General features: G+C 32.2%; 3 protein-coding genes across 3 annotated transcripts in view; 2 read left to right on the top strand and 1 right to left on the bottom strand.

Moving 5' to 3' along the window:
* The first annotated feature begins 5118 nt into the window (after positions 1-5118).
* Positions 5119-80112, top strand: LOC127726714 (uncharacterized). The gene is made up of 15 exons (XM_052234186.1): positions 5119-5201; positions 8019-8206; positions 8798-8891; positions 9838-9978; positions 10343-10429; positions 15740-15861; positions 25366-25567; positions 28360-28487; positions 30418-30564; positions 32598-32734; positions 34989-35055; positions 40485-40897; positions 42799-43043; positions 44294-44447; positions 79759-80112. The coding sequence occupies exons 2-15, from the start codon at positions 8057-8059 to the stop codon at positions 79880-79882; spliced, it is 2211 nt and encodes a 736-aa protein (XP_052090146.1). The 5' UTR covers positions 5119-5201; positions 8019-8056; the 3' UTR covers positions 79883-80112.
* A 3809-nt stretch (positions 80113-83921) lies between these two features.
* On the top strand, positions 83922-93627 carry LOC127726730 (chloride intracellular channel exc-4-like). Its single transcript, XM_052234205.1, has 4 exons — positions 83922-84085; positions 84802-85149; positions 89060-89236; positions 89842-93627. The coding sequence occupies exons 1-4, from the start codon at positions 84017-84019 to the stop codon at positions 90082-90084; spliced, it is 837 nt and encodes a 278-aa protein (XP_052090165.1). The 5' UTR covers positions 83922-84016; the 3' UTR covers positions 90085-93627.
* Positions 93628-108417: 14790 nt separating this feature from the next.
* The window catches only part of LOC127726731 (acid-sensing ion channel 4-like), a 17215-nt gene continuing 3736 nt past the window's right edge, over positions 108418-121896 (bottom strand). The window contains exons 3-7 of the mRNA XM_052234206.1: positions 119565-119706; positions 118826-118891; positions 115984-116074; positions 115053-115159; positions 108418-110280 (exon numbers count right to left, since the gene is read on the bottom strand). Of these exons, the coding sequence (XP_052090166.1) occupies positions 110141-110280; positions 115053-115159; positions 115984-116074; positions 118826-118891; positions 119565-119706 (546 nt within the window). The 3' untranslated portion in view covers positions 108418-110140. The remainder of the gene's footprint in view (positions 110281-115052; positions 115160-115983; positions 116075-118825; positions 118892-119564; positions 119707-121896) is intronic.

Here is a 121896-nt window from a genome sequence, read left to right as displayed (position 1 = left end):
TATTGTAATGTTTTTTTCCAACTTTTTGTCGCACGAACTTTGCAATTAAATTTTACGAAAAAATGAGGCGAAAGACACCCATTTTTTATTTGATCATTTGGTAGATTTATATTATCAGTTTCTTAAAAGGTATCACTGAAAGGCATTGAAATTCTAGTTTGACCAAATTTTGGGGGAATATGTGACATTTTTACCCTCCTTTTTGCAATATTTTATGGTAAATAAATGCAGAATGTTGCCATGGATACACAAAAAAGGAATATTATTTCACCATTTTAACTTTTAAAAATCAAATCTATGGAAGAAACTGATTACATACATATGCACATGTATAACACAAACAGTTAGGTTAATGTATTAGAAAGCCAGGAATAGAAGATGATAAAACATTTTGTGGTTCAATTTTAATGTTTTTTTCTAACTGTGGAGTGCTACCTTATGGCACATCAGAAAGCACAGAAATGCACTTTTTAAGATAAATTTTACCACAAATCTTTAGTCTGTTAGGTTCTTAATGTAGTTCTGAAGGGAAAAAAATTGCTAAGATTGCAATACATCTTAATTTTATTGTTTATTGTCCTTAGCAACCAACTATACACATTTTGACACTAAGACATGTTTCTGTCTTATATTTGTACTCCATTAGCTTCGCCCTTGTAACCAAAGATAGCCCTTTATATGATAGCCTCAGAATGTATTGCTTTATGTTTTTTAATGCGAATAAGTCAAATCAACATTTTTAGCAGGATTTTATATAATAATTTGGCATGAATGAAATTTAATGATGCCAGTACTGTTAGATATTTATACCCTGCTTGAGAGTTTCTAAAACAAGGTTTGGTATGCTATTTTCAGCAAAATTGACCTATAAATGCTTTCAAATACCTAAAAATTGTACAATTTTTCTTCTTTAAAGGTTATTTTATGATTTTAAACAGAAAAAAGGGAAAAGTTTTAGAAATTTACCCCAAAAATGTGACAGTCTTGAGGTTTTACACTTTGATCAAGCATTTTTTTTTTAAATGACTTTTTGTCGCGTTTTAACATCAAATGCTAACCTTCATAAAATCTTTATTACTGAACCAATTTTAAAAACTAAGGTACCATTTTAATCGTTACAGCTAGTAGAACACAGGACATGAATTTGAATTTGAGGTAGGGAAAAAAAATTTCATATTAAGGTAGCACTCCACAGTTAGGTGTGTAGTTTCGCATTTTGGCCCCTGTGGATTTTTCAAATATGATAGCTAGTGTAGAATAAAATTAATTTTTGGATAGCTGAAGATTAAAATAGCCTTCATAGTGGGTTTATAGGAACATCAAGATTATGTAATGTATGTAATATGGGCTGTTTTCTGTATGACAGTCCGTATTTTCATATCCATACCAAATATTGGTCCGGCAATTATTGTAATGTTTTTTTCCAACTTTTTGTCGCACGAACTTTGCAATTAAATTTTACGAAAAAATGAGGCGAAAGACACCCATTTTTTATTTGATCATTTGGTAGATTTATATTATCAGTTTCTTAAAAGGTATCACTGAAAGGCATTGAAATTCTAGTTTGACCAAATTTTGGGGGAATATGTGACATTTTTACCCTCCTTTTTGCAATATTTTATGGTAAATAAATGCAGAATGTTGCCATGGATACACAAAAAAGGAATATTATTTCACCATTTTAACTTTTAAAAATCAAATCTATGGAAGAAACTGATTACATACATATGCACATGTATAACACAAACAGTTAGGTTAATGTATTAGAAAGCCAGGAATAGAAGATGATAAAACATTTTGTGGTTCAATTTTAATGTTTTTTTCTAACTGTGGAGTGCTACCTTATGGCACATCAGAAAGCACAGAAATGCACTTTTTAAGATAAATTTTACCACAAATCTTTAGTCTGTTAGGTTCTTAATGTTGTTCTGAAGGGAAAAAAATTGCTAAGATTGCAATACATCTTAATTTTATTGTTTATTGTCCTTAGCAACCAACTATACACATTTTGACACTAAGACATGTTTCTGTCTTATATTTGTACTCCATTAGCTTCGCCCTTGTAACCAAAGATAGCCCTTTATATGATAGCCTCAGAATGTATTGCTTTATGTTTTTTAATGCGAATAAGTCAAATCAACATTTTTAGCAGGATTTTATATAATAATTTGGCATGAATGAAATTTAATGATGCCAGTACTGTTAGATATTTATACCCTGCTTGAGAGTTTCTAAAACAAGGTTTGGTATGCTATTTTCAGCAAAATTGACCTATAAATGCTTTCAAATACCTAAAAATTGTACAATTTTTCTTCTTTAAAGGTTATTTTATGATTTTAAACAGAAAAAAGGGAAAAGTTTTAGAAATTTACCCCAAAAATGTGACAGTCTTGAGGTTTTACACTTTGATCAAGCATTTTTTTTTAAATGACTTTTTGTCGCGTTTTAACATCAAATGCTAACCTTCATAAAATCTTTATTACTGAACCAATTTTAAAAACTAAGGTACCATTTTAATCGTTACAGCTATTAGAACACAGGACATGAATTTGAATTTGAGGTAGGGAAAAAAAATTTCATATTATGGCACATCAGAAAGCACAGAAATGCACTTTTTAAGATAAATTTTACCACAAATCTTTAGTCTGTTAGGTTCTTAATGTAGTTCTGAAGGGAAAAAAATTGCTAAGATTGCAATACATCTTAATTTTATTGTTTATTGTCCTTAGCAACCAACTATACACATTTTGACACTAAGACATGTTTCTGTCTTATATTTGTACTCCATTAGCTTCGCCCTTGTAACCAAAGATAGCCCTTTATATGATAGCCTCAGAATGTATTGCTTTATGTTTTTTAATGCGAATAAGTCAAATCAACATTTTTAGCAGGATTTTATATAATAATTTGGCATGAATGAAATTTAATGATGCCAGTACTGTTAGATATTTATACCCTGCTTGAGAGTTTCTAAAACAAGGTTTGGTATGCTATTTTCAGCAAAATTGACCTATAAATGCTTTCAAATACCTAAAAATTGTACAATTTTTCTTCTTTAAAGGTTATTTTATGATTTTAAACAGAAAAAAGGGAAAAGTTTTAGAAATTTACCCCAAAAATGTGACAGTCTTGAGGTTTTACACTTTGATCAAGCATTTTTTTTTAAATGACTTTTTGTCGCGTTTTAACATCAAATGCTAACCTTCATAAAATCTTTATTACTGAACCAATTTTAAAAACTAAGGTACCATTTTAATCGTTACAGCTAGTAGAACACAGGACATGAATTTGAATTTGAGGTAGGGAAAAAAAATTTCATATTAAGGTAGCACTCCACAGTTAGGTGTGTAGTTTCGCATTTTGGCCCCTGTGGATTTTTCAAATATGATAGCTAGTGTAGAATAAAATTAATTTTTGGATAGCTGAAGATTAAAATAGCCTTCATAGTGGGTTTATAGGAACATCAAGATTATGTAATGTATGTAATATGGGCTGTTTTCTGTATGACAGTCCGTATTTTCATATCCATACCAAATATTGGTCCGGCAATTATTGTAATGTTTTTTTTCCAACTTTTTGTCGCACGAACTTTGCAATTAAATTTTACGAAAAAATGAGGCGAAAGACACCCATTTTTTATTTGATCATTTGGTAGATTTATATCATCAGTTTCTTAAAAGGTATCACTGAAAGGCATTGAAATTCTAGTTTGACCAAATTTTGGGGGAATATGTGACATTTTTACCCTCCTTTTTGCAATATTTTATGGTAAATAAATGCAGAATGTTGCCATGGATACACAAAAAAGGAATATTATTTCACCATTTTAACTTTTAAAAATCAAATCTATGGAAGAAACTGATTACATACATATGCACATGTATAACACAAACAGTTAGGTTAATGTATTAGAAAGCCAGGAATAGAAGATGATAAAACATTTTGTGGTTCAATTTTAATGTTTTTTTCTAACTGTGGAGTGCTACCTTAATCAATGGACAATTGACAAACCCGGGAACAGATAAGACAAAAAAGGAGAAACAAACACATTCAACATTGAAAACTAAATACAGATGAAAAACACGGACCCAGAAAACAATGTGGCGACCTCCAGTGCTCCGGAAGGGTAAGTCCTGCTTCTTGCAAGACACCCGTAGTGTTTCTCACGAAGGTCACTCTCAAATCCAAGGAGAGGTTTCTACGACAACGGTAGAAGGTCATTTGGGACACAGATACCTCAAGTAAATTAATAGTCTTTTGGGAATACGAAATCAAACGGCCACTTTTAAGTCTTGACTTATAAGTAAGGGATATAAAACTAAGATGTTTTCAAGGTGATCGTATTGAGCATGTATTATTAGATGTTAATACAGCATGTAAGACTTAAAGTATAGTTAATATCCAGATCCAGGATTATTGATAGGGCCTAATTGCAAAAAAAAAAAAAAAACCAGAATATATATAACAGACCAGGACGAGACGAAAATAACAAAAAACAAAATGATCGATTGACTATGTAAATCCATCTTTAGAATTACGAAAAACTATTCTACAATGGTCAATTACACATAGGCCTACAAAATGAATGTACATATCATATCATCAATGATTTTTTTCACGCTTAAAAACTTTAAATTGAATTGTTATTTTTAGATGTTTTGTTTAGTATTTCTCAACCTATTAGTATTTTTTTAATGCAATTACGCTATTATTATCATGTTTTCTTGGCCATATTGACCGTGCGTCCAGGGGCAAATAGTTCACGCATTTAATGGCGGTCCCGCGATATACGAACTACTGCCTTTAAATTATCATTTAAGCAATTGTAGTTCTTCAAATTATTAATTAATCGAACAAAGCGTGTTATAGTTTAAATGATACACACCGCTATATATTTCATATTCGAAAAAAATATCTATACAAAATTTGGTACGAGTTGGAAAAGGTGCGAATTGACCTAGTCTATAACTTTTATTCAACATATTAGAAGAAACCCTACCTATATACCCCATGAAAGTAATACTTAATTATCTTTTACATTTGAATTTTAAAATAACTATTAATCATATACTTTTCACACTAGAGTTGGACTGCAAATTCATGAAAAGATATGTTGCACAATGATAGGAGGGACAAGAAGCGTTCTGATCCGTGTTTGCATTGATCGGAATATTAGCGGGAGATGTTCAGTTATAGAATCAGTATGTTTCTGGTTAAAGCTAATCCTGATATTTTCATTTCTGTGCAGTCTTCTGAAAAAGCATGAAGTAACAAGATAAAAGTGTTAGGGAAAGTCTTATGTATGATAACTATCGCCTGAGTATCGGAGTTCAGAGTTTGCCTTGGTACAAAGAAAGAGGGTTGGGGCCTTTACCATCGCATGCAAACAAGTGCTTGTGAATGGGACCACAGGTGCTTGGGGCATGGACCCCCTTTTTATGTGTTTTATACCTTTTAGTAAATTTAAGATTTTAAGGTGTATGACTGTCAATGAGTAAAATGTATGTATGCTCTGTATACGCATCCTTTCTTTAGGAGCACCACATGAACCTGGCTTAAGCACACTGTATCAGCACAGATTAATTTGAGCATTTGCCAACCAAGTTGCACAGTCTGGCCGTGACGGGTCTTACTTCCAAGATTTTATTATCCAATCATGGATCCTCAAGGGGCATACACACAAAATACAACGATTTTACAATGATTATCATATACATGTCATAGCATAACAAATTATCATGATTATTAAAGGCAAATTGGTTGTGCACAATTGTTTGTACTAAAAAGAGGCAAACAATATATTGTATATTACCCGAAAGTTAACCTCCCAAAAAACATGAATAAATGCAAAACCTTTGTCTTCAGATCAAAAATAAGCCATAGGCTTCTACAGACCCCTCATCAGACATAAACAATTAAACTTTTTCAGGTGTGCACAAGTTTGCATGAACTTATAAACTTATACAAGTTCCATTTCTCATAATTTGAAACCCAGTTATAAGCACTCAAAGACCTTGCCATTGATCAAGGTTAAATCTGACAATGTAATAAATAGAGAATATCATATGGCTTTTTCAATATCACATCCATATCAACCCGAGACACCAATATAATCCCAAGAGCTCTGCTCGAGGGATTGTATTGGTTGAGGGTTGATACTGTGTGTGATATTTAAAAAGCCATATCATATACACTTTATTATATACATATACCTCTCATAAATGTTATTTTTTAATGTGACATGACATCAAACTGATAAGGAGGTTTGAAATGACGTCATACAGATTATTGGTTTAACATGATGTCATACAGATTAGGGGTTTGATAAAGCCTTTGCAACAGTAATTGCAATCGATGACGTGACGTCATACAGATTAAAGGTGTGATAAAGCCTTTGTAACCGTGCTGATATCGATATCATCACAGGTGGCTGATACAGCATGCTTGCCAATGATTGTATTACACATACAATTTATCTGTACTTACTACTAAGTATATAATAAAACATACGAACACACTATATAGACCAAGTTGGGTATAATCTTTGAGATGCATCTCTCATGTAACAATTGTTTTGTATTGTATTGATTGATATGAACAATAGAAGGACAATAGATATCTACCCAACAAAAGGTGATTTCAAGGGTGTTACTGAATGGACAGTATCAAATGTAAATCAGACGTTTATTTATTTTTTCCTCTCCTGCAACTTTGGTGTCAGATGAAAAAAAAAATGCCAAACAAAATCAAAAAAAGTTTATAATTTTCTGAAACACAAAATGCATTAAACATTTTTAAAATGCTTTTTTAAATGAGGAAAATGAAGCATGCTTGGGAAATCACTCTTGAAAATAAGACCAGATTAAATTAGAAAAGCTGTTGTAATAGCTGAAATAAATGAAACAAGAGGTTCAAAATATTTTCATATTTGCCTGCAGACAAGTAAACAAAATGTATAATAAGTCTGTTATTTTATGCCTGATCTATGGTTGTAGTGGGGCATCATGTTGTCTGGTCTGTCTATTAAATAGTCTGTTTGCTACCAGGTTAAAGTTTTTGGTTAAATTAGTGATCACATCAACTTGAAATTTGGTATACTGGCTAATTATAATGTGAACTTTTTAACTAATGTACCAAATTATGATTTTGACCTGGTTTTCATGGTTCAATAGACATAGAAATGTGATAGTGTGAAATAAGAACATTCTTTCATGGATTTGTAGTCATGATAGTACTAGTATACAAATTCTTGATTTTCAGGTTAAAGTTTTTGTTTAAGTTGTTGACCATGAAGCTGTGGTAACATCAACTTGAAAATTAGTACACATATTTATTGTGAGTTGAACTTCAAAAATTAGATGCCAAATTAAGATTTTAACCCCAATTTCACGGTTTATAAAACATTGACATATGCTACTAAATAATCAGAGGCCAAAAAAAGTACCTAGAGAGTTAGAGAGAGACACACCTTGTTTTATTAAATTAGTTTTAATGAACATACATAAATCAGGTCGTTAGTTTACTCGTTTGAATTGTTTTACATTTGTCATTTCGGGGCCTATGCGGTATGGGTTTTACTCATTGTTGAAGGCCGTACAGAGACCTATAGTTGTTAATTTCTGTGTCATTTAGTCTCTTGTGGAGAGTTGTCTCATTGGCAATCATACCACATCTTCTTATTATGCCCCACCTACAAACCACCCATGTTTTTCGGTCTGTGCGTCCGTCCGTCCGTCTGTCCCGCTTCAGGTTAAAGTTTTTGGTCAAGGTAGTTTTTGATGAAGTTGAAGTCCAATCAACTTGAAACTTAGTACACATGTTCCCTATGATATGATCTTTCTAATTTTAATGCCAAATTAGGACCCCAATTTCACGGTCCACTGAACATAGAAAATATAGAAAATGATAGTGCGAGTGGGGCATCTGTGTACTATGGACACATTCTTGTTTTTATATTTGCTAACCTGGCCATCTCATATCTAAAGAAAATTATACATTATGTAAATCTTTTTTTCTAGGTTACAACCTCTAGTGTAAAGGACATATTAATTTGACCATGGCTATGGTTGAAAAGTATGATTTACTTTTTTCCCTTGGAAAATTTAACCAGTGCAATCACCTGATAGAAAAGAATACCACAAAGGAAGATAATATCCAGAATCAATGGATAGTTTCCTGTAATTTGATATCATCACAATTCATGTCAGTATGTAAAATTAAAATATACATTATTATATTTACACAGCTACTTTTACATATTATGTACTTTTCTAGTACTATTACCTCATAGTACTTCAAATGTTCTTAAATAATGTACAAATGTACCTCAAAATTATTATACTATTTTAGTACCACAAAAGAACAGTACTGTAAATTTGTGGTACTAAAATAGTATAATAATTTTGAGGTACATATACCAATACAGTACTTATATAATATTATTTAAGTAAATTTGCACTACTTCAAAATTTTAATACCTGTACTAAAAACATAAAAATGCTAAAGTTGCTGTGAATTTGTTAGTTCAGTTACAATTATATCAGTTTATTGATTATCTGTCCTTGAAAACTCAGTGATGCTACTATCCAATGATATCTGTTATAAAGATATATATGTACTTAGGCTACAGACAATTATCAAACATTATATACTGCTAAAGTTGTAGCTAGGAGTAGTCTTGATGATTCTGTAAACTATGAACTCTAAATTTAGAGTTAAACTTTGCCACCAATATTCAAGATGAAAAACAGTTTTCTGGAAATCTTTTATTTTTGCATTAAATGAAATTCTTTTTTAGACTTACCTAAAGAATGACAACATCAACAATGTGAAAACCAAACAGTGTCAACAGTATATTAAAGAACTACAAATTCTTATCAGCCAGATCAAAAGTAAGTCTGAGCTTTGACATTAACTAACATGTGTACATAAGATTTTGTTTTACATATTCAAGCATGTGTGTGTATTTATTTATTTGGTCAAAAACTACCATTGATTTAAGCTTATTTTCCTTAATACTCTCAGACTGATACAAAGTGAAACAAAAATAAAGAACTCTTTTTCTTTTCTCTTCACACATAATTTTCATATCAAACAAAGCATTCTGAGAGTATTGCATGGCAATACATAGTCCCCTACCAATTAAACATTCATTGTACTGAAACAAAATGCTAATTTGATCTATAACTTGTCATGGTGTAAACAATATAACAAATATCAAGTCAGTATCTTCAAGCATGACGAAAAAAAGTGTGGAAAACTGATTATTTAAGTGAATTTAAGTCTAAGGATCATAACTCTGCACAAAATCATCAGACTGGAACAAAATTCAAACTTGATCTGTAACTTGTCATGATAAAACTATATACCAATTTTTCAAATCAATATCTTCAAGCATGACGCAAATCAGTGTGGAGAACTGATTATTTGGGTGAATTTTCTAAGTCCAAGGACCATAACTCTGCACAAAATCATCAGAGAGGAACAAAATTTGAACTTGATCTGTAACTTAACATGATAAAACAATACACCAATTATCAAATAAATATCTTCAAGCACAAAGAAAAAAAGTGTGGAAAACTGATTTGCCGGACTGACAGATGAACAGACAGACATACAGACGGACGAAGTGCAAACCTAAAGTCCCCTTCGACTTGGTCGGTAGGGGACTAATAAATACCGGTACTGAACAACAAAATGTAATATGTACAAAGTACAAAGTTGTATTTGATAAATAAAAAGAAGAAAAAGCATCGAAGTGTAAACCTATCCCTCCTTTCCAATACATTATTTTTTTGTAAATACTTTGTTAAACATGTTTTTTTCATTTCTTCCTAGGTGCACCATTGAACATGTCACAGTTACAGCTTGAGTTATCCGTTCTTTATAATCTGTGTTTTATAAGAATACAAACAGAGAATGTAGGTTTCCTGTATGATGATCAATTTCTACAAATTATCAAAGAAACATTGATACGTGGTATGTATTCTTGTAAATGTATGTTAAATTAGGGCTATTCCATTCCATTTGACATTGGAGGGTAGACAGGAACTTACAAAATCCTGTAAAACTAACATATTAATTTTATGAACTTGATGATTTTTGTTTTTTGCCATGGTGTTGTCAGCATATTCTCAAAGAATGAACTTCGTTGTTGCCTTGGTCTGTTTCACATCTATTATTTATCTACTCATGTACAACAGTCTACTGATACACCCTTAAAACATAAAATTAATTCTCAATTCTAAAATCAGAAAACTTTTTGGTGTGATATTTTCCAAGGAAAATATTATACAATAGTGTATTAATAGTCTAAAATGCATTTAATTTCTTTTTGTTCTAGTTATTGGACAACAAGACTGGAGACATTGTAATGTACATCAAGATACAACAGAGTTACTGTTCCTGGCTTTACAGCAAGTACATGACGGTATGGAAGTGATATTTCTTTATTAGGTATCTCTGTTTTTTCTGAATGCAGCCTAGGATGACAAAGCTAGTTCAAATAGCACAGTGTCCTCCTCAAAATTTCATATAACATCAAGTTAACGAGGAAATTCGATTGATTGATTGATGTTTTCTTAGGATCCAGTGGCAAATATTTCATGCATGTTCAGGATGAAGGACATTTGAAATAGAATCTTATTCAATGAAGTAAAGTATCACTTGATAACATAATCTATAATAAAGCATGTTCAAATAGCATGACATTCAAACAATAAAGCAATCATTACCAAGGTCGCCGGACATTGGGCAAAGACCAGTAAATATTGGTATGGTCCAGTTAAGTGATATGCATTACTGGAACAAATGACCAGTAAAATTTTTAATTTTGTCAGAATCATATGTGTAAATGTCCTGTAAAGAAGAATCTGGTACAGTTAAGAAGAATGTTTTACTGGATCAAATGTCCAGTTGATTGCGCAAAGCCTTGAGAACTTCTGATAAAGCATCCCAAAAGAAATTGTGAAGAAAAAAAAATTAATGCTGAACAAAGGGGAATAACTCAAACTTAATTGAGTTGTGCTAACAAAAATCACTGTCAGTTGCTTTAAAATAATTTATATTTATTGTCAAGGTAAATTGGAACATTAATTTGACCTGTTATCATTATTGAATTAAGATTGTGAAAATAAGTCTAAACAAGTTTTTTTTTAGGAATACTAGATATTGTTCATTTCATTGACATCATGAATATCTTTAGTGGTGACTGATTTTGTTATATAACTTTAAAAATTTGACATTTTTTACCGTAATATTAACAAAACTGAAATCACAATTTATAATAACATTATTTAAATAAGTCTGTATGATTTATATCAGCTGGTTGGTAAAAGTAATTTTTCATCCTGTCTTTTGCCTGAATAAAATACTGTGTGGAGACAGTAGAGTGCCTCCCCGTGCTTCAGGTTTATGCTCTTATAATATACTAGATTATGGAGTGTGTGTCCGAGCGAGAACTTCTCTAGTTCATTACTTTAGGAATATTTATCAAAAAGTAGTATTTCAATATTCAGCCCCATTCTACTATTTAGTCAGACGTCAGTCGCTACCCTAATATACCCTTTCTTTTTCGGGTAATTAATACGGATAGCGTTTGACATCTTTAGCCGAACAGATTTATCATTTTTACATAATTTAATTCATTGTATGCTGGTTCATATTCTGGACGCCAGTCTTTGCTCCTTTCTAATATAATTCACAAACAAAAAACAAATATGAAGCTTAGAAATGGAAAAATATTAAATACTAAACTCGTTCAAAGGGTATCTACACGTCTCAATCTTCAAAATCGCTTATCTAAAAATACTACCATCGCTAACATTTTTAACAATAAAAATCGTGGTTACCCTTATATCGATAAGTGTCATGCCAAAAAATGACTTACATGTCCCCGTCTTTCCACCAACAATACGGTAAGGTCCACGTTTAATGGTCGCACATTTTCTTTAAATTTTGAAACTGATATAACTTGAAAAACAAACAGTATAATTTATTTACTCACATGAAACAAACCGGGATGCGGTATTCAGTACGTAGGTGAAACTGGACGATATTTATCTAAACGCACTCAAGAACATCTGTATCGTTTTAAAAGACCCAATAAATTCAAAAGTATCATTTATCAACACCTTAAGAAGCACAATCATCCTATTAAATATTTAGCAGTTCAACCTTTAGAAGTAGTAAATAAGCAGCCTGGTGAATCTCATTCAAAGTTTGTACGATCGCGGAAAATAATTGAATTAAATTGGATTAAAAAATTACAGACTGTCTACCCTCTCGGTCTTAATGATAATATCATGGGAATTGGTAATATATCAAGAACCGATTCTGTTAACATTTTGGATATAGTTTCTAAAACTGTTCGTAAAAACCGTTCTCATGGTCGTAGAAAAAATCGCAATCAAAGAAAATTTCGGACCAATCATACCAATATTTCGGACCTAATTTCTATTTCAAAAAACAACGGCAGACATTATCTGTTAACAAAGCTCTGTTCATTACCGGTTAATAAGTTAAATAAAATTTTAGAGGATTGCAACACAATTTCAAATAGCAGTCCTAAGTATGAAATCGTTCAAATTATAATGGCATATTGTTATTCTAAACTGTTTCCCAAAATTGATCGCCCTGAAGATCATAAAAAACAGTTTATTAAAATAAAGTATGTCAATAAAGGTTTTGATTTTGTAAATATTGCCGGTATTTTTAACGACCATTCTGTTAAAGAACAAATTCCGGGATATTTTGATAATACTGAGCTCCCTCTTATTTGTTATATTTACAAGAAATCTACCCGGAAATTTGTGTTTAATTATAGCCAATTGTGTAAAGATGTTAATATCAGTGAAAATACACCTACTTCATGTAATTGCAGTAATTCCGAATACATTTATGGACCCATTTCCCATGTTATAACAGGAGATCTTAACATCGTTCAAGACCGAGAGTTAAAATCATTCCTCAGTAAAGGACCTAAATATCGTCCCCCGTCAATTATTAATTGGAATGAGTGTCGTAATATCATCCACGACTCACTCCATACTTACTGTTTGAAATGGATAAAACGGGAAAAAGCTGACAAAAAATCTTTGGACTCTTTTTTTAAATCAGTAATGAACATAGTTGATATACGTATTCAACATTTTAAAGAACATTTTACTCTTAACAATAACCACAATAAACCTATTTCTCGTATCAAACATAAACTAAAAGAACTAGCCAAGGAATTTGTTTTTGTCCCGGCCGATAAAGCTGCTAATAATATTATTATTGTTTGACGTAAATTTTACATTGAGGTTCTGAAAAAAGAAATCACCAATTCACCAACATTCCAACTGACTCCATTTTCAGAAAACGACATCTGTAACAAACATAAACTTTTAGCTACCGCTTTACAAGCAGAACCAAATACAATGAAAGTCCCAACTATGTATTGGCTTCCGAAGCTACACAAAACACCTTACAAATATAGATTCATTTCGTCTTCAAGCCATTGTTCCACTACTAAATTGTCTATTCTTCTTACCAGTACACTTGGTACAATCAAAAACCTGATAATAAATTGTTCAAATAAGGCCTTCGAAAATAGTGGAATTAATTACTTTTGGAGTGTCAAGAACTCGTTGGAAGTACTTGATAAATTGCATGCATATATTGGTGATTTTGAATCTGTTCAAAGTTTTGATTTTTCTACCCTATATACCACATTGCCTCACATTCTCATTAAGAAAAAATTCACACACCTAATTAAATGGGCATTTAAAAAGTCAGAATGTGAATATATATGTTCAAACTCTTTTAGGTCATTTTTTAGTAGCAATAAACAAAAAAACTATGTCAATTGGACATGCTTTGATACTATATATGCCCTTGAATTTTTACTAGATAACATTTTTGTTCGCTTTGGAGATTCCGTATATCGTCAGGTTATCGGAATTCCAATGGGGACTAACTGTGCACCACTTATTGCGGACCTTTTTTTGTATTGCTATGAGTTACAATTTATGACAAAAATCAGTAAAGACCCATCGAAACAACATCTGATACACAAATTTAATAATACTTTTAGATATTTGGATGATATTTTGGCTCTCAATAATGACGACTTCAGTATGTATACTAAAGAAATTTATCCTGTTGAACTTACTTTAAATAAAGCTAATACTAACAATGACCACTGCCCTTTCCTCGATCTTGATATCTATATCATTAACGGAAAGCTTAATACTAAAATATATGATAAAAGAGATGATTTTTCATTTCCTATCGTTAATTATCCATTTTTAGATGGTGACGTTCCCTTGTCACCATCTTACGGTGTTTATATATCTCAACTTGTACGATTCGCTCGTGTATGTAACAATGTTTTAGATTTTAACGAGAGAAATGTATGTATTACTGAAAAATTATTACACCAGGGTTTTCGATATCACAAACTAGTCAAAACATTTACTAAATTTTATCATCGGTATAAGGACATCATTCGTAAATATAGCTCAACATGCAGACTTCTTATACGTTCAGGTATTTCACATCCAATTTTTTATGGAAATATTCTTTATAAAGCACAAAAATGTCAGTATTCACCTCTGAAACTAACAAAACCTTTAAATAGACTTATTAAGAAGGGATATAGTTACGATACTGTTGTCAGGTCATTAAAGATTGCATATTTTGGCGTTGATATTGATTCACTTATAAGGTCTTTGCATCTGCACTAAACACATTTATTTAAAAACCAGTTGTTGGCATGACACGGGTTATGTTCTTCTCATATATGTTATGATGGTATGATACTAAACCCCTAACGGGAAGGATTGTGCCTGATATTCATATGATGAAGACATAATCTTTCAATCAGTTTAATTGAAGTCTGGAGCTGGCATGTCAGTTAACTGCTAGTAGTCTGTTGTTATTTATGTATTATTGTCATTTTGTTTATTTTCTTTGGTTACATCTTCTGACATCAGACTCGGACTTCTCTTGAACTGAATTTTAATGTGCGTATTGTTATGCGTTTACTTTTCTACATTGGCTAGAGGTATAGGGGGAGGGTTGAGATCTCATAAACATGTTTAACCCCGCCGCATTTTTGCGCCTGTCCCAAGTCAGGAGCCTCTAGCCTTTGTTAGTCTTGTATTATTTTTAATTTTAGTTTCTTGTGTACAATTTGGAGTTTAGTATGACGTTCATTATCACTGAACTAGTATATATATTTGTTTAGGGGCCAGCTGAAGGACGCCTCCGGGTGCGGGAATTTCTCGCTGCATTGAAGACCTGTTGGTGGCCTTCTGCTGTTGTCTGTTCTGTGGTCGGGTTGTTGTCTCTTTGACACATTCCCCATTTCCATTCTCAATTTTATTTTATTGGTAACTTAGATATATATGTAATATGACTCGTTTCGAAGCTGAGACATTTATACATATTTTGCCGCTTTGAATAGGAACATGGATAATTTTTTCATATCTGATATGATATCAGGATATTCAAAGTGTTGCTTTAATCAGAACTTTTGAAAACTGTGAAGGATATTTAAGGTATTTGGTATGCTTGTTACCCACCATCAGATGGCGTGTTGAAATGTTGTTTTTTTTCAATGGTAAAAATCCACACAAATCAAATGTATCATTTTGTAAGATTCACTTATATTGCACAGTTTTTAAACTGTCTGCCTTTAAAAACAGATGAAATGTAATTATGTTGTAGAATGTAACATGATTTTTTTTCTATTTAGACAGAATTTTGTCACCATTAGTAAGTCTTTGTTGTTTATGGACAGTGATAAACTGCAGACAGACCAAGACAGACAGTGTGATGCAGTTAGTTGATAAATGTTTGTCTCTACATGGTTTAAAGGTATTATTAAATGAGACGTTACAATTAATATTCTGAATTGTGCAAAATATAGAAAAAAATTCAGTACTCAACAAGGGTTCTGAAATTTGTTCACATAGTTTCAGTCATTTCTCAAACTGTTTAATGCATACTAGATTCACGACATCAACGGAATTGTATTGAGGATTATACTGCATTTACTTCAGGAAATTCTTACTGTTTTTGTCTCGCCTTGACCGAGTCAAAAAGCGAGACATAGGTATGCTGTTTCCGGCGTCAGCAGGGACGGCGGCGTCAGCAATGTATTAGTTTGTGATTAGGTCTAGTTCATGGTGAACCACTAGTGGTAGGTCAATGATATTTTGTATGCAGTTGTATTAGCATTGGCACATCTCATTACCATGGAGGTTAATTTGCCCCGCCCCCTCAGTCAAGGTCTATTGACTTTGAAATTTTGATTAGTTTACATGTATTAGTTTTGTGATTAGTTCAGTTTATGGGGAACCACTAGTGGTAGGTCAATGATATTTGGTATGCAGTTGTATAAGCATTGGCACATCTCATTACCATGGAGAATATTTTGCCCCGCCCCCTCAGTCAAGGTCTATTGACTTTGAAACTTTGCTTAGTTTACATGTATTAGTTTGTGATTAGGTCTAGTTCATGGTGAACCACCAGTGGTTGGTCAATGATATTTGATATGCAGTTGTATTAGTATTGACACATCTCATTACCATGGAGATTATTTTGGACCGCCCCCTCAGTCAAGGTCTATTGACTTTGAAACTTTTGCTTAGTTTTCATGTATTAGTTTGTGATTAGGTCAGTTTAAGGGGAACTGTTAGTGGTAGGTCAATGATAATTGGTATGTAGTTGTATAAGCATTGGAATATCTCATTTCCATGGAGATTATTTGGCACCGCCCCCTCAGTCAAGGTCTATTGACTTTGAAACTTTTGCTTCTTTTTCATGTATTAGTTTGTGATTAGGTCAGTTTAAGGGGAACTGTTAGTGGTAGGTCAATGAAAATTGGTATGTAGGTGTATAAGCATTGGCATATCTCATTTCCATGGAGATTATTTGGCCCCGCCCCCTCATTCATGGTCTATTGACTTTGAAACTTTTGCTTAGTTTTCATATATTAGTTTGTGATTAGGTAAGTTTAAGGGGAACTGTTAGTGGTAGGTCGATGATAATTTGTATGCAGTTGTATAAGCATAAGCACATCTCATTTCCATGGAGAATATTTGGTCCTTACCCCTCAGTCATGGTTTATTGACTTTGAAACTTTTGCTTAGTTTACATGTATTAGTTTGTGATTAGGTCAGTTTAAGATGAACCACTAATTTTAGGTCAATGATATTCAGTATGCAAATGTATTGGCATTTGCAAGTTTCATTTCCATGGAGATTATAACACCCCACCCCCTAATTATGGTTCATTGACTTTGAAACTTTTACATAGTTTACAAGTTACTGTTTGTGTTTAGGTTTGTTTAAAGGGAACGACTTATGAAAAGTCAATGGTATTTGGTTTGCAGTTGTATTAGCATTGGCACATCTCATTTCCATGGAGATTGTTTAGCCCTGTACCTTCAGTCATGGTTCATTGACTTTGAATATTTGCATAACTTGCATGTTTAAGTATTGCTATTTTAATTTCAACATTTGCATTATCAAAATAACAAATAGGCAAGACATATCTCTGTGTTAATAGTTTATTTCAACAAATGATCAAGAATGTCTTATGGAATGCAACAGTTTAGATTTGAAATGTTTTAATGTCTTAAAACTGTGAATTTCACAGGAATCTACCATGTTACTTTAGATTTTGTGAAACTAAATAAAAAGCAGAAGTTTGAAATTAATCATAAATTATGGATGATGCTGTATTCATCTTCGTGGTTTGATCTGTTTATCCCATGGCAGGTAATCGTTGTTTTCTTATTTTATTACCTGCGAGAACTTTTGAATATATCTGGTAATTGTTTCACTCTTTTAATTTGGCAAGAATTAGAAATCATTTTTCATTTTTAGACTTAGTGTCTAATCTGGTGAAGAAACTTGCATGCATTAGTATTACATAGTAAATAAAGCACAAGTTTGACTCATGAAAAATCTTTTTTTTTCTAGTATAAATTGAATAAAAGTTTTAATTTTTAACCGGATTTTCTAAGGAAAAATCGGTTATTGATTTGGGGATGTACGGCAGGTGGGCGGGCGGGCAGGCGGGCGGCTGCCAAACAGTGTCCGTTCATTTACATGCAAACTCTTTGACAAATTTTTTTCAAATTTTGATATGTTTTTTCCTGTGACTAAATGAAGGTCAAGTTCAATTTTCACGATTTTAGCTTCTCTCGTTTTTGAGTTTTCGACTTTTTAGAAGTCCAAATATATACTTATTATATGATTAAGTTATTTCCCTTTGAACAGAAATTGTGATTTGCAAATATCATTTTCATTAGATAATAATCTATTTTTATTAAAGAATATTTTTCATTACATTACATTGTGTAGATAAAATTGTTGACATTGATAGATAAGTTGCAGATCTATATTAGTTTGTGACAAATGAAAGAAAAAATATTGGGAACTATTAATTATATATATAAAGTTTGATTACACTAAGTGTTTTTAAATAATTTTCACCTGTTATTAGATAACAAAACATCTGGTAAATATCTTATCACACAATTATAATTGGAGTGACAGATTTATTTGAAAATTTTCTATTTCCTAAGTGTTGATGATAAGATCTGTAGGACAGTATAAATAAAGTTTGAAATTTACTGTTCATTATTAGACATTTTGAAGATAATTACAGATAAGTTTTATAGATTTTTAATAGATATTGTATTAATGATAAATGACATTTTGGATTTTTTTTCATCTTTTCTTTTGTAAATTGTTTGAAGAATTTTGTGGTTGGTTTGTTTGTTATTCTGTATTAACTTATTTTCTGAATGCAATATATATATTTTTTTTGATGAAGCAAACTCCTTTAAAAACTAAGCTTAGTTTGTCTATTAATAAACATGTATTTAGATTTCTGATTTTGGGCCCAGTTTTCAAGTTGGTCCAAATGGGGGTCCAAAATTATACTGTGTTTGATTTCAACATAAATTGAATATATATAGGGTTCTTTGAAAAGCTGAATCTAAACCTGTATTTATTTTCATTATTAATTAGATAATACCCCATTGAGGTCCAAAGGGTCCTAAATTAAACTTTCAAAAATTGAATTCTTGGGGTTCTTTGATATGCTTATGATAACAGTGTTATTAGATTTTGGATATTGGACCATAATGGGTAAATTTCCGATTTCAAATTTTTCAGTTCTTTGACCACATTCATTTTGAGTCACAAACCTATACTGTGTCAAATATTCAATCACAATCCAAATTCAGAGCTGTTTTAAGCTTAAATGTTGTGTCCATACTTGCTTAACTGTTCAGGGTTCGACCTCTGCAGGAAAATCCGGTTTGCTGTCACTCTGACAGCCTCTTGTTAAATTTAAATTGCTGATGGTCTTTGCTGAAATGTTATTAAACAATTTAGAATATAGCAAAGTGCTCTCAACCAATGAAATTGTAGGATTTTATGCTTCTTAATTGTGAAGAATAAATGTAAATCATGTTCTTAGTAAGGGATTATCCTATTGTTTAGGCCTATTTACAGTTCAAAACAAAGAGTTTCTATAAATGAGTTACAACTGCCACGAAGCACATTTATCAGCTTGAAAGGATTTGTGATTGAAACTGACAAACTGACTAATAAAACTTTAATTATGAAAAAAAATAAATAAATAAATAAATAATTAGAATATTTTAAAATAACTTCAAATTACTAAAAATTAAATTATACCAAAGCAATGCAAAAAAAGTTAAAAAAAAAAAGTTTTGAAATTAAATATAACCTAAATATTTAGCTAATATGCTTGCCAAAACTCAGATTTCTGGATCCGCAGTTGTTAAAAAAACTTATTTCCAATATTCTGATAAAAATAAAGGAATTTCATTTAACTTTTGAATACATTTAAAACTTTTAAAGGCATTTCGTTCGAACATGTCCTGACATAATGAAGTAGCATTTGATGTAAAGAGATGGACTGTGAAATAAAATTAAGCTTGAACTCAAATTTTGAATTTATTGATTTGAACTGTAAACAAACAAAAAGATAATACCTCACTAAAACATTACATCAATAACATTCATACTCACAATCATGAAACTTACCATTTCATTGTACTGTTGTGTCATCTAGTGCCTAAAACACAATGATCGAGTTATATATATTATCCAAAATCATAAGAAAGTCCTTACATCAACTAATTCATAAATGAAATAAATAAAAAGGAAGTCATGCATTTCCCAAAAACATTGCACTAACAATGGAACTAATTATTGAATACAATGTACAACCAATCAAGAGATCATTTGAGCCTTGAGCACTTTACAATATTCTAATAAAATTGAGAATGGAAATGGGGAATGTGTCAAAGAGACAACAACCCGACCATAGAGCAGACAACAGCCGAAGGCCACCAATGGGTCTTCAATGCAGCGAGAAACTCCCGCACCCGGAGGCGTCCTTCAGCTGGCCCCTAAACAAATATGTATACTAGTTCAGTGATAATGGACGTCATACTAAACTCCAAATTATACACAAGAAACTAAAATTAAAAATGATACAAGACTAACAAAGGCCAGAGGCTCCTGACTTGGGACAGGTGCAAAAATGCGGCTGGGTTAAACATGTTTTTTGAAAGTTTGTAAAAGAATGATAATCCCTTTCATCATGATAAGTACTCGCTAACACTCATACTTAATCATGAAGAAAGTGATTATTAAATTTAACATTCTCTTACATATACAAAGTAACTTGTCATGGAATAGAATTACTTAACAATATTGGTTACAAGCTTGATTGCTACTGTCAGGAGTGAAAAACACAGGTAAAAGGTGATTAGCAATCATTGTCCCATCATTAGCCAATATTTCTCAGAGGCATTACTATGGTTATTAGGATTATCAAACTTTACTGGAGTGGTAATTTTTTTTTTACTGGAAAAGCATTTTAAAAACAAAAACTAGTGCAAATGGCAATAAAAAAACCCAATCTCAATGAAATAACAGCAATTATTTCTGTAGAATAAACATTTTGTGACCTAAATCCCAGTCTACCATTTCAGTCATTGACCTTTCAGATTAGGTCATGTCTGGCAAATATGACTGTTTCTGGATACTTGGTACTAAACCTTATCTATTTAATGATGTGATTTTGCGTTTTGTTTGAAATATTTTTGTCAGATTAACTCAAGTCAAACAATCAAATAATATAATTATTTTCAAGTGACTTCAAATACTTGTATGATTTTTATACGACTGCAAAAAAATTTTGTGGTCGTATATTGGTATGACGTTGGCGTCGTCGTCGTCCGGCGTCGTTGTCCGAAGACACATTGGTTTTCGCACTCTAACTTAAGTTTAAGTGAATGGATCTCTATGAAATTTTACCATAAGGTTCAATACCACAAAAGGAAGGTGGGGATTGATTTTGGGGGTTATGGTACCAACAGTTAAGGAATTAGGGGCCAAAAAGGGGCCAAAAATAAGCATTTTTGTAACTTCCAGACATAACTTGTGTGTTAGTGTATGGATCTCTCTGACATTGTACCACAAGGTTCCATATCACAAAGGGAATGCTGGGATTGATTTTGGGGGTAATTGCCTCCAAATTTTAGGAATTGGGGGCCAAAAAGGGGAAAAAAACAAGCATTTTTCTAGTTTCATGACAATAACTTGTGTGTAAATGTATGGATCTCTCTGACATTGTACCATAAGGTTCCACATCACAAAGGGAATGCTGGGATTGATTTTGAGGGTAATTGCCTCCAAATTTTAGGAATTAGGGGCCAAAAAGGGGAAAAAAACAAGCATTTTTCTAGTTTCATGACAATAACTTGTGTGTAAATGTATGGATCTCTCTGACATTGTACCATAAGGTTCCACATCACAAAGGGAAAGCTGGGATTGATTTTGAGGGTAATTGCCTCCAAATTTTAGGAATTAGGGGCCAAAAAGGGGCCAAAAATAAGCATTTTTATAGTTTCCAGACAATAACTTGTGTTCAAGTGTATGGATCTCTCTGAAATTGTACTGCAAGGTACCAAACCACAAAGGGAAGGCTGGAATTGATTTTGGGGGTAATTCCCTAGAAATTTGAGGAATTAGGGGCCATAAAGGGGCAAAAAAACAAGCATTTTTCTAGTTTCAGGACAATAACTTGTGTGTAAGTGCATGGATCTTTATGAAATTGTACTGCAAGGTTCCATATCACAAAGGGAAAGCTGGGTTTGAGTTTGGGGGTAATTGCCCTAAATGTTTAGGAATTTGGGGCCAAAAAACAAGCATTTTTGTCGAGCCTTCGACTTTAGTCGAAAAAGCGAGACATAGCGATCCTACATTCCGTCGGCGTCGGCGGCGTCCACAAATATTCACTCTGTGGTTAAAGTTTTTGAAATTTTAATAACTTTCTTAAACTATCCTGGATTTCTACCAAACTTGGACAGAAGCTTGTTTATGATCATAAGATAGTATCCAGAAGTAAATTTTGTAAAAATAAAATTCCTGTTTTTCCGTATTTTACTTGTAAATGGACTTAGTTTTTCTGTCAGGAAACATTACATTCACTCTGTGGTTAAAGTTTTTAAAATTTTAATAACTTTCTTTAATTATCCTGGATTTGTACCAAACTTGGACAGAAGCTTGTTTATGATCATAAGATAGTATCCAGAAGTAAATTTGTTAAAAAAAATATTTCATTTTTTCCGTATTTTACTTATAAATGGACTTAGTTTTTCTGCCAGTAAACAATACATTCACTCTGTGGTTAAAGTTTTTAAAATTTTAATAACTTTCTTAAACTATCCTGGATTTGTACCAAACTTGGACAGAAGCTTGTTTATGATCATTAGATAGTATCCAGAAGTAAATTTGTTAAAAAAAAAATTTCATTTTTTCCGTATTTTACTTATAAATGGACTTAGTTTTTCTGCCAGGAAACAATATTTTCACTCTGGTTAAAGTTTTTAAAATTTTAATAACTTTCTTAAACTATCCTGGATTTGTACCAAATTTGGACAGAAGCTTGTTTATGACCAAAAGCTAGTATCTAGAAGGAAATTTTGTTAAAATTTGTACCTGTTTATCCGTATTTTACTTATAAATGGACTTAGTTTTTCATCCAGTTAACATTAAATACAGTCTGCAGTTAAAGTTTTTAAAACATTTATTAGATTCATAAACTATCCTGGATTTATACCAAACTTTGACAGAAGCTTCTTACAATCAAAAGATAGTATCTAAAGGAGTATTTTTATTGATTTTTTTTTCCTCATTTTTGTTGAGCCTGCGATTAACAGCAAATGTAGGCGAGACACTGGGTTCCGCAACTTCCGCGGAACCCTTACGAATTTTTCTTGTTTCCAGACAATAACTTGTGTTCAAGTGTATGGATCTCTCTGAAATTGTACAGTTCATACATGTGAACCTCCCGACGGGAGTACAATAATCCCTTTTCAGGGGTCTCCTCACGACCTCCCGTTGAAGACAAAAAAATCCCGTGCATGAAATATTTCATGAATGAAAAATTTCAGCCCAACATATCTGGTGTAACTGACATTACTGAAGTTATATTTTACCTGTAAATCAATTATCATGCATAATTATATGGCCTCACTTGTCACCTTGGGTGTCAAACAAACTGGTATTAAACGATTTTTACCTCAGGCTAACTGCCGTTGTGTAATAAAACTTTGTTTATTTAAAATGAATGTTGGGTTACTTCCCTTGATTTATCCTGTTTTAAGTTACTTTCCTTTAAATAATGTAAATTTTTAAAAGAATATAAATAAAATATAAATTGAACAAATAATCATAAAAGGATGGTAATTAAATGATTTTAAATGTTTTAGGACAAATAAAAAAATAATAATTTGAAAATTATTTGAGGGTTCTATACTTCCTTTCAAGGCTTAAATTGAAATTTATATAATTACTATGACCCATTATACTGTTTGAACATTACATTACAATCCATTCAGTCACGTCTCAGTCATTACAACTGAACGGACGTGCTGGGTCAGCTCTCCTTTACCCGCTATCTTCGATGAGGGTTTACTGTAACATGGATCAATGACTTACTACTTTCGATGACAGAAACCAATCCAACGCTGTACAGACTACGTTAGGCTATAATCCGCGTAGGGCTAATTCCCGCGTCAACATACACTCCAAAACCCATTATGGATGGGGGAGTGGTATGCCGAGTGACGTCCGAGGGCTGTATCCTAGGTGTTAGATGATGGACCACCATTTCACTGTCTCACGACTTTGGTCCTGATAATGCTTCCTGTCATCGTTAATACTACGTCCGAGACTCATCTACCAGTACTCCATCATCGATGTTAGCGGGCTGCCAAGCTGACCAATCTGGCCCTGAAAGCAGCCGTTGTGAAGACATAACATCAAAATAGTCAACAAAAGAAAAACCAAAACAACTCATAAAACCAAGATGGCGGCCTACCAAAATGGCGTCCTCCACCTGTTCCTGACCGATGGCACAAAATATTTAAACGCTCACCAAATGCCTGCGGGCACCGAGCCGACCGTGCAAGGGCTGTATAGCCAGTCAAGGTCGTTAAAAACTTCCATTTGTTGTACTGTTTGAATGTGTTACTTATCATGCATTAAAAATCTACTTGCATAAAGATAAAAATAAAAGATCTATTTGCAGATAGATAAGCAAGTGTTCTGATTGCAATGAATAATGGTAAAAAAGATATGACCTAAAAAATTTAAAGAACATACTGAAAAAGAAGAATGTTAGATTGAACAAGTTGAAAGTTTAAAAAGATAGAGAAAATTTATAAGTACAAAGGTACTATAAACATAATACATTCGGATGGAAAGTTGAAGAAAACACACTTTAACAGACAATTTCTACAGCACACGGTTACATTTACGACAGAATTTATGTCGATTAAAAACATCCTGATCTGAGTCCTAATCTCCAAAACTCCTGATCTTAGTTTCACAGTCCATCACATGTATGTGTACTGCAAGGAACCATACCACAAAGGGAAGGCTGGGATTGAGTTTGGGGGTGATGAATCATAAGGGGGTTCAAAAAAGTTGGGGGGGGGGGGGTTTTTTCCTTTTTTTCTTTAAAATTTTCCATTTTAAATTGGTTATTTCTGATTTATATATAAAAGCAAATAATAATGATATGGTTTGAATAGATAAATTAAAAATTTTTAAGTTCTTAGACCACATTTATTCTGTGTCAGAAACCTATGCTGTGTCAAATATTTAATTACAATCCAAATTCAGTGCTGTATCAAGCTTGAATGTTGTGTCCATACTTGCCCCAACTGTTCAGGGTTCGACCTCTGCGGTCGTATCAAGCTGCGCCCCAGCGGAGCATTTTATTTTCCTTTATTATATATTTCTTTTTTTATTTCAGAACTTAGAGTTACCTCCCATAACCCTCCTTCCTCTGTCACTAATACTGACAGGACAACACTATTTTGACACACCATCAGTGACTGACATAGTCTACATGACAGCTGGCATGGCTTACTTCAGAAGGGATGACCAGAAAGCTAAGGAGTATCTAAATCAAGTCGAATTACCAGAGTTCAAAGGATATACAGCATATCTTATAGGTAATTGTTCCTATCAGAGGTGTTCCATAATCAATCATGGTGGGGGTATGGGAGGTTCTCAAATTAATTAATTGTAGGTGCTTACATTTTCCTTAGAATTTTTAAGTACAATAAGTAAAATTAACATTTTACATTATGGGTGTTTGGGGGCACCCACTTCTTTAAAAAGTGCCTCTCATGCTCCCCACACATGTTTAATTCTGGATCAACCTTCAGTTTAAAGGGTTCATTTTTTATTGTAAAACACAATCAAAAGAGTGATTTTTTAACTTAATGTGTGTACTGTGAGTATACCTCAAAAGACATGGTTTTTATACGACGGCAAAAAAATTTTGCGTTCGTTTATTGGTATGACGTTGGTGTCGTCGTCGTCCGAAGACACATTGGTTTTCGCACTCTAACTTTAGTTTGAGTGAATGGATCTCTATGAAATTTTACCATAAGGTTCAATACCACAAAAGGAAGGTTGGGATTGATTTTGGGGGTTATGGTAACAACAGTTAAGGAATGAGGGGCCAAAAATAAGCATTTTTGTAACTTCCAGACATAACTTGTGTGTTAGTGTATGGATCTCTCTGACATTGTACCACAAGGTTCCATAACTCAAAGGGAATGCTGGGATTGATTTTGGGGGTAATTGCCTCAAAATTATAGGAATTAGGGGCCAAAAAAGGGGAAAAAAACAAGCATTTTTCTAGTTTCAGGACAATAACTTGTGTGTAAGTGTATGGATCTTTCTGAAATTGTACTACAAGGTTCCATATCACAAAGGGAAAGCTGGAATTGAGTTTGGGGGTAATTGTCTCAAAATTTTAGGAATTAGGGGCCAAAAAGGGGCAAAAAACAAGCATTTTTCTAGTTTCAGGACAAAAACTTGTGTGTAAGTGTATGGATCTTTATGAAATTGTACTACAAGGTTCCATATCACAAAGGGAAAGCTGGGTTTGAGTTTCGGGGTAATTGCCCTAAATGTTTAGGAATTTGGGGCCATAAAGGGGCCTAAAAACAAGCATTTTTCTAGTTTCCAGACAATAACTTGTGTTCAAGTGTATGGATCTCTCTGAAATTGTACTGCAAGGTACCATACCACAAAGGGAAGGCTGGGATTGAGTTTGGGGAGCATTTTATTGATTAGATAATTCTAGTAGTAAACTGTCGCATTTAGATGAAGGTCATATTCTAATTCAACAGGAGAGATAACATTAAAATGTATGTGTTTACCTAATACCGTAAATTGGGAAATTTTGTCGTCAGGATATTTTGGCGGTTTTCTCTCGAAAGTCATGTGTTTTATTTTGGTGTGTGTAATTTTGGTGCTTCGTCCAAATGATATGTTTAATTTTGGAACAACAGTAGTGAGCAAGCGCAATCATATTTGCCTTTATTTACCTGTTTATTGACAAAATATCATTGAATTTCTCAAACTAGAAACACGACAAAGTTAACTTAGTGAAGGAATCGGATACGATTGCAATCACAAATAATTCCGTTTATCGTGGTTCCAAGCCGAAAGAAAATATGAAATAAAATCTTAAACATTAAAATCACTTTTTAAATAGATTATTTATTTTTTACAATTGCAGTACATGTTAATCTGTTGACGATCAAGGATTTAAATTTTATATCTATGCCTCTGACAGTACTTGTTAATTAATTGAAGATAAAGGATTACACGGAGTTTTGATATTCTAATCACCAATAACGGCATCTAATCAGCAATAGCCTGGCATATTTATGACATGTGTGAATAAAAATTCATGTGGTGTTTTCTTAACAATTTCAGAAAATTGACAATTAAGTAAAAATTATATAGTGTTGTTGTCAAATTATACCAGGTATTTATTTGCAGATTTGGCAATGTATAGAATTGTAGGAAATATACAGAAGATATAATAACATAAAATATTTTACCCAACAATTAACATTACGATATTGTTGTACCGGTACACGATTTTGGCATTTCAATTTTTAGTGTTTGCTTTATTTTCCTGTGTTTAATTTTGGCACTTTCATTGGAGGCACCAAATAAACCAAAATAAAACTACAACCAAAATAACCCAATTTACGGTACATAGACATAAATCAATACACATCAATGATGTGTTTTTGTTCATAAAAAAATCTAAAAATAGTCGATAGCAGCTGATTGGGCAGTGTAGTTTATGCAAATAATTTTATGGAAGGAACCTTTTGTCAATAAGATAAATTTATTTCTCAAATTCTGTATGCATTTAAACAGGTTCTGACCAGTTTGGTCAATTTTGATAAATCACACGTTCATAAAATTTCTCTTGTGTAATTTGTTGCTATATCCATTCAGAACATTGCACTCGGCATTTTCCATTGCATCATTAGAGAAACAAATTCTACCATTTTACCTAGTTGGTTACAATATTTATCCTCTCTGTATAGTTAAGTTTTCAAATTTAAAAAAGTGCTCTATTAACTTTTCATTTTAAATTTTGAAATTTTAACAATCTCGAGTGGTTTTAAAAATATTGTACTCAAGGGGGTTGTAGGGTAGAATGAAAAAAGTGGATGCAGGGAAAATGTCAAAGAGACAACAATCTACCAACACAAATATTCAAAAGCTATCTACACAGTTTCATGAAATCAGCTCATCCACTACACCTACAATTTTGATTCCAACATCTAATAATATCTAAATAGCTTTGAATAGATTTAATCATACTAGTTGCACTTGTACGAACGAGGAAGTATTTTCGCAATAAATATGTAATTCCAATTCCTTAACATCATTTTTAACAAGTTTCATCATTGTGTGATTTCAGCATGCCAGGATTACTACAGTGAGAATTATGTAGAAGTATTAACCACTCTGGCCATTGACCACACTGATATGACCAGTAGATTGAAGGCTCTGCATTGTCATTTGTTTGGTTTAGCATTGTCTAAGTTGGTAAGTTGACATTCAGGTATTTTTATGGTGACATTCTGAAATATGAAATCAATAATTATTCCCTCCCTCCATAGGAAAGGGTATACTTGTTTGTGTGTTTCTATTTATCCATCTTTCCTTTTTCTGTGAAGAAAACTGTAATGAGGTGATAATTACTGTATCACTCTTTTTACTCTACACACATAACATGAAAATGTACGTATCACTTTTTTTGCTTTACACACATAATACACATAACATGAAAATAATATGTATCATTCTTTTTGCTCTACACACATGCACATAACATGAAAATATATATATATCAAGGATCCAGAAATTTTTCCAGACAATTTCTGTCATTTTGAGATTTTTGAAAAGTTGGTGCCCCTTTTCAAATTGTCGATATCAACTTGACTATATTCATAGCATCAACGAACATGACCGGAACTTGTATTGCTGTTTCATTGCATTTACTAAGTAAATGTCTTACCATATTACCATGAAGGACAGTTTAGGGAAGGCAACAGTCTAAAATTGAAATGATTTTAATGACTCAAAATGGTTAATTTCTCAGACATTGCTTACGTTTCTTTCGATTTGACAAAAGTTAAAACCGGAAGTTTGCGATATTTTAAAGTACGAATAATTCCGGATTCATTTCCGGGATTTGTTGTGTTTATCAAATTGACAGGAAATCACCGGCTTTTTTATTTTATTACCTTTAAAAGTGTTTGAATATAACAGATAATAGTTGCACTCGTTTAATTTAGCATGAAATCAATTTACATTTTACGATTAAATATTAAATTTGCTGAAGACAATTTCAAGCATGCGTATTACATAGTAAATAAAGCACATGTGTTACTCATGAAAAAATACTTTTTTCTACGTAAATTTAGATTTAATTTTTAAATCAGAATTGATGACTATCTTTGATGAAAAGTAAATAAATAATGAATACACTTGTCAGGGAACTTTAATGTTTTAAAGATATTATTCTGAGCTTGTGATCACTGTCAGGTGTGAATTAAAACCACAGGTAAAAAGTGATAAGCGATCATTAGCCAATGTTTCCCGGAGGCATTGATATAGATATTAGGAGGGCCTTCAGGATTATCAAACTACTGTAGTGGCAGTTTTATTACAGGAAAGGGATTATAAGCAAAAACAAGTGATCACAAGTGCAAAATGGCGATTAAGAAATCCGATTTCAAACATTGAGTCAATGAAATGACCGAAATTACTTCTGTAAAAAAATAAAATTTGTCCTAAATCCCAATTACTCGTTTAGGACAAATAGTTTCATCTTAGGACATGACTGGCAAATATGACCGTTTCCAGACCCTTGATATATATCACTTTTTTTGTTACACACACATACACATAACTTGGAAATATGTGTATCACTCTTTTGCTGTACACACATATACACATGCAAATATTTGTATGACTATAATTACTGTACACACAATTTTATTGGGGTCTATTAATGTCTTTAACTTTAAAATCAATATGAAAATAAGGAGATGTGATATGATTGTCAATGAGACAACTATCATCCAGAGACCAAATGACGTAGATGCAAGAAGCTTAAGATCACTGTTAGTCCTTTAACAATGAGCAAAATTGATACTGTATAGCAAGCTACACCTGCATAAAAGACCCCCACATAATAAAATGTCAAACAATTCAAACAAGAAAACCAACAGCCCGACTTATCATAATACAAAATACTAAAAATAAATATGACAGACAGCCATCAAGGACAACCATTGAATTACAGACTCCTAACTTAAAGACTGGCTCATACAGAATGTGGCTGGGTTAAACATGTTTGTGTGTGCTGAATCCTCCCATTAACATTTCTTTTTAACCCAAAAACATGTCTGTTCTTAATGTATACAATTGTATAACTTTTAACTTCAGTTTCATGCTACTTCAATTTCAGGAGAAGCACCAGTGTGCAATACAGAAGTTCAGGGAGGCATTAGAACATGATTTCTCTTTCCTACTACCACTGTATAACATATCTCTAGAATACAGATCCCTAGGGATGACACTGGCTGAGTTAGAATCTCTTAATCTGTTGTCAACAGTGAGTATACCATACATACCATATATAAAAAATAGTTGATTTCTATGGAAGACTCTCGATAGTTTTAATTACTGTAAATTCAGAAATTATTGAGAGGTTTTTAGTATACATTGTAAAAAATGGGACTGGGTGAATATCGCAATAATAAGAATTCTGAATTCTTATATATACAGTTAGCTCTCGTTGTCTCGAACTCGGTTGACTCGAAATTTCGGATGACTCGAAGTTTACTTGTGGTCTCAAACTTTGTTTCATATAAATATATGTAATTCGACTCCTAATAAGTCGAAATTGGATGAATCGAAATTTCGGTTGACTCAAACTAAATTTACGGTCCAAAGGTTAACAAAAGCATTCAAAATTCATTATTTATCTCAATCTAATACACATATGTCAAAACATGACCTCAGGGATTTAAATAGATTGAAGAGTTAATCTGACAATACACATGTAATTAAATTTCCGGTCACTGACCACTGAATCGGTTTATGACATTCTTTTTCCACGAGTGTTTACCTCATATTATCTTTGATCACCATGATAAATAATTAGTGATGCATTGTTATAGTTTATGAAAAATTATTTAAAATGTTTTAAAAACAATTAACTGTAATCATACTCTAATGAGCTTGGTTGTGTATAAAGTAAGGATTAAGACTTCCATTGGTGATCAACTCAAAACTACTCAATCAGCGTCTTTAATCTTTTTGTATTTTCTCTTGCAGAAAAAGATTGAAATGAAAGAAAATGAAAAATCTAAAAATCTCTTGTATACGAGAATGAACAATTTTGTCAACTTTAGATAACGCTAAGATTGTTTGGAAATTACTCTCTCGGCTAAAATCCACAGTAAAAAATTGTAACTGTACAAAGAAATAAATGAGGGACGAAAACTTAAAATGTTATTATAGTAATGAAAGACCATAACATACAAATACATAGATTTGAGACCAGCATATCGATCCCCTACCCATATTCATCCGGATTTATTTTAGCCTTATCAAGCTAAGCAAGAGTTGTGTCCCTTGGTCTGTCAAACTTCTGGTTTTCGTTTGAGTCAAACTATGGGTTTCTCTGGTCTGGCTAACTTGGAGATAATGAGAGTAGACTGTATATATTTGTATGCACCTTTTCCTGTAATCGCAATGATTATTCTCACATTTTGGTCTGGCATGACGAAATTGCAATAATCATGATAATAAATACATGCAATCATTTCCTAATTTACATGAATCTTAGTTTAATCTGTAAGTAGTTCCTTGTGGATCTTGTATTAAGTATCATATTTCAGGATTTCATATTGAAGATATTAGTTATGGATATTTGCTAGACACAAGTTCAATGAGGTTGAACATCATTGTTCTAACCTGTACATTGGTACACTTTCATGGCATTCATAATTAGTGGATGGGAAAAATCTATCTCAGGAAATTAGCAACATTTTTATGAAATGGTCATATATTGCTGTATCAAGAGTAGCATCGATAAAGTAAATGATATGGTGAATAATAACATATTTGTTTACGAAAACATTCGGTTCTGCATATGTAATAGCTGCAGAATTGCCCTAGGCATATTTCTGCTCTGTTCTTAAAGATGTCATAGGCGTTCTTAAAAGCATGCAATAGCTGACGAGGAAGATGCTCATGTTGTCAAAGTTGAAACTGAACATGGGGACATTGACATTATAATATTCATGAACTATATCGTGTATAAAAATACAAACTGTTGGAGAGCATAGTATTTTCGTTGTAATAATCATGATAATGAAAATATTTCAGTGGAGAAAACAAAAATGTATGTATCTTGCCAGAGACTTAATTAAATTTTTCTGCTTTATTAAGCATTTGTTAAATATGTGATAAATAGATTATAATATATCCTTTTCCATATCACCCCTAGTATCATCTCTCGACCCATGTGAGCCCTTGAGTTGCGCAATGGGCTGATATAGGAGTATCTGGATGATACCCTGGCCGATATTGAAAATGACATGATTATAGTCTATAGTTACAGCAATTTTCTATTGACAGGCACTACAGAATGCTGATATTAAACCAACAGATTACAGTCAGGACATGTTTACACAGATAACGCATGAGACAAATGGAGAAGTAACATTGTGTCAAGTCCTGTATACACTAGCATGTAGATGTTCACAGCTAAATATGTGAGTCTTCTTGGGATAAAATAAGTTTTTCATTTTGCAGGTCATTATTCAAACTTGGGTAATGTTGAGTAGTATTATTGAAAAGAAAGGATACGGGGTGTCCATCCATGACACAAAATCAGTCCATGCACAGCAAAAAACACAAAAAGCAAAGGAACAGCTCTTTTATTGCTGTTCTCCATCTCTAAAGTCACAATGAGGCCTTCAACATGGAGCAAAAACTCTAACCTCTCTGAAAGTTTAAGACTGCTCCTAGCACTGGTTTAAGTGGAATTCTTTTCAAACAGACGATCACACCACAACTGAATTAAAGAACAAAGCCATGGAGTAATATCAATAAAAGAAATCTAGCAAAGAAATCAAACATTTAGTTTGTTTATTTCTGTGAATTTATTGGTTTTATCTGGTATTGCCTTAAGATTATTAAATGACCAATGTTTTTGACTAGGTAGACTTTAGAATAAATGATTAATGAAATAAATATTGGTATATTTAGGTGTCTGAGGAACTAATTATTCATTTATATTAGCTTTAAATTCAATGGATTAGTTTATATAGTAATTTACTTTTAAAAAAGTATATTAGCTTTAAATTCAATGGATTAGTTTATATAGTAATTTACTTTTAAAAAAGTATATTAGCTTTAAATTCAATGGATTAGTTTATATAGTAATTTAGTTTTAAAAAGTAAATGTGTACCTATCAAAAGTCAAATTAGTCCCTTATTTGTGTTTCACAGTCCTCTTAGGTTTAAAAACATAAAATTCTAACTTTCTAGAATGTTTGTGTATAGAATGAAGTTGTGCATCTCTCTTTGTATGTTCATTTTCGTAAGTTTTGCACAAGATGGTAAAACTCAGTGTTCCAATTTTGTGTAATAAACTACTTCCCAAAACCTTTAAACTTACTACAATATTTGTGTATTGACAGTAGTTCTGCATCTACTGGTATTTATTTGTAGATAAATTTCAGTGAAATTCTTGAATATAGAGAATACTCATATTTTGTAAAGATTTGTCCTGTTATACATAATTCACTTTGGATATTGTAGTTTGCATTGGTTTTGGAAAAGGAGAAGGTCTGGTAATGGCTTATTTCGGCCTAAAATTTGAAATACATCTGATGAAAGATTTTGGACATTTTTTCAACACATTAGTGTCTACTTCAGTCGATTCAGTTAGTTTATGTTAAAGATTTTATCATTAAACACGATACAATTCAAGCCTAAATATGAAAAATCTATCAAATATGTCATAAAACGTCACTTTTCAGAATGTTTTTGTCTAAAATGGAAGTGGCCACATTCGTGTTCAGTCTTGACCTTTATCTATGTCAGGTATTATCATTAAATACAACATATATTTAAATATTAAGACTGAAAACAAGTGTGGCCACTTCCATTTTAGACAAAAAACGTCTGGAAAATAGCACAAAGGCTAAAATTGTGAAGATTTCAGTATTTTTGCATGAAATAATGATGCTAGTACCTGATGTATATCCACTGTATTGTAAAAAAACAGCCCATATTTATGTAACAAAAGTATTCTTCTTTCCAATAAATAGCTAAAAGTTTACATTTCTAACAACTTTATAAAACACTATATTTGGGGCCAAAAAGGGGTCTTACTAGGGAGCCTACTCCTTTGTATAAATCAAAAAGTAAAATAAAATACTGAAATTCCAAGGAAAATTCAAAACGGAAAGTCCTTTATCAAATGGCAAAATCGAAAGCTCAAACACATCAAACGAATGGAAAACAACAGTCATATTCCTGACTTGGTACAGGCATTTCCTTATATAGAAAATGGTGGATTAAACCTGGTTTTTTTTCTAGCTAAACCTCTCACTTGTATGACAGTGGCATAGATACCACTTTTCCTACTGGTGAAGAAAAAGATTCTTCTTAAAGAATATGAAATGCTAGTGTTATTATCATGTATAGGGCCTGAAAATTGCAAAAGTCTTTAATAATACAATCCAGCCATTAGAGTATTTAACCAATTTTTTCAATATATTTCTGTTAGTTTCATTGATGGGGATTGTTTTTTTACACATTCAACGGTAAAAAGTTGAGAAAACAATTTATCTGGAGATGGAGTTCTTTATATCATAATTTTGCTGATGAACTGTAACCTGTACTGTAGTGGTGGCAGGCTGAAATGATCTGTGCAATCAGGTCTTGTCAAGTTACTCAAACCACTCGTTGAAGAGCCGCTAGATAATAAATATTAATTTACATTTTTGTTAATTGTAGGTACGAAGATGCTTCCCAAAGATATCTGGATTTGCTTGTGTACTTAAATGACACCAGTACTATACAAGTAAAGTAAAATGTTTATTAAAAAACAGAATTTAGGGGAACTAATTGTTTGAATACAAATCTCTGTAAGAAACCACCCACTATACATGGTCCACAAGGAGTTGTTGCAAAGGCTTTTTTTACATGCAGACAATACTTCTACAGTAGGCTGCTCATCATCATCCTGAATAACATGAAATATTTGCCACTGGACATTAGTAAGAAACAATCAATATATGAGGCATTTGATTAAATGTTCACATTGCAACCAGGTGTTGTCCTAAATATGCATGACACATTTGCCACTAGATGTTAAACAAGCAACAATCAATCATAGCAACCAGATTTGGGTGCAATTTTATACAATCTGCACAGCAAAAATAAAGCCACTTCTAAATTGGTTTTGTAGCTAAAAGAGAAAAGACTAGGTAAACCTGTCTTTATTCCCCAGTGGCCAACCTTGCGAGACCCTCATGGGTAGTAAAGGTTGTTAAACAACCCCTAGCAGTCTTCAAGATAAACTTTTAAATCTACAGGCCCGAAGCTGAATTTTATGAAAAAATTAGTTAGATTCTATTGGCTTGAAGAGATGATTTTTCCAGGCCCAACAGCATTTTTACATGCCTGGGATGGTGGGCCTGTGGTTGAGGGTGAAGACTGCCCTAGTAGTATTCCACAGTCAACCATTTTGGTGAAGGTTATGAGTGAGACCTGTCGCTGCTTTGTCTGAAAGACAGTTATTGCTGGTTCTGTTCAGTAGAGCATGTCAGTGACACAACCAAAGTCAGGGGAAAATTGTTCAGTAGAGCATGTCAGTGACACAACCAAAATCAGGAAAAACTGTTTAGATTCCTATTAAAATAACAAATTAACAATAAATTGTTTCTTAAAATGTCTTTTGTAATTTCAAATTACCAAAATAATTATAAATGTGAACAAAATATCATTTCTACTTATCAGTTAAGAGATATGAAGTTATAACTCTATTTTTAATTAAATTCAAGTAATTACTTAAAATGAAATACACATCAGGTGATAAATACATTTAAAATAAAAAATCAGCGTTAAATTTTAGATAAAGTAAGCAGATTTCAAATTTCACAAATTTCAAGAAAAGAAGTAATAAAAGAGAACAAGTTTGGCATTTCTATATGATCTAGGGGAGGTAATTCACATTAAAATTTAAAATATTCTCAATTTGCCTTTTGCTGTGTAAATGCAATGGCAAATTAATCTCACTTTCAGGGATATACGAGAAAAAGTACAAGCGCACCATGGAAAAGAGAAAGCAGGTCAAATTATAATGTCCATATAAACCTTAATGCAGTATTGTGGAATACAGCATTCAAGGAACATGCAAGCCTATCCCCAGTGTGATTTCTACACTGGGACATGAATGTTGAAGAAATAAGAGGATATGGCTCCAGAGAACAGATGAAATGTACACATTGTATATATTGTTCTTAATTTTTTTCATTGTACAAAGAAATATTTTTCAAACAAACCAGGCAGAAAAGCAGAGAAGGTTAATGTAAGACTTATTGTTGGAATGAGTAAAACACCTATCGCAGCAGCAGGTTACTACAAGTTTGTCACCACCATCAGCTCGAGGTATTCAGAATATGTGCAACAAAATACTCCCTGAAATAGAAGAAAAAACAGAGTGATATGAAAATGAGGCAAGAAAGATTCAAAAATGCAAAGACAAAATTCACATGGAATGTACAATTGCAACTAAAAATTGTATTCTGGAGCGGGAAACACACGTTTTCAACCTAACACTGAAGTTGTATATAGCTTGGCAGAAAGAATTACACAGCAACATGATATAATTGGTTTAGTTGTACATAATAAACTAAAGGGTAAACACCTGAGACAATCAGGTAAGCCCTTATTATTGGGTAAAGACTGTACTGCAACAATTCTGTAAAAAAAAGTATTATAGATGAAAAAACATGGGCAAAAGAGTTGCTGCAAGAGCTAAAGTCATCAAATGACATGGAAGTCCAATACCTTACAACAGACCCAGACAGTGGTGCTTATCAAGCAGCAGATGAATTACACATAGATGGCATAACAAAGACTAAACCTTTTCACCAGTTTGTTACTAGACACACATCAAAGAACTGCACTCTTTTCATAAAGAAAAATAACAGCCTATTTGAGAATTTGAACAGAAATATGGCTTAATAAAGAACTTAGATTCAAAACAAACATCTTTTCGAAATGTGTAACTGTGAAATCTGTAAAGCTTTTGCAAAGTTTGGAAATAAAATAGATTTAATACACAACAAATTTAACTTTGCTGCTGATGCAATTGTTGATTGCTATCAAGATTGGAATTTGAAATGTTCATAGCACTCTTGCTTATGCACAGGGGACAATTGGATAAGAAAAAGTGCTTTGCTCATGTTGCTGGGTTAAAAAAAATTGGAATCAATTCTTGGCTTTCTCCTTGGATGGGTGAATTACAGAATGTGGCCCGACTCATTCTACAGCACACACTCAATATAGGTGCTGCAATCTCCATATATCTCTTTGTTCAATTGGTGCAATAAAAAATAGTCCTCTAAGCTGTGAAATATTTGTGAAAACCTCACAAAAATAAGAAATTTTAAATTGTAAGAAAACTCTCGATCCATCTGTGTCATGGGCAGAAAGGCGAGCAATATTGTTTGATATGTACGAAAGACACCAAGATGAGATTTGTTACCAAAAAAATATGCTTTTGTCACCTCCAAAACAGATGATGGGATATGATGACCACCCTTATCACAAGTCAGCAAAAAGGGGAAACCATCTAGATAAAGCAGTATAACCTTTCATAAATGGTGGATGTGATTTACAACAAGTTCCTGATTCTGACAGCGTATGTGTTCCTGATTGAGATCTTGTTTTTCAAAAATGAGATGATGTACAATAATACAACATGTTTTTTCACAAAAATGGCTGAAATTCTTGTTCTTCAAGAACTATGTATTTAGGAATTTCAAGTGAATCATTTTTGAAAATCTATGAATTCTCTCTTTAATTCTTTCACCAGAAGGTTATTTAACATCAGTATACCCATAGTCAGATGTATAAGTTGCATCAGTCCATACTATAAACCCTCTCTCATTGTATGAAGTAACAGATTTATACAATAATTTTGTTTTCTGCTTTTGCTAAAATCCTTCCATAATGTTTGTGAAAAATGCCTGTTTTGAATATTGTATGGGCGTGTTGTGCACAAGGCAGATAATAGAAAAACAGGGCTTCACTGCTGCTTGAGTCCAGTCTTGAAAGTGCTTTCATTTGTATAATTCTTGCCAGATTTTTATGAAAGTTATATCAGAGGTTTACAAATGTATATTAGAAATGGACAATTTTGACAATCAATGCTGATCAATTATTTTTAAATGAGTTATGTCCCTTCAAAATATTAATTATTTAGAAAATGGTATTGTAAGCACTCTCAAGTGTACAGTTCTTGCCAAATTTTTAGCAAACTTACATGTATATCCAGTTTATATCAGCACTGCTTGGGACAAGTTCGAAAATCAGTGCCGATCAACTTTAAAAAAAAAAAAAGAAGAGTTATGCCCCTTACAAATATTTGTTTTCTGGTGCTCTCAAATTTGCAAACCATATTTTTATCAAACCTTTAAAGGTTTATATCAGCCTACAAAAATCAGTGCTGATCAACTATCTTAAAAAGAGTTATGTCCCTTGGAAATATTTATTATATGGAAAATCGCATTGTAAGGGCTTTCAAGTCTACATTTTTTTGAGATATTAATAAAAAAAATTTAGAACAAAAAAAAATATTTTTTTTAGTTATTATTGCTCTTGACCAGATAAAATGTGTGCAACACAAGGGAAATTAGAACTCTGTTCTTTTATTATTTATATTTTAGTAAGCTTGATTCTGTATCTATACTTCTAAAATAACGAGGTCCAATTTGTTAGCCAACATGACACAAAAACAACGAATCAAAGAATTCAACTGTATATATAACTCAGGGCTCACGCTAACAGGCGACTGGGGCGACAAAGTTGCTCTCCCGTCCGTCACTTCGCTTTGCCCGACCGTCAAAAGCGAAATCTAGTCGCCCTGTTGTTCAAGATACTCGCTTTCAGGGCTCACACTACTTCAGAATCAAAGGGAGAAGTGACTTCTCTTTTTGAAATTGAGAGGGAGAAGTGGTGAGATTTGAAAGAGAAGTGCTCGTTCTTATTTTTTTTATATTGTTCAATTTGTACCTTGGTATACAATTAAAGTAACAGTTTAAATTCAAAGTTGTTTAATTTTATCATATCTAGTTGAACAATCATATTAGTCCTCTTATCAGGAAAAAACAATTAAATATCTGGCAATAATAAAAAAGATTATCAAAAAGGAAAAGAAAGTTGTTATATCAATTAAAATTCAATTAAAAAAGTTATTAACTGATATAGGACAATGGTGTTGATTAGAAATTACACCATTCCAGGCCCTTTTGTTTTCCACATAATTAATATTACCAATAATTAACAAGTTCTGGGTCGAATCCAATACAGATACCAATAGTATATGTCACATGTAGTTTCCGGTTGTAGTTCTTCCTTTATTCTTCCCTCCACTTTCTGGAGTACCACTACTATATTGTAGTAAGAAAACCATGACGGGTTCAAACAGAAAGATTTTAAAAGCAGAGAAAACTGTGCACCTTATGATCAGCATGACTTTATCAAATGACAATATGAATACTGAAAATCCAGGCTAAAAAATAAGGCATAGGTACTTTATTCAGTCACAGACCAACGATGTCGCGGATGTGTTCTAGTGTTATATTAAAATTCCATTACACCTTTGTTTGATATGACAATTGATAATTATATTCTGATAATATTGATATGACAATTGGTATTTATATTCTGATAATATAATTACTGGTATCCATTTTTACTTTACAAATTTGAATAAAATGTATTACCAATACATGTACCATAATGAATTTAACAATTGGAGTGAGAAAAACAAGTTTTTTTTTATTTAAATGAAAATGGGACAGGAACATTACCTCTGTGATTAAACTTTACTAAAAAAGTTTTTTACACATATATGGGCAAATGACTTATGAACTGTATAATGAAAAAAAACATATATGAATTATCCAATTATCACATTTATGTTAGAAATATATTTTTAAACTCATATTTTATTTTTTGAATGTAATATTCTGCTGCTACCACATTATTATTGTGAATTGAATTGTGAATCTATAGAACATAATTCTAGCTTCTAGTAATTCCTGATTGAGCTTTGATTAAAGTGAAATTAGCAAAAGATTTACCCGCTTAAATTCAATTTTATATAAAACATTTAAAATATAGTGATAATTTAACCTTAATGGATTGTTTTTGATTAGTTATTGTTTTTACATTTATATTGACTTTTTATAAATTGGATCATTGATTTTTTTTCTGCAGATTTCTGGAAATAGTTTGGTTACAGTTCCCAGGATTCAAAGCATTCATCTTGAAGCTATTCATTGTCTCCATGAGGCTAAAAATTATAATGACTGTGTAGCAGTTTGTGATCAAGTACTGAGTTGTCTCCCCTCTGGATCCCAGAACTCATCATTCAGCTTCCATAACCAATCAGAAAATGATCAGATGTCATGTGACACAAGTTTAACTGGAATTGTTAATATCAGTGACATAGAACCTGATACACTTGAGAGTGCTAGTTTGCAAGAAGGCAGCAAGAGAAAAAGACTAAATTCTGAAGAATCAAAAACAAGAGAAACAGGGTGGGACAGTGATGTTTTAGTTCTTTTATACAAAGCTGATTGTTTTGTGTTTCTAGAAAAAATTGAAACAGCTTTGCAGTGCTTAGACAAGTAAGTTTCTTTCAGCCTACACCATTATAGACAAACTGATATAAAATCTTGATTCTTTATTTTTTATCATGTCTATAGGAATTTAAAATTTGCTCTCATTACATCAGGATATGGCTAGGTACATTATATCTGTCATATGTGATGGAGATCACACTGTTTCTCTAATTCTTCGTCAGTTTATCCCTTTCTGCACCCATTGTATAAAAAAAATTTAATCAATGTGTGGTTCGTTTGATCTCAGTTCTTCATGGGTTAAAATCTGATTATGACGTCGAATTTTCTTGCTCTCCTCTGAATTTCCTATTGTGACGGCATGAAAAAAGGCGACCATGCCTGATGACGTCACATAGAAAGAACACATCTTCTTGCAGATCATTCGAAAAGAAGGAATAAATTTGCCTGTGTATTGTTTGAAAATCATTAGAGAAACAGATTCCACCACCAAATCTTGTGTAATACGATATTTATCCACTCTTGACAGTTAAATTTTAAATATTTAAAACGCTCGGCGAGCCTCGCGTTTTAAATTTGAAAATTTAACTTTCTCGAGTGGATAAATATCGTATCACACTCGATGCAGTGGTAGATTCTATATTTAGTTCATGGATTTTTTTCAACTGTAGCTGATAATGGCAAGAACTGATAGAAGTGACTATGGGTTTTGTATTCATAAATTTCAATGATTTTATTTCTTTTCCAAAATCATCCATGACATGTGTTTTACTCCAGTCACTATTGTACATGTGTATCTGTCTTTGTACATGTGTATCTGTCTTTGTATGTGTGTATCTGTCTTTGTACATGTGTATCTGTCTTTATACATGTGTATCTGTCTTTGTATGTGTGTATCTGTCTGCAATGAGACAGACTGCCCTGCAGTCATGTGATTGTATAGAACCTGAGCCTGTTAAACTCCATCAGATATTTTTCAAAAAGTGGCCAAAGATACCAAATTCTAAACTCATAAATCAAAGAAAACTGTCATTGCTATGGCAAAAAAAATGAAAAACTTTGAAAAGACAAAAAATTCTCAAAAAAACTATATAGAAACTAAAGATTGAGCAACACCAATCCCACTGTGCTGCAAGAGTGGGGCAGTTTGTGTTTTTTTTAAATTCTTGGTATAAAAAAACTGTCAATATGAAGAGAGCTTGGTCTGTATTTTTTTTTATGAAGAATTCTTTTTATGTTAAATACCAGATTAGTGTAGTACAAGGTTGTGGAAATATTTAGTAACAATATGCATGAAAAAACTATTCAGGAAAAAATGATTTTCAAGAAAGTAACTGTCAAAAAATATTTATAAGAAAAAACAATTTCCGCAATGTAGGGGTCAATGACTATTTATTAACAAAAACTATTTCCAGTTCCTGATAATAGAATGACCAGCTAATGAATAGTCATTTGAAAGAAAAGACTAGGTTATGAATATTCATGTGAAAATGCTTACCAGGTAATGAATATTTATAGAATAACTAATCGAAGAATTCAAATATAGAAAAATAATCAACGAGTGTCCGAACAACACATTAATTCACGAATGACCATAGTTAATTATCAGTGTTGTTTGGTCACAAATTGACTATTTTTTAATATTTGAATTCTTTGATTTTTAGTTATTCTTTTTATTACATTGAAAATTGGATTTTTTGTGGAAATAATAGTAAAATATGCAAGGAACTATATCTTTTTCTATGCATTCACAATTTGCTTTGATGCAACGTCATCAATAACATCTTGAAAACAGCTATTGTTGTATGACGTCAGAGGAGTGAAATTATTGAGTTTATTTCACATGTGAAATTATAGGTTTTTATTTCACTGGGAAATCACGGTAATTCATTGCAACCAATGTAATAATCATCCATATAAATGAAACTAGTTTTGATGTTTTTTTGCAGGTGTATTGATAAGATTCCATTCAGTGTTGATTTACAAAAAGGAACCAGAGCTCAACAACAAATTAAACGCCGAAGGTTAGATTCTTGTGGCGATGATAGTTCACAACTCAAGGGGACAGAATCTGTCAATGACCTTCAGAAATTAGCATCCCCTGTATATTGTCATTTAGGGGTTGCTGTGGCAACCAGAGGTCAAAATAAAGATGCCTTACATTTTCTCAGGATTGGACTACGTCTTGATCCAGGTATGTAAAAAGTAACTTTCTTCATTGACACTTTTTATTATCACCTATCTTTTTGTTATAGCTTGAACTACATGTACTACTATCTGCTATATGGTATCAGTTTTTAATGCCCTGCCTGCAGCAGAAGGGTGGCATTATGTTTTATGGTCTGTGTGTCCCTTCATTAGTCTGTCCTGTGTCAGGTAAAAGTTACCATGAAGTTGTGGACATATGAACTTGAAACTTTTGATTTTTAGCTTAAACCCTATTTAAGGTGGTACCAAACACCTTGACTAAAATTTATTTGGCTCGTTCAATTTTCAAAAATTTTGACAAAATATTTACTTTTACCCTGAGACAAAAATATAAAAATTTCAAAAAACTTAAACCACACACTTTATCAGAAAAATTTCATTGGATGTAAAGCAGTTTGACAAACACTCATTTTGAGCATTGAGAAGCTTAATATTTCCTTAACAACAGACATGATAGAACATGATTAAAACGTTCAGCTGATTTTTATAGAGTTATCTCCCTGTAGTGTTATGTACCACCTTAAGCAACTTCATAGTGATTTATATAATTATGTGACTTTCTAACTTTGTATATAAATACTTATAACAGAATTACATACATGTATTTGCAAGATTAAAGATTTCCATTACTTTACTCCTGGTGAAAGTCATTTAAATTAATTGCTTAAGAAAATTTTTGGGTTTACAGTAGAGAGTCATTTTTGCAGGGATTCCCTGAAAATTCACTTTTGAAATATTGATTGATAATGTAGCAAACTGCTATGACAACAATATATGTTTAGTCAAAAATTTCTGTAAAATTAACCTTTTTCAAATTTAAAGTGATTGAAAATAGATATGAAATTTTCTAAGGGCTATTCCAGAAAAAATGTATTTGAGTTGGGGTTGGAAGGCACTTTATATTAATAATATGAGGGTGATGGGTATCAGAATAACTTTTCACACTAGAATGCACTATGATTCTCAATTACAATTGTCTGGGTGGCGGATGCTGATACATGTACAAATTGCATTCTAACCCCTCCATACATTTTTTTCTGGAATATCCCTAATAAAGAGTAATGATGGTCCACTTTAAAAATGAGAATTAGATATACATTTTATCAGATTTTTGTCTTCTGAAGTAATATTGAAATATTTCCCTTGATTTTATAAAATATTTTTTCTCAAGTAATACATGGTAATGAGATAATATAATCTGTATCTCTTCTTAACAATGACTTGTTTATTTTGTAGGAAATTTAGATGCCCTGTATAACCATGCAGTAGTGTTGTGGTCAGACAACAAAAGACAAGCTTCTGTTGACTGGTGTCAAGGTCGTGACATTGAGACAGCTTCAGACAGTTTTCATTTGTCAGGCTTACTCCGACAGAAACAAAACAAGTTGAGGTGAGTTAAATATTAAACATTTCAAATTATATACTAGCTCAGTTTCTATAACGAGACAGTTTCAGACAGTTCTCATTTGTCAGGTTTACTAATTATATATATAAGACAGAAACAAAACAAGTTGAGATGAGATATATGTAAAACATCTTGAAATGATTTACTAGCTCAATCTCTATACCTAGATCTTGATATATTGTCTGGTCCTGACTTTATCCTGTAAATCTATCAGGGATCACTACAGCCTAATCAAGAGTAGAGGTCTTCTGCCCATTATTTTCTCAGTCCTACCCTTAATTTTTTTTCTCAACACCTCTCTTGATTTTTAAGTTCCGTTTTAGATTTAAAAAGTAAATTGAATATAAGGGCTGTTATATTGAAAAGTTCAGCTTCATTTACTATAGCATATATAGGGTGTACATGCATTACAGAAACTCTACATAATGATGGCTTTAACATTTCCAATCAAAATTGGATCAAGTTAAATTTAGTGGCTATTCGTGCACCACAAGTGCAAATTTTTTTTTTTGCGATACCTGAATCTCTGGTAGCACTATATATAGATATCATCTTCTTAAACCTCAACTTTTTTCTTCTAATTTCTTTTAACTGTCCCCCATCAACTTCTGCTTTTGAATTGCTCATCTTATTTTTGTGTCGTCTCACATCGAAGCTATAGCAACATGTACACACAGGGATATATCTTCTTGTTGTCCACAATCTGCAACTCTTTGAAAGCTGCTGGACTGAATTCAACTAAACTTGCAAAGATTTTTCTACAGGATATTAAGTTTGCACTTGCAATTAAAATTTTTGACCTGGGTAACCTTCAAATTGCTGAAGATTGGTTATGCGTGAGTTAAGCATATTCACTTATTAAAAAGACAAGAATTTCAACATTGAAAGTGAAACAAGGTAGCTACCAGGAAGAACCATTTCATTGACTTATTTTGCCAACAAAAATCATTCTTATACAGGTTAAAGGATGATTTACATTTTTTATACCCCTGCTTTAAAAAACGTCCTGTCAGTCCATCCGTCAGTCAGTCCATCAGTCCCATGAATATTTTTGTCGCATTTTTCTCAGGAACTACTTTACAAGGATTTCTGAAATTTGGTTTCAGGGTTTATATAAGTAAGTTACACCGTGTGATGCGTTTTCAGATTCATCACTCAACAACTTCCTGTTTACTGAACACTTGTATTATTTTACACATGATAGCCAAGTTGAAAATTTTCGTCACATTTTTCTCAGGAACTACTGACAAGGATTTCTGAAATTTGGTTTCAGGGTTTATATAAGTAAGTTACACCGAGTGATGCGTTTTCAGATTCATCACTCAACAACTTCCTGTTTACCGAAATATTTCGGCGGGGGTATCATCAGTGAGCAGTAGCTCACAGTTTTAGTTGTTTTTTTTTAAATCTAAGAAATAAAAACAAACAGATTGTGAAAAATTATCATTATACAATTGCATGTGCTTATCTGTGTATTTATGTTTCTATTTATGTCTAAATCAGATCATGTAACTAATTGGCATTCTTTCAGAGGTCATCTTGACAGTTAATTAGATACTGTCTAGTATAAAATACGCACAAAATGCTGAAATTTTATAATGAGTTCATGCATTTTTGTCTCGCCTTGGCGGAGTCAAAAAGCTGTGTCAACAATGTATAAGTTTGTGACTAGGTCTAGTTTATGGTGACCCACTAGTGGTAGGTCAATGGTATTTGGTATGCAGTTGTATTAGCATTGACACATCTCATTAGTATTGAGATTATTTGGCCCCACCCCCTCAGTCATGGTCTATTGATTTTCAAACTTTGCTTAGTTTACATGTATTAGTTTGTGATTAGGTCAGTTTATGGGGAACCATTAGTGGTAGGTCAATGATATTTAGTATACAGTTGTGTAAATATTTGCACATCACATTTCCATGGAGAGTATTTGGCCCGCCCCCTCAGTCATGGTCTATTGACTTTTAAACTTTTGTTTAGTTTACATATATATTAGTTTGTGATTAGGTCAGTTTATGGGGAACCACTAGTGATAGGTCAATGATATTTGGCATGTAGTTGTATAAGCATTGGCACATCTCATTTCCATAGAAATTATTTGGCCCTGCCCCTCAGTCATGGTTCATTGACTTTGAATATTTTTCATAACTTACATGTTAAAGTATTGCTATTTTAATTTCAACGCTTGCATTTTACTATCAAAATAACAAAAAGACAAGACATATCTCTGTGTTAACAGTTTTTTAATCGTTTGTTTTGCATTTTTTTTAATTTGGATATATACGTATTTAGTATGTTATAAATCAAGTATGAGAATTTGAGTCTAATCAGCATGATCATTGAACATGAATTTGACAGCTAATGCCCAGTTAAATTCATTTACAACTTAATGTTTGAAAATTATTTAAAGCTTGACATATTTTTTATAACAGTTGTGAATGAATTTGACAGAAACTCTTAAAAGGTCTACCAACTTGACAGAATTATTAAAAAAAACAAAGAAATTAAGATATGATAAATGAGAAAACTGCTGAAAAAATTATGCATTTTTTTACTAGTATGGGAGATAACTCTGCCAGCCTTGTCATATAATATAGTATAAACTTATACAATGCTTTTAAACATTTGTTTGCATTTTATAATGAAAGGTAATTGGAGTGATATTGAAAGCATAATCTGTATACATTTTTTGTTTACTTTAATAAGAAATCATTAAAACAAATTAACTTAGAATTGCAACCTTATATTTTACAGTACATAGTAAAGTATAGTTTTATTCAGGCAAATTCAAGCACATATACAAAAAATCACAAGACAAGACAATATGTTATATATATATATATATACTTTTAAAATAGTATCATAATAATTAAAAAACTGCTTAGAAAAAAGCCTGGGATATCCCATAAAAGTTTACATAGTATAGCTTATTTCCATTGGGATCCCTTGTTTGAAAATATATAAAGATAATATTTCAATTTATTGTTAAAATTTGACTTTCACCAAAAAAAAAAGATCAACTGTTTCTTAAAAAACATATAAAAAATCTCCAGTTTCTATATTTCTTGCTGTTATTTTTAATGGTTCTTTAATTGCAGTCTTAAAAGCAGATCTATTTGATATATTTTTTATATTACATGTAAAGTAATATACTGTACAGATAGAGCTTACTGCACCGATTCCTTTTAACAGTATTGAATTACACAACTGTTTGCAGTGTTATTTTTGTCCTGATTTTAATTTAATGAGCTTGATAACAAAAACAGAATAATAAAATGCAATACACTGCTGTGTATCCTGTATCTGCCCAGAAACACAAGTGCAAAGGATTAACAAGGTTATTATGAATCACCTGATATATAACCCAGCCCGAAAATTAGTACTTTAATCATTTCCACAAAAATGTGAAATCTGAAAGGATTATGTCGAATTCAATGGAAGGCATATTTTAAATTCTATTTTAGGTGATTTTTCTGTTTCCTGTATACAGTTTACCTTGTTCATGCATATTCATGTGCTATAACTCGTATATTTATAAAGTGTGGAAAAGGTTAAAAGAAACAAGAATTTTTTAATCGTTTTTTCATAGATTTGCAGTGTTACCATTTGTCATTCACAAATGGTTGGTTGATGTTTGTCAAAGATAACACTTGATTTTTATATGACCTTATGTAAGATGTCAACAACTTTGGAGTAGCTCTTATAGTTTATATACTGTCTTTACATATAGATTCTACCACTGCATCGAGTGTGATACATTATTTATCCACTCAAGACAGTTAAATTTTCAATTTTAAATCGCGAGGCTTGCCGAGCTTTTTAAATATTTAATTAAAATTTAACTGTCGAGAGTGGATAAATATCGTATAATATTGCACAAGATTTAGTGGTGGAATCTGTTTCTCTAATGATTTTTAAATGATATGTAGACAAACTCGAATTCTTCTTTTCAAATGATCTGCAAAAAGATGTGTTCTTTCTATGTGATGTCATCAGACATGGTCACCTTTTTTCATGACCTCACAATAGAAAATTCAGAGGAAAGAAAGAACATTTGATGTCATAATCGAATTTTGACCAATGAAGAACTGAGATCAAAAGAACCACATGTTGATTAAATATAGATCCTACCACTGCATCGAGTTTGATACGATATTTATCCACTCAAGACAGTTAAATTTTCAAATTAAAAACGCGAGGCTTGCCGAGCGTTTTAAATATATAAAATTTAACTGTCGAGAGTGGATAAATATCGTATTACACGAGATTTGGTGGTGGAATTTGTTTCTCTAATGATTTTCAAACAATATGCAGGCAAAATTATTCCGTATTTTCGAATGATCTGCAAAAAGATGTGTTCTTTCTATGTGACGTCATCAGGCATGGTCGCCTTTTTTCATGCCGTCACAATAGGAAATTCAGAGGAAAGCAAGTAAATTCGACGTCATAATCGGATTTTAACCAATGAAGAACTGAGATCAAACGAACCACACCTTGATTAAATTTTTTTAAACAATGGGTGCAGATTCTTAAGGGATAAATTGACGAAGAATTAGAGAAATAAAAATAATCAACAGGTCAGGAAAAGAAAGAATTAGAGAAATATATTTAGAGGGGACTATAACCAGTGTTATTTTACATAGCATGTATAATTATAATTTTTCAACTAAAATCTTATAAATCTTTTCAAAGATAGGACCTATGTTATTCAGAAAGGTGGTTAAGTTTGATTTTTTTTTTCAGGTTAACATACTAATGTTTAGGTTTAGACATCCATTATAATTAAAAGGCAATTTGAGATATACATCAATGAAATAGCAACTTTAATCAAATTCAAATTCAAAATTCAAATTCTTTATTTTCTTAATCACAGGGCCGTTAAAGACAAAAGAAAAACCAAAAGACACCCTCGGGTCAATAAATTGGTCTGAAATAAAAAGACAGCTGTCTATACAATATGTCCAGCTCATATTTGGGTTTGAACAATTTTTAATTACCGGGGTAATATAAAAGAGACTATTAAACAACTTTTTTTTTTTCAAGTGCCCTTTTTGGTTTTTCAGCACTTCTATGTTCAATACTTTATAATATCCCCTACATTTTGTTTAAAGTGCAACCAGTAAGAGATACTTAAGTTTTCAATGCACATATTCATGATATTGTGCATCAACTACATATCCACGTTCCTTTTTTGATTTTGATAAATTTCTATGCACTTTTACTCGAGGCCTTCCTCATATTTTTTTTTACTGGTTGCACTGTAATTTGGTTGACACTTATTGATTTTTTATCATGCACTTGGAAGAAATAAAATCTACTGTTTGATAGTTTTATCTTTGTTTTGTCTATAAATCTCAATAGTTCAAAGGTCACATATATAGATAATAGCCAAGTTTGTTTACAAGATTACGACTTTGGGTGGGGTAACAAATTGTAATATATTGTCATTTTAAGTATCACTGACAGTTTAAAATTTGAACACACAATTGGAAAACTTTTTACAAAATCTACCGGGATTCCTGACTTGGAAAGTCAATTTTATTACCTTTTTCTATATATCAATCACCTCCTACAAATTTTTCTTAATATAAGAACACATTTTCAGGGGTTCAAATTAGTTTGAGTCCGAGGACTGGGACCTGTCTTTTCTAGAAGAGGACTTTTCAATTTTAAATTACAGAAGTCAAGGACCTACCATTCTTTTCACTGATGCTTGTTACACGACCATTGATTTATTGTGGAGGACTCTTCACTTTAAAATTTCAAATGGTCCTGGACCTTTCATTACTTAAGCAAATTTGAACCCCTGATTTTCTTTGAAGCAAGCAATTGTGTACTAGGTAAGTAAAACTTTGAAAAAGAACCATTTTCAGAATTTATAAAATAATTTCTCTTTTTCAAGGCGCATTATATATTCTGTTTTTTTTAAAGGAAATATTCAATCATTCTTTTTCAGATATTGACTGAACAAGTTTTAAACAAAATAACCTTTTCTTCTTCAACAGATGGGAATGATTTTCCTTAAATCTATTTTCAATGTCTGAAGTTATTGATACTCAACTTGGATTACCGGTAGTGATAAGTTGATCCTGAACATTTATTGATATTGAATATTTAATTAAGATATTCTGTTGTGCAAAACGAAATGAAATATGAACTTACCAGTAAGAATTTTTGTGACAGAAAGTTTAAGACTTGTTTGTTATTAGGAGGATGAGGGAGGCCAATAGTTTTCACTCTGTCCGTCTGTCTGTCAACAATTTTTGTAAATGCAAAAACTCCAAAAGGAAAGGTAGGAGGGCAATGAAATTTTGCACAGTTGTTGTGCATAATATGATAATATGCATATCATATTTGGGTGAAATTCAAATCATTATTTGGGGGGGGGGGGGGATAAGTTTTTGTTTAAAAATCACACACAACTACACAAATACTTCAATTTTAACCATATTTGTCATGGATTTATTAATTTGCTTATTTAAATGAAGAAAATTTTCTTCTACTTCTGTGGTTTATGAAACTATCATTAGTTCATGGAATATATTAAAAATCATGATTTTCGATTAATACATTAAATCTCAAAGGAAATATGTATTTCATGAGGTGCTTAATTTCATATCTGCTTGTACCACAAATTCCAATAATATTGAAGACCAACAAACATGTATTGCTTTGTTTGCATTAGTATGAATTATTTGCTTCTGTGTGTGGCACTAATATACCCATGGGGCACTTGCTGACATGTCAGTTCTTTAGTTGTTCTTTTGTTTTTTGTTTTTTAGACAGGAAGTGGAAAGACCTTCCTCTCATTGTTTGTGAGCTTTTTACAATCAGTTGGATTGGATCCACTGGTATCACATTTTTATTTTTATCTTGAGATCCATTGAACAGTTTGAAACCAAAATGTCAAAACTCCTGATTTTAACTATAAGAATTGGAAAAATTCATTTACAATAACAACATTAGATTCCGTGTTTGTTTCCACAATGCCTGCTCTAAATACTGGAAAGAGGATGTAAGTTAGAACTCAGGTACTATCCCAGAAAACAGGGTTATTTTTACAGATTTAACTGGTAACAGATTTTTTTCAATAAATATTTGGTTGGACTGATTTTTGAACCGTCAAATGAATCATTGCAAATTGTTCTGACCAAATCTCCGACAATCCTTTTATCAATATTGTGATTTTCTCAAACCAAAGTATCAAATGAAACCAAACTCAACTGAGCTTTGTTCCTATGAAGGCTCTTAACAAGTTTTGTTACTTTGATGTGAATCTCAATATGGCCACCAACAAAGGCATAAATTGCAATGTCTGCTAGAAATAGAAAATTGGACTTCAGCTGTCAAACTATATAAAAAAGTCAACCAGTGGTAATATTCTTGACATGGTAGGCTAGTTTAATGAGGGAATGAATTGCTTTTGGAGTGTGGTATATAAGAAGAAAAACGAAGGGGGAATGTGGTTATAGGGGTAAAAAAAGGCAGATTTTGGAAATGAGCAACATGTTTCATCCCCCTGTCATTAATGGATCAAACCCTCATCAGAGCTCATCTACCTTTTCAATATGTCGCCATATGTTAAACAATGAATGAATAGCCTTAGGAAAGGGAGATAATTATTCAACACAGACAAGCAGAACTGAAAACTTAGACATGACAAACTGTCACAAAAACAAGGCAATTCAATGTGTTCATCAAGGGTACCATTTAATCAAACTGCAAAAGTGACTTCAACTCATTTGTTCAAATATCCAAAGCCTTCTATTAGTTTCTGCTGAAAGAGAGAAAGAATTTTCAATCAAATGAAAGCTTTTATTTGCCATTTCAGCTACTTTATCCCACATTGAAAAGTTGCATGTAAAATGCCCTTTGTCATTTTTATCTGTTAAAATTCTTTTCCTGTTTGAACTTTTACTCAGAGATTTGCATGATTTCACTTTTTATCAGTTCTTTTAAAGAATATCTACAAATACATATTGTATGGGAAAGGATATGAAACACTTCCTTTTAAAGTATATTTAGTTATCTGGAAAAACTACTTCATCATAGTACTTGTTTTTTTTTTTACTTTCCTGTTTTGACACTGTAATAAATTAGTCACAGTTTTTTATTAACATTATTTGTTTAAACGCATTCATTATGTCCTTGTATTTTTCACTATCTTTAATCAAATATTTCTTTAGCTAGCTTAATTGTTACAATGTTTTAATTCTTTCCTGATTTCTTTTAAACATTTTGATAAATCTCAAGTTGATAAATTTGTAGTTTTTACAAAAATCAGGGTTCTGCGGCTCCATTGAACAAAGGTGAAGATAGATCTGTTTTGCTTTTTGTAGATAAATACATTGCTTCTCTAAGTCCTCATGGGTATTCTATATAAATATAGCTGCTGACATCAGCAGTCAGTTATTTTCATTTCTGGGTGCTTACTTAAGTACCGTAAATCGAATTGCAACCTTACTTCAACAAATAGTGACATAAAAATGAAAAGAAGATTCTTATTATTTTTGAGGTCACCATGTTAAAGGTCAAGGTGGTAGTTATTTAAAAAATGACAAAAAAAGGTTGACGATAGAGTTTCCTTCAATTTGCTTCTGTGGATTCCTTTTAATGTCCCTGCTGTAACTAAGGGAGCATTAAGTTTTACCCTTGTCCGTCTGTACGTCTGTCCGTACGTCACGAAATTGGTTTCCCTTTTCTAACTTTAGTTTGCCTCAACCAAATGTTATGAAACTTATACACAATGCTCATTACCTCAATACACAGTTCCGAACTAAGTATGAATTTGGGTGGTGTCACTTGTACATTTCTAGAGTTATGCCCCTTTACAAATGGAAAAATTGCTGAATTTTTTGTTTCCGTTCTCTAACTTAAGTTTGCCTTATCCAAATGTAATGAGGGGCCTCGGTGGCCAAGTGGTCTAAGTAGTTACTACTGTAATCACTAGCCAGCCAACACTGAGGTTGTGAGTTCAAACTCCGCTCGTGCGGGTGCACTCGACTCCAATCTTAATTGACTAGGATTGTCAGTTTTCCTATCGAAGGTCGTGGTTTTCTCCGGCACTCCGGATTCCTCCACCAATAAAAATTGGCCGCCACGAAATAGCCCAAAAGGTGTGCTCAAAAGTGACGTTAAAAACACAAAAATCAAATCAAATCCAAATGTTATGAAACTTATTCACAATGCTTATTGCGACAAAACTCCGAAATTTGAATTTGGGTAGAGTCACTTTTACAGTTCTTGCGTTACGTCCCTTTATAACATTATATGAAAGAGGGGGTATCATCTGTGTCTCATGGACACATTTTCCGTTTATTTATTCATGATTTCTAATTTTCATGGATTGATGAAAACTTGTGTTTTTGTGTATATTATATTTCGTGGTTATGCCAAAGTCTGCATACAAGCCTATAGAAAATGTCTACTTCGTTTTAACATTTATTAAATGTGTAGTTTACCGGTATGGATTACATCCATGAAGACTGGTATCCCACAAATAATAATGAATACTGGTACACAATATTTACTGTTATTTAAGCAGAAATTTTTCATTACTAGATGCTTTAATACTTAAGTACCGTAAATCGAATTGCAACATATAGTGACATAACAATGAAAGGAGGATTCTTATTAATTTTGAGGTTACCATCACAGATGCTAAAGGTCAAGGTGGTTCAGTAGTTATTTGAAAATGACAGAAAAAAAATTCTGTTTACTAAATGGATAGATATTATTCAAGGAATTGAATGTTCATGCAATCAAAATATAACCTAATACTTTCTAAAACTGGAAACATTGCAAATTTATATAAATGAAATCAATTTAAGAGACTATGAACAACAAAGTTTTTTTAACTCCATGAAAAAATAATGCTTCTACAGTATAAGCTGTTTCTGATGTTTCCAGAGAAAATCAGTTTACCGAAGTTTAGTTGAAGATTTTGCACTATTTTCTGATATTGGTAGCGCTCTAGACGAATTCAGAAATGGAGTTGATATTTCAAAAATACTTCATCCTCACCACATGTTGTATATCTGTTTACTGTCAGAAGACTGAATGTTGACCTCCAGATGTCTTATAGTTATTTGTGTCTTGGGTTGCTACCTTATGCAATATAATGGTGGGTGGAGGTTGGGGGAGGGGGGTGGTATTGCATTGATATTACCTCATTGCTAATACATTTCTTGGAAAATATTATAGGAATAAAAAACACGAATAAATTCAGAATTAGAGGTGTTTAACCCTTGTCATTATTAAATAGAAGAATTTATAGTAGGAGTTGGTCAGATTAAGATACAACTTAACTATACATTTATCAATTGGCCGAATGATTTATTGTAAATAAAAGCATAATTTAGGAAGAAATAGATCAAATCTATTTATTGATAAAATTCTTGTGTTTCTACATTAGTCATTTTACAATGGAGAACCATCTGTTGCCTTCAATAGCCAACACTGTGTGACCACGCCAAAAATGATTTACTTTTCTTTTCAGTTTTATCAGAGATAATAGTTTACTTTATTACTGTTATTGATTAAGATATGTATTCTTCAGATGAGTGACGAGTATAGACAAAAAGATTACTTTCAGATGTTTTTTCGTTCTTTTTTAAAATACGATTACATGTATTTCAAAAAAAGGTCAGCTAGCTGCTTATCCAGTACAGGACTGATTTTTTTTCAGATCTTTTTATTATGCATAGCCAGCATTAATATAGGACAAAAATCACATTCAGATTTCTTTTTACAAATAAAATATGTGACTCTTTCAGTAAAATATGAAAGAAGGGGGGGTTAGGTTTGAATATACACGATTATGTGTCATGTATCAGCAAATATTCTGTTAGCTCTGTTTTACTGCTGGTAGAAATTATTTCTCCCTAGAGCAAGCCTCCAATTTGCCTATTTGATGGCATTTTTTACATTCACTGATAAACTAAAATTTACACAAATCGGAACAGACATAATAAGTGCTTTGACTGTATGAATAGAAAATGACGGATATACATTCTTAAGGCTGCAACCCAAGGATGCAAATTACAAAAACACATTCATTTTCAACAATAGACGACTGTGTCTATACAATTTGGCCACACGTGTAAAAAAAAGTAAATAAATTAGGTAGAGACAATCAAAAGATCAGCCAACAACACCAAATTCTCTGAATTATTACAAATATTAAAATATGACATAATTTAAATACAAATAGATTTAATTTTATACTTTGAAAGCCACAATAACATGTGGTTGAGTTTAAGCAATTCTTTTTTAAATGTCAGCTCTCCTCATTTTTGTCTCACCTTGACAGAGTCAAAAAGCGAGACATAGGTATGCTGTTTGCGGCGGTGGCAGCAGCAGCGACGTCAACAATGTATTAGTTTGTGATTAGGTCAGTTAATTGGGAACCACTAGTGGTAGGTCTGTGATATTTTGTATGCAGTTGTATTAGCATTGGCACACCTCATTTCCATGGAGATTTATTTGGCCCAGCCCCCTCTGTCATGATATATTAAATTGACTTTGAACTTTTGTTAAGTTTACATGTATTAGTTTGTGATTAGGTCAGTTTATTGGGAACCACTATAGTGGTTAGGTCAATGATATTTTGTATGCAGTTGTATTAGCATTGGCACACCTCATTTCCATGGAGATTATTTGGCCCAGTCCCCTCTGTCATGATATATTAAATTGACTTTGAAACTTTTGCTAAGTTTACATGTATTAGTCTGTGATTAGATCAGTTTATTGGGAATCACTAGTGGTGGGTATGTATAGGTAAATGGTATTTTGTTTGCAGTTGTATAAACACCTCATTTCCATTGAGATTATTTGGTCCAGCCCCCTCAGTCATGATCTATTGACATTGAATCTTTTGCTAAGTTTACATGTATTAGTCTGTGATTAGGTCAGTTTATTGGGAACCACTAGTGGTAGGTCAATGATATTTTGTATGCAGTTGTATTAACATAATTAATGGCACACCTCATTTCCATTGAGATTATTTGGTCCAGCCCCCTTAGTCATGATCTATTGACATTGAATCTTTTGCTAAGTTTACATGTATTAGTCTGTGATTAGGTCAGTTTATTGGGAACCACTAGTGGTAGGTCAATGATATTTTGTATGCAGTTGTATTAACATAATTAATGGTACACCTCATTTCCATGGAGATTATTTGGTCCAGCCCCCTTAGTCATGATCTATTGACATTGAATCTTTTGCTAAGTTTACATGTATTAGTCTGTGATTAGGTCAGTAAGAAATACCTATTGTGTTATCTTACCAGGTAATTTTACAGTTTGTTACCTTAACATGAATTTTAAATATTTATACTGTTCAAATTTATTACCTGTCTTTATTGCCATGGGCGTTATAATTTCTTTGACTCTTTGACTTCAAATCATGGAAAGGACGCAAATTCAAAATATTATTATTTTTTTTTTGTACTTCTAACAAATATAACCAGTCTTTATTCGCCATCAAGTGGGCTTATAACTTCTTAGACTTTTAATCATAGAAAGGACACAAATTCATTCTAAATACTATTTCTATTTGTACATCTTACGAATTTAACCAGTTGTACGTTTGCCATGTGCTTATAATTTCAGAGTTGTACATTTATAATCATAGAGATATCACAAATTCAAAATACTACTTCTAAGTTCTATTTGTACTTCTAACGAATTCAACCAGTTGTACGTTCGCCATGGGCTTATAATTTCTCTACGTTCTGCTATATAGATGATGTTCTCTCACTAAATAATACAAAATTTGGTGACTATGTTGAACGAATCTATCCCATCAAACTAGAGATAAAGGATACTACAGATACAGTTAAGTCTGCCTCATATCTTGACTTACATCTAGAAATTGACAATGAGGGTCGATTGAAAACAAAACTTTACGACAAAAGAGATGATTTCAGCTTCCCAATTGTGAACTTTCCATTTCTATGTAGCAACATTCCAGCAGCGCCTGCATACGGAGTATATATCTCCCAATTGATACGATATTCCTGGGCTTGTGTTTCCTATCATGATTTCCTTGATAGAGGATTGCTGCTCACAAGGAAGCTATTAAACCAAGAGTTCCAAATGGTGAAGTTGAAATCATCCCTTCGTAAATTTTACGGACGCCATCACGAGTTGGTTGACCGTTATGGAATAACCGTTTCACAGATGATATCGGATATGTTCCTTATGTCGTAACTACAATACCCTTCCCTTTTCATGAATGTGACTTACCGAATTAGACTATTTACCGGATTTGTAATAACATAAGCAACACGACGAGTGCCACATGTGGAGCAGGATCTGCTTACCCTTCCGGAGCACCTGAGATCACCCCCAGTTTTTGGTGGGGTTCGTGTTGCTTAGTCTTTAGTTTTCTATGTTGTGTCATCTGTACTATTATTTGTCTGTTTGTCTTTTTATTTTTGGCCATGGCGTTGTCAGTTTGTTTTCGATCTATGAGTTTGACTGTCCCTCTGGTATCTTTCGTCCCTCTTTCTTGGAGTTGTACACTTTAAACCATAGAGATATCACAAAATCAAAATACTATTTCTATTTGTATTTCTAACAAATTTAACCAGTTGTACGTTCGCCACAAGCTTATAATTTCTATGAGTTGTAGACTCTAAATCATAGAGATATCACAAATTCAAAATACTATTTCTATTTATACTTCTAACGAATTTAACCAGTTGTAGATTTGCCATGTGCTTATAATTTCAGAGTTGTACATTTATAATCATAGAGATATCACAAATTCAAAATACTACTTCTAAGTTCTATTTGTATTTCTAACAAATTTAACCAGTTATACGTTCGCCACAAGCTTATAATTTCTATGAGTTGTAGACTTTAAATCATAGAGATATCACAAATTCAAAATACTATTTCTATTCATACTTCTAACGAATTTAACCAGTTGTAGATTTGCCATGGGCTTTAATAATTTCTATGAGTTGTAGATTTTAAATCATAGAGATATCACAAATTCAAAAATGCTATTTCTATAATGTGACACATTTTAGCTGATATATTATCAACAAGCATCTTATTGTTTTTTGCTCTATAATGTGTTATGTTTTTGGTTTTAGATTTGTTTGTTTGTTAGTTTTTACCTGAGTTGCCTATAGCGAAAGCAGATCTCGTCATTTTAGTGCAAAAATATTAAGCTTAAATCCAGCTTTTGATTTCTCTTTTGAATAGTTCCACATGCTTTTGTCCCCAAAGCTTTTTATACTTGGTTACTATATATATATATATATGGCATCAGTTTTGCTCATTGTTGAAGGCTGGAGTGGTAAGTAGTTGTTTACATCTTTTTCCATTGGTCTATGGTGGAGTTAGTTGTCTTGTTGTCATGACATCTTTTTTTTTTGTATTTATAAATACATTGTAGTTCATCAATATTTTAATTTAATTTAATTTTTTAATTTAACCATATTTAACAATCTTAGATTTCATCAGGATGAGAAATACGAATGGAATTCTGGAATGCATGGAATCTCTTTCTCAAGAAAATGAATCTGAACAGAATCGTACTTGAATCCATACCTGACAATTTTTCAATTTCTGGAAGGGGATTTAATTGTTTATTACATGAGGACCTAATTAAGGGATCTCTTGCATGCAGTATGCCATCAGGGTTTTCGGTCTAGTATTCTACATATATGTGTTAAAGACATTTCTACACCTTTGAAAGCCAGTTTTTAGGAATGTTATTTATTTATGTAATTTAATTGATTTTTATATAATTGCCTGGCCAACACCTTTCATGGGGGAAACCCCTAAAAATCAGGAAAGTTGGCAGGTGTGTAAATCATTGTCATTTCCCTGGCATTTAAGCAACATTTTTTTAATACAATTATTTTGTACACTTGTTAAGGTTAATTGTATTGGGGTGACCATTTCTGGAACCTATTATTATTTACCTATAGTTAAATATGTACCTGAAATGTTTAGACTAATGTCATAAAATGTATTTATTGACCTCAAATGAATTTTATTTGTTTATAAACAATATATATTGTGCACACCCTGAGGTCAAAATGTTGTCTTACATACTAAATAGGATATTTACGTATGTTTTAACACACAATAAAAATTCCTTTTATTTGTGACACTAAAGAGTTTCTGCAGTCAGTCAGATTTACAACATTTATTAAGTTTATTGGATATATCTATTTTACAAAACAGTTACCCATATGGTAGTCCAAATAATTATGACGTCTTGAAAGGCTATTTTATTTTTTTGCTTTGACGCATTACCTCGACTATTTTTTTTTTTTTTGCTTTTAGGCCTTACTTTGACGAAGTAAGACGTCAAAGCAAAACAATGAAATGATAGCCTTTGATTTTTATGGGTCGGCTTAAGGATGAAAAATTTTGTCCTGCATTTTTTTTTAGTTGTAATCTCCGTCCTGCATTTTTATTTTTCACTCTATTCGGTCCTGCATTTTTTTTTTATTAGTTTATCCTGACTTTGTTTACATAAATTGTCATCCTGCCTTTTTTTTTTGCCAGGTTGCTCATCCTGCCTTTTTTTTAATTCAAAACTCCTGTCCTGCCTTTTTTTCAAATTTCATCTTAATCTTTTTTGATTTGAGCGTCACTGATTAGTCTTATGCAGATGAAACGTGCGTCTGGCGTACACAAATTTTAATCTTGGTCTCTATGATGAGTTTATTTGCACCAATCTTTTAAAAATTGACAACTTTTGCAAGAAAACTTTTGTCATAACAAGTCAATCTATTTTAGATCATTTCTTTTTATAATCAGCTCTGATTGAATTTTAGCATTAATTTGGGTTTACATCAATAAAAATATATTCTACGCAATAATAATAAAAGTGATAAAAAAAAGCTATAAATGCGAAAAACTACAGAAATAACCAATGTTGTAGTAATTCACAGTATTGCTGCTTGATAATATCTTTGAGTGGTTGTTCTTTAAAAGTACTATTACATTATCCCGTGTAACAGCTATATGTATGAATGAATTTGTCCAATAGAATCGGTCATCTGTTGAATAACAACAAGGTGTTTATACTATCTTATCACGATCAAAATCTACCGATTTTCTATAAAATTGAAAGTTAATAGTTGTAATTAGATTTTTTATGGTGATTATCTGCCTGATTAACTCTATGTTATTAGTTTGTTATACTGGTTTTACCAGACAATAAATTCAGTGGATACGTCACTTATCAGATTATATATGTAATAATGTCTGCTGACCTGCTAGGCATAACATAAGGTTAAGTTTTACTGTGGATTCATTTATTTTCGTGGATACCAATTTTCGTGGATTTAAGAAAAAAATGTAGTTTCATGGATATTTGATTACATTGTTTTGTCAAAATCTACATACAAACTTATATATAATTTTGTATTTCGTTGAACATTTTAATTTGTGGTTCACCTATACCCACGAAATCCAAGAAAATTGGTATCCCACGAATAATAATGAATGCACAGTATTTAGCTTACTGTGTATATATGTAATAATGTCTTCGGACCTGCTAGGCATAAAATAAGGTTAAATTTTATTCAACAATATTGTTAAAAGAGAGACTGGGATATTTTTGTTGTTACAAATTGTATTCTAAGCATTTAGAAGATAACATATTATGTACTTTAACACAGAGAGAGCGAGCATCTAAGCTTTAAAACTCCTTGTTGATAAATTAGTAAGAAACTATAAGGTTCCAACTCCCCCAGCCATAGAACAGCCTTGGTTGTCTTGTGGACGTGTGCTTGCCTCAAGTGAGGGAGGTCATGGGTTTAAATCTCTGGCCTGGTCATTCCAAAGACTTAAAAATTGGGTATATGCTACTTCTCCGCTAAACACAAGGCATTTAAGAGTAAGAGCAAAGCCTGTTCTCCCCCGAGTCAGAATAATGTGTCTGGGTAGGATGACATGTCTTCTTTCAGACTGTTGCCTTGTGAACTAGCATATGAAGAATTTGGCTCAGCGTGTCGAACTAGTACAAAACTGGGGTCATATTAATATCACATCTACATGTTCTTGTCTTAATATGCATTTAATTTGCCACTGGACATTAAACAACCATCCTTTCATCCATCCATCCCTCAGGACTATAGATGAATTTGGCTATATATATATTGTTTTTAGGTCTTTTTTGGAGCAAAAACTCTCATCCTTATGCAAGTTGAAGATGATCCTTATATATAGCACTGGTTAGAGCAGAAATCTTTGCCACAATTGTCAATCAAGCTATGTCTGTGTAATTTAAGAACACAGCTGCAGGGTAATGATATCAACAAATTATGAATAATATCAGACACAGAATCTAACAGTACTACTGTCATAAATTGCCAGACATGCATTCTCATTGTAAAATACAGAACAATTCAAATATTTAAACAACCACAGGGCACATCAAGAAATGTGTCAGATTAATGGAAATTAGATAATGAATGGGGCAAAAAGTAAACTTTGGTAGACTTTAGATCTGCTGAAGTCTGCAGTGTGCCTAATTTTTCTACCCATTTTGCCGGTCCAAATTAGCAGTGTTAATGTACATAAATTCATGCCTATTCCATAATAATTTATACCAAATTAACATGCAAGGCCCTTTAGGAAAACTTAAAAGAGTCCAAATAATTAGCCCTCCGGCTAACCTAAATTTCAATCACTTAGTAATTCAGACTGTTGTGAGCCTCTAGTTCTTTTCTGGGATTTAATGTACATATCTAACCTATTATTCATAATTTACTTTGAACAAACATATACAATATATTTTCTTATATATATTTTATTTTATCCTGCAATCGACCTCTCTACTATACTAATACAGGTGTACAGATAACACGAAGCGATATACGTATACTAGACGGATACAGTCTCCTGGTATCCTGCTTCTGTTGGGAGCGAACGATTATGTCAAATTTATGTTTACGTTACAGGTCAATTTGGGGTCCTCATCGCGGTCCGCGTTTAAGTCATGTCGATTTCTTTCAAAAACAAATTCAACGATTGGGATGGAAAAAAAATGTACAAAATTCATTGCAGGATAAAGACAATAACTGTATGGTGTCTTTAAATATCAGCTGTATTTGTACTCGGCTCGAAACAGGAGTAATAGCTCGCTGAAGCTCGCATTACACCTGTTTCTTAGCCTCGTACAAATACAGCTGATATGTATACAGTTATTGTCTATGTAATTAATTCACCTGCATCCTGACTTGATGTGAACATTAAGTAATATGATTTATTATACAGTTATACCTGTCTAACTGGACAACAAGTTACAGTTATACCTATCTAACTGGACAACAAGTTATAGTTATACCTGTCTAACTGGACAACAAGTTATAGTTATACCTGTCTAACTGGACAAGTTACAGTTATACCTGTCTAACTGGAAAACAAGTTACAGTTATACCTGTCTAAATGGACAACAAGTTACAGTTATACCTGTCTAACTGGACAACAAGTTACAGTTATACCTGTCTAACTGGACAACAAGTTACAGTTATACCTGTCTAACTGGACAACAAGTTACAGTTATACCTGTCTAACTGGACAACAAGTTACAGTTATACATGTCTAACTGGACAACAAGTTTCAGTTATACCTTATACCTGTCTAAATGGACAACAAGTTACAGTTATACCTGTCTAACTGGACAACAAGTTACAGTTATACCTGTCTAACTGGACAACAAGTTACAGTTATACCTGTCTAACTGGACAACAAGTTACAGTTATACCTGTCTAACTGGACAACAAGTTACAGTTATACCTGTCTAACTGGACAACAAGTTACAGTTATACCTGTCTAACTGGACAACAAGCTACAGTACGTGTTCTGTATTGTGTTATCAGACTGTCCTGCAATTTATAACAAATATATACTTGTTTCCTAATGTAAGTTTTTAAAAAATGGGGTAGGTAGGTAGGTAAAAAGATTTTTTTTTTCCTATAGACTATTCTGCACTCAAATGGTGCTTATCAAAAAAATGTCAGTTAAATGTGTTAGGGAAGGCATTACACTATTATTTTGCTTGTCTAATGAGTTTTTGTTGAATTCTTTGCCGTATATATTTCTTATAATTTGTTAATGTTACCCCAGAGCTGTGTTCCTGAATTGGCAGATGTTTAGCTCGACTGAAATCTTGCAAATAATTTTGCTCTCAAACTTATTAACTACTGAGAGCTTTCTTAAACTTACAGTGAGGTACGAGTGTTTGCTCGATGTTGAAGGCATAATTGTAACTATCAGATGAAGAACAATAAAAGCTCTGACCCTTTGGTTTTAGTATTGTCAAGTCTGTTAACATGGTTAAGGGATTTTAAGTTTCCTGAAGTTATACACCATATCCTTCCTTTTCCATCCCTTGGACTGAAGGTTTCTATCTTTTGGATATATATTGATGTTAGGTTTCAGAGTTCAAATACTAAAGTATAGCCATTTATTGTCCTGATCAAAGAGTTTAGTTAGACAAGTGTCAAGAGTCTATATAAGGGTCTATGCCTTTCAAGTTTGATAAGTTTCACTGTATTTATTAATTAGGTTATTAAAGCCCAAAGAAATTTGTGAAGGCAATCATACAATCATAGTTAACTAATGGATGTCTAATAAATGACAAAGAGTATTAAACAGCAACAAATTGTAAGATTTGATACATTTTGGACCTTTACTACATGAAATTAGAAATTGGATGCACTGAGTCACAGATTACTGATTGTTTTTAGGAAAGGGGAGGGTTGAGAGGGGTTATGTTGCTTCGTCTGAGTTAATAAAATAGATCCTGTGAGAATTTGATATATTTGGCTACTTCATAGGTCCATATTAAAAGAAGCTATAGTGTCTTTGAATTACATGAAGGTGAACATAATATACATTTAGAATTGTTGTTTTTTTTGTCAGTCACACTTTGACTGTTCTTGACATATGAATCAAAGAGGGTGCCTGCCCCCCCCCCCCTTTTGTTGGAAAAATTTGGTTGATTATTTAGGGACCACTGAAGAATGACTGGTGCGGGCCCCTCTTATGGCAGTCAGTGGGCCCCCCTTATGAAAATTTCTGGATCCGCCACTGTGAATTAATGCACAAATAAAAATAGCCTTCCCTGTATACATTATGCTTGTAAAGAGATTATATTTAGGTACATCTGTGATGCAATGGTATTCTGAACTTTTGTTGAGAAAGAGTTTTTAAACAAGTCAAATATTGCCAGCTTCATATTCTGACAATTTTCACAAAAATAAAAAAAATTGCAAAAGTAAAATTGGTTTTAAATACAAGTTTCGGAAGTGCAGGTCCTAGTAAATGATTAAATAACATTATGGTATAGGATATAGTGTGGGTTGTAAAAGCTAGTCTCTTAATTCAGTAATTTAAATAAATCATTTGTAGCTGTTATATTACATTGAAATGAAGATAATTTGTATATATATATTCAGAACAGTGTCTGTAAGGTCATGTAGGTTAAATAGAAGTATGCGATCATCATTAAAAAGTTCTACTTATATAAATACTACTTGTGTTTGTTGTGTAACATATTACATGTGGTATAATACTTATAAAGATGTTACATATCTTTTGGTGCTTGACCTCAGAATTCTGAATACAAATTGTGACTTTTCTTCAGACTAATATTTGTTCTGCTGTATACGGAAATTTGATTACTGTAAAAAATTGCACAAAAAATATAATATTGCATAAAATGAGGTGTTGTTGTTTGGCTTTTAAAAAAATATATAATTCAATCATTTAGTGATGTTTGTATAAACCATCAATTTAATAGTATCTAATTAAGGCACACATAAATTAAGTCATATGCGTTCATACTTGTAATGGGTTCCTACTATTTTAAGTCATAGTTTACTGATATCTGCAAATTCATATGATGAAAAGTCGTGTTAATTTTAAATGTTTCCAAGCTTTAGACCTAGAGGTCCTTAATTGACAAATATCAAAAATCTAATTGACACTATTGTTGAAGGAAAAAATTGTTCTAAAGAATATTTTTGGGTTTCAATTTCAAGTGTCAAGTGGCAATATCTTCGGTAGTCTCTTTAATTCATTCACAACTTCTCAATGGAGTGATTAAGAGCTAAACATATAGTATTGACCCTGGTCTCATTATTGTAGATGGGCCAGGTACAGTCTGTGGCCGAGGGCTCTAAATAACTGAGGATGTGAGATTGAACCCTAACTAATTACAGAGTGTGTGGTTTACTCTTAATTGCCTAGGATTGAAAGTTTTTCTGTTAAAGGACATTATGAGTTCTCTTTGGGAACTCGGGCTTTCACCCTCATAAAAACTGTCCGTCTAAAAGTGAAGTGAAATACCAACAGTCAATCAATCAATATTATTGTAGACCTCATGTTGACCTCAGACTAAGGATGTCCTTGTAATTCAATTTTTGCTGTCAGGTTGTTGTCTCATTGTTGTTTACCGTACATGATGGTCTGGCCAACGAGGGGGGAATCTTGATTTCTGTATTCATAATATAATGTTGGGCAATTTTATGTTATCCTTTATACGTTTTGTCTGTAACATAATCTTTTGTGTATACCCCATAAAGACCCTCCTATATCCTGTCTTTATTCATACATGTCAGGCTTTACCTTGTTAAAATTCAAGATGACCTTTTTTAAAGGTATTTTGAACTTAACAAATAGGATTCATTATTCTGGACATATACTGGAGACAAAATAATTGCATACTTTAAAATATTTAATCAAAGCTTGTTGAGTGATAGGTATTGTGCTTACCTGTAATAATTGTTATTTAAATCTGGCTATCAGGTATAAGATCTTGTGAAAAAAAGGCATCTTGTAACTATCTCAGTGTGATGATATTATAATTTTTGCTTTTTTAGATTATGAATTAACAACCTTAGGGCAATTTAGAACTTGACATGGGGTTGCTGTCTGATTGACATATATCCAAAAAATCTGTCTGTTCATACCCAATTTTTTTGTTTAGTAAGCATTAGTTGAACATATTATAAAGAATTATTTTCTAGCAACTATTTTGCAATTTTTCTTTGTTAATTTGTCGGTGCACAAACCTCCCCTTTGAACCCTCATTGAAGTCAATCAATTGTGTGATTTGCATTTATTCTCTATTTATCAACTGTACTAATTGTATTCTTCAAAATTTCATCCATTTAATTGAAAGTCAATTTTGTATTATATGAATTCACAATTGAGACTCTTGGGTAAACATATTTTTTTCATTAGCGACTTGTTACTTCTTGATTTTAGCTGTAGCTCTTTAATCTATTTACATATGATATGATAAATGAATTTAATATACTAGATACATTCAAGTTTTAACTCATCTTGCTGATGTTTGTGTTAATTACTTATCAAGTTGTGTACACACAGTTCAAATTGCACTACAAAATTGTTTGCATTGATTTTGTTGGGGTTTTTGTTTTTGCATCTGTATATTGTTAAAAAAAGGATGGTTGATTGCTTGTGCTTATAAATTTATATGGTCTTAGAAAAAAAGTAGAAAACAAACAAAATTAGATTTCTATCATTAGTCCCCCCCCCCCTAGCTCAGAATTTTATACTCTAGTCAGTCATCATTGATCATTTTTTCTTAAGGGGGAGGGGCTACATCTGGGAAGTAAACAATGATTTAGGTAGGCATTTATTGATTTGTGGTAGTTTTTAAAGGATATCAAAACTATGTGTATTTTTTGACAGTCATTTATCTGAAACTTGTCTATGCCAGCCTATGTTAATCTGTACTTAATATTGTGACAAAATCTTTTACCTATATATTTATCAAAGTAAACATCATTAGACTTTCGTCAAGTATAAATATGAACAGAAGATAATACTTAGTCTTATACATATCTCAAAACAAAACAAATAAAACCTTTAATGTAAAGAAATAATCTGAGGCTTTTTTTTTTTGTTTGAAAATTGTTACTATTAAAGATGATGCTCTGAATCACAAAAGGAGAAGGTATCCATTTTTGGCCCTTTAAATTCAAAAACCAAGAAGTATTATAATCTACCAAATAGCATCCTTCAGATGTTGATAAGACATTTATATTAGTCTGTCAATCATCAGTATTTAAAATTTTTGAATTTTGTCTTGCATGTTGACACTCATGGCTTCATTAACGTCTTACAGTTAATACACATCTCCTTTAATTCATATTTTTATATAAGAAAGAATCATTGAGGGGAGAGGGGGGTCGGTGGTTTAAATTGTGGAACTACTGTATCACTAGCCTGTCAACAATGAACACTGAGGTTGTGAGTTCGAGCCTCGATCATTGCAGGTATCTTCGACTCCAATGTTAATTGACTAGGATTGTTAGTTTTTCTACTGCAGGTCGATGGTTTTCTCCGTCTTCCTCCACTAATAAAAACTGACTGCCATGAAACAGCGCAATAGTGCTGAAAGTGGCGTTAAACACCAATCAATCAATCAGAATCATTGGATTCTCTACTGCAAAGTTATGAAAATGAGATATTGAATTAATTTCAACCATGGTTGCATACAAATATGTTTTCCATGCATATGGTTGACTATGATCAAAGTTTAAGTGTTGAAGACCGTACTGTGACCTATAATGGTTTACTTTATAAATTTTGACTTGGATGGAGAGTTGTCTCATTGGCACTCATACCACATATTCTTATATCTATTAATTATGACCATGGTTTACGTTGATCATGACCATGGTTAATATGTATGACCATAATTGACCATGGTTAAACTTGATCCTGACCATGGTTGCTATTTATATCCATGGTTGACCATGGTTAACATTGATCATGACCATGGTTGACCATGGGTTACGTTGATCACAACCATGGTTAATATGTATGACCATGGTTGACCATGGTTAACATTGATCATGACCATGGTTAATATGTATGACCATGGTTGACCATGGTTAAACTTGATCCTGACCATGGTTGATATTTATGTCCATGGTTGACCATGGTAATTGGCTCGTAAAAACATGGCTGATTATGGTAGTTCATGGTCAACAGTAAAATACCATGGTATCCATGGTCGACCATGGTGTTCATTTCGCCTGGGAACATAAACAAAACCTACGCAACAGCACAGTAAACCAAAACCAAAAAACATTGTCATTCAAACCCCCCTCACCCCCATTTTTTCTATTCTTTAACCCTAAAAACACATTTCTCACCAAGATATTAAAAAGACATAATTTAAGATTACTGATGTAGTCATGTTATTATTTATTTGACTAAACTACGAATATAAATTGTATCTGATTGAAATGAAGATCAGTTTAAATGATCTTTGCCAAAATAGGAGTTGCTCATCCATTAATACTTTAAGTGTGCACTGTATAAAAGAATTTATATGCCTTTGTATACTTTAACGTAATAACATAAAATATATGAACATATTATGGAATGCAGTTTTTGTCATGCATTATGATTATAATAGTTCCGTATATATGTGAATGGAAATTATTGTTTTTAAAAGTAATAAGTTATAACATTTATTTAGATACCAATTTGTCGATGTCATGGTTTTTCGAAATCTAAATGTTAATACCCTGCAAATAAAAAGTGTTTTTCTTTTATGTAAAGTCTTATATCATGCATGTAAAACCTAATTTGTCCTTTCATTTTTCTAGATTTTGTGAAATTGGAATTTGTGAATAAAAGTACATGAAAAGTATGAATTTCATCTGTATGAAGAAGAATTTGTTTACATGCACGTCAATGACAAAGCATTAAATTAGTCTAAATAACACAAAGATATAGATCAAAAAGAGGTTTAATATCAAATGTGTTCATTTATTATCTTTCATTACAAGTTTTACTTTCATTTCTTACTCTTTTAATTGTGTGCACTAGTGGACCTGCATTGTAGTTAGGTCTATTTAGCTTGAATTTTTATCTGGACAACATTCAAGTGTTTCAATTAAGTATGCTATAAATACTCTTGTTTACATCATTTCAGACTTATTATCATTGTGCAAGTTTAAGCTAGCCATTGACTTGAAACATTTTGTAAAAACTGGCTTGGCATTATGGCATTATAACTTAAGGTGGTACCTAACACTACAGGGAGATAACTCTGTAAAAATCAGCTAAACGTTTTAAATACGTTGTATTGTTAAGGAAATATTAAGCTTCTCAATGATCAAAATTAGTGTTTTTTTTTGTCAAACTGCTATATAACCAATGAAATTTTTCTGATAAAATGGTTGGTTCAAATTTTTTGAATTTTTTATATTTTTGTCAAAGGGTCAGAGTTAACGTTTTGTCAAAATTTTATGAAAATTAAACGAGCCAAATTAGTCAAGGTGTTGGGTACCACCTTAAAACAGAGCTTTCAATGACCTTTGTTTTTTACTGGGCCTCACTGATTTTGGTCATGTAAATCACATATGTGTCACCTAGCTAATATTCAAATATTTTTTTAAGTCTATAGTTTATATGCTACAGATTGTCAGAGATCCTTTGTTTTAAACTTTCCTCCAGTAGTTGACTCCCCTCTAACAATGCACTCGTCTAGCTGCTAGCAAATTAATCTAAACCATGCATAGCTTAATTTATGTTAGTTGTAAATTTTCTTATCAACTCATTTGGTGGCAAGAATTTATTTTATTGTTAGGTTAAGTATTAGGGACTGCATGAGTCAGGCTTGAAAAGATTTTTTGGAAAATCAGGTTTGGTGTTAAAAGAAATAGTTATGAAGCTTGAGTATGAAAGAAAAAAGTCCTGGGTGGCAGTTTCTGAAGAGAAAGAATTTATTAGAGCCCTAGGAATCTCAAATTAAATATTTTGGGAATATAACCAAAATAACTTACTGTCAACAGTCATACAGAAAATCAGAATAACATGGACTGCTATTGAGAAAGAGGTGGCAGATACCAAACAATATATTAAAAGTTGAATACAAACTGACAACGCCATGGCAAAAAATGAAAAACAACCAAAAGACAAACAAATGTCTAAAAAACACAAAAAAGGAAACTAAAGACTGAGGGGCATGGACCCCACAAAATCAGGCGGAGACAACTGCTTTTTTCTCTATTCTTTATATTTTTTGCCCATAATTCTCTATTCTGTAAACCCCCATCCACACCCTCTTTTAAGTGCTCCTCAGTCTTCAGATTTAAATACATGCAATACTAATACATCTTCACAAACAATTGCTGTTTGTTGTTAAAAAAGATAAATTTATATTAAGCATAACATTTAGTGCGCTAATAAAATAACATTCAATTTAATTGTAATATCTAGTTGACTTCACTCATGCATATAGATCAATTGAGATAGTATTGAATAAACCTTTGAAACAGTTATGATGTATCCATACAGTTGACCAAGTTTTATTGAAAGATATAATATATTGATCTGCATGATGTTTTAACTTTCAGTACAATTTTTTACTAACTCTGTATGCACTATAAAAGTTAAAGTTCATCTGAGATAACTGGTTTTATTTAATTACTTTTTTACATTCAGTTCAATTGTAAAACTGATTGAAAAAAAAGTCCTACTGTTACTGCGAAGACATGATAAATTCATTTTGTAATTTCTTATTTACTGATAAAGATCACTGATTTTTAACGTGAGTTGAAAAAAGGTAATTTTTGACTGGCAGTTAGGATTTAAATCCGGAATTAAAGCAGATAATTTCATTTTTCATTATTATATTGAATGGTTTATTAGACTCAGAGTGCATTAACTCAAATATAAACAATGTAATTTACCTGTTACAATAATTAGTTTAATTATTAAAAAAAGAAGAAGTGGAAGTACATTATTGACAATGACACAACTCTCCAAAAAAAGTAAAATCACAAAAAATACTGAACTCCGAGGAAAATTCAAAACGGAAAGTCCCTAATCAAATGGCAAAATCAAATGATAAAACATATATCAAACAAATGGACAACAACTGTCATATATGACAGTCACATCAAATTCCATTATACTTACAACGATGCGTGAACAAAACAGACATAATAGGTAACAAAAGAGACTAAATGACACAGAAATTAACAACTATTGGTCACAGTACGGCCTTCAACAATGAGCAAAACCCATACCGCATAGTCAGCTTTAAAAGGCCCCGAAATGACAAATGTAAAACAATTCAAACAAGAAAACCAACATCCTAATTTATGTACAAAATAATGGACGATTTTGTGTACCGGTATTATGCACTACCATGAAAGTGGAAAAATCAAATCACAATTAAATTGTGTTCATTTGTCATTCTTTTGGTTAAAGGTTTCAGCTGAAGTCTAGTCAGTTTTGTCAATGATCACAATTTGTACATGTAGATTGAACAGAAAAGATTTTGTGTATCTTTTTTGTGTTGTTTGCTGTGCATGATTTTGTGTTATATAAGATGGATTCCCCATATTCTTTATTTTCTATTAGCTACTGTAGTTTACTGTATGGCCTTCAACAATGAGCAAAATCCATACTAAATAGTAAATAGTATGCAATAAAAGGCCCTGAAATGATAAATGTAAAACAATTCAAACCATAAAACTAATGACCTGATTTATGTTCAAAATAATAAACAAAAAACAAATAATATATTCAGCAACAAACAGCATGCAACCACTGAAATACAGGTTTCTTGATTTAAGACAGACAGGTTTAACATGTACGTTAGCATTGTCTGTGTGGTAAACGAATTTATGTATTTTCCCATGATTAAATCCCTTTCAAGGGAGACAACTACTCAACTGCTCAACTACTGTTATTTAGGCCAGTAAATTTCATTTTGTTATAGACCAGTGTCATTTCATATTTAATGGACAAGAATTTCCTTAAAAGGTCGGTCATTTTCTATCAGATGACGACATGGACTTAAATAAATGTGCACTTTGCACTGTGTATTTACAGCAGACATGGATTTAAGTAAATGTGCACTTTGCACCGTGTATTTACAGCAGACAGCTTAATGTAATATTCTTTGTTTAGTTGCGTACATCCATAACTTTTAACCTTTCGGTTGATCATTGTCTCATTGCCAACCATACCGTATCTCCTCTTTAATACAAGTAATTCAATTTAGGATGAAACTGTAGCTTCCATATTGTAATTTAATTTCATTCAAATAAAGCAAGTTTTAGAATGACTACCAGCAGGTTGATGCAATATATTGATATCAAATCACATAATATGAAAAAGATATATTCTGGATTAAAAGTTTTATTGTAATGTCTACGTAATAGTATAAATACATAAATTGAGGCTGTTGATGTCATTTATCTAAGGCATGGACCATTTGACTTTCGAGGAGGGGGCTGGGTTTTTATATCAAGCCAGATTTTTTTTTTATCATGCAAACCAAGCAAGAATATTTTTTTTTAAGTCAATCCAAAGCAAGAATATTTTCATCAAACACATCATACATGTCATACTTGCTGATGATGAAGCTGGATATTTTTTTTAGCAACTGAATAGGCCAGATTATTTTTTTTCAAAAAAACTCAGGCCCCCCCAGAAAGTTAAATGATGGTCCATGTCTAAAGGAGTAGATATACAGACAGTTGATGTTCTTTCTTGAAAATCCATAAAAAGTCAGCATTACTGGTACATATTTTACTAAAAAGAAAAACACTTTGCTGTATTATATTGGGTCAAAATTATACATCTGTATTTTGATTTTTTTTACTTATTAATCCATATTTGAATTAAGTCAAAATTGTATGACATGACTGAGAAAAATATTGTTATTGCCATTTTTAATGGTTCTTAATTTTTGAAAATATTTGCTCTGACTAAAATAATGTTTTTTTTTAGTCCCCTAACGACGAAGTTGAGGGGACTTTAGGCTTGCACTCCGTCCGTCCGTCTGTCTGTCCATCCATCAGTCCAGCAAATCAGTTTTCCGCAACTTGTTTTTGTCATGCTTGAAGATGTTGATTTGATGATTGGTATATAGTTTTATCATGACAAGTTACTGATCAAGTTCGAATTTTGTTCTGGTCTGATGATTTTGTGCAGAGTTATGGTCCTTGGACTTAAAATAATTCACTCAAATAATCATTTTCCACATTTTTTTTGTCATGTTTGGAGATATTGACTTGATATTTGTTATATATATAGTTTACACCATGACAAGTTATAGATCAAGCTAGCATTTTGTTCCAGTACAATTAATTTTTAACCGGTAGGGGACTATGTATTGCCAGGCAATACTCTCAGAATGCTTGTTTAACTATGTGTTTCTTATAATATCTTTAAATCACAAAGTAATGGATTAAAAGAATAAGTCCAACATTTTTTAAAGGATATAAATACAGCTGCATTAACAAAACTTAAAAATCTTTTTTGGAGACCTTAACTGCTCTGTGTAAATTAAGATTAAGATTGGAATTCTGGATTTAATATTGAACTTAGTACATGTATTCGTATAATTGGAACACAATAATTGCTTGAAATTAGATATTTTGGGGACCCCCTTATTCATTTAAAGTAAGTTGTGTAAAGGCCATAACATAGTTGTCATAGATTCTGATTCCTTATGAGACAGTTTTCTCATGCCAGGGTTTTTTATTTTCAATTTCATATTATAAAAATTCTTAGTAATTTCAATGAAAATAAACAAGAAATAAAGAATTAAATACTTTGTACTCCCTCTCAATAATTCTGTGGAAAGAGGATTTGGACAATTAATTTTGTGTGACCATACAAAAATATGCACTGAAAACTGATACAGAGGCGGATTTAGAAAAGGTGGTGGCAGGGTCCCCCCCCCCCCTTGTGGAGCTACTTAATGCATAGAGTTTTCACATGTCTCACTCCAAATGTTGCCTAGTTTGAGGGCCCAACGAAGCCCGCCCCCCCTCAAAATCCTGGAACTGCATCTGTGATGCTTGTGTTACACAGTTGTTTCATCATGTTAATTTTTAGGTAGAGAGCCTCATAAATTTAACTTTTTATTTAAACATTCACATGAAATGAGCAAATTATACCAGACTCTAGGCAACAGCTTGTATTGTCTCCTGACATGTGATACCTGTTTTACCTGTACCATGTAAACAAGATTACATTTTCTGGAGAGACGATTTTAAATAGTGATTTTAAAAGATTTTGTTTTTTTCCGTATTCACAGTTTATTTACTGTAAAATCCAATAGTGGAGACCTGACCATGTCTCGTAGAGGAGGGACCATTTAAATTTTGGAGAGAAGAGGGCCTATGTTTACGAGTGGAAAAAAGGGGGTGATATAGTTTGAAAATGCAAAACCTAGAAAGCTGGATTAGAAAAATACAGTTTATAGTTCGTAAATTTTTCTAAGATTTTTCCAAGTATTATTGATTTCACTTTAAATTACTTTAGTCCTTGACGGAAGCACAAATAACTGTTGTAGAAGCATAAATAAACCCTAAATTTTAAAATTGAGTCATTTGAGCAGCCATAGTTATCTACAACTGGCAAAAGGTCAAGGTTAATTAATATGCACATCGTATTTTAAGACAGTATTTAAAAAAATGGCTTTTTCACTCACAATGGATTTTATTTAAACCATTTCCAAGGATAAAAGTGGAGATAGTGATTAGTTATCAAGTAAAACCTGATCCTGATCCCTATTTTACTAAACCATTTTTCCACAATAAGTAAAATAATTGAATTTCATAAAAAAAAAAAATGAAGAACAAAATTTATTGAATAAAAATCTTGAATACTCTCCCCCTTTTTTCATACCCACAATTTCCATACTTGGTAGACATGTTGATGATCATCAATACTTGATTGTATCTGAGTGTGAAGTATCTACTTTACCTATCTGTCTGTTTACATATACCTTATCATAGGTATTTCATCTCCATATCAATGAGTTGTATAGATTTAACCACCTGTAAACTTACACATGCTTTTACCTGTCAATCAAGGGCTCTTTACTGCATGTTTCATTTGTTTAAAAGTTTTAAGTAGAACTTTTCACATTATTAAGACATTTTTATTAACGTCAGAGAATCAGAGAAGTGGCTAATGTCTTCAGTTTACATTTGTATATATGCATTAAATTTATTGAATTTAAATCTGTTCTTTTCCAAGTTTTGTAATTATTTTTTTTACATTCATTTTAAAAGTGAATTATACATCTCATTCCCCCTTTTTGTACACATAATTGCAAATATATCACAGAGTGGTCAGTGGTGATAGTTTTGTTTATACCCCACCCACCTTTTTCTACCCCTTGGACATTTGAAATTCTAACCAAAATCATATGAGTTTCTGTTTTACTTAAGTTTGCAATGTAAATAGGTTGTCTCAGTGAAACCTTAATTTTGTATACTAGAACAAATTCTTGACACAAAAAGTTTAAGTTACTTATTAGCCAAAATAGATTGAAACTAAACTGAATAACATAAAAGTATTTGTACATTTCTTCATTCCCAACATATTAGTGACTAAATATTTTATTGCAGTAGTATTAAAGAAGATATATATTGAGTAAAAACCAATATTATATTATATGGTAAGGTCACAATCATCAATTTAATCTAAAAAAAAATAGTTGAAGGAGTAAGTTCTCTTCCGTAAGAACCCAGTTTTAAGCCAAAATTTAAATCCATTTTTTCAAAAATAATTAGTGTTTTCAGTTGATGAAAAGACAGGAGGGTTTGGATGGGGGTTAACAGAATAGAGAATAATGGGCTGAAAATATAAAGAATAGAGAAAAATGGACCAAAAACATAAGGAATAGAAAATAATGGGATATTAAAATATAAAGAATAGAGAATAAAGGGCAAAAAATATAAAGAATAGAGAAAAATATAAAGAATACAGAAAAGAAGGATCGCTCATCCATACCCTCAGATATGTAAGAAAGTGAAATAAATTTTGTTGAGCTTTTCTTATAAAACCTTGACAAACTTGTCTAAATTTTACCAACATTTAGGTCTAGGAAATACAGAGTGCAGGGGTTGACAAACTAAAAATTCAAGTCAGATAGGTAACTTGTTATTTAAAATGTTAAATGATTACTGGTATTTTTTTTCAACAAATGTGCTATTTGTTTTTGCTCCTAAAATCATTGAAAAATGACCTGTTTTCCTTGATGTTTTGGAAATTTAAATTTTGTGGTATTAAGTGATATCATGAAAAGAATGCTATATGTAAATTTTTAATAAAAAGACAGTTTTCCTATCTAGTCATTGTTTTAGCAATGATTCATTGTCAGTGATTGTGATAATTGCAAATAAATGGTAATTTGAAATAAGGTAGAAATTGGGAGTTAAATTATATGGAACCTACTCATTTTAGAATGCAAATATCTAGATTTACACATCTTTAAGTGAAGATATATTATAAAAGAGTGGAGAGATATTATAAATATCACCAACCACAGTAAGATAATCTGTATTTCTCTAATTCTTTGACAATTTAACCTTTTCTGGACCCATTGTATAAACAAAATTAATCATATGGTTGCAAATGATCTCAGAAGATGATTGGCTGACAGTTTAAGGGTCATAATCTCAATTCCCTGAGGCTCTGACTTTAGAATTTGATAATTCAACTATCTTAGAGATATAAGAAGATGTAGTATGAGTGCCAATGAGACAACTCTCCATTCAAGTCACAATTTGTAAAAGTAAACCATTATAGGTCAAAGAACGGTCTTCAACACAGAGCCTTGGCTCACACTGAACAGCAGTCTATAAAGGGCCCCAAAAATGACTAGTGTAAAACCATTCAAACAGCAAAACCAACGGTCTAATCTATATAAAAAACGAGAAACAAGAAACACTTATTAACCACATCAACAAACGACAACTACTGAACATCAGATTCCTGACTTTAGGACAGGTGCAAACAAATATCAATTGAAATGGCTTAACTCAATCAAAAGACATATTAACACAAGTGAACATACACTGTACAAATAAATTTGATCTATGATACAATGTAAATACAAAATCAATAAAATAAGGGCAACAGTAGTATACCGCTGTGAGATGTTAAACAATTTCAAAAAAACAACAACAACCTTGAACAAAAAGCTGCCAAATACAATTATATACACAGGTAAATGAAAATAATTTTGTTGTAAGGTATACAGTTTAATGGAGAACGGAAATTTATATTTTTTACAAAATGAATAATTTTGTTGTTCATACCAGTAGTAGGAAGAAGGGAAAATTTATAGTCATACCAAACACTTATCAAAGCTGCCGGTATATAGATGAGATATAACCTTGAATAAGTAAATATTAAATAACAAAAAAGCATTACAAATAGTAAACATAATAATAAACAGGTCAAATTAACAAGAAAGTATGATTTGAGAGTACTCACGGTTACTGAAAGCTAGTTAAAAGCCAAAAATGATTAATATTAAAAATCATGCATCAGACTGAAATCAACTAAAACACATCCCAGGGATTTAGTATTTTAACGTCATGGGCAGTCAAAGAAGACATGACTTGTGCAATGCCAAACATAAATGTATCGACAGGCAGTAGGATAGTTAGGAGTTAACCTCTTCATAGAAAAAAATGAATGTGGATGTGTCTTTATACATCCCATTTGAAAAGAATACAAATTTAGTTATGTTTTAATTTGCTGATGACAAAATCGATATTTGTGCCAATGTAAACTATATTCAAAGATCTAATTACAACATTGGTAAGATAACCTTTACTAATAAGTTTGTTTCTTTATTGGATAAATCCAATTATCCACTGGTACCAATGTAAGAATCTATTTTTCTCCCTTTGTAGGACTCTAAGTTTAACATTGGTAAAATTAATGATATTCTTAACCTGTACAAATTAATATTATACTTTTAAATTTCCTTTTGATATTTCTATATGAAAATTTTACTGTCTCATGCTACCCAACTATTGAACTAAATGGTTTTTCGTGAGTTAAGTACAGTGAGAATGCAATGATGTCATCAGCCAACTTCACTGATGTTGACGAGGAAAATAGCGATAAACAGATTATCGATTGTTTTTCAAACTTGAGGAGGTTTCTCTGTTACTGTGGATTCATTTTCATGGATTTACTATGCGGTATGGGTTTTACTCGTTGTTGAAGGCCGTACGGTGACCTACAGTTGTTAATTTCTGTGTCATTTGGTCTCTTTGGAGAGTGTTGTCTCATTAGCAATCGATACCACATCTTCTTATTTTTATATTATATTTTTATGGATGTTTGGTCTCATAGTTTTTGTCGAGCCTGCGACTTTTGTCGCAGAAAGCTCGACATAGGGATAGCGATCCGGCGGCGGCGTTAGCTAACTTCTTAAAAGCTTTATATTTTAGAAGATGGAAGACCTGGATGCTTCATACTTTGTATATGGATGCCTCATGTTACGAAGTTTCAGTCAGTCACATGTCCAATGTCCTTGACCTCATTTTCATGGTTCAGTGACTACTTGAAAAAAAAGTTCAGATTTTTTGTAATGTTAAATTCTCTCTTATTATAAGTAATAGGATAACTATATTTGGTATGTGCGTACCTTGCAAGGTCCTCATGCCCGTCAGACAGTTTTCACTTGACATCGACCTCATTTCATGGATCAGTGAACAAGGTTAAGTTTTCGTGGTCAAGTCCATATCTCAGATACTATAAGCAATAGGTCTAGTATATTCGGTGTATGGAAGGACTGTAAGGTGTACATGTCCAACTGGCAGGTATCATCTGACCTTGACCTCATTTTCATGGTTCAGTGGTTATAGTTAAGTTTTTGTGTTTTGGTCTGTTTTTCTTATACTGTATGCAATAGGTCTACTATATTTGGTGTATGGAATGATTGTAAGGTGTACATGTCTAGCTGGCAGGTGTCATCTGACCTTGACCTCATTTTCATGGTTCAGTGGTCAAAGTTAAGTTTTTGAGTTTTGGTCTTTTTTTCTAATACTGCATGCAATAGGTCAGCTATATTTGGTGTATGGAATGATTGTAAGGTGTACATGTCTAGCTGGCAGGTGTCATCTTACCTTGACCTCATTTTCATGGTTCAGTGGTCAAAGTTAAGTTGTAATAAAGCTTTATATTTAGGACTATCAACATAATATCAATGATTAGTAAAGAAGGCGAGACATTTCAGCGTGTGCACTCTTGTTGTTGAAGTCTCAGCCTACAATTAAGCCTATACAAAATTAAAACATTGAACATTTAAAATTGTGATTCATGATGATTTACCCATCATGCAAAGCCACGAAAATTGATATCCCATGAATGATAATGGATCCACGATATATATCATATGAGGGCTGTCCTTTTTAAGAAACCATGGATATAAATCTATAATTATACATATTATAAATCATTATGAATTCTCAAATATTATTTTTCAGATCATTAACAGGAAAAGATTCTTTCCACGAAAAAGAAGTGACTCTGTGCAACACTATCACTGATGAACATATCATTAAATTGGATGTGCTGTGTTTGAACTATTTATTGTCTGGTCATAAATGACAACATACAACAATGTACATGGATTCAACAAAAATAGTGATAAGACAACAAAAACTGATGATGAGACAACAAAATTTGAGAATAAGACAATTGATGATGAGACAACATATACTGATGATGTGAAAACCACAAACTGATGATCACACAACATTAACTGCACAAACTGATGATGTGAAAACAAAAAATTATTATTAATAGACAAAAAATATTAATAAATGAAACCAAAAATATGATAACTAGGCCAATGAAAGCAAAATCCATGAAATCTAATTAATCAAGAATTGAAACTGTTGAGCTGAGACAAAAGCACATATTTGCAGATTAAAATATACAGGTGTAAATAAAATTTCTTATATTTTTATGCACCCGTCATTGATGGTAAAATTACCACTGTTTGTCCATTCACATGTGGCACAAAAACTAGAGAATGATTTGATCATACATCATAAAACTTGTATGGTATATTGGAGTTGGTGGAAGAAAACTCCCTTTTGATTTTGTAAATTTTCTGGTCTGTCATTCTAGGGATGTGTCGGATAAAAGTAAATTTTTCACATGTTGTACCATAACTTGAGTATGCTTTGATGGAATTACTGGAACTTAAAATTGGTTAAAGTAAGGTACCTTTTGACTTTGAAAATTTTAATTTGTCATTCCAGAATTATTTTACTTTAATTTTCAGATTTTATGCATTTTTTTTTAAATGTTACACACTAACCATAGTATGCTTTGATAAAAATTATTAGAAACTTTACACTGCTGTTGGGATTGGTGAATGTAGCCTCATTTTTTATTTTGAAAATTTTCTGGTTTGTCATTCATTAATGAACTTTTTATTGTCATATTTAAGGCAATATTTATATACATGTACCTAAGTACATCCCCATACAAGTTTTTTTACAGAGCTAAATTGTACAACCTTATTTTGAGGTCACCATCAATAAATTTTGATCTGACAGCCACTCAAAACCGTATGGCAGAAATGTTATCATAAAGAATTGAACACAAGTAATTGTAGGCAGAACATAAATATATATGTGAATAAAAGGAGAAAAGGGGCATACGTCAAAGAGACAGGAACCAAAGGTCAAAAGTAACCAAAAGACGTCTAGAGGTCAACATGCAGTCTGTAATGATAGACAGGTGTCCATACAATATGTCAAGTTCTAAATCTCATTCAGAGGCAGATTTAGAGGGGTGCCTTATGGAGCTTCATTTATGGTTAATCCAGACTTTTCACTGGTTCCACTACAAATTTTGTCTAGTTTGCCCCCCACCCTTTTCAAAATCCTAGATCCACATCTGTCTTTCAATTAGTCAGTTTTTGTCTCGCTTTGACAAAAAGCCAGACTTAGGTATGCTGTTCCCAACAGGGGTGGTGGCATCAACAATGTATTAGTTTGAGATTAGGTCAGTTTATGAGGAACCAATAGTGGGAGGTCAATGAAATTTAGTATGCAGTTGTATTAGCATTGGCACATCTCATTTCCATGGAGATTATTTGACCCCACCCCCTCATGATTCATTGACTTTGAAACCATTTCATTGTTTACAAGTTAAAGTTTGTGTTTAGGTTAGTTTTACTGTATTATATAGGGAACTCCTTATGATAAGTCAATGGTATTTGGGTATACAGTTTTATAATAATTGGCATACCTCTGTGTCAACAGTTTATTAAAAAGTTGTGAACAAATCTGAATGTAAACAGAAATCATCAAAGCTATGGTATAGGACAACTTCTAACAAGATTCCTCCTATCAGATAGGTTATGTAGGTTAAGGTCAGTCGGGAGGTCACCTAGAACTGTATAACAATCACAAATACAGACGAAGAGGCATAAAACCAACAATAAACATTCAGGAATCATTTTGGGTAAAAAAAACGTAAATGTTGGTCAGACAGCTCCCAAAAATAAATTTACTTGTGACAACCAAAAAAATATCCTATTAATTACTTTCCGCTATAATATCATTTCCTCTCGCTGAATAATCCAAAGTTTAACGACTATGTTGATGGTATCTATCACATCAACTAATGTGGTTCATATGTCTTTCTCGTTTCTCGTATTTTATATAGATTAGACTGTTGGTTTTCCTGTTTGAATTGTTTTACACTAGTCATTTTTGGGGCCCTTTTATAATAGCTTGCTGTTCAGTGTAAGCCAAGGCTCCGTGTTGAAGGCCGTACTTTGACCTATAATGGTTTCCTTTTACAAATTGTGACTTGGATGGAGAGTTGTCTCATTGGCACTCATACCACATCTTCTTATATCTATTGACAGTTAAGTTAGGGTCAGTTGAGGACTAACTATACAAGGCACTGACGAACATACAAGAACTTCAGTACTTGTATGAAAATACAAATATTATGAAAATAGAAGACTTGGTATGATTGCAAACTATCCACCAGAGTTTAAATGATGTGGATATAAATCATTATAAGTCACCCTACAGCCTTCAACAATGAGAAAAACCCATATCGTATAGACAGCTATAAAAGGCCCTGATATCAAAAATGTGAAACAATTTTATAAAAAGGAAAACAAAGGGTTTGATTAACAATACAATTTACTAAAAACAAATGTGACAGACATGAACCAACGACAACCACTGGATGACAGGCTCCTGACTTGGGGCAGGTATATAAAGAAAGTTTTCTTGAAATTTGCTGTTATAAAATTTTGGAAATGGAAAGTATCTCTTCATGAACAGCTCTGTATAAATAAGAAGATGTGGTATGAGTGCCAATGAGACAACTCTCCATCCAAGTCACAATGTATAAAAAGTTAACAATAATAGGTCAAAGATTCCTTTTTCAGGTTTGGCTTTACTTTTGGTCCTTTTTGCTTTTGTCTTAGACTGTCCCTGGTCTGGAACTATTATACTAACTTAGTCCAACAATTTGTCAGACAAAATCATTTAATTAAGCAGAGTATGCTTATATAATCCGAAATGCAAAAATAAGATGCCAAATAAGCTCTATAGTTAAAGGAAATTCCCTAAGAAAGACACACAATGAGGTTGAGAATCAGTAAGGTAGGAATGCACGAGTTTGACATATAAAAAAACAAGGATTTTAATAGTAACCAGCTATACAAATCCTTGCAAGAAACAAGGACTAATGAATAGACCACTCCATGGTTATTGCAGCCATATTGAATTTGGGCAGATTTTTACAATGGAGGTGAAAATGGTTTGAAAAATGACACAGAAAAATATCATTGAAACATAACAGTTGCTATGAAACATGCATGGCATTTCCCGTACTTTCATACTATTTCCCCCTCTTATCCAAAAAATCTGCCCCCATTCAATATGGTAAGCTGGTTATCGGCTGACTACTACACTTTGTTCATAGAATGTAGCGTAATACAAGCGGATTCCAGTTTATTCAATATGGCTGCAATAACCGTGGAGTTGCCTATTTATTAGTCCTTGTTTCTTGCAAGGATTTGTATAGCCTATAGGATTTGTATAGTAAGTCTTAGTTACAAAAAAATATTCTGATCCCCAATTTGATGAAAAAAAAAAAAATATATTGTGGTCAAGCAGATGACAAAAAAAAAATATTCTGAATTAAGATTTCCCCCATACCTTATAGTGTTAAATTTTGAAAAAAAACTAAAAATGTTTCCTCCCTTACTATTTATTAAAATCCTTGTTTTTTATATGTCAAACTCGTGCATTTTGACAAAAAAGGATACCGGTAGGGTAAACGAAAATTTGTTTGTATATATTGAATTAATTCCCCCTATTTATACTGTTTAAAAGTGTCCTTTTAGATTTTAAATTTATTAGTATAAATAAATTTTAAAAATTGTGTGACACATTTCAATACACATACAGAGTCTGTATGTGGTGTTCCATGAATGGAAGGATATCCATGCAATAGAAGAAGAAGAAGATACATAATTATCAAGCCAGCATGGATAATTAAAACGTATACGTACAGATTTAATATACATTTTGCTTTTCTTGAAATTTCCCGCTATGTAATCTTCTGTCACATGATAGCAGGTGCCCGTTATCGTGCGCATGCTTGAACATTTCATTCATTTCCGTTGGGCGAGGTCCTCTGCGTCATACGTGATAAAAGTGAAGAAATTTTCGTCGCCTTCTCGAAGCCGACAAGAAGATGAGTGACGATAACCCTACCAACGATTCCGTTTCTGACAACAAGCCCCATTTTGAGCTGTACATTAAGGTTTGTAATGCCAAAATTTGCAATCTTCGTCTTAGTTTTGGCGCAAGTTTTTGCTCTTACATTTCGGAACACATCTTTTTCAAGATGTTTATCCTTAGTTGATTTTATTTGCAATGCTGTTAAAAATTTATTAATTGTTTAAAACGTTTCTCATATTTGAATTTTTGAGATTGTTTTGCTTTCAATTAGGATGAAAATCACCTGTCTACTCGACATATTCCGTACATAGGTAGCTTGTTCACAGGTGTTTATCCCCCTTTTGAGGGTGCAGCGGGTGCTTATATTATTTAATGATGAAACATGTTTGCCATATATAGATAAACAAATCACTGCAGATATTGTCATAATCGAAATCAATAATATTTGAAATATTGATGAGTAATGTACATGCATGTACAACGTATATTACAGCATGCTGGGCATAATTATTTGTTTTGACATTTAAAAGCTTAAGGTACTATTAAATATAAGGTTAACAGATTATAAAGCAATATACACAGGAGGTCAAATGGAAGAGTTATTGTTCATTAATTACATACATGTGTTATGGTTACTGCTTGTTATTGTCACTTGAAAGAAGGACGAAAGAAAACCAGAGGGACAGTTAAACTGCTCAGTCTTTCATTTTAATTTGCATTAATATTTACAGAGAAAAGGTTTATGTATGTATAAAGAATATTTAAATGAAACAATTATCATTTGTTTTTGGTTTTCAGGCATCTGTTAGAGATGGTGAAAGTAAAGGATCGTGTCCCATTTGTCAACAATGGTTCATGGTGGCCCATCTTTTGGCGGAAAAGTCAGATGTTCATTTCCAAGTTTACACGGTCCCAGCTAACAATTTACCAGAATCATTCAAGGCTAAAACCATGAGCAAGACATTTCCAATTGTAATAGGTGTTCAGGGACGTGACACAAAAGGACAGGATATTTCAAACTGTGTGTTCGATGATGCTGATGAAGTAGAGAAATTCTTTGAAAGTGTTAATGTCAGTCGACCATTGCTGAAAAGAACAGAAGCTAAGAATCAGCTCGCCCTTAGACATGTTGAAGATTTATATAAAGTTAGTAGGACTGTATTAAAGATAAGAAGATGTGGTATGATTGACAATGAGACAACTCCACCAGAGACCCAAAAGATGTAGAAGCTAGCAACTATACATTGTAGGTCAACATAAGACCATCAACAATTGTGCAAAGCCAATTTTATTGAACCAATATTTGAACATGTGGAAATTTTATTCTGCAATTGAGCATTTTGATTCTGCTATTTATGAATGAAAGGAAATGCTGTGTACTACAATGAGACAGCAAAACAATTTAAATAAAAAAAAATCTAATGGTCAACATACACATTTTTTATACGACCGCAAAAAAATTTTTGGGATCGTATAATGGTATGATGTCATCCTCCTCCTCCGAAGACACATTGGTTTCCGGACAATAACTTTAGTTTATAATTAAGTGAATGGATCTCAATGAAATTTTTAAAGAAGGTTCAATACCACAATAGGAAGGTTGGGATTGATTTTGGGGATGATGGTCCCATGGCCAACTGTTTAGGAATTAGGGGCCCAAAACAAGCATTTTTCTAGTTTCAGGATAATAACTTGTGTATAAGTATTTCGATTGCTCTGAAATTGTACCACAATGTTTAATACCACAAGTAGAAGATTGGGATTCATTTTAGGGGTAATGGGGCCAACAGTTTAGGAATTAAGGGCCAAAAAGGGGCCAAAAACAAGCATTTTTCTAGTTTCCAGACAATCACTTGTGTGTAAGTGTATGGATCTTTCTGACATTGTACCACAAGGTTCCATATAACAAAGGGAAGGCTGGGATTGAGTTTGGGGTTAATTGCCCCAAACATGTAGGAATTAGGGGCCAAAAACAAGCATTTTTCTAGTTTCCAGACAATAAATTGTGTGTAAGTGTATGGATCTCTCTGAAATTGTACTACAAGGTTCCATACTACAAAGGAAAAGCTGGGATTGAGTTTTGGGGTTATTGCTCCAAGGGGGGTTTCAAAAAGTGGGGGGGGGGGGGGGGATTTTTTTCCCAATTTTTTTAAAGGATTCATATTTTTTTTCAAATTTTTTTAAATTTGTGAATTTTTGAAAAGTTTCAAGAAGAAATCTTCAATTGCACAGTATTGCGCAATGGATTTATAAGATCTTTGACCACATTTATTTTGTGTCAGAAACCTATATTATGTAAAAAAATTTATCACAATCCAAATTCAGACAGTATCTGAAGCTTGAATATTGTGTCCAAATTTGCCCCAACTGTTCAGGGTTCGACCTCTGCAGTCGTATCAAGCTGTGCTCAGCGAAGCATTTTATTATATGCATGTACATTGTACATATTTGAAGCCCCAAAAAAATGTATAATTTAATAGTGGACTATATATATACAGATATATATAGCTATATTGTATGAAAAGGATGCCATCAACACCAAATTCCCTAAATAACAAAAACTTTAAAATATATGGCTGTGACAGGGTTAACTAGTCTTTTTCATGTACATGTATATTAAATGTTATACTGTAGTCCATTTAATTTGTTGATCTGTCAACAGTTCGTACAAAACTCAAATTTTGTTTAACCAATTCTAATGAAATTTTAACACAGCATTACATGTAGAATTAACTTTTGATTTAAATGACTCCTATTTTGTCATTCCAAAGATGTAGGACTTTCCCTTAAAAAAAATTGACATTTAGTCAAATATTGTTCAATAACCGAACTTTGCTGTAATAATTCTATGGAACTCTTATTACCTGTGGACCTCAAATTGATCAAACTAAGAAAGATGCCATCAATTTTCACTTTTGTCATTCAAGAGTTATGGGACTTTATTCACATATTTGACACTAACTGCTTGTCTATTTTTTTTTTTTTAAATAGACTATACCTTTATTTTATAACTATAACACACAAGATACCCAACTAACAATTTTGAGAAATGACATTCTGTCACAAACTTTCATTATATTTTGATTCCCCATTGTCTATATCCCACTGAAACTTGTAATGTCGTAAATCTGCAGTGAATTAACTACAAAATGATGTACATGTAGGACATTCTTATTTCTGTTGTCAGAATCATTCATAGCTGTCCTAAGTGGGTCAACTGTAAATTATTAAATTTTCTCACAGCAAAATGGCAATGTTAAGTTGATTGTTAAGATGTATTTCTAAATCTGTCATGCCTATTATTCACTTTTTATTATTTATTATTAAAATCTGTCACAAATCAAGATTTTGAATGTTACAAAGTACTTTTTGGATGAGAGAGCCAACTTGCTTGTTACATGTATCTAAATATAATGATATTGAGATAGATTAATCCACAGCTACGTATATATACATGTACATGTAATGCCGGATGATATGATGTTTTTCATTGACAAGGCCTTCAGTTGTCAATGAAGCCTATATAAAGCATTAGAACACAACACCTGTAATGTCCGTGTTACTTTGTTTCCCTTCTATTACTTTAGTTTGCCTAAACCAAATGTTTTGAAACCTGTGCACAATGCTTATTACCACCAAACACTGATCATGTTTGAATTTGGGTGGTGTCATTTTCAATACTCTTGAGTCATGTCCCTTTATAATGGGAAAATTGTGAAATTTGTCATTTACGCACTAATTTTAGTTTGCCTCAACCTAATGTTAGAAAACTTATGCACAATGCTCATTACCACCAAACACAGATCAAGTTCTTATATGGGTGGCGTCACTTTCAACATTCTTGAGTTATATATATGTCCCTTTATAAATTGAAAAAATGCTAATTTTGCTATTTTCACAATCTTACTTTAGTTTGTCTCAACCAAATATTATAAAACTTATACACAATGCTTATTACCACCAAAAACAGATCAAGCTTGAATTTGTGCTGTGTCACTTTCACTGTTTTCCAGTTATCTCCCTATATAAATTGGAAAATTGATGAATTTGCAGTATATTTACAAGCAGGACATAATTATGTGTCCTATCGATACATTTTCTTTTATTTGTACAATACACTGATTGGCCAATATTATACAGGTGCATGAATATCTAAAAGTAAATTTGTTCAAGTTTAAAAGTGTCACCAGGTTAATTACATGTGATGATTGAGTCTCCACAATTTTTAACTACATGTACTGTTTATGTCAATCACTACTGGTTTATAAATGTACATGTAACTGTACAATCCCAAAGTCTTCTACAGAAAATACTGACTTCCTTGAAATCATACAAATATATCGAAAGAAGAGTTAAATGCTAAGGGCTATTCCATATAAATGTATGTGGGAGGGTAGGAATTTGAAGGGAAGTTTAATTATTGACTGTGAGTCATGGTTTTTTTTTTAGTATGTGTCTATTACCATTATGCAAAATTATCTAAAAAATGGTTCTTGGTCGTAGGGATATTTTGAAAGTCCTTTCCTACCCTCCCACATACATTTTAATGGAATAGCCCTAATTTGATCTACATTTGTGTACATGTGTACTAAAGCATTTTCAAATAGATTATTCTGCTTGTGAATTACCTACATGTACATCATGTACATGTACATGTATATTGTATCATTTGTTGGGCAATGTATTTTATTTGAAATGTTTCTCAATGGTAAATGTTGGTGTTTGTGTTTTGGGGCATTAATACAATGTATCCCAAATCAGTGAAAGATCAACAGTGGGAACAGTTGATGATTCACTTTGAAATATACAATGTACATGTATTCAAAAGATTATGCATGTACATGTATATGATTGGGTTGAAATTCAGAGGTTTTCTCAACTTCATTCACCAGCAATCTCCCTATTCTATAGTGATCACCCAACACAAGAAAGAGTGATATCGACTGAATCCCGTTATGTGTAGACATCAATACACATGTACAAAAGTACATACAATGAAGGCATGTATTTTACACATCATATCAATGTTAAAATTATTTTTCTTTGTATTTTTCAGAAATTTAATTTATTTCTACAAAATTCTAATGATAATGGTACAAAGTTGACGCAACAATTGAAAAACGTCGATGGCTTTTTGGGAGAAATGGAAACAACTTTTCTGTGTGGATCTACAATTTCCTATAGTGATACAGTATTACTGTCACGACTTCAGCATATCAGAGTGGCTGGAAAGGTAAGAATTATTTATTGAATCACAAATTTACACTAGATGTGTGAAAAATTTTATAGGATCACACATATACAGTAAATGTGAGATATACATGTATACATAGGTTTTAAAAAATGTTTGCAGGTCACATGTACTTGTATTCGATTGATTGTTGCTTGCTTTACAGTGGCAAATATTTCATGCATGTTCAGGACGAGAACACATTAGCATTGAATAAAGCAGGTAGGTCCTGTAATAGGGGTCAACCAGGAAGGAGGGCAGGGAAATTGGAATGTCATAGTAGAGTGGGTTAATCGAATAAGGCAGAAATTGAGCCTTGAAACAAGCCACTAAGGAACCTGTGAAGGGGTTTTTGTAAGGGCTATTTAACGTGCAGAGAGCTTGGCACACACTATATGAGGCATACAATTTAATGTCCCCATTCTGATTGAAGTGGATGCAAATATTATCATCCCAAACACCAAAAAAGACACCCCAAGTTGGCACTGGTTTTACTGTCATGGCAAGGGTTTTATCGCCAATGAAAATATACAGAATAAAGAACAATGCTTTAGAAATGGAATGATAAACAATGCTTTTAGATCAATATCTTTATATATCATTTTCAGGCATACAGAGGTTACGAGATCCCTAAAGAATTGAAGAGTCTGTGGCGGTATCTCAGCACTGCTTACCAAACCAAAGCTTTTATTCAAACACTACCATCAGATCAGGACATTAAATTGCATTATGAAACTAAAGCAACTACCAAATTAGAAAAGACAATAAAATTGGAAGGAACCTCATACACAACAGACGTTGATCCAGAATGCTTGAACGGTGAAGTTGAGCAGCAGAATGGGGATGAATGAAAACTTATATTTATGCTTCAAATAGTGTGATAAACTATATTCCATTGTTACCCCATCAACTGATTTGCTAGCCAAAGGGGGATAATTCTTGTGGAATCACACATTCATCTGCGATGAATTCTAATGATGTATAAAAATTATTATATGGAAATGATTTGTTATTAATGTTTAATAAATGGAAGGATATTTTATATTTGGTGTAATGGAAGCTGTCACTAAGTACATTTTGTTATACTAACTTCCAAAACTTTCTTAATTGTGGGAGAAAGGGGGGGGGGGGGAATGAATTGTTGCAATAAATGTCTTCCTCATATTTTTTTGTTACTATAAATTTGCCAATGGATAAATTAAACTTTCTCTGATACAAATAAATCTCAATACCTCATTAAAAATGTAAAATCCAGAATATTTTTGAATTACTACTAGTCTAGTCACTATATAAATTAGCGTAAAAGGGAGGTTATTCATTGCATGTAATATAAGCTGGTTATTCAGGGTCTTGAGACTATTTCTGCATTGTTTTCTGGGCTATGTTATTAAACAAATGTTAAAAGCTAAAACTTGAAATTATCTTTTTCTAAATGAAAAATGCAAACAAGGAAAGATAACCTTCAGAAGTAATTGTATAGTAAAGGGAGAAAACTCTTTTTCATTTTGTTAAATTTTTAAGATGGGTCTCTTCTATTGTTATGTTTTTATTATTTTTGCAAAGTTACGTTATTGTTTAAAGTTATGTACAGTACAGGCAAAGTGGTTCAGTTAAATGAATGCTTTGTGATGGCAGATTTTTCCATTTTGAGATATCTGTTTCTTCAGTGCGACAGGGTTGGCAAATGAATGGTATCACTAGTAATTACACTGTTTCACAGTGGTAACCTTGCTTAAGCATGAATGATTTTTAACAGAATCAAATGAGTGTTATCACTAGCAGTTACATTAATTCACAGTAGTAAACTTGACAATAGCAAGCATGATTTAACTGAACCACTAAGCAGTGTGTACTGTAGTATTGTATGTGTGTAAAATATATTCATGATATTGTTAATATTGCTGTGTTAGCATGAAACAGGTGCCTTTCTTATTTCATATCATTGAGTGGTCTCGCCATATTTATACATCATGGATGGTTCTAAAAATGGATGGACTTTTCTACCTTTTAATCTCATTCCAGGATGATGAGATGTAGTGGAGAAATTTCTTGAAGTTTGAAAGACCATTGATAATTTGTTAATCGCTATTTTCCCAGGAAACCTCAATGACGTGGGGTTTGGCTGACATCATTGCATTCTCTTTTAACATCTCAGTCAAGTAGCCTGAAATGGAAAATTATAGAAAAATTTAAGATCGATTCAAAATTTGAGAAAATAGTGATGGAATTAGTTAATGTAAAATTTTACTTTAATAAAAAAAATTAAATGACTAAATTTTACTTTGATAATAGAAAAAAAATGACTTAACACTTTCTGATATCTCATTAAATAATTAATTTAATGATTTGCCTTCAACTGTGCCTTAACAAAAAAATGCAAAGCTTGATAGGAAAGATCTGAAATCCACCAGTACTTTTTTATATAAACAAGACCAGCAGTGAAAAGTGTTAAGAGTAAAATCGGAGAAAAAAAGTCAATAAGATCTGAAAAAAAAAGAAATAATGCAGAAATACACAAAAATTTTATGTTCTTAAAATTTAGCACAAACATTGTCTATATGTGTTATATTGACTAATTTCTGAAGGTCTGCATTTATCAATTAGTTTCTCTCTTGTTTCCCAGTGAATTCCTGCTATTGTTAATCTTGATATTTGTATTACTATTTCTTCATAATTCAAGGTTAAACAGTTTTAGTAAAGTCATTTCTGGAAAGTTTAAAATGAATTAAATTTTTAAAGTGCCATAAATTTCGAAGTTTTATTTTGACAGAATGTAAAAATAATATCTTGTCATACGAGACCACTTCATGTTAGTATATTTAGAAACAGAATTTATGTAAATATTTTGCAATTATTTATATGTATTCTAAGGAAAGCCATTTATATAATCAGCATTTTAGTTAGTATTTTATGTTGAAATATATGGGAAACTGTTACCCTAATACATAGAATAAATAATTTACAAGTCTATACATACAGTTGATTTTTTTTGGTGAAACTATTGATCCTTTAATATTTATTTCTTTTTTTTTTTACAAACTATTCAATTCAGCATGATATTTTCTTCTGATTAATTAAAATTGAGAGACTAGAATTCTTCCAATTATCTAGTAGTTCAACATTTAGCTATTGCAATGCGTTAATATTTCACAATAGCATTCAGACATTTAGTTTACTTACAAGAGTGATTCCCCCTTTTGTTTTGTTATCTCCCTTGCTCTACAGCTTGGGTGCATTTGTCATTTCTTCATGTCCATTGATGTAGTAGGACTGAATAGTAAAAACTTGTAGCGGGTCTCCTATATTAATCTTTTGGTGAAAGCAAGCCATTTCTTTTATTAATTACAATACTTGCATATACAATATGCCATAGGGAAAAGCAAATTAATTTTTTCCAAAATTTAAGGAGTGCTAATGGTGATCATGGCGTGCAAGTGAAAATGACAAAATTCATCTGAACTATAACGTTAGTCGCAGATTTTGTGTAAATAATAGACTTAAACGCAAATAACTTAATAAAAAGTTTTCAACATTGGCAATATTTCATAAAACTTGAATTCATTCATATTGTAAATTTAAATGCAAAATTACTTGTAGATGTTTGATTCAATGCCAACTTGCCATTTACTTATTAAAATAAAATTTTATGATCTCGGAACTTATTTAAATTAACAGTATAGACAAAATAATTGAATTTGGGGGAGTAACAGGCTGAAATACTCTATCTATTTATAGAAATTTATTTTTATTTTATTTTCGTTCTTATAAGATTTTACCTTTATATTATTTTTGCATGCAATACTATTCATTTCCTAGCAGCATTTAAACTTGTGTTTAGTAAAGCTCAAAATCTGATCTGGAAGCAACACCAAAATGTTATTTTGCATGCTGTAAGTGACATTTTTTATTTCATTTACTTTTTGATATCTGATCAGATTACAGAACGTTTTGTCTGCTTACTTTTCTGCAATTAATTTTTAGAATTACTTTATTTACATGCCAACAAGCCATATTGTACAATTGGTAGAAAATGTAAAGAAGTGTGGATGTACACAAAAGTATAGTACACAATTTGCTGTAATGGATAAATAATTGAAATAATAAATTGAAATACAAGCAAATCACATCAATTTATTTATTTATATATATACTTGATTTTAACTATTAAATTAAAAATATGATGTGGCTTAATAAAACAATGTATTGATGAAAATCTGGATCTAAGCAGATATCACAATTTCTCTAGCATTTCAAACATGGCCTTCAAGGACATAACATGACCTATATTTTGTAACCATAGCAAAATGTAACTGATGTAAATTTTATATTCTGATAGTTTTGGCGTAATATTGTCAAGCCAGTATATAGCTTAAAAATAAAGATATGTAAATAGATATGTGTTATCCTGTAAGCCTATCTGTTTTGATAAAACACTGGAACAAAGTATTTGAAAGTTAAATTGGGATATTTCAAGGTTTTTCAGTTACAACATTTTTTTGTACTTTACCAATCTCATTAGAGCTTAGTTAACATCTAGACCTTGGTAAGCATGCTTAATTTTTATACGACCGCAAAAATTAAAAAAATTTTTGGTCGTATATTGGTATGACGTTGGCGTCGTCGTCGTCGTTGTCGTCGTCGTCGTCGTCCGAAGACACATTGGTTTTCGCACTCTAACTTTAGTTTAAGTGAATGGATCTCCATGAAATTTCACCATAAGGTTCAATACCACAAAAGGAAGGTTGGGATTGATTTTGGGGGTTATGGTACCAACAGTTAAGGAATTAGGGGCCAAAAAGGGGCCAAAAATAAGCATTTTTGTAACTTTCAGACAATAACTTGTGTGTAAGTGTATGGATCTCTCTGACATTGTACCACAAGGTTCCATATCACAAAGGGAAGGCTGTAATTGATTTTGGGGGTAATTGCCTCAAAATTTTAGGAATTAGGGGCCAAAAAAGGGGCAAAAAACAAGCATTTTTCTAGTTTCATGACAATAACTTGTGTGTAAGTGTTTGGATATTTCTGAAATTGTACTACAAGGTTCCATATCACAAAGGGAAAGCTGGAATTGAGTTTGGGGGTAATTGCCCAAAAGGTTTAGGAATTGGGGGCCAAAAAGGGGCCAAAAATAAGCATTTTTCTAGTTTCCAGACAATAACTTGTGTTCAAGTGTATGGATCTCTCTGAAATTGTACTGCAAGGTACCATACCACAAAGGGAAGGCTGGGATTGAGTTTGGGGGTGATGAATCATAAGGGGGTTCAAAAAATTGGGGGGGGGGGGATTTTTTTTTTTTTTTTTTTTTCTTTTTTTCCTTTTTTTTATACGACCGCAAAAATTGAAAATTTTTTGGTCGTATATTGGTATGACGTTGGCGTCGTCGTCGTCGTCGTCGTCGTCGTCGTCGTCGTCGTCCGGCGTCGTCTGGCGTCGTCCGAAGACACATTGGTTTTCGCACTCTAACTTTAGTTTAAGTGAATGGATCTCCATGAAATTTTACCATAAGGTTCAATACCATGAAAGGAAGGTTGGGATTGATTTTGGGGGTTATGGTACCAACAGTTAAGGAATTAGGGGCCAAAAAGGGGCCAAAAATAAGCATTTTTGTAACTTCCAGACAATAACTTGTGTGTATGTGTATGGATCTCTCTGACATTGTACCACAAGGTTCCATATCACAAAGGGAAGGCTGTAATTGATTTTGGGGGTAATTGCCTCAAAATTTTAGGAATTAGGGGCCAAAAAAGGGGCAAAAAACAAGCATTTTTCTAGTTTCATGACAATAACTTGTGTGTAAGTGCTTGGATATTTCTGAAATTGTACTTCAAGGTTCCATATCACAAAGGGAAAGCTGGAATTGAGTTTGGGGGTAATTGCCCGAAACGTTTAGGAATTGGGGGCCAAAAAGGGGCCAAAAATAAGCATTTTTCTAGTTTCCAGACAATAACTTGTGTTCAAGTGTATGGATCTCTCTGAAATTGTACTGCAAGGTACCATACCACAAAGGGAAGGCTGAGATTGAGTTTGGGGTGATGAATCATAAGGGGGTTCAAAAAATTTTTGGGGGGGATTTCTTTTTTTCTTTTTTCCTTTTTTTTTTTCTTTTAAAATTTTCCATTTTAAGTTGGTTATTTCTGATTTATATTTAAAAGCAAATAATAATGATATGGTAGGAGATACACACCAAACAGGATGTGTAAATTATTATATTATAAGTATTGTGCAATAGCAAGAAATTTTCAATTGCACAGTATTGCACAATAGCAAGAAATCTTCAATTGCACAGTATTGCGCAATAGCAAGAAATCTTCAATTGCACAGTATTGCGCAATAGCAAGAAATATCCAATAGCACAATATTGCGCAATAGCAAGAAATTGTCAATTGTACAGTATTGCGCAATAGCAAGAAATAATCAATTTCACAGTATTGTGCAAAAGAAGATACTTCCTATAAATTGCTTATTTCTTGATCAATTTCAATAGGGTTTTATTCTTGAATTCTTGGGGTTCTTTAATATGCTGAATCTAACCGTGTATTAAGTTTTTGGATTTTGGGCCCCGTTTTTAAATTGGTCCACATTGAGGTCCAAAGGGTCCAAAATTTTACTTTGTTTGATTTCATCAAAAATTGAATTATTGGGGTTCTTTGATATGCCGAATCTAACCGTGTATTTAAATTCTTAATTTTTGGTTCTGTTTTCAAATTGGTCTACATAAAGGTCCAAAGGGTCCAAAATTAAACTTAGTTTGATTTCAACAAAAATTGAATATATGGGGTTCTTTGATATGCTGAATCTAACCGTGTATTTAGATTTTTGATTATGGGCCCAGTTTTCGAGTTGGTCCAAATCGGGGTCCAAAATTAAACTTTGTTTGATTTCAACAAAAATTGAATATATGGGGTTCTTTGATATGCTGAATCTAACCATGTATTTAGATTTTTGATTATGGGCCCAGTTTTCAAGTTGGTCCAAATCGGGGTCCAAAATTAAACTTTGTTTGATTTCAACAAAAATTGAATATATGGGGTTCTTTGATATGCTGAATCTAACCATGTATTTAGATTTTTGATTGTTGGGCCCCGTTATCAACTTTGTCCACATTGAGATCAAAAGGGTCCAAAATTAAACTTTGTTTGATTTCATCAAAAATTGAATATATGGGGTTCTTTGATATGCTGAATCTAACCATGTATTTAGATTTTTGATTATGGGCCCAGTTTTCAAGTTGGTCCAAATCGGGGTCCAAAATTAAACTTTGTTTGATTTCAACAAAAATTGAATATATGGGGTTCTTTGATATGCTGAATCTAACCATGTATTTAGATTTTTGATTATGGGCCCAGTTTTCAAGTTGGTCCAAATCGGGGTCCAAAATTAAACTTTGTTTGATTTCAACAAAAATTGAATATATGGGGTTCTGTAATATGCTGAATCTAACCGTGTATTAAGTTTTTGGATTTTGGGCCCCGTTTTTAAATTGGTCCACATTGAAGTCCAAAGGGTCCAAAATTTAACTTTGTTTGATTTCATCAAAAATTGAATTATTGGGGTTCTTTGATATGCCGAATCTAACCGTGTATTTAGATTCTTAATTTTTGGTTCTGTTTTCAAATTGGTCTTCATAAAGGTCCAAAGGGTCCAAAATTAAACTTAGTTTGATTTTAACAAAAATTGAATTTTTAGGGTTCTTTGATATGCTGAATCTAAACATGTATTTAGATTTTTGATTATGGGCCCAGTTTTCAAGTTGGTCCAAATCGGGGTCCAAAATTAAACTTTGTTTGATTTCAACAAAAATTGAATATATGGGGTTCTTTGATATGCTGAATCTAACCATGTATTTAGATTTTTGATTTTTGGGCCCTGTTATCATTTTTGTCCACATTGAGATCAAAAGGGTCCAAAATTAAACTTTGTTTGATTTCATCAAAAATTGAATTCTTGGGGTTCTTTGATATGCTGAATCTAACCATGTATTTAGATTTTGGATATTGGACCATAATAGGTGAATGTCCAATTTAAAATTTTTAAGTTCTTAGACCACATTCATTCTGTGTCAGAAACCTATGCTGTGTCAAATATTTAATCACAATCCAAATTCAGAGCTGTATCAAGCTTGAATGTTGTGTCCATACTTGCCCCAACTGTTCAGGGTTCGACCTCTGCGGTCGTATCAAGCTGCGCCCTGCGGAGCATTTTATTTTCTTTTAAAATTTTCCATTTTAAGTTGGTTATTTCTGATTTATATTTAAAAGCAAATAATAATGATATGGTAGGAGATACACACCAAACAGGATGTGTAAATTATTATATAATAAGTATTGTGCAATAGCAAGAAATTTTCAATTGCACAGTATTGCACAATAGCAAGAAATCTTCAATTGCACAGTATTGCGCAATAGCAAGAAATCTTCAATTTAACAGTATTGCGCAATAGCAAGAAATATCCAATAGCACAATATTGCGCAATAGCAAGAAATTGTCAATTGTACAGTATTGCGCAATAGCAAGAAATATTCAATTGCACAGTATTGTGCAAAAGAAGATACTTCGTATAAATTGCTTATTTCTTGATCAATTTCAATGGGGTTTTATTCTTGAATTCTTGGGGTTCTTTAATATGCTGAATCTAACCGTGTATTAAGTTTTTGGATTTTGGTCCCCGTTTTTAAATTGGTCCACATTGAGGTCCAAAGGGTCCAAAATTAAACTTTGTTTGATTTCATCAAAAATTGAATTATTGGGGTTCTTTGATATGCCGAATCTAACCGTGTATTTAGATTTTTAATTTTGGGTCCCGTTTTTTAAATTTGTCTACATTAAGGTCCAAAGGGTCCAAAATTAAACTTAGTTTGATTTTAACAAAAATTGAATTCTTAGGGTTCTTTGATATGCTGAATCTAAACATGTGTTTAGATTTTTGATTATGGGCCCAGTTTTCAAGTTGGTCCAAGTTGGGGTCCAAAATTAAACTTTGTTTGATTTCAACAAAAATTGAATATATGGGGTTCTTTGATATGCTGAATCTAAACATGTATTAAGATTTTAGATTTTTGGCCCAGTTTTCAAGTTGGTCCAAATTGGGGTCCAAAATTAAACTTTGTTTGATTTCAACAAAAATTGAATATATGGGGTTCTTTGATATGCTGAATCTTACCATGTATTTAGATTTTTTATTTGTGGGCCCGCTATCAAATTGGTTCATATTGAGGTCAAAAGGGTCCAAAATTAAACTTTGTTTGATTTCATCAAAAATTGAATTATTGGGGTTCTTTGATATGCCAAATCTAACCGTGTATTTAGATTTTTAATTTTGGGTCCTGTTTTTTAAATTGGTCTACATTAAGGTCCAAAGGGTCCAAAATTAAACTTAGTTTGATTTTAACAAAAATTGAATTTTTGGGGTTCTTTGATATGCTGAATCTAAACATGTGTTTAGATTTTTGATTATGGGACCAGTTTTCAAGTTTGTCCAAGTTGGGGTCCAAAATTAAACTTTGTTTGATTTCAACAAAAATTGAATATATGGGGTTCTTTGATATGCTGAATCTAAACATGTATTTAGATTTTAGATTTTTGGCCTAGTTTTCAAGATGGTCCAAATTGGGGTCCAAAATTAAAATTTGTTTGATTTCAACAAAAATTGAATATATGGGGTTCTTTGATATGCTGAATCTTACCATGTATTTAGATTTTGTATTTGTGGGCCCGCTATCAAATTGGTTCATATTGAGGTCAAAAGGGTCCAAAATTAAACTTTGTTTGATTTCATCAAAAATTGAATTATTGGGGTTCTTTGATATGCCAAATATAACTGTGTTTTTAGATTTTTAATTTAGGGTCCCGTTTTTTAAATTTGTCTACATTAAGGTCCAAAGGGTCCAAAATTAAACTTAGTTTGATTTTAACAAAAATTGAATTCTTCGGGTACTTTGATATGCTGAATCTAAACATGTGTTTAGATTTTTGATTATGGGACCAGTTTTCAAGTTTGTCCAAGTTGGGGTCCAAAATTAAACTTTGTTTGATTTCAACAAAAATTGAATATATGGGGTTCTTTGATATGCTGAATCTAACCATGTATTTTGATTTTGGACATTGGACCATAATAGGTAAATTAAAAAAATTGAAGTTCTTAGACCACATTCTTTCTGTGTCAGAAACCTATGCTGTGTCAAATATTTAATCAGAATCCAAATTCAGAGCTGTATCAAGCTTGAATGTTGTGTCCATACTTGCCCCAACTGTTCAGGGTTCGACCTCTGCGGTCGTATCAAGCTGCGCCCAGCGAAGCATTTTATTATCGATCTGGAATTGCTCAGTATTTAAAGTAAAAATATCAGCGAATGTTGTGTTTTGATGTGAAGAAATCTTTGGTACTTTATTATCCCCACAATCAACATATTTTCTTTGAGTAATGAAGAAGAAAAAAAAATCAAGGTAAAGAAAATCTTTTAAGCTTAATTATTTCCCCTTTAGAACAACCACCTGAAAGGTCATTGATATCATGCTGGCCTAGAGGTCAAGAGGTTGTGGGTTCAATCCAACAGCTTGGTTTAACCAAAGGAAAATGGTATTTGCTGTTTCTCTACCAAGCACACAGTATTTAAGAGGTAGGACACAGAGTACTTGGGTCAAAGATGGTATAATGTACGAGGGTTGAGTGTAATGTCTTCCTGCCGAATGTAAACTGGCACCTTAATGAAAATGAATATCAATAATTATTATAAACATTTGATAAAGAAATATTTTCAAATATCTGACACGCAAAACCAACAAGCTCTGATGCATTTCTTCAGAAAAGACGTTATGACATCATAATGGTGCACTCTTATGATGAAATTATAACTTTGACTAATCTTTGATAAAGTCCAGTGACTTTGAATTAATTAGCAATTTTCAATTTTAAGTTTTCTGCTTAAGTTAGTTTGATAGGATCTACTTGTGATAGATCAATAATATTTTGTATGAAGTCGCATTACTATCAGTACATATCAGTTTGACAATTATTTTGAGGCCCTGCCCCCTAAGACATGGTCCAGTGACTGAATTAATTAGCAATTTTCAATTTTAAGTTTTCTGCTTAAGTTAGTTTGATAGGATCTACTTGTGATAGATCAATAATATTTTGTATGAAGTTGCATTACTATCAGTACATATCAGTTTGACAATTATTTTGAGGCCCTGCCCCCTAAGACATGGTCCAGTGACTGAATTAATTAGCAATTTTCAATTTTAAGTTTTCTGCTTAAGTTAGTTTGATAGGATCTACTTGTGATAGATCAATAATATTTTGTATGAAGTCGCATTACTATCAGTACATATCAGTTTGACAATTATTTTGAGGCCCTGCCCCCTAAGACATGGTCCAGTGACTGAATTAATTAGCAATTTTCAATGTTAAGTTTTGTGCTTAAGTTAGTATGATAGGATCTCCTTGTGATAGATCAATGATATTTTGTTTGAAGTTGCATTACAGTTTGATGACTAATCGAGGACCTCCGCCTAGATCATGGTCCAGCCACTTTCAATTAATAAGCAATTTTGAATGTTTAGTTTTCTTCTTAAGTCAATTTGATAGGAACAACTTGTGATAGATCAATGATATATTCTATAAAGTTGCATTACTATCAGTACATAATAGTCTGAAAACTATTTTGAGGTGCTACCCCCTAGGTCATGGTAAAGTGACTGAAATAATTAGCAATTTTCAATGTTAAGTTTTCTGCTTAAGTCGGTTTTATAAGAACTACTTGTGATAGATCAATGATATTTTGTTTGAAGTTGCATTACTATCAGTACATATCAGTTCGATGACTATTCTGAGGCTCTGCCCCCTAGGACATGATCCAGTGACTTTAAATTAATTAGTTATTTTCAATGTTAAGTTTTCAGCTTAAGTTAGATTGATAGGAACTACTTACAATAGACAACAATATTTTCTATAAAGTTACAATTCTGTCTGTATATCTCAGTTTGTCGACCATTTTCAGGCCCTGTCCACTAGATCATGGTCCAGCGACTTTGAATTGATAAGCAATGTTGCTGTCCATCAGATTGTCTATTTCTGAATACATATCTCTGTGTCAACAGTTTATTTTCAGAAGGAAATCGACCCGAAAGTGCATTTAAACGGTAAATGTGGCTAAAAACTGGTAAAGGATCATATTTATGCTGCTGTCAATATTGTTTAAATCACGCTGTATACAGAAACCTGTCTTTTTGTATCTAAATTTCCATATCTAACATCAAATATATTGGTTTTTAGAGTCAAATTTGGGCCTTCCTTGCCATATACAAAATGATGTTAATCGAAATTTGACTTTAAGAATAAAGAGGAGGAAGATTAATTGATTGAGTATATATGAAAGTAGTCTGAATTCATTTCAATTCGTGGGTGTCAGTTTTCGTGGAAAGTGGTAAAAAGACATTCGAGGAGCGACGTTTCAAAAATAAAAACTAAATTAGTTTCAGATACGTAAAAAAAAATAGTTTAAAATTTGTTTAAAATGTTTTGAATTGTCAATTCCAAGCTTTGTAATTCTAGATTAAAGTTATGGTATGTCCAAAATTACAAGTTTGGGAATTAAGCACCGACCTTGTTTCCATATAAGCTTTAGAAAGTCTATTTTTCCTCATATCTTATTGGGATTATACAGAACAAAATGACAAATATGTAATCGGAACGTAAACTGAATAATAGAATTTTGAAATAAAGTACGAGAAGACAATTCTTGAAATGCATTTAGAAATAAAAACAAGGATTAAATACTCGTTTTTATTTGGTTTTTTGTCGAGCCTGCGACTTTTGTCGCAGAAAGCTCGACATAGGGATAGTGATCTGGCGGCGGCGGCGTTTGCTAACTTCTTAAAAGCTTTATATTTTAGAAGCTAGAAGACCTGGATGTTTCATACTTTGTATATAGATGCCTTATGTTACGAAGTTTCCGTCTGTCCATTGTCCTTGACCTCATTTTCATGGTTCAGTGACTACTTGAAAAAAAAGGCAACATTTTTTGTAATGTTAATTTCTTTCTTATTATGAGTAATAGGATAACTATATTTAGTATGTGTGTACCTTGCAAGGTCCTCATGCCCGTCAGACAATTTTCAATTGACCTCGACCTCATTTCATGGATCAGTGAACAAGGTTAAGTTTTCGTGGTCAAGTCCATATATCAGATACTATAAGCAGTAGGTCTACTATATTTGGTATATGGAATGATTGTAAGGTGTACATGTCCAACTGGTAGGTGTCATCTGACCTTGACCTCATTTTCATGGTTCAGTGGTCAAAGTTAAGTTTTTGAGTTTTGGTCATTTTTTCTAATACTATATGCAATAGGTCAACTATAATGGTGTATGGAAATATTTTATGATGTACATGTCAGTCTCACGGGTTTTATTTGACCTTGACTTCATTTTCACGGTTCATTTCTCAGTGTTAAGTTTTTGTGTTTTGGTCTGTTTTTCTTCAACTATAAGCAATAGATCAACTATATTTGATGTCTGGAAGGATTGTAAGGTGTATATGTCTGTCTGGCAGGTATCATCTGACCTTGACCTCATTTTCATGGTTCATTGGTCAATGTTAAGTTTTCAGGGTTAAGTTTGTTTCTTAGATACTATAAGCAATAGGTCAACTATATTTAATGCCTAAATTGATTGTAAGGTGTACATGTCTGTCTGGCATGGTTCATCTGACCTTGACCTCATTTTCATGGTTCATTGGTCAATGTTAAGTTTTCTTGTTTAAGACTGTTTCTTAGAAACCATTAGCAATAGGTCAACTATGTTTGGTTTATTGAATGATTGTAAGGTGTACATGTATTTCTCGTTTGGTTTATCTGACCTTGACCTCATTTTTTTGGATTATGTTAAGTTTATGTGTTACTTGTAGTAAAGCTTTGTATTTAGGACTATCAACATAAAATCAATGGTTAGTAAAAAAGGCGAGACATTTCAGAGTGTGCACTCTTGTTTCTTTCTTTTTTTATTGGTGTGTTATTGAATGGAATTTTGTCATATTGCAGAAAATACTTAATGTAGACAACTTAGACTTCTATTATGAAGCGAATGTGTAATCCCAATATAATAATTACTTAAAATCGAAATTGTAATGTAACAGTTTTGTTTTTCTTTCGTTTGTTATAAGTCTAATAATTGATAATTTTCGTGTCATAATTGTCCTGCATTTTTTCGTTTTGTTCTCAGGAAGTTTTATATCAACCAAAACTTACAGTAATATCGAAAGTACTAAAGATAGACCAAACTCGAAGTTTGAAAATAAGTATGAGGTGCTCAGTGTCAGATAAATATTATCGACAATACTAGCCCTGCTAGACACCTTTGAGTCTCCATTTGTATCCTGTAAGGCAATATGGAAAACTTTCATATAAAGTTTTGAACTACCAAATTAAAATTTTACAAAAAGAGAAAAATCAAGTTTTTTACCTGAGTAATGGGTAATAACGTCGAAGACTGGCGACGGTCATATAACCTGATATAAACATAAATACAAATATAAATAGATGGCGAACACGTGCAATTGGATTTTTCTAGGTCTGTTTGATTTCATATTATAGGTTAAAAAATATTTAACTCATCGTTTTTACCTGTATAAGAATGAGTGTTGAAGTCTTATGTGGACTGTTGTCAGTGGCGGATCCAGAAGTTTTCATAAAGGGGGGGGGGGGGGGGCACTGACTGCCATAAGAGGGGGCCCGCTTAGTCATTCTTCAGTGATTCCCTAAATAATCAACCAAATTTTTCCGACAAAAGGATGGGCCAGGGCACCCTCCACCCCCTAAATCCGCCTCTGGTTGCTTGTCTTTTCGTCTGTTCTTTCTTGTTGGCCATGATATTCTCTTTCTTCCTTTGCATGTTTTGCTATTGCTCATTTTTTTTTTTTTTTTTTTTTTGTACTTATAAATTGTCTTTATACAATTAAATATTGTTATAAATTAAAAATAAAAATGTTTATATCAAACTTGAATAAATTGAATATATATCAAAGGAACAGTAACCAAACGATAAAAAAAGCCGAAAAAAAGTCTATAAATTACAATATAATGACTTAAACGAATGACAAGTGTTTATGTAAAAGGTTGAGCCGTAAATCCCCCGAGATTAAAAAAGTATGTAGAAGTTTAAACCATAGAATAAAAGATCTGAAATAAGCACTAAATTCTCGAAAGGTAAAAATGAATTAAGACATAGCTACACAAAATCACTGAACATGCTCCTAAGTCCAGGCACATGCTGTTTATTATCAGATGCATATCTTATCATACCTTCGGAACAGTCCGCAGGAAGGCGTGTCACCTTACCCGGACACATTATTCTGATTCCGAGCCGACCAGTCTTTGTTCTTACTCCTTAATGCCGCGTGCTTAGCGGAGAAGCATCAATTACCAATTTTAAAGACTTTAGTGTGACCCGGCTGGGATTCGAACCTACAACCTCCAGCACACAAGGCGAACACGCTACCACAAGACCACCTAGGCGGTCACAGTGTTTAGAATCAGGGCGATTTAAAGTTTGACAAATTAGATGGATACCTGTTTATTGTTGTAAACTTCATGTTGACCGCTAGGTGTCGTTTGATTATTTGTGTCAAGAGGTTGCTGTCTCATTGCGGTTTAGCCTACTGTAAGTTCAGAAATTATTGCGTGCATTTATTATAGCGAATTTTGTAGAATGGACTTAAATGAGAGATTAACTATTGCGATTTCAGGAAAATCTGCATACAGTTATATGTATTAGATATAAGAATGCGAGTTCTAATTATTGCGATAGTCATTCAGTCGCATAATTCGCAACTATAAAAACACCGCAATAATTTCTCAATTTACAATACTTGTCATCATTCTAAGATACAAGTTATAAAGATGCCATCTGTCTGTATCAACATATGTGTATTGTTAAAGAGCGAGTTGAAGTGGATAATTAAATGTCATTTGCATATATTTAAAACAATCTGGGTTGTTTACAAATAATATTTCATCTAAGTATCTGCAGTATACAAATAAGAATATGTTGTATGATTGCCAATGCATAGGCGGATCCAGGCGGGGGTAGGGGGCCCGCCCCCTCCCCTTTTGTGGGAAAAATTTGGTTGATTATATAGGAAATCACTGAAGCATGACTGGAGCGGGGCCCCCCTTAGGTCAGTCAGCGCCCCCCCCCCCCCTTTATAAAAAGTTCTGGATCCGCCACTGCTGAATGAGACAACTATCCAGCAGGGACAAAGGCCGAGGATGTCAACAACTTTATGCATGATAAAATGTGAAACAATTCAAACGAGAAAACCTACGGCCTGAGTTATGCTAAAAACAAACGAGAAACAAGTATGCAATCAACAACCACAGACAACTACTGATTTACAGGGTTCTGACTTTGGACAATCACATAAAGAATTTTGCGGGGCTAAACATTTTTGTGAGAGCTCAACCTTCCCCCTTAACCAAGACAGTTGTATCATAACAAAAAATACGAACAAACTATAAAAATTAATTGGAAAGGGCTTAAATTACAGATCAGGATGAAGCAAAAACAACTAGCACAAAGACAAAAGACACAATGTACTGATCTAAGAGTCCTCACAGTTACCAAAAGCTAGTTCAAAGCCAATTTCAACTAACAAATATTAAAAAGAAGACGTGGTATGATTGCCAATGAGACATCTCTCCACAAGAGACCAAATGACACAGAAATTAACAACTATAGGTCACCGTACGGCCTTCTACAATGAGCAAAGCCCATACCGAACATTCAGCTATAAAAGGCCCCGAAATGACAATGTAAAACAATTAAAACGAGAAAACTAACGGCCTAATTTAAGTACAAAAAATGAACGAAAAACAAATATGTAACACATAAAGAAACGACAACCATGTTTTTTCAGATTATAATTCAATCAGCCCCATCCATCTGATTAAGTGTAAAGTCGTCATAAACAGTCTGATAAAAGCATGACCTTATGCAATGCCAGAATATCGACATGGTGTAGGACCATTACAGTTCTTAACTGTAAAGCAATACATACGTAGATATGCTTTAAATTTTATCAAAACAAAATCAATGTTAGTAGCGTGAAGGATGTTCGCTCCTCTGTTTAAAAATAACAAGCTTTTTAAATGACTGTTATAAATTGATAGTATATATATATAACAAAAATTAAATAGCACATAAAAATGATAGGTCCGCGACCTTCTTTTCGAGATATAATCAATTGAACATTTGGCGGGAAATAATTATCTCTAGATTTTTCTTACATTTAACATTGACACTTTTTTCTTTCAACAACTATGAAAAAATAACAAGGATTTAATAAGATTTTCATAAATGGCTTGTTAAACTAAATGCATTAAAATTTTAAACAGAAAAGTAAGGGTTAGTGGGAATTTTTTTTTATTGGCACTACATGGATAAAACTAGATGACAAAAAAGTCGAAAACAAGAGTAGCGAACATCCTTAATTATCTTACCCATGAATTTAATTCATAATAGCTAGTCTCCATCGGAATACCAATCACTTCACCTCCAAAGCGAACAGAAATATTATCAGGTGAAAAATCAACATCTCGAATCATTTCTTTGTATGACTAATGATTGAATATTTATAAGTTTATTACTGAAAAAAGAATTGTAACAGTTTCAACATATATATTTACACTAAGATATGTTGAACGACCATTCCACCAAATAGGAAAAGCTATGCTTTATAAAATTATGTGGTAATGTAGTGTACAGAGTACATGGAGTAAATAAATCCTAACTGTCAATGGAGACAAACTGACCTTCCAAGAACGATTTTGTAAAACATTATTTTAGAATTGTTTCAAGCGATTTCCAAATGATTTATGCATTTTTTTTATGAAAGATTCCAATCATTTTTATCAGCTTTCTCTCTTCTACATCAAAATTTGCACTAAGAAAAAATAGAGTTGCTAATGACTTTACGAAAGTCCTTCCAGTGGATTTAAGAAGGGAGAAGTTATTTCGGTCCCTTCTCTAGAATAATCATAACATCTCCGCATTGGAGAAGATAACTTTCACCTGTAACAGCATGGCAACAAGAACCATATTTAAACCTCGAATCAGGACTATTTTCATTATCAACGTCGAAATCAATAGATGGTATAGTTAAAAATTATATTTCTGTTATGCTTTTTTAAGTGATTCAGAATCATAAGTATTAAGGCAAAACGTATTGAACATAACAATTACTGAATATACACGGGGGTAAATTGATAAAACCAAATCCATAATTGACATATTTGTATTTAATATTACGTTTGTGGACTTCTGGCTCGTCTTTATGAGGTGAAATCTTATGATAACAAAACCTCTGATAATTTGAGTTCACTCCGTAAAGGGGAATGAAAAAGGATATGGTCAGATCATGTTTTCGTACGTCATATGAATTCATACTATGCTTTTTCAATGGGACTTGTGACGTCACAATGCATTCTTAATAGCACGAAAACCCATGAGACGAGGATATATAATTATGGTAATCTGAAAAGATGGAATTTAACGGAGAATAAAAATAGAAATCAGTTTACATAGAAAATTAGGTCTTCCGCTGTTATTGAAGATCTAAAAAAAATATGATAGAGTGACAAAAGAATCATAATGTCGCCTTTTATTTAAATGATACGTATACTGTCAAACTCCCCGGCAGTTCCAGCTCCGATCCGAATACTACTCTAAAAATTGAGCAAAGGAAAATAGTTCCGGAACGGAAACGATCACTGTACGGAGTTTGGTATACTGTGTGATCTTCGATTACGGTCAGGTCCATTATGAACATATAGATCAGGTTGTAGATATGATTCCGGTTTCCCCCACTACATTACACTGAAGTTCTGTATATTGATTATACAATAAAAACAATTCAGAATGAATATCGCAAGACAGAACTCATTGTTTCACTAAAGAATCTATATGGATCTAAATAAAAACCGGTCTCCTCAATTCTAAATTCTTTAGACGAAATTATGAAAGAAATATGATAATATCAGAGTAAGAAAAATACAATAATTAGAAGTTGGGCAAGTTCTGTTAAAATATCTTAAAGAAAAAGTAATCAACATTTTTGTTTCGGTTAATATTGTTGATATGTGTTTCCATTTTTGGTCTCTTTAAAAATGATTACGTTTATCTGTGTTTATTTTAATCAATATTTTTATTTTTCAAAAGTGCACAAATTACAATTTTACAATAGAATCAAAAAGAGTTTATATAAATCCGTCTCCCTTAACAGAATGACAACATTAATAACATAGTGTAAAGAAACCCGCTATAATACAATTTTCAATTTACATTACATGTTTATTCTGTGGTTTGCCCATTACTCAGAAGTCAGTTTGATCGAAAAATGTGATCAACTCATTTCTAATTGTGGTCTCACATGTAGCTGTGAAAATATGTAAATGTTTCAAAAAAATAAAGTAAATTATAAAGTTTCAACATCTAATTCGACATAGAAATAAAAGTTTATGAACCAAATCTTCCTGTTTCCAAAATAAAACTTTGTACAACTTTAAAAATACTTTCGTTTTTTCATCACTGATCAGTTCACTACCTGATAATAATGTTTGTATATTAACATATCTTGGTAGTGTGGAAATGGTTTGTGTCATAATGAGTCTATAATTATGACATTCTAGCAGATAGTGTTTGCTGCTCTCAACTTGTCCACATATACAGAGGCTGGAAAGAACAATATTATCTGTGTTTTGTCTCTTTAATCTTGACAAACGATTTCAATCTGTTGACCGTTCTTTCTTCGACTACAGGTTGATTTAAATAATTATCAGTATCTTAAAAAGGATTTAATTATTGCTTATTTTGGTAATTTATTAGTTTTATTTTTTTGTCCAAATATTGCTTCGAGCATCACTGAAGCGGCATTTTTTTGTTGAAATGCTCATCTGGTGCAGTAAAAGTGGTACATGCACCGTTTGATGTTAATATTACTACAGGGTTGATACGTCTGTTGTTGGACTGTAAGTCTCATAGGGAATCACTACACCAGTGACTCAGTAATCTGGTGCTTGCGTGAAAACACGAATATTGTTTTTATAAAGTTTAAAACTTAGGGAATCGTTTAAAATTGAATATTGTATCTCCACATGCATAGCTCGGATTCATTTTCCTTTGACTATATTTTTAATCTGTTTCGGTTATATCAGCTCCTTATCGTTTGCATTAGTTTTTGGATTTTCAAATATGTTGGCCTCTTCCATCACTGTAGAGTAATTATTTGTCAAAATGTTCAACTGATGCGGTAAAATTGATTTCGTGATTTAAAACAATTTAAGTTCTTATTGCTTTTTGATTTCTTTCTTTGAGGGAAATCCAGCAATGTTTTTCATATTTTTACCTATGTGAGTATAATTTGCATTGTCAATATTGCCAACAAATAAAGCATAATTAAGAATTAAGGATGTAGTCAGGTCAGGTTTAGGAATTTTTGTCAGATGTTCGGTCTCCTTTGGGTTTTTTCCCTACGATGCAGGGTAAAATGTTTTGCCCCATATCGCCCTGTTTTCTTTTCATAGAAGACATCAACAGCTCATAAAAAGGTCAAAACCAAAATTTAAGCAGATTCAAGATTTTTTTTCTTACGATTTGAGACCCAATTAATGCCAAAGCTAAATATAAGGTAAAAGTCCGAGTCAGTCTTTTCCCGTCATTTAAAAAAAAATCAAATATCGCAAAAAGGAGTTCCATAACTTATCAATATTTTTGGTTTATTTTGTTCCTTAACTATTGCATCTCTGACTTAAAGTATCAATTTTAAATTTTAGTTTGTTTTAATTTCACCTAACTACACCCTTAAAGTCAATAAATAACAGCAAATCCTTATTGGCTTGATCCAAAGGTATATCTTTAAGCTACATTTTGAACAACATTTCTTTTTGGTCGACGTTGAATAAGCGACAACATAATGAATATAATGAATTCCAACAGCTCTGTTATGGTAAGGATACTTGCACCAAGAAATAATCCCATCTGTCCCCCAAGATTCGCTGCAAAAAGAAATATACGTCTATTCAATTCAATGGGGAATACCTGCTTAAACAATCTATATAATTAATACATGAGATATATTTTTACTTTATTTTGGCTGCTGCTTGTTTGTTTGTCATGTTGGTTATTTTTGCCATAGTGTTGTTTGTATTTTACAAATTATGGTTTTTGATCGCCTCTTGATGAGATTTTGGCGAATCTTAAGTCCTTCATGGCTTCACTGAACATTACATCGAACAGCAAATCTGAGGACTTACTTTGTTTGTATTGGATACCTAAGCTTCCCAAATTTCCGGACAAACAACGGCACATTGCCGGCTCATCTGCATGTTCTACAAAAGAATTGTCCGTTATATTGACAAAAATTCTGTCCTCAGTTAAAGAGGGTCTTCAGAAATACTGTGAAACTGTTTACTCGCGTAGTGGTATTAAAAATATGTGGATTCTAAAAAACTCTAAAGAACTTCTGGATAATTTTAAATCTCGATCTTTCTCTGAAATTAATTCTATCAAAACTTTTGATTTTTCAACCCTGTATACCACCATTCCCCATGTGAAATTCAAAAATCGTCTACAAGAAATAATCCACAATGCTTTTCAATATAAAAATGGTAGCATACGCTATACATTTATTTCTTTGGGATACCATACGGCACATTTTGTTAATAGTGAACAAAAAGGTAAACATTCTAAACAGAGGAACAAATTTAAGTGATCAGTATGCTTGAGTTTCGTATTGACAGCATATTTGTTGAATTAGGAGGTAGACATTTTTTCAACAAATTGTCGGCATTCCTATGATAACGAACTGTGCGCCTCTCCTTGCCGACCTCTTCTTATTTTCATATAAGTCGGAGTTCCTTCAGACACTTGTCAAAAACAAGAAGACCAAAAGAGGCCAGATCATTTAATTTCACATTCAGATATATTGATGATGTTCTTTCCATAAACAATCCAAACTTTTCTGATGGGGTTCCTTTAATATATCATCTAGAACTAGAAATTAAAGAAACAGCATACACGGCTTCCTCCGCCTCATTTTAGACTTATACCTCCAATTTGACATCAGCGGTCATATCAGTACCAGAATCTATGACAAACGAGACGATTTTAAATTTGAAATTATCAATTTTCCCCACCTTAGTAGCAATATACCAACTTCACCTGCATTAGAGATATAAATTTTCCAACTCATTCGATATTCAAGAGCTTGCAGCTGCTACTCAGACTTTGTAAAACGTCACCAGTGTCTGAGCCAAAAGTTGATGAACCAGGGTTATGTCAAAGAACGTCTCGTCCTTTTTCTAAAAAAGTTCATCGGAAGATACCAAGACCTTGTTGATAAATATTCCGTATTAACTTCACAAATAATACCTGATGGTCTTGATGTATAGATTCTAGGTACTGACGTTGCTTATCATCTTAATTACGTGTCATAGTGTTCTTTTATTTGTCTTTGTAAAGTTTACTATTTGGTCCATTTTTGGTAGTATTCTTTGGACGTGGCTCGGTACTTGTACATCCCACAATTGTGTTGTTGTGCTGTTGTCATTTTTAGTAATCTTGTATTTCAATGTTATATGCTTATTGCATATGCCATTTTGTTTTTCTTAGTTGACATATTTGTTTGTTTTTATAATATGATTGAGATTATAGCACAATGTTGACGGCTGTACCCCTATTTTTGTCATTTTTACCTATTATGTCTGTTTGTTTTGTTCACGCATTGTTGTCAATATAATGGAATTGTATGCGACTGTCATACAAGTGAGAGGTTTAACTAGCTTTTAAACAGGTTTAATCCACCATTTTCTACATACGAAAATGCCTGTACCAAGTCAGGAATATGACAGTGTTTTCAATTCGTTTGATGTGTTTGAGCTATTGATTTTGCCAATTGTTAAGGGACTTGCCGTTTTCAATTTTCCTTGGAGTTCGGTATTTTTGTTGCTTAACTCTTTAGTATCTTCTTATCCTTTTTATGACACCTGCGTTATGGTTCTTGAGGAGGCCGAAGTGATCACAATATGTGGTCGACAGATAGACGCTAACTAAGTGAATAGACAACGTGTCCATTGGCCAAGATATCTTAAAAGGGAACACTGTTTTAGTAGTTAGCACTTCTGTGTTGACATGAATTATCATTGATATGGTCATAATTATAAATTAACTGTTTACAAAACCTTGAAATACTAAGGCTTTTCTACCTCAGGAATAGATTACCTTAGCTGTATTTGGCAAAACGTTTAGGCATTTTTGGTCCTCAATGCTCTTCAACTCGAATTCGTACTTTATTTGGCAGTTTTAACTATTTTAGATTCAAGCGTAACCGATGAGTCTTTTGTAGACGAAACGCGCGTCTGGCGCAAATACAAATTACAATCCTGGTATCTATTATGAGTTTATTTATAATACTGTAAATTTAGAAATCATTGCGATGTTTTTATTATTGCGAAAAATGCGACAGGGTTATAATCGCAATAATTTAAACTCGCATTTTTGAAATTTTTATATGAATTAAACAGGATTTTTCTCAGTACCTAATTGTTTCTATTTGGTTATTTGCTTTTTGCGCAAATATCTATTGTATATTACAAAGCTACGGTAAGGTAAGTGTCGTTCGACATCTAATGTTCTGACTATATCTTAAAAGAACCATTGTATTAAAAAGGTTTGAGCTGATCTGGTTACACATTTGTGTCAATCCCGATGTGTCAAGTGTGAAATACATACAATTTAATAAATTGATTCAACATAATTCGAATGACCTATAATTATAAGATGTTTGATTGAGTCAATCGTATTTGAAATAAATTTTTAATTATATGAAATTAGATTGATTGCTATTAATATCAATTGACATAAAAATAGGTCGACACACTATTGTTTTTTAAACGTAAATCTAGGCAATTTAGTTATACAACGTCAAACCCATTTCCTCGTTGAATATTGAAAAAAAAGAATTATAATACTGATTTCCGTGTGTACGACCCTCACCAGGTACACTCGAAACCAACAGTTGGAAGGTCAAATATGTGATACTGATTTCTGTGCACACGAGCCCCACAAGGTACGATTAAAACCAATAGTTTGAAAGTCAAATATGTCATATATCAAATGTTTGTAGAGCATTCAAACCAAACTGGTGAAGCAAAAAACGTCTTCTACAAGTCAACATTGCCAGAGGGAATTGCAACCCTTACTTTTTTGCAGTATACATTATGAAAATGTGCATACGTTTTAGAATATACAGTTTATACATAAAGGTGTAAAAACATTATTAAATTACTTTTAATCTGTATGATTATTGAGTAAAAGAAAAATGGACTATTGAAACTTCATACAAATAATGAATTCCTTTTTTATTTGGATGGGGGGATGCTAGACCAATTTGAAATACCGGCTTTGATTGGACAATATGGTACTTCTTAGGAGATTTACCTATCAAAACACTTAGATTTCAATAGTTGAGCAATTTTCAATCAGAATTAGGGTGGATAGTCTGATTGACGTCATCTTGGTTTTGATTAGTTGCCAGGCTGAATAAACGAAACACTGGAAATTAAGTTGGTTTATTCAATTGTTGACAGACAAACTGAGTTTTACGGTACGTATTGCTGTGTGTTTGTTTATTCTACATTGGCTAGAGGAATAGGGGGAGAGTTGAGATCTCACAAAACATGTTTAACCCGCCGTATTTTTGCGCCTGTCCCAAGTCAGGAGCCTCTGGCCTTTGTTAGTCTTGTATGTTTTTTTTAATTTTAGTTCATTTATATGTTTCAGAGTTTAGTGGACGTCCATTTTCATTGAACTAGTACACATTTTTGTTAAGGGGCCAGCTGAAGCCCGCCTCCGGGTGCGGGATTTTCTCGCTGTGTTGAAGACCCATTGGTGGCCTTGGGCTGTTTTCTGCTCTTTGGTAGGGTTGTTGTCTCTTTGACACATTTCCCATTTCCATTCTCAATTTTATCTAGTTGTTGAAATGAAAAAGAAGCAATATGGTGTCACAATAACATTAACGGAACCAATTTTACTGTACCGGACGCGCATTTTGAAATTCATGAAAGAAACTCGCCCACACACACCTGACAAAACCAAAAACAAAGGAATAGCGTTTTTATTGCTGTTCTTAAAGGTAAATTGAGGCCTTCAACACGGAGCAAAATGTAACACCTGACTGTAACACCTGACTGCAAGTTCAGAACAGACCCTGCCATCGGTTTAAGTGGAATTGTTTGGAAGATGTAGATCACATTACATATGTGCATTGACGAGCATAGATGCTGGTAAATATCAACAAAAGATAGACTATAAAGAACTAAGAAATCTGCCAAATAATGAAATAATTTTCCTGTCAATCTCATTGTGACAATTCACAATCAAAACAAACGTTTAAATAACCGATATTTGTTTGATAGCTTGACATTATCTTTTATTTATTACATCATTTTGTCTCTCAATATATTGAAATTTTGATGTATAAGAACCTACAAAATAACAAAAATAAATAACAAAAAACAATAGTCAATTCCAACTTTGCAATATTTCATAAAATGTGTTCATCCATGAACTCTACTTTAAAAAAAATAGGTACATGCTTTTGTAGAATTGCAACCAATTTTTGCTAATCATGTGACACCCTGGGGTTAGTTGCGGATTATTTAAGAAGTCAAAAAAGGGCAACACGACTTTACAGTCATGGTGGACCGTAGACATTACCGTCCAATTAAGACGAACGATCTGTTAAACTGAAAAAAGAAAATATGTTTACCTAATAATGACGTAACACCGTCGTATTTAGGAACCTGTTCGGTAACTGTTGTTGAAAAATCTTTCAGAAATACCCGAATCATCATATTGGGAACATAGTCTTCGTATCTTAAAAGTAAATGATTTTGTTTCAACTTGAAATTTTTAAAATCTATTAGAATAAGACAACAATATAATTGTAAAAGTGCATATTTTGCTGTAGGTAATTTTTTCTAATTTTTACAAATATCTTTACAATGCAAAAAAAAGTTTTAACATAGATCAAGTCTTTTATAAAAATCCGACATTACGTATGAAATAATGCATCGTTTTAGTTGTATATTCAATAATGCTTTAATTAAGCATGTTTGTGCTCGTAATTATCGAGCCATTGATTTGAGTCCGTCTTCGAAAATTTTAAACCTTTCACATACATAAGCTGAAAAGTAATATGTATATATATTGTGAACAGTAAGACATTGTTGAATGTGGATAACGAAAACATGCTGATTTCATTGCTATCTAAATGCATGTTGTATAATCAAGGGCTGAAGTGATATCAAATATATGTTCGAGAGAAAGCCCAAGTTAATGATTTTGTCAAATAGAAATTGTTCAATATTGTCTCATGTACGTATTTAATAAATGTGTATTGATGTAGAGCGAAATTACGTTCGTCTTAAAGCACCTGGTATCTGTCTCCCTGCAGAAAACGAAAAAAATACCATTATATATGTGTTGAGCAGTGTTTCAGGTTTACTATTATGTACAACATATTTTGTCGCCTTTAGGGCATATAGACATTTTGCTTCGTCTTATTCACGAAACTCATTATTTTTTATAAAAACAAACAGCCTTCTTATCCATTTCCTTACAACAGCCACTGATTTTCAAAGTGGTTTTATTTTGACCCAAAGAACTACTGTTACTACCTAAGTAATAATAATGCTTACTTCTTCGCTGTGGATGATACTACCACGTCATACGTAATGACCTTGCATTCCGGAGGACATGCACATATTGATGACGGCTCTTTGTTTCGTACTGTAAAGTAAGCGTTATATTGTTGAATAAATGTAAAATTCAAAGATCATGTTTCTTTTATCCATTCTTTTACCTAATTGAACATGGAATGTAACAGTCCTTAATTAATATTTCAAAGAAATTTATAATATAACGATCCATTACGTTTGATCTTCAAGTGGGTTTTCAGTTCATTTTTTTTTTTTCTTTTTAAACATTAGTTTGTTTTCAATTCGTACAACAATTCACTTTAAATGCTTAGCTTTTGCACATATCATTTCAAAATTTTTAATTTATATTCAATTATAGCATATTAGGTTTGATTATTTATTTTCTACATTATTTTTTTTTTCAAAATCATTCGCACATTCCATTTCAATATTCGATCTGTGTACGTAAACTTTGAAAGTAAACATTTGAAATCTTATATCCGATCAAGATAAATCGATATTACACACACTTAATGTGGTACCCAACACCTTGACTAAAATTAATTTGGCTCGTTTAATTTTCATAAAATTTTGACAAAATATTTACTTTGACCCTTTGAAAAAAATATAAAAATTTCGAAAAACTTGAACCAATCACTTTCTCGGAAAAATTTCATTGGATATATAGCAGTTTGACAAACACTAATTTTAATCATTGAGAAGCTTAATATTTCCTTAACAATACAACGTAATTAAAACGTTTAGCTGATTTTACAGAGTTATCTCCCTGTAGTGTTAGGTACCACCTTAAATCATGCAATTGATAAATGAGATGAAGGGACATAAGATAACTAATTTGGGATTAGTGTACTGTATTATTATTGAACATTGTATTTTATTGTATTATTATAACATGAAATATAAGAAATTGATACTTATCTATATGAAACCATGTTCTTATAGATATTTACTTATCAGGGTACCTTACGGTTAAAGCTGTAGCAGTAAGTTTAATAAATCAATATTTAAGTGTTAAACATTTTTTTTATCGGTTTTTCGGTTTAAATTACCCATAACTCAATTTTGTATTTTCAAATTCATGTAGACATTCAAATTTGACTTTCAAGTTCATGTAGATATTCAAATTTGACTTTCAAGCTCATATAGACATTCAAATTTGACTTTCAAATGCATGTAGACTTTCAAATTTGACTTTCAAATTCGTGTAGACATGCAAATTTGACTTCAAGTTAGGACTTTTGCGCATACCGCTATTCAACTCTCATATATGTACTTCGTGTGTTTTTTGTTGTTAAGGATGAGGACCGAGGGATGGATATATACCCTGCCATGTCCGGTCGATTTTTTGCTTGATGTTTTTCTGCTTTGTATCGATATGATGAGTTAAACCTTTTTCAACTGATTTTTATAGTTTGTGCTTATGTTGTGCTGTAACACTGTCCCAAGTTAGGGGCAGGGTTGAGCTGTCACAAACATGTTTAACGCCGACACCTTCTTTATGTGCATGTCCCAAGTCAGGAGCCTGTAGTTCAATGGTTGTCGTTGGTTCTTGTCTGTGATATGTGTTTTTCGTAAATTGTTATGTTATGAATTAGGCCGTTTGTTTTCCCAATTGAAATGTTTCATATTTTTCATGTCGGGGCCTTTATAGCCGACTATACAGTATGAGGTTTTCTCATTGTTGAAGTCCGTACGGTTGCCTAAAATTGCTTACATCCACTTTGTTTGAACTTTGGCGGATAATTGTCTCATCTCCTTATTTGTATATCAGTTTGAAAATTCTTTGCAGCTTTCATCTTTTTGAGGTTTGATTTTTAAATATGTTTTGTCATTTTATATTGCAAGTACAAAGTTATTAAAAAAAGAAAAAAGAAGAACAATACCATTGAAAAGAAAAGAAAAATACCAAACAAAATAAATTTGTTTTATAACAATCGCAAACAAAGGAGAAATACATATTATTTACTTTAAAGTGACATCTCAATTAAATTATCTCTTTAAAAAAGCAACAAAACATACAGATTCAAATCGTCCATACTATTTTATTTTTTTATTTGCATCCTATATATATTTGATTGTGTAATGAATAGTGCAAGTTGGATATTTAGTTTAACTGGGCATTAGCTTCGAATTCGACAAAAATAAAGAATGCTGTTATTTTTTGTTTCAAATATTTATAAAAGCGAAATATTGAAATAAGACCAGCAATGAGCAGTCTTTTTTTGATGGGGTTCGCATTCACCAAACATTTTATTTGAACCTTAATGGAGACGGGTTGCGCATATCTTCAGCATATGGTCAGCGTTTTTATTCAGTGAAAAGATAAGAATATCAACATTGAAAAGTGAAACAAAAGAGCCACTAGGAATAACCATTTCGTTGACTGATCCGACCAACAAAAGAATATTTTCGATGATTTTCATATATTTCTAAACAATAACAGAAATCAAACAAACCTGAAAAAATCGTCATTATACCATTGCACGTGCTTGTTTGTCTATTTATATTTATATTTATGTTTATATCGGGTTATGTGATCATCGGCAGTCTTCGAAGGCCATCTCGATGGATGATTCCATGGCGCCCAGTATAAATATGTCAGGAAATTCCTGAGTGATGATCGGAACTGTCTGGATTTTTTTTATCGACTTCTGTTTTTTTTATTGCCCCTTGGTATCTTCACTTTAAATTAACATATCAGTTGTGAAATCATATTAATATCCTGCAGTTGTCTAACATGCTTGCAAATCTCCAAAAAGTGTAAATATGTCTATTATATTTTTTTGACGATTTACTTAAAGAATAAAGAATTAACACTTACAATCAGTCCATAGAAGATAGGCACAAACTTCGTCATCTATTATATCGAAGCAATATGTTCCGTTCCCTAATAAGAAAATAGAGTAAAAAGTCAACAAAAAGATAAAAAGTATAGTGTGAAATAAGGTAAAGAATGACAATGTAGGCCCAGTAAAAGAAATATTTTCTAATGCTTTATATAAATGGTGATTATACATAATTTTTCAAAACAGATATTTTCTTATTAATTTTAAAACAAACAAATTGTTTTTCCTGTCATTCTGGCATGGTAAAAATTAATAACACTTAAAACGTTAACTTGTATCAAAATTTTTCTTTGTTGTCAAAACTGAAGTAATTAATATTTTCTTTTGTTTACATTTGAGCATGTATTATCTTGTGATTTATTTTTCGTAAGTACTTCGTTTTGGCTAGTTTTGAGCATTTTCGATATTGTAATAGTATAGTACGTAGGAATTTCTTGAATATCACACAATTGTTGCCAAGTTGGATTTATCGTCCTTTGTGTTAATTCAGATTGATTAATATTGTTCTTCAATATTTAAAACTTTCGAATTCAATTTTTGTTTGTTTTAACAATTCTTACGAAAATAGTTTTTAGAATTTACCAATAGCTCGTCGGTCTAATTTGCAAATGTGTTATGATTTTTATTATGTTTTCCTATCAATGTTTTCTTATTATCATGTATGATATGTCTCTTTTTCAATGAATTATTTTTAAACGGCAGAAAAAACAATACCTGAACGGTTCATAGTGCAACCACACTGTTTCACCAATAATGCGTTCCAACATTTACGTTTACAATCAAAAAAGCTGTAATCTGAGTTTTCTCTACACTTCTGATTCCCATTAGATATGAATGGACTTGGTAAAGCTATATACTATAAAACAAAAACAACAACATCTGATTCGGTATTGATATCCTTTGCAACATACAATACAACATAACATCGGTAGAGATATATTTGAAATATACAAAACAAAATCGGTACTTTTTACTTGAGTCTTTCGAGCTTGATATTGTAATATAAAAAAACAACATCATACTTTTCGTATTGCTACGAAGACATATTATACCATGTAAATATTTATAAAATTACAAGAACGAATTTGCTGATTTTGATCCGGAAAACCCGTGAATAAAACTTAAAGAGATACTGTTTCGATTGTTCAGGTTCTTTTCGCATTTGCATACTTCCTCTTCCAGGTATAAATTCAACTCTATTCGCACTTATTTGCAACTGCATTTTAGATGCACTTTTGAATTTCCAAATTCTCCCAAGAGTGGAATATACCTGAACTTTGTGACGTTACAAATATTCATGCTAGGCATTTAGATGCAAAGAAGTAACCAATTGTGTACAACCATTGTATAGTCTGCAAATTTCACACGTCGAAATTCCTTTGTTTTTTGTATATTATATATTAAAAACAGTTCCAATGTTATTAGAATTGTCTTCCCTCGGCCGATCTTTTTGAAATTCAAACATGCGAGATATCGAATAATAAAAATAAACATTAAAACACAGGGCTATCATTTTACCAGATGCCTTCAATTACCTCATTATGTTTGGAGAGTGCAGTTGCTTCATGCATAAACCATCAATAAAAGAAAGAAAAAATACTTCTTCTGATCGAAACACTTAGAATTCTGTTTTATTTTTGTCAGTAAAAAAAAATAATTGTGTGTTGCATCTTGTCTTAGAAGATGAACTATTTTGATCACAAATATTGATTCTTTCAAATGTTTTCGAAAGTTAGATCCTCTCCATGAAAAGACCATCACGTTTTGGGGAAAGTTTATGTTTTGGCAAAATTTTAGCTTTTACGAAATCGAAGAAATAATCTTTATAAAACAATGTCCGTTTTAGTTGTCATAATGTTCTTCTTACTGCGTTTCAGTTTGAGCAAACATTATTTAAAATGGAACGGGGCTTACATTGCAGAACATGGATTTTGTCTTTTATTCAAATGTATCTTAAACAGCATCTAAACAGCAGTAATATGTTTTACTAAAAAGTCATAAAATACTTCAGAAAAAAAGTTGGTTTTCATATATTATTTGATATAACAATTGTTTGATGTTCTTAACAACCAAAAGGACTATGCGATATTTTCAAGTGTACGAAATAAACAATCAAAGCATATTGCATTTGAATATTCCACGATATAAATACAGATGACGGATTAAATACGCCCAATAGACAAAAATCAGAAAGCAGTCAATTCTTTAGAATTTCTAGCTCGCACCCCCTTTACTCAAATTCAAGTGTTTAATGCACATACTTCTTTCCTTAGCATAAACGCCACAAAAGGAAACATTATTAAGCAAACTTCTATTTAAGGCATTGACACATATTTAACATTTCATTATGTATTAACTAAGAAAACAACTGGCTCAACTCTCATGTCGTAAATTGTTTAATTAACGGAGAGAGGGAAATCAATAGGAAAACAAACATACTACATGCTATATGAGATGAATTGAGAAACAGATTTAAAGGAAGAGATTACTAAAGTATGTTCTTTTGGCTGGGTTACTGCCTTATTGACGTATTACCCTTTCAATACATAGAATATATGGATTATAAAAACAGAAGAAATGTCAGTGTTAACGATTAGCATGATTAAGAAAATGATCCAATTGAAATTCCTCAAAAACTCATTTCTTTTCTTGGTATTTTTATCTTTAGGGGGCTCGAGGGTATAAATCCATTTTTTTTAAATATAGGATTTCGCTATTTGTTTCTATAAATGAACTTTATCATATACAGAATAGAAAAATAAAAATAAAAAAATGGGGTCACCGTTCATTTAAGCTCACAATCTGCCTTCGAAAGAAGCATGCATTTTTGTTAAGGTACTTTTTTCTGTTGAACTAATAGAAGTAGAGGTAATATCGAAATAAAAAAAACTAAATTACAGAAATCGCTTAAATTTTACAATTGTTTAGTTTAAGTACAGCTGATTTGAAAAAAATAATAAAAAATATAGGTCACCGATGAGTTAAAAAAGATATTTCAATTTTAATGCAAAAAAAAAATGCCCTTTTTCCCCCAAAGGGAGACAAT

Source organism: Mytilus californianus, unplaced genomic scaffold (genome assembly GCF_021869535.1).
Source record: "Mytilus californianus isolate M0D057914Y unplaced genomic scaffold, xbMytCali1.0.p SCAF_18, whole genome shotgun sequence".
Taxonomy (NCBI): Eukaryota; Metazoa; Mollusca; class Bivalvia; order Mytilida; family Mytilidae; genus Mytilus; species Mytilus californianus.
The sequence above is the reverse complement of the archived record's forward strand: the minus strand, read 5'-3'. Positions and strand labels throughout refer to the sequence as shown.

Excerpts from the sequence above, each read along its gene's own strand:
- LOC127726714 (XM_052234186.1), top strand. The coding sequence starts at position 8,057 with ATGGCTATGGTTGAAAAGTATGATTTACTTTTTTCCCTTGGAAAATTT. Across the intron at positions 28,488-30,417 it reads GTTTAGCATTGTCTAAGTTG|GAGAAGCACCAGTGTGCAAT; the intron begins GTAAGTTGACAT and ends CTTCAATTTCAG. Across the intron at positions 40,898-42,798 it reads GCTTTGCAGTGCTTAGACAA|GTGTATTGATAAGATTCCAT; the intron begins GTAAGTTTCTTT and ends GTTTTTTTGCAG.
- LOC127726730 (XM_052234205.1), top strand. The coding sequence starts at position 84,017 with ATGAGTGACGATAACCCTACCAACGATTCCGTTTCTGACAACAAGCCC. Across the intron at positions 84,086-84,801 it reads ATTTTGAGCTGTACATTAAG|GCATCTGTTAGAGATGGTGA; the intron begins GTTTGTAATGCC and ends TTTGGTTTTCAG. Across the intron at positions 85,150-89,059 it reads ATGTTGAAGATTTATATAAA|AAATTTAATTTATTTCTACA; the intron begins GTTAGTAGGACT and ends TGTATTTTTCAG.